This window comes from Castor canadensis, chromosome 2 (genome assembly GCF_047511655.1).
Source record: "Castor canadensis chromosome 2, mCasCan1.hap1v2, whole genome shotgun sequence".
NCBI classification, from domain to species: domain Eukaryota; kingdom Metazoa; phylum Chordata; class Mammalia; order Rodentia; family Castoridae; genus Castor; species Castor canadensis.
The window spans coordinates 101796424-101925919 of NC_133387.1; the positions used below are offsets into that span (position 1 = coordinate 101796424).

General features: G+C 38.7%; 1 long non-coding RNA gene and 1 pseudogene across 1 annotated transcript; both read left to right on the forward strand.

The window, feature by feature from the left end:
- Positions 1-2041: 2041 nt before the first annotated feature.
- LOC141420735 (uncharacterized) lies at positions 2042-74311 on the forward strand. Its single transcript, XR_012445295.1, has 3 exons — positions 2042-13010; positions 65614-65841; positions 71727-74311. It is a non-coding gene; the product is annotated as an uncharacterized lncRNA (long non-coding RNA).
- Positions 74312-74648: 337 nt separating this feature from the next.
- LOC109701913 (coiled-coil domain-containing protein 18 pseudogene) lies at positions 74649-78089 on the forward strand (annotated as a pseudogene).
- The last annotated feature ends 51407 nt before the right edge of the window (positions 78090-129496 follow it).

Below are 129496 nucleotides of genomic sequence, written 5' to 3' on the forward strand. Positions count from 1 at the left end.
CGTTTATCTCTCTGTTTATGGTGATCTCTGTTTAAGTTTGATATTTATTTAGGGCTTCTATGATTTCATTTATTTGTTTCTGTGTTTTTTCATATTCTTTAATTTTGTTGTCTTGGAATTTCTTGGGTGCCTCCGGTATGTTTTGGTTGACCCTGTCTAGTAACATCTCTATGAAATTCTCATTAATTATTTGTAGGATTTCTTCTTTCAGGATGTTCTTGTGGGCTTCCTAGGTTTCCTTGGTATAGTTTGTCTTTGTTTTGTTGGAGTCTGGATCTGGGTATCTGTTTTCTTCATTTTGCTCTAAATCCTGTACTTCTTTATTTTTGGGGGGAGAATGGTTTCCTTCCCTTTTTCTTTTTCCCATATTTCCATTAGGTACTACTATATTAATAATAACAAAACCAAGAGAGAAGGATAAAAAGGAAAAAGAGACAGAAAGATGAAAGGAAGAGACAAGAGAGGAAAAAAAAAATGAGAGAGATGGTGGGTGATCAAACTGCAAACCTGGCAGCAAAACCCTTAAAGAAGGGAAAAAAAAGAAAAAAAATCTCCAGTTCTGGAACAGTAGAATTGCAGTCTTAGTTGTTCTGATGTTACTCCTTTAGCATCCAGACCTGTCTGTGTGTGTCTCTTAGGTAGGTTTGGAGTCCACCTGTGGTGGGTGGCAGGTGGGTGGGGTCCCATGGGTCTATGGGCAGAGGCCTTTCGTTGAGGCAAACTAGTGGGTCTTTGGAGCATGGGCCTGGCATACCTGAAGGATGTGGGCCTGGTGGAGTGGAGATTGTGAATGTCTGTGGATCTCCAGCTTGGCAGTCCTGAGGTGTGCAACATGGAGGAGATCATGCAGGCCTGAGGGGTGCAGCCCAGTGGAGATGATGAATTTCTGTGATCACTGGCTTGGCAAGCCTTAGGGGCTTATTTTGGCAGAGATTGTGCAGGTCTGAGGGGTGGGAATTTGGGGGAGCATGGCCCTGGTGGGGCTGAGGAGCAGGCCCAAGGTTCGGAGATCCCATGACCTGCAGAGCTGCGGCTCCACAGGCCTGTGGTGCAGGGATTGGTGTGCAGCGCTGGCTTTTCTTTTAGTATATCGTGGCATGGAGAAGCCTTCCATGAGCTAGGGGTTCAGAGTGCTGGTGTTTCAGCTCTCCCTTATGCTTTATCTCAGCCAAGCATGTCTCCAGCCTCTCAGCAAAGTCTGTGGTTCACAGAGGTCAAGAGGTCTGCGACTGTGTCCCAGTTGCCATCTTGGATCTCCCCACACTCCATTTTTAGACAACTTTCAATACACATACTTATATCCTCTACCTTTACACCTTATGATATGTGATATTACTGATGTTCTATCATTCCATTTTCCTTTCTCACTTACCCCAAGCTTCATAGAGTAGTTTTACTATTAAAAACTTGTTCTACATCATTCTGAGTGAGGTTAGCCTGGCTCAAAAGACCAAAAATCGTATGTTCTCCCTCATATGTGGACATTAGATCAAGGGCAAACACAACAAGGGGATTGGACTATGAGCACATGATAAAAGCGAGAGCACACAAGGGAGGGGTGAGGATAGGTAAGACACCTAAAAAACTAGCTAGCATTTGTTGCCCTTAATGCAGAGAAACTAAAGCAGATACCTTAAAGCAACTGAGGCCAATAGAAAAAGGAGACCAGGAACTAGAGAAAAGGTTAGATTAAAAAGAATTAACCTAGAAGGTAACACCCATGCACAGGAAATCAATGTGAGTCAATGCCCTGTATAGCTATCCTTATCTCAACCAGCAAAACCCCTTGTTCCTTCCTATTATTGCTTATACTCTCTCTACAACAAAATTAGAGATAAGGGCAAAATAGTTTCTGCTGGGTATTGAGGGGGGGAGCGGGAGGGGGTGGAGTGGGTGGTAAGGGAGGGGGTGGGGGCAGGGGGGGAGAAATAAACCAAGCCTTGTATGCACATATGAATAATAAAAGAAAAATGAAAAAAAAAAACTTGTTCTACATCTGAGTTTGAATTTAATCATGTTTGATTTTTTGTATATACTTACTTTGTATCTATCATCCAAGTATCAGAGAAAAGATGTGGCTTTTGTGTTTCTGAGCCTGGCTTAGTTCACTTAATATGATATCCTCCAATTAAATCTATTTACGTTAAACCACATCATTATTGCTGAGCAATAGTCAATTTTATTAATATATTCATTGTTTCTAGGGCACCTGGGTTATTTCCAAAGCTTGGATATTGTGAATAGTGATGTGATAGACATTGGCATAAAGGAGTCTGTATTTTATTCTGTCTTATGTTCCTTTGGGTGGATGCCCAAGAGTGGTACCACTGGATCATATGGCAGTTCTATCTTTAGCTTTTTGAAGAATCTTTACCCTGCTTTCCATAGTGGTTGCACTAATTTGCATTCTGACTAACAGTTTGTTTAGTGTTCCTGTTTCACCACATCCTCATGAACATTTGTTGTTATAGCCCTTGATTATGGTCTTTCTAACTGGGGTGAGGAGAAATGTAAGTGTTGATTTAAATCTCTTTCATGACCAGGGATTTTGCACACTTCTTCATGTATTTACTTGCCATTTGTACCTTTTCAGTTTAGAATTATTAATTCATGTGCCTATTTCCTCATTGGGGTGTTGATTTCTTGGGGCTGAGTTTTTTGAGTTCCCTGTAGATTCTGGATATTAGTCCTTCATTAGATGAGTTGTTAGCAAATATTTTCTCCATTGACTTTATTGAGTCTGTTGACTGTATCCTTTGATAGGCAGAACCTCTTTAGTTTGATTCACCTTTTTTTCATTCTTTCTCTTAGATGCTGAGCCTTTTGAGTTCAGTTTAGGAAGTCAATCCTTATACATATCTGTTCTAGTGTATTTCTTACACTTCCATGTGTTTTAAACTTTCCAGCCTTACATTAAGGTCTTTGATACACTTTGAGTTGATTTTGGTACAGGCTGAAAGACAAGGATCTAGTTTCAGTCTTCTGCATGTGGATATCCAGCTTTCACAGCAGAATTTGTTGAAGAGGTTCTCTTTTGTTCATCATGTGTTTTGGGCTTCTTTGTTGTTGAAGATCAGTTGGCTATAGATGTGTGGGTTTATATATTGATCTTCTATTTTGGTCCATTGGTCTTCCTGTTTGCTTTTGTGCCAAAACCATGCTGTTTTTATTGTTATGGATCTGTAGTATTGTTTGAGGTCTGGAATTGTGATGCTTCCAGGATTGCAGTTTTTGCTAAGAATTGCATTGACTATTCAAGGTCTTTTGTGTGTCTATATGTATTTCAAGATTGATTTTTTATTTCTGTGCAGAATGTCATTGGAATTTTGATAGGAATTGCATTGAACATGTAGATTGCTTTTGGTAGTAGGGCAATTTTCATAATGTCAGTTCTACCAATCCGCAAGCATGGAAGGTCTTTCAGTCCTCTGATATCTTCATTTTCTCTCTTCAGTGGTTTATAGTTTTCATTAAAAAGGTCTTTGATTTCTTACATTAAATTTATTTCAAGGTACTTTATTGTTTTTGAAGCTATTGTAAATGGTATTGTTTCCCTGCTTTCTTTCTCAGTGCTTTATGGTTGGCATATAGGAATACTACTGATTTCCATATCTTATTAATGTATCCTGCTATTTTGATGAAAGAGTTTATGATTTTTAAATTTTTGGTAGAGTTTTTAGAGTCTGTTAGGTATAGGATCACATCATTGGCAATGGGGATAGTTTGAATTCTTCCTTTCCTCTTTTCATCCCTTTTATTTCTCACTCTTGTTTTATTGCTCTGGCTAGGAATTCCAAAACTATATTAAATAGGAGTGGAGAAAGCAGACATGTTTCTTGACTTTAATAGGTGTGGTTTCAGTTTTCTCCAGTTAGTATGATTTTGGCTCTAGGTTTGTCATAGATAACCTTTATTATGTTGAGGAAAATTCCTTCTATTCCTTGTTTCTTCAGGACATTTATTATGTAAGGATGCTGGATTTTGTCAGAGGCTTTTTCTGTGTCTATTGAGAGGATCATGTGGTTTTTGTACTTGCTTCTGTTTATGTGCTATATTACATTTATGGATTTACATATACTGAACCATCCTTGCATCCCTGTTGTGAAGCCAACTTAGACATGGCATGTGATCTTTTGGATGTGTTGTTGAATTCAGTTTGCCAGTATTGTTTTGAGAATCTTTGCATCTGTATTCATGAAAGATATTGGTCTATAATTTTCTTGTCTGTTGCATCTTTATTTGGTTTTGGAATGAATGTAATGCTCGCTTCACAAAGTGAGGTTGGTAGTGTTTCTTCCCATTCGGCTTTCTAGAAAATTTGAGGAGTATTAGTGTTAATTCTTCTTTTGGTAAAATTTGGTCATGAATCCAACAGGTACTGGGCTTTTCTTTTTAAGGAGACCTTTTATTATTGCTTCAATTTCATTGCATGTTATAGGATTATTTAGGTGTTTAATATCTCCTTGGTTCCATTTTGTTTGGTTATATGCATCTAACAAATTTCACTAAGTGAAATTTATCCATTTTATTTAGATTTTCCAGGTTACTTGAATACAAGTTTTCAAAGTACTTGCTAATGACTATCTGTATTTTTTTAGTATTTGTGCCTTATTAGTATTATGTCCCCCTTTTTTATTTCTGATTTTATTAATTTGGGTCTTTTCCCTCCTCCATTAGGTCATGTCAGCTAAGGATTTGTTGATCTTGTTAATATTTTTAAAGAACCAACTTTTTGTTTCATTGATTTTTTGTATGGTATATTTGGTCTCAATATCATTGATCTAGGCCCTAATCTTTATTATTTCACTCTGGCTGCTGATTTGGGGTTTGGTTTGTTCTTGTTTTTCTAGGAGTTTAAGATGCATCATTAGGTTGTTTATTTAAGAGGTCTCTGTTTTTTAAAGTAGGCACTTATAATTATAACCTTTCCCCTTAGCAAGTCCTTTATTCTGTCCGACAGATACTTGTCATCTGTATTTTCATTTTTATTGGAATAAAAATGACTGTGTTCTTCAGTTTCCATGTGTTTGAATATTTTCAGGGGTTTCTTTTGTTGTTGAATTCTAGCTTTATTCTGTTGTGATCTGATATGATGTAGGGGATTATTTCAATTTTCTTTAATGTGTTGAAACTTGCTTTGTGTCTTAAAATATGATCTATTTTGGAGAAAGTTCCATGAGCTGTAGAAAAGAATGTGTATTGCCTGACTGTAGAAAGAATGTGTATTGCCTGGATTTTGGTTGATACACCTATAAATATCTACCATGTCTATTTGGCCTAATGTGTGGAGTAGCTCTTAAGTTTCTCTGCTGATCCTTTGCCTGGTTGACCTATCTATTGATGATAGTGGAGTATTCCGGTCTCCCATTATGACTTTGTTAGGATCTATGTGTGCTGTTTGGTCCATTAGAGTTTTTAAAAATGTACATGGCTGCCCCTGTGTTTGGTGCATATATGTTTAGAATTGATAGTTCCTCTTGATTAATTGTTTCATTAGCATGAAGTGACCATCATTGTCTCTTCTGAGTGATTTTAGTTTGAAGTCTACTTTGTCAGACCCTTTGAATGTAAGCCAGTGTTTATTTTTCAGTGAGATGAGTCTCTTGGAAGCAGCATATGGTTGTGTGCTGTTTTTTGACCTAGTTTGCTGTTCTATTTATTTTGATAGGGGCATTGAGGCTATTTATATTCAGTGCTAATATTGAGATGTGCCTGTTGTTTCCATTCATTTTTATACCTCTGTTGTTAAATTTTACATTTTCCTCATTTACCAGTCTGCTTGCTCAAAAGGGTTTATTCTTTCTTAAGTCTTCCTGTCTTACTCTAGTTTCTTTTTCTGTATGTAAAAGTCCTTTAAGTACCTTCTCTAGTGCTGGCTTGGTAGTCATGAATTCCTTTAGTTTTTCCTTGTGGAAGTTTTTAATTTCTCCTTCAATTAGGAAGGATATTTTTGGTGGAAAGAGTAATCTAAGTTAATAGTTACTTTCTTTCAGGGCCTGAATCAAGTCTTTCCTTGACCTTTCTGCATTTAGAGTTTAAGTTGAGAAATCTGTTGTTATTCTAATGGATTTGCCTTTATATGTGACCTATCTTTCCTCTTTTGCACCTTTCAATATTCTTTCTTTGTTCTGTGTGCTGAGTGTTCTGATTATGATGTGTCTGATGGTGTTTCTTTTTCAGTCCTGAAAAATAATCAATTTGAAATAAACAACTCAATATCCCAAATAAAAATCTCAATTGAAAGCTTGGCAAACAGAGTGGAGCAAGTTGAAAATAGAATATCAGAAACAGAAGGCAAAGTAGAGGAATTTGACCAAACAGTAAAAGATCACAAAAGAATGCTAAGAAAATATGAATGGAACATGCAAGACATCTGGGATACCATGAAAAGACCAAACATGGGTGTAGAAGGAGAGGATATACAAGCTAAAGTCATTCACAACATATTCAATGGAATAATAACTAAAAAATTCCCTAACCTAGAGAAAGAGAGAGTCATCCATGTGCAGGGTTGGTTCATATGCCTTATTATGCTGAATTTCACATAATCATGTAGATCCCATTATATGAGATTATACATCCCATTAGGTAGAATGTTGAATGTCATGCACAATGTTCTTCCTTTGATTTGAGAGTTTATCTTAGGATTGTTCACCATCTATCACTGTTTTCATTTTAAAGGCACATTCATTTTTGCTCAAAATTCTTTCATGTTGGATTTCATAGAAACATATAATTCCCATCATAAAACCAACTTAATCAGGGGACTACAGGTCCTTCATAATGTTCTACTCTTGGAAATTAGTCTGCATTTCATAGGATTACACCCCATATATCCCTGTTTTCAATTTGGAGAAACATTCACTTTGGTTCATAATGCTCCATTATGCTGAATTTAATAAGCATATGAAATTCTAAACTCCCATTCAAAAGCCAACATATTTAGGAGGTTGAGTGTCCTGCACAATGTTCCAGTCTTTGAAGTGAGTCTGTGTTTCATAGGATTACTCCCCATCTATCACTGTTTGCAATTGGGAGAAACACTCATCTTGGCTCATAAGTCTCTATTATGTTGAATTTGATAGAAACTTGTAACTCCCATACTAATATCAACTTAGTTAAAAAGTTGTGTGTTCTTCACAGTTTCACATTTCATTTGAAATGTATGAATCTACATTTCATAGAATAACTCACCATTGTGACCATTTTCAACTTGGAGAAGCATTCACTTTTGCTCATACTGATGTATTATGCTGAATTTCACAGAAACATGTAACTCCCATTCTAAAACCAACTTAGAAAGTTGAATGTCCTGCACAATGTTCCACTATGTGAATTTGACCTACATTTCAAAACATTGCTCTTATCTATGCCATTTCCAAATAGAGAAACATTGTGTTTCATCATATTCTATTTTGTTGAATTTCACAAAAATGTGTAACTGCCATGCTCATAACAACCTAGTTAGAAGGTTGAGTATCCTGCACCATGTTCCACTTCAAAAACTGAGTTTGCATTTCACCGGATTATACCCTATCTATCACCTTATTTCAATTTGAAGAAACATTCAGTTTGGTTCATAATGTTTTATTATACTGAATTTCACAGAAACATGTAGATATTATTATACATCCAACTTAGATAGAATGTTGAATGTCATGCTCCTTGTTCTCACCTTGTATATGATAGTTTACTTTGTTGGATTACTCAACATCTATCAATGTTTTCATTTTTAAGACACATTCATTTTCACTCATAATTCTCTTTTATGTTGGCTTTCATAGAAACATGTAACTCCCATTCCAAATCCAGCTTAATTAGGAGATTGAGTATCCTTCACAATGTTCTACTCTTGGAATTGAGTCTGCAGTTCATAGGATTACTGCCTGTCCCCTCATTTTCAATTTGGAGAAACATTCACTTTGGTTCCTAATGCTCTATTATGCTGAATTTCATAAAAATGTGGAACTCCCATGTTAACACCAAAATAGTTAGATGGTTGAGTGTCCTGAACATTGTTCCACTTGCTGAACAAAGTCTGTATTTCTTACGATTACTCCCTATCTATTTACGTTATCAGTTTGTAGAAACATTCATTTTGGCTCATAACGCAATATTACCCTGAATTTCATTTAAACATGTTATCTCCCATTCTAAAACAAACTTGGGTATATATTGAATGTCCTACACAATGTTCCAACCTCAAATTGAGTCTTATACATAGCTTTGCTGGTCAAATAACAACATTTGCAATTTGTAGAAACATACATTTTGGCTCATAATGTTCTACTATGCTGAATTTCATTTAGATAAGTAACTCTCATTCAAAAAACAACTTAGAAGGTTGGTTGTCCTGTAAATGTTCAACTCTGTGAAGTGATTCTCATGTGCTTGGATTACTGCCCATCTTTAACCATTTTCAATTTGGAGAAACTTTCATTTTGACTCACAATGCTCTATAATACTGAATTTCATATGAACATGTAACTCCCACTCTAAAATCAACTAAGTTAGAAGGTTGAATTTCCTGCATATTATTCCACTCTGTGAAAAGAGTCTGAATATATAGGATTAATCCCAATTACAAGTTTCATTTGGAGAAACTTTCATTTTAACTCATAATGCTCTTTAATGCTGAATTTCATAGGAACACATAACTCCCATTCTAAAACCAACATAGTTAGAAGTTGTATGTCTGGCACAATGTTCCTTTCTTCAGTTAAGTCTGCATTTATAGGATTACTCCAAATCTAGCACTATTTCAATATGAAGAAACATCCATTTTGGGTCATAATGCTCTATTATGCTGAATATCATAGAGACATGTAACTTCCATGCTAATACCAACTTAGGTGGTTTAGTGTCCTGTAAAACATTCTAAACACAGAATTGACTGTATTTCATACAAGTACTCCCCATCTATCACTTTTATCAATTTAGGTAAACATTCACTTTGGTTCATGATGCTCAATATGCCGAATTTCATAGAAACATGTGACCCCCATTCTAATAGGAACTTATGTAAAATATTGAATGTTCTGCACAATGTTCACTCTGTGAATTGGATCTGCATTTAGTAGGATTAGTCCCCATCTTTTGACATTTTTAAGATGGACAAACATTCACTTTGGCTCATAATGCTTTATTATGTTGAATTTCATAGAGACTTGTAAGACTAATGCCTATACAAACTTAGAGGGTTGAGGGATCTGCTCAATGTTCCACTTTCTGATATGAAACTGTATTTCATTGGATTATTCCCCATCTATCACCATTTTCAATTTGGAGAAACATACATTTTGGCTCATTATGTAATATTATTCTGAATTTCACTGAGACATGTATATTGCATTCTAAAATCAACTTAGTTAGAATGTTGAATGACGTGAAAATATTTCATTATGTAATATGAGTCTGCATTTCATGGGATTACACCTGTCTATCACTGTATTCATATGGAGAAACATTCATTTTGTCTCATAATGCTCTATTATCATGAATTTCATAGAAACTTGGAGCACCAAAGTTAATACAAACTTAGAAAGTGGAGTGTCCTGCCCAATATTTTACTGTCAGAATTGAGTCTGTATTCCATGGGATTACTCCCCATATTACACTGTTTTGATTTGGAGTAGCATTCATTTTGGCCCACAATGCTTTATTTTGCTGAATTTCATAGACTCATATAACTTACATGGTACTACCAACTTAGTTAGAAAGTTAAGTGTCCTGCACATTGCTCAATTTTCAGAGTTGAGTCTGTATTTCATAGGATTAACCACCATCTCTAGCTGTTTTCAAAAGGGAGGAATAATAATTTAGGCTACTAATAGTCCATTATGCTGAATTTCATGGTTACATGAACACCCATGCCAAAACCAATTTAGTTAGAAGGTTGAATGTCCTGCACAATGTTCCACTCTCTGAAGTTAGTCTGAATATCATAGAATTGATCACCATCTTCAATTTGGAGAAACATTCATTTTGGCTCATAAATTCTATTATGCTGAATTTTATAAAATCATATACCTTCCTTCTAAAATCATTTTAGTTAGAAGTTTGAATGTCCTGTCCAATGATCCAGCCTCACAATTGACTCTTTATTTTATTGGATTACTCCCTCCCCATCTATCACCGTTTTGAATTTGGAGAAACATTCATTACATCTCATAATGCACTATTATGCTAAATTTCTTAGAATCATTTAACACCCACTCCAAAGCCATCTTACTAAGAGGCTTGAGTGTCCTGGACAATGATCCATTCTGTTTATTGAGTCTGTCATTCAATGGAATACTCCCCATCTATCATCATTTTCAGTTCAGAGAAATAGTGATTTTAGCCCATGATGCTCTACTATGCTTAATTTCATAGAAACATGTACTTAGTTTGAAGGTTAATTTCATGAGCAACGGTCCACCATGAAATGAGTCTGTGTTTCACAGGATTACTCCCACCTATCATGGTATTCAATATGGAGCAACATTCATTTTGGCTCATAATACTCTATTATCCTGAATTTTAGAAACATGTAACCCCTGTTAATACTGATACCATATGATGTCTCTGACTAGGGTTCCTTTTCTTCACCCAGTAAAGAACTAAAATGTGGGGAATAAAGCAATGTGGAGGGTAAAGGCACAAAGCAAAGTAGAGTTTATTGAAAAAGTACTGATGACAAAGTCAGTCACCATGATTGTGAAGCAGCTGTTGGGAATATCCGTGCCACCAAAGTGCACATAGATAACAAAGTAGATAGATATCACAGTTGCAAAACGTAAACAAAAAGGTTTCCCAAGCAAGAGTAATGCTGGAGAATGAAAAGGCTTCTCAAATGAGAAGGGGGACCAGAATCCTGTAGTCTTCAGAGAAACTCGGAAACTGATAGCCCCACTCACATGCCCCGGAGCTTTCTTTTTATCCCTCTCTAGTCCCTCCCCTTCTCTGTTTCTAAGCCGGCCCTATAACTCCACTTCAAAGGCATGGGGGGACTAGTGTCCTGCTCTGGGACACTTGCAGGTTCTTGGAAGGAGCCTGCCAAGAAAGTTCTCAGTGTGGTTTGCCAGCCCTTCTTGCATCCTGCCCAAGTGGGTTATAAGATCTGATTGGGAGCAATGGGGAATTAGAACGACAAAGACACAAATAGAGAAAAGCTGGAATTAGATGGACTACACTGTCCTGATGAGAGATTTGAGTCCCAAACTATTCCAGCACGTTTATTTTATATGTAAGTATAAGGAAGTGAAAGCAGGTAAATCTTTGTGAATCATGGCATGTCAACAATAAAGGTTATCCTCAGGTCACCAGAGCCAGGGATGTCAGGAGGTCTCACGAGGAACTCATGGGTTATTTATCTTCTTATCTTCTTGCACTGAGAAACAAGTATGAGGATGTGGTTAGCTATTTTCTTGGGCTGAAGGTTGGTATAGAGCTCTGGAACTTTTGCAAGAGAGCTGTGCAAACTCTTGCTACAGAAGAGCTGTGCAAACTCCTGTGGTTCTGAGCTGGGAAACTAGGGCTGCATCGGCTGGACATAGCTGGGCACATGCCATGGGACCAACTCTCTGCCTGGCTTCTAGTCCCCTACAGGTCTCCAGGGCCAGGCCTTGGGATGTGGCTCAGTGCTCCACAGCTGCCTCTCCTTTGGTTTCCCACAATTCAGTTGCTGCCATGTGTGCTGCTCTCCACCCTACTCACACACCATGTCTGCCCTCTCAGAGGCCACCCTAACTGCTCTTAGGTAGTGTGTGAATGACTCTCTTAGCTGATTCCTGCTGAGAAGGGGTGAGGATAAGGGGGCCCAGGGGCATCAGGACCAGCCTTGAGGGGGGCCCATCCAGAGGATCATGGTAGTGGAGTGATCTTACCACCACCATCCTAAGGGACTATAGGGAAGGTGACAAAATGGATTAAAGAGACAAGAACCAAAACATAAAGTCAACAGAAGAATCCTCCTCTATATCTATGTGTTAGGTGACAAAAGGAATTAAGGAAAGAAGGACCTATCAGTTAATAGAGATAGCTTCCTCTATGTACAGTTTCTTAGGGCATACCCAACAATTGCTTTGATAATTGAGATACTGTCATGGACCCAAGAATATGAGTGAATCCAAGTGTTGCCAATGGGAAAGAGGGTAACAAGCAGGTTAGCCTCCATTGTAAAGAACAATCTGGGACCCTCTTTTTGAAGGGAAGCTTGAGTCCCTCCAGAGGTTTGCAAGAGAAGGAAGTATTTTGAATCTTGTGATTAGGTTCTGAGGCTTTGACAGGGTCTGAGTCAGTATTCTCAGATGTATTCCAGCTGTTATGCTTGCATGTTGGATCCTGGAGTCCAGACCAGTTACTTGTACCTTTGTGGGGGTAGACAGAGGCTGTGGGAAAAGTATGAGGATTCAATTAGGACCAAGTCTTGAGGGAAAAAGAGGGGAGGGCCATGTATATATTCACTGGGATTTCTGTGTTTAATTTCAGTAAATACTTGTTAAAACTTTTCAGGCTGGGTTACATGAGAGATCAGTTGAGCTCTCTCTGGGTCAAGAAGGAGGTCATTAGTAAGAAATGGCCTGCCATATAGAGACTCAAAGGGAGTTGTGCCTTGCTTTCCTGGAGAATTTCTGTGCTAGGAAGTGCAATGGACAGCAATCCAGTCCAAGAGAATAAGTTTCCAGAATAAGTTTGGTTGATGACGATTTAGTTCATTGATCTTTTTCTATTAACCTGAGGATTGGGGTTGCCCCACATAGTGGAGATGATAGTGTAGTCCCAAGGCCAGTGAGAGTCCTTGGGTCACCTTGGCCTTGAAGGCAGGCCTACTGTAACTTTGGAGAGTTTTGGGAAGGCTAAATCAGGGAACAATTTCATTTATTGGATTCTGATTACTTTTTAATGGTTTCACTTCTGCAGGGGAAAGCCTCCACCCTTCCAGTAAAGGTGTCTACAGATTTCAGAAATAATTTTGATTTGGATCCCCCTGGAATGTGTATAAAACCCAATTGCTAGTCTACACCAGGGTAAGTTCCCTGTCTCTGGGGACCTGGGACTTGGTTGCATCTGGTGTTAAGGTTATTTTAATGACCTATTTCACATCTATGTACTACCTGTTGGATGATGTCCTTGAGTCCCATTCCCTTAAATATTTTCTTTGTTAAGAGTAAAGCATTTTCCATCCCTAAATGGTAAAGTTGGTGGAGAGACTTTAGGACTTTCCATTAGATAACACTTGGGAGCCATAAATTTCCCTACAGGGAAGTCCACCAGCCACAGTAATCTAACTAGCCACCCCAATCTGAGGTCCGTTGGGCTTCCTCTGGCTGATAATGAGGTATCCCCAGGGGAAGCAGGAATTCCTCCCATAAAAGTGCGCTGGCTGGAAATTCCCCCATGGCTGCTTTTCTGTCAACTTCATTGGCTGCCCATTTTCACCTAGCTATACTTTCATGTTCTTTTTGGTGACCAGGGCAATGAATTACTGACATCTGTTTAGGAAATAGGACAGTATCTAAGAGCAAGCATATCCTGGGAATATTTCACAGGGGACCCTGCCACCATCAACACTCCCCATTCTTTCCAGATACAGGCATGGGCATGAAGGATTAGGAAAGCATACTTAGAATCAGTGTAGGTATTGACTCACTTTCCCTCTGATAATTCTAAGGCCTTTGTGAGAGTCACCAGTTTGGCCAATTGTGTACTGGTGTTTGGAAGCAATGGACTGTTCAAATGGTGCTAACATATCTAATTCCATCCCTGGAAAAGGAATTGCCATCTGTATATAATACCAGGTCAGGGTTATCAAGGATATGGTCAGTTAAATCAGATCTGGCAGCATAACTTTCAATTAGTACTTCTTTACCTGAATGTTCAGGTTTTCTCTCACCCTTAGGCAAAGAAAAAGTCCAGATGAGATTTTGGAAAATCCACAGAGTATTTTCTGCTCCTTCCAATACTAGCACCTGGTACTTAAGGAGGCAGCTATTGTATAGCCATAGGCCCTCTATGGATTTTAGAATTTCCCCCACATCAAGGATCTTAATATCAGACAACAAACTCTTAAGTTGATACAAGAAAGAGTAGGAAATACTCTGGAGTTAGTAGGTATAGGTAAGAACTTTCTCAATGAAACCCCAGCAGCACAGCAACTAAGAGATAGCATAGATAAGTGGGACCTCATAAAACTAAAAAGCTTCTGTTCATCAAAAGAAATGGTCTCTAAACTGAAGAGAACACCCACAGAGTGGGAGAAAATATTTGCCAATTATACATCAGACAAAGGACTGATAACCAGAATATACAGGGAACTTAAAAAACTAAATTCTCCCAAAACTAATGAACCAATAAAGAAATGGGCATGTGAACTAAACAGAACTTTCTCAAAAGAAGAAATTCAAATGGCCAGAAAACACATGAAAAAATGCTCACCATCTCTAGCAATAAAGGAAATGCAAATTAAAACCACGCTAAGATTCCACCTCACCCCTGTTAGAATAGCCATCATCAGCAACACCACCAACAACAGGTGTTGGCGAGGATGCGGGGGAAAAAGGAACCCTCTTACACTGTTGGTGGGAATGTAGACTAGTACAACCACTCTGGAAAAAAATTTGGAGGCTACTTAAAAAGCTGGACATCGATCTACCATTTGATCCAGCAATACCACTCTTGGGGATATACCCAAAAGACTGTTACTCCAGAGGCACCTGCACATCCATGTTTATTGCGGCACTATTCACAATAGCCAAGTTATGGAAACAGCCAAGATGCCCCACCACTGACGAATGGATTAAGAAAATGTGGTATCTATACACAATGGAATTTTATGCAGCCATGAAGAAGAACGAAATGTTATCATTCGCTGGTAAATGGATGGAATTGGAGAACATCATTCTGAGTGAGGTTAGCCTGGCCCAAAAGACCAAAAATCATATATTCTCCCTCATATGTGGACATTAGATCAAGGGCAAACACAACAAGGGGATTGGACTATGAGCACATGATAAAAGCGAGAGCACACAAGGGAGGGGTGAGGATAGGTAAGACACCTAAAAAACTAGCTAGCATTTGTTGTCCTTAACGCAGAGAAACTAAAGCAGATACCTTAAAGCAACTGAGGCCAATAGGAAAAGGGGAACAGGTTCTAGAGAAAAGGTTAGATCAAAAAGAATTAACCTAGAAGGTAACACCCACGCACAGGAAATCAATGTGAGTCAATGCCCTGTATAGCTATCCTTATCTCAACCAGCAAAACCCCTTGTTCCTTCCTATTATTGCTTATACTCTCTCTACAACAAAATTAGAGATAAGGGCAAAATAGTTTCTGCTGGGTATTGAGGGGGGGGGAGCGGGAGGGGGTGGAGTGGGTGGTAAGGGAGGGGGTGGGGGCAGGGGGGAGAAATGAACCAAGCCTTGTATGCACATATGAATAATAAAAGAAAAATGGAAAAAAAAAAGAATTTCCCCCACATCATGGGGAGTGTCAATGTCCTGCCTAAGATGATCTTTTGAGCCTCAGGGATTAGAAGACAGTGGCTTTAATCAGATATCCCACTGGCTGAGAGGCAGGCCCTCAGTGTTGAGTTACGACTCCCAGGACTAGTCCTTTTCTCTTGAAGACATAAAGCATTAGTGACAACACTACTCCACTCGATATGAGGCTAGGAGTGTTTTTGAGATTTTCAGAGGACCTGACATAAGGTTTCCCTAAGATCCTCTTTCTTTGGTTAGAAGTGGCTCAAGTAGGTAAACTGAGTCTAACAACATTGATCCTTTTCCCTACATACCTTATAGCCTCAATCTGCCAGAAAGTTTAAAAGGGACTCTATGGCCCAGAAAATAGTGGGTTCTGAAGGCCCACAAAGGAGAATTGGAAGTATCTGGGACAATGGGGTCTAAAGGTCAAGAACCACAGGATATAAAGGGACCACTGCCTCATTGATAGATCAGAGGTCCTGAAATACCCTCCATTTGTTAGATCCTTTCTTACCCCCATAACAGGAGTGTTATAAGGGCTAGAGCCTTTAATGGAAAGCCCCTGTTCTTTTACTCTCTTGATAACAGGAATAAGTCCTTCCCTAACCTAGTCTCAATGGGTAACTGAGATGGGTCCTTGAGACAGATTAGAGCTGGAGCTTCTGCTCCTGCCCTCCCAACTGCTTGTCCAATTGTTCAAACCATGGGTTCCACTTGTGACTTGCTAATGGCCAACAAAAAATGTTCCTCTGGAGGGAAAAGGAGCTGAATTTTTCACTGAGGGGTAAGATCTTGCTCCAAGAGAGAAGTGGGAATCTCAGGAATTATTAAGAAGGAATGACATAAGTGGAGATCTTCCCAAGAGCGAGCCAGGAGCTGAATGAAATAATGCTCTAGGGGTGAACCAATATGCTTCAAACAATGATTTTATTTGAGGACCTGGTGCTGGGGGAAGTGGGAAGCTGATTTTGCACTGTTTGACAGTGATTATGACCCAGGGCTCCTCAATTCTTACTATGGTTAAAGGACCCTGGCTGTGGGCTCATCATTGTTTAGAAGATCATGAACTTAACTCCACCAGAAGCCAGGGGTATAGAATCTTTCAGTGATTGCCCTTGCAGAGGGCAGTGTTCTGGAAGTGGAAGCCTCCAGTGGCACTTCCTCCTGAAATGGCCTTCTTGTCAACATAGGAAGCAGGCCTGTGGGTTAGGGCCTGTTCCAGAGAAGATCACCTATATGACTGCAATCAGTGCTTCCTGTCATTTATCCTTTCCTTTTCCCTCAGCAGGTTCCTATTATCTATGGATAGCAGGGGTTGGTTGAGTATCCTTAAGGGTGATCTCCTGTGATCCAGGCTCCACATTAGTATAGCATGCTTAGCCTGTGTTGGAAAGTTACAGTGGGTCCACCTGAAAGTAGTTAAGGGCCTTTAATAATTAGTTCCAGCTGTGAAAGCCTGCTCTAATACTTGTCCCTTCTCCAGGACAGTGAGAGTCTGATAAAGTAACATGGTATCCTTCCAGGCCAAATCATACAAGTTTGAACAGAATGGTCTGGATTGTCAGTATAACTCTCCAGGTCTTTTTTAATCTCCTAGAGTTCACTTAGTGCAAAGAGAATGTGCATAATCTCATGGCCATGCTCTCTACCAGTAACACCCTTAAAGGGAATATTCACAGATGGGGTAGTGAATGTGTCTCAGGCTGGAGCATAGCCTAGCCTGGATATGGAGGCCAAGGTGGGCCAGGGTGAAGGGAGGGCCTTAAGCCATTCAGATTAGAATATAACCCAGGATTTTCCTGAATGATTGGGACACTTAATAAGTATTGAATCTGAGTCTCAGGGGGTTGACCCAAGGCATTGGTCAGAAAATGGGGTTCAGAGGTGTCTCTGGGTTATTAGGGTTGGGGTTGGGAAAATTTGATCCATATAGATTGGGCATGCCTATGTGTCTATCTTGTCTCCCTTTAGCCATTCTGGGTGATCTCTACATAAAGGGACCTCTGCCCACTTTCCCTCCTTCCTGCAAAATATGTCTAGTTGCAAGATGGTGTTGTAATTGATGCTTCTCCCACTCTGGCCAATGTTCCTGGTTGCCCAGAGGGTATTGAGGCCAAGCATGGGTAAAGTAGAAAATGAGGTCTCTTTTCTGAAAATTTTAAGGTCCGGGTTTTACCTGTTTATTTGAAGTGAGGATGAGGAAAAGACAGAGTATTATTTTCTTGCCCCTTTGCCTCTAAATCTCTCATCTGAAAAGGGAGAGGGAATTGGTCACCAGAAGGATTATGCTCCCAGGTATCCCTGGTGAAATTAATCCTCCTTCCTGGAGAATGCTTGCCTTCTCTATTCCCTCCTTCTGCATTAGTGGTCATGAACTGGGGAAGGTACAATGTGGGGTCTGTCTGTATTGGGACTGTGTTACCAGTATGACCCCATCTAACTCCTTGCCTGTTTATTTTGTGTCCTAGGTACCTTGCTCTCTTCCAGGAATTGAGGGCCTCCAATTCAAACAGAATCTTATTAAAAGGAACTGAGAATGGCCAGAAGGGAACACAGATAAGGGGAGAATCCTTCTGGGAGGGCCTGTGTAGAGAGGGTTTCAGTATGGTCTCTTGGGACAAGGGTGCATGGATTAAGTTTTGGTAATCAAAAGATGGCCTGGGGAATGCATTCCCTTGGGGGCATCAGGTTCCTGGAGTATATGCATTTCTTTTGGGGCAAAACTACAGGGACATGCTCTGCCATTATTAGATGGAAATCACCTGGTTACTCCCTTCCTATAGACCAACACAAGTTTTAAAAGCAGCTGGGGGATCTAGGGCAAACACAGCAATGTGGTTGGACTTGGATCACATGACAAGGGGAGAGCACATAGGAGAGATATGGGAATATGTAGAAAACCCAAAACATGAAATCTTTTGAAGCCCACACTCCAGAAGAATTAATACAGAAACCTTAAAGTGACAGAGGTCAACATGAGAAGGGAATCAGGAACCAGTGTAAAGATTAGTTAGAGATGAATCAACTTGGGTTGTAACACATTTATTTGTACATGGACGCAATGAATGCTAGGAATCTCTCAACTAGCAAAAATACTTTGTCTTTCTTATTATACTTATGTCTTCTCTTCAACAAAATTAGAGATAAGGGCAGAATAGATTCTGCCTGGAAGTGAGGGGGAAAGGAAGGAAGGGGTGGAGGTCGGGGGGAGAAATGACCCAAACAATGTATGCACATGTGAATAAATGAATAAAAAAAAAACACCTGGGGAAGAGAAGCATGCTCCCTGGGCTTCCCATATTCCACCTGTATTTCCCTTTCTTAACTTCCAATTTGCACCCCTGGGTGCTGCAATGGACTCCCCTAATCAAGATGCAAAGAATTTGGAAGTCTTTTGAGTGCATTCTGCACACCACCACCAACGGAATCACTCTTCTCATTGTTTTTTATAAATAAGCCAATTGAAGAAGGGCCTGAAAAGGAGGCAAAGGAACCATAACCTGATCATTTGGGGAAACAGAAAGAGGAAACCATGAAATAGAAAAACACCAGGCAAGTGTTTCAGCCACACTGGGAGAGCTTGATTGGGGAGTAGCCACCAGGAGATGAGTCCATAGAAATGCCAGATGTTGACAGTCACTTTCCAGGTACTCTCCTCCTGGTTAGGCTTGGCACATTCTGATCTTAGTGATCTTGGGTCCTGCAGATAAAGTCCCTGTTTGGGTATCAAAATGATACTCTCCAAAGACACAGATGAGGGTCTTTTTCCTCTACCCAGTAAAGAATTCAAAAGAAACAAAATCAAGCAGAGGGAAAAGTAAAAAAAAAGTAGAAAACAAAGTAGGATTTATTGAAATCAAAAGTATTGAAATAAACTCAGTCACCATGACTGGGAAGGGGCTGTTGGGAATATCTACACCACCAAATCCACATAAATAACCAAGTAGATAGATAGCAAAGTCAGAGAATGACAACAAAAAGGCTTCCCAAGCAAGAGAAAAGTTGTAGAATTAAAAGGCTTCTCAAAGGAGAAGGGGGACCTGAAAAATGGTAATCCAAAGCAGAAATAAAAAAACCAGTAGTCTTGAAGTGCCCAGGGGCCTCCTTTTTGTACCCCTCTAGTCCCTCCTCTTTTTGGTTTCTATGTGGGGAATGTAGTCTTTGGATTTGTGCCACACTTCCAACTGCCCACCCTCACATGGGGGTGGGGCAGTCTCCTATTCTTGATTTCACATGTGACCATGAGCAGAGCATGGAAGAGGTCCAGGAGGAGTTACACCTGTGAATTGCTCAGGGCGCATGGAGTTTTGTGGAGGTGGCCTGGCAGGAGAGTTTTCAGCGTGGTTCCCTTAACACCATGGCCAGGCCTTGAAGTTGGTTTCGCACTCCACAGCTGCCTTTCCTTTGGTTTCCTGTGATTTACTGCTGTCAGGAGTGCTATACCAACTTAATTAAAAGGCTGAATATCCTGCATAATGTTCCATCAATAAATTGAGTTGGCATTTCATAGAATTACTCCCCATCTGTCACCATTTTAAATGGGGAGGAATACTCAGTTTCGCTAATAATGCTCTATTATGCTGAATTTCATAAAAACATGTAAATACCATTCCAAAACCAACTCAGAAGATTGAATGTCATATACATTGTTCCCCAACATGAATTTGGTCTGCATTTTGTAGAATTACTCCTCGTTTACCACCGTTTTCAACTTGGAGAGATATTTATTTTGGCTCATAATGCTCTATTTGCTGAATTTCATGGAAATATGTAACTCAATTCTAAAACCAACATGGGTAAAATGTTGAAGGTCCTGAACAATGTTCCAGCCTGGGAATTGAGTATTTGTTTCATATGATTACTCCCTATATATCACCATTTCAATATGGAGAATCATTCCTTTCACTCATAATGCTCTATTATGCTGCATTTGACAAGAAACATGCAAATTCCATGCTAATACCAACTTAGAAGTTGAGTGTCCTGTACAATGTTCCACTTTCAGAATTGACTGTATTTCATTGGATTACTTCCCATCTATCACAGTTTTCAATACTGAGAAACATTCTTGTTGTCTCAGAATGCTCTGTTATGCTCAATTTCATAGACACATGTAACTATCAGTCCACAACTATCTCAGTTAGTGGGATTAGTGTCCTGCACAATGTTCCAACTCTGCATATTGAGTCAGCATTTCATAGTATTCCTCCCCCTCTGTCATGGTTTTCAATATGGACAAACATTCATTTTGGCACATAATGTTCTGTTATGCTGAATTTCATAGAGATCTGTAACACCCATGCGAATACCAACTAAGTTAAAGGTTGAGTGCGTTGCACACTGCTCTAATTTCAGAATTGAATCTATGTTTCACATGATTACTCTTCATCTATCACTGTTTTCATATTGGATAAATACTCATTTTGGCTCATTATGCAATACTATCCTGAATTTCATAGAAACCTGTAACTCCAAGACTAAAACCAACTGTGGTGGAATGTTGTTTCCCCACAATGTTCCACTCTTGGAATTGAGTCTTTATTTCAGAGACTATTCCCCATCTGTCACAGTTTTCAATTTGGAAACCATTCGTGTTTGTGTTTAATGCTCTATTGTGCTGAATTTAATAGACACTTGCAACTGTCATTCAAAAACCAACTTAGTTAGATGGTTGAATGCCTTCCAAAATATTCCAGCAGTGAAGTTAGTCTGCATTTCATAGGATTCTACCCCATATATCACCATTTTCTTTATGGAGAAATATTCATTTTGGTTTATAATATTCTATAATTCTGAATTTTATAGAAACATGTATCTCCCATGTTAATACCAACTTAATTAGAAGGTTGAGTGTCCTGCATAATGTTCCACTTTCAGAAGTGAGTCTGTATTTCATAGGAATACTCCAAACCTATCAGGGTTTTCAGTTTTGGGAATCATTCATTTTGACTCATAATGCTCTATTTTGCTGAATTAAATGAAAACATGTAATTCCCATTCCAAAACCAAATTAGTTAGAAGGTTGAGTGTCCTGCAGAATGTTCCACTTTCTGAATTCAGTCTGTATTTTATAGCATTACTCCCCATCTATCACAATTCAATTTGGAGAACATTATTTTGGTTCAAATTAATCTCTTATGCTGAATTTCACAGAACCATGTAATTCTCATTCCAAATCCATCTTAGTTAGAGGGTTGTGTGTCCTTGACAACATTTCCATCTGTGACTTGAGTCTGCAATTCATGGGATTAATCCCTATCCACATCCTTTTTCAATATGATTAACGTTCATTTTTGTCTCATACTGTTCTATTATGGTGACTTTTAGAGAAACTTGTAGCTCCCATTCCAAAACCAATTTAGTTAGTGGGCTGAATGTCCTGTACAATGTTCTGCTCTGTGAATTGAGTGTGTACCATAGTATTACCTCCATCTATTGCCATTTTCAATATGGAGAAACATTCATTTTGGATCATAGTGCTCTATTATAGTGAATTTTATAGAGACTTATAACTCCCGTATGAATAACAACTAAGTTAGAATGTTGAGTGTCCTGAACTATGTTCTACTTTCAGTATTGAGTTTTATGTCATGGAATTACTCCTCATCTATCATGGTTTTCAATTTGGAGAAACATTCATTTCAGCTCATAATGCTCTACTATGCTGAATTTCTTAGAAATATGTAATGCCCACACCAATGACATCTTAGTGAGTAGTTTGAGTGCCTTGCAAAATGTTCCACTCTATGAATTGAGTCTACAATTTGTAATATTACTCCCCATCTATCACCATTTTCAATTGAGAAAAACATTCATTTTAGCTTATAGGCTCTATTATGTTAAATTTTATAGAAACATGTAACTCCCATTCTAAAACCAGCTTAGTTAGAAGTTTGAGTGTCTTGCAGTAAATTTACTCCTGCAACTGAATGTGTATTTCTCTGAAGGAGTTTCCTAGTATTACTGTTTTTAATTGGTAAACATTAATTTCTGTTCATACTGCTGTATTATGAGAATTTTCACAGAAACATGTAACTATAATTGTAAAACCAAATGATTTAGAAGGTTGAGTGTCTGCCAATAAATTGAACTCCTGGAATTTAGTCTGTATTTCACAGGGTTACTCCCCATCTTTCACCATTTGCAACTGGGAGACACACTCACTTTAGCTCATAGTACTTTATCATGCTGAATTTTATAGAAAAAATAGTAACTCCCATTCTAAAACCAACTTTGTTAAAAGGTTAATTGTCAGCCAGTTAGTTCAACTTCTTCAACTGGTCTGTATTTCATGGGATTACTACCAATCTTTCACTGTTTTAATTAGGAGAATAAATTCATTTTAGCTCATAATGCTGTATGTATTACACTGAATTTCATAGAAATATGCAACTCCCAATCTAAAGCCAACTTATTTAGAGGGTTGAATGCTGGGAGTAAGTTCAACACCTGAAATTCATTCTGAATTTCACAGGATTACTCTCCATGTATCCAAGTATTTAATTGGGAGAAACATTTATTTTAGCTCATAATGCTTTATTATGTTAAATTTCATAGAAACATATAACTCCCATTGTAAAACCATCTTAGTTATAAGGATGGATATCTGGCAGTAAGTTCACCTCCTGGAATTGAGTATGTGTTTCCCTGGATTATTCCCCATTTTTCACCTTTTTATTAGGAGAAACATTCATTTTTAGCAGATAAAGATGAATGATTCTGAGTTTCATAGAAAAATTCTAAAACCAAATTAGCTAGAAGGTTAAGTGTTCAGTCATAAGGTCAACTTCTTCATTTGAGTGAGTATTTTATAGGATCATTCCCCATGTATCACTCTTTTCAATTGTGAGAAACATTCATTTTAGCACATACTACTATATTATGCTGAATTTCATGGAAATATGCACTCACCTTCTAATGCCAACTTTGATAGATGTTTGGACATCTAGAAGTGAGCTCATATCATGGAATTTAGTCCGTATTTCACAGAATTACTCCCCATCTATTTCCATTTTTAATTGGAAGAAACTTTCATTTTATCTCATGATTCTGTATATATATATTGATGAATTTCATAGATAAATGTATTCCCAAACTAAAACAATTTATTTAGAAGTGTCAAATCTGGCAGTAAGCTCAACTCCTTGAATTGAGTCTGCATTTCCAGGATTACTCCCCACCTATCACAATGTTTAATTGGGAGAAACATACATTTTAGCACATGATATATTTTGCTGAATTTCATGGAAACACATAACTCCCATTCAAAAAACAAACTTAGTTATCAGGTTTAAAGTCCAGCAATAATTTTAACTCCTGGAATTGAATCTGTAATTCACAGGATTCCTTACCATCTCTCATGCTTTATAATTGGGAAACATCAATTTTAGCTCATTATGCTGTAGGTAGTAGTCTGAATTTAATAGAAACAGTTAACTCCAATTCTAAAACCTACATAGGTAGAAGGTTGAATGTCTGACAATAAGGTACATTCCTGGAATTTAGGGTGTATTTCACATAATTTATCCTACTCTATCACTGTTTTAAATTGGGAGAAACATTCATGTTAGCTTATAAAATTGTATTAAGCTCAATTTGATAGACACATTTAACTCCCAAATTATACCAAGTTAGTGAGAAGGGGAATGTCTGGTAGTTAGTTCCTCTCCTGGAATAAGGTCTGTAATTCACAGGATTTTCTCCATCTTTTCCCATTTTTATTTGGGAGAAACATTTATGTTAGACAATTATGCTGTATTATGCTGAATCTCATGGAAATATGTAATATTAATTCTAAAACTAACTTAATTGGAAGGTTGAATGTCTGGCAGTATGTACAACTCCTGTATTTCACAGAATTGCTCCTCATCTATCACCGTATTAAATTGGGAGGAACATTCATTTTTAGCTCATCATGCTGCATATATCACCCTGAATTTCATAGGTACATGTAGATCCCATTCTTTAACCAACTTAGATAGTAGGTAGGATGTGTGGCAGCAGGTTCAACTCCTTGAAGTAGTCTGTATTTCACAGCTTTACTCTTCATCTGTTGCCATTCTTAATTGGGAGAAGCATTCATTTAACTCATAATGCTGTATGTATTATTCTGAATTTCATAGAAACATGTAAATCCCATTTTAAAACCAACTTAGTTAGAGGGTTAAATGTTTGACTGTAAGTTCATGTCCTGGAGCTAAGTTTGTATTTGACAAGGTTTTCCACATCTATCAGGATTTTTGATTGAGAGAAATACTGATTTTAACTTACAATGCTGTATTATGCTGAAGTTCATATAAATGTGTAACTCCCAAGTAAAACCAACTTAGTTAAAAGGGTGAATATCTAACAGTAATTTCAACTCCAGGAATTCTGTCTGCATCTCACAGAATTACTTCCCATCTCTCATGGTTTTTCATTGAAAGATAAATTCTTTTTTAGCTCATAATGCTGTGTGCAGTATTCTGAATTTTATAGAAACATATAGCTCACAATCTAAATCTAACTTAGTTACAGGCTTCAATGTCTGGCAGTACATTCACCTCCTGGAATTGAGTCTGTCTTTCACAGTATTAATTAACATCTGTCCCCATTTTTATTTGGGAGAAATATTCATGTTATATTACTATGCTATATTATGCTACATTTCATAGACCGTGTAACTACACTGTAAAACCAATTTAGAAGGTTAAAAGACTAGCAGTCAGTTCAACACCTGGAATTAAGTCTGTGTTTTACAGGATCACTCCCTAACTGTCCCCATTTTTATTTGGGAGAGACATTCAAGTAATATCATTATGCTGCATTATGCTGTATTTCATGGAAATATGTAACTCTAATTCTAAAACAAAATTAATTGGAATGTTGAATGACTGGCAGTACATTCACCTCCTGGAATTGAGTCTATTTCACAGGATTACTCCCCTTTTATTACCATATTAAATGGGGAGGAACATTCATTTAATTCATCATGCTGTAGGTATTATTCAGCATTTCATAGACACATGTAACACAAATTCTAAAATCAAATAGGTTAGAAGGTTGAATTACAGGTGGTAAGTTCAACTCCTGTAATTGAGTCTGTGTTTCACAAGATTACATCCCATCTATCACCATTTATACCTTGCCTTATAATGCTATATTATAATAAATTGCATATAAATATATGACTCCCATTCTAAAACAAAGTTATTTAGAAGGTTAAACATTTGGCAATAAGTGCAGACCATGGAATTGAGTCTGTATTTCACAGGATTACTCCCCATCTATCACCACTTTATTTGGGAGATACATTCATTTTTCAATGATAATGCTGTTTTATGCTGACTTTTATAGAAATATAACTATCATTACATAACCAATTCAGTTAGAAGATTGTCAAAAAGCTCAGCTCTTGAAATTCAGTCTGTATTTCAGAGGATTACTCCTTATGTGTAACTGTTTTTAATTGGGGAAAATAAATTTTAGAACATAATGACATATTATCCTGAATTTCATGGAAACATGTAACTCCTATTCTAAAATCAACTTAGTAGTTTGCATGGCGGGCAGTTAGTTTAACATCTGAAATTTAGTCTGTGTGTCACAGGAATCCTCCACATATGTCACATTTATAAATGGAAGAAACATTCATTTTGGCTCATAGTGGTGTATTATGCTGAATTTCAGGGAAGATGCAAATCCTATCCTGAAACAAACTTACTTAAAAGGTAGAGCAGCAGTAAGTTCAACTCCTGAAATTATGTCTGTGTTTCACAGGATTACTCCCAATCTACTGCTGTTATTAATTGGGAGAAACATCATTTTAGCTCATAATGCTGTCTGTATTGCTCTGAATTTCACAGAAATATGTATCTCCCATTCTAAAACCAACGTAGTTATAAGTTTGAATATCTGGCAGAAAGTTCAAACCCTGGAATTGAGTCTGTATTTCACAGGATTACTCTTCATCTATCATGGTGTTTAACTGAGATAAACATTCATTTTAGTTCACAATGCTATATGTATTTTTCTGAATTTCATAGAAACATGTAACTCCCATTCTAAAAGCAATTTATTTGGAAGGCTGAATGTCAACTCCTGGAATTGAGTCAGTATTTAGAGGATTAGTCCCCATCTCTCACCTTTTTGATTGGGAGAAAATTCACTTTAGCTAATACTAGTATATTAGGTTGATTTTCATAGAAACATGTAACTCACACTCTTTGACAAACTTAGAAGATTGAATGTTTGACAGTAATTCAACTAAAGGAATTTAGTCTCTATTTCACAGGGTTATTCCAAATCTATCACTGTTTTTAATTGTGAGAAACATTTATTTTATCTCTTAATGCTGTATCATGCTTAACTTTACAGAAACATGCAACTCCTGTTCTAAAACCAACTTAGATAGAAGGATGAATACGTGACAGTTAGTTCATCTCCAGGAGTTTTGTCTATATCTCTCAGGATTACTACCCATCTCTCAAGGTTGTTCATTGGGAGAAACATTCATTATAGATGATAATGCTGCATTAAGCTGAAGTTGATAGATACGTTAAATTCCCAATGTATACCAACTTATTTGGAAGGTTGAGTGTCTGGCAGTAAATTTAACTTCAGGAGTTGAGTCTGTATTTGACATGATTATTACCACATCTATCTCCATTTTTAATTGGAAGAAACTTTCATTTTAGCTTATAATGCTATTTGGTGCCAATTTTCACAGAAACATATAACTCCCCTTTTAAAACAAACTTAAGTAGAAGATTGAATGTCTGGAATAAGTTCAACTCCTGGAATTGATTCTGCATTTCACAGGAAAACTTCCCATTTATCACCATTTTTAATTGGGAGAAAAATACATTTTAGCCTGATGCTGTATTAGGGGCATGTCATGGAAACATATAACTACAATTCTAAAACAACAGTAGTTAGAATGTTGAATGTCTGGCAGTATTTCAAATTTTGGAATTGACTCTGTGTTCCATAGGATTACTACCATTCTTCCATGGTTTTTAATAGGGAGAAACATTCATTTTACATGATAATGCTATTTGTATTATTCTAAATTTCATTTAAATATGTAACACTCATATTTAAACCAAGTTAGGTAGAAGATTGAATGTCTGTCAGTAAGTTCATGTCCTGAAATTGATTCTTTATTTCATAGGGTTACTCCCCATCTATCACTTTTTTTCATTGTTTGAAGCAATCACTGAAGCTCATAATACTGTATATTATTTTGAATTTCATAGAAACATGTAACTGTCAATCTAAAACCAACTTTTAAAACTTGATTGTCTGCCAGTATGTTAAACTCCTGGAACTGATTCTATGTTTCAAAGACTTACTTCCTAACTATAACTGTTTTTTAATTAGGATAAACATTCATTTTAGGTCATAATGCTGTATTATGATGAATTTCTTAGAAAAATGTTACTCTCGTACTAAAACCAAGTAATTTAGAAGTTTGATATATGGAAATTAGTTCCTTCATGTAATTGAGTCTTTATTTCACAAGATTATTCCCCATTTATCATGGCTTTTCATTGGGTGAATCATTCATTCTAGCTCAGGATGCTGTATGAATAATTCTGAATTTTATTGAAACATGAAAGTCCAATTCTACAGCCAGCTTAGTTATAAGGTTGAATGTCCAGCAGTAAGTTCAACTCCTGGAATTGAGTATTTGTTTCTGAGGATTGCTCCCCATTTCTCACCATTTTTACTTGCTATAAACATTTATTTTAGCTCATAATGCTGTATTATGCTGAATTTCATAGGAGCATGTAACTCCCATTTTGAAACCAACTTAGAAGTTGGCAGTAAATCCAACTACTGGAATTGAGTCTGTATTTCATAGGATTACTCACCATCTATCACCATCAACTTTTTAAATTAGAAGAAACATTCATTTTAGCACATAATGCTTTAGTATGCTGACATTCATGAAAACATGTAACTCCCATTCTAAAACCTTCTTAGTTAGAAGGTTGAATGTCAGGCAGGAAGTTTGACTCATGGAATTGGGTCTATATTTCACAGGATTACTCCACAGCTATCACTGTCTTAATTGGTTGAAACATTCATTTTAACACATAATTCTGTATTATGCTGAATTTCAGGGAAGCATATAATTCCCATTCTAAAACCAACTTAGAGGGTCAAATGTCTGGCAGTAAGTTCTTTTTTTCTCTCTCTTGCTGCTGTATCTTTTAAAAAATTTCTTCTATTCATATGTGCATACAAAGTTTTGGTCATTTCTCCCTTCCTCCCCACCTCCTCCCTTCTCCGTAACCCCTCCTTTTCCCCCTGCCCCCTCACTACCAGGCAGAAACTATTTTGGCAGTAAGTTCTTCTACTTAAATTGGCTCTGTATTTCATGAGATTACTCCCCATCTATCACTGTTCTTAATTAGGAGAAACATACATTTATCTCATAATGGTGTACTATGCTGAATATCATAGAAATATGTACCTCCCATTCTAAAAGCAACTTAGTTACAAGGTTGAGTTATGGCAGTAAGCTCAATTTCTGGAATTGAGACTTTATTTCACAGGCTTACTCCCCATCTCTAACCATTTGCAACTGGGGGGAAACATTCACTTTAGCTCATAGTGCTTATGAGGCTGAATTTTATAGAAAAATGTCACTCGTATTCTAAAACCAATTTGTCAGGTTAAGTGTCTGCCAGTAAGTTCGACTTCTTGAATTGAATCTGTATTTCATGGGATTACTTCCAATCTATCACTGTTTTACTTGGGAGACTCATTCATTTAGCTCATAATGCTGTATGTGTTATTCTTAATTTCATAAAAACATGTAATGTCTGGGATTAAGTTCAACTCCTGGAATTGAGTCTGTATTTCACCAGATTTCTCCCCATCTATCACAATATTTACCTGGGAGAAATATCCATTTTAACTCTTAATGCTATATTATGCTGAATTTCATGGAAACATGCAACTCCCAATCTAATACCTTCTTAGTTAGAAGCTTGAATGGCAGTAAATTCACCTCCTGGAAAAGGGTCTTTATTTCACAGAATTATTGACATCTATCACTATATCAATTGAGAGATACATTTTAGCTAATAAAGATGAATAATGCTGAATTTCACAGAAAAATGTAACTCCCATTCTAAAGCAACATAGTGATAAGGTTAAGTGTCTGGCTGTAAATTGAACTTCTTCATTTAGGTCAGTATTTCACAGGGTTATTCCCATCTATCACTGTTTTTAATTGGAAGAGACATTTATTTTAGCACATAATACTCTATTATGCTGAATTTCATAAAAACATGCAACTCACCTTCTAAAGCCAACTTAGGTAGAAATTTGAATGTCTGGCATTCAGTTTATACCCTGGAATTGATTCTGCATTCTATAGTATTATATCCCACCTATCACCATTTTAGTTGTGAGAAACATTCTTTTAGCTCATAATGCAGTTTTATGATGAATTTCACAGAAACATGTAAGTCCCATTCTCAAACCAACTTATTTAGAATATGAATGTCAGGCAGTAAGTACTGCTCCAGAAATCAAGTCTGTGTTTCACAGGATTATTTCCTATCTTTTATGTTTTTTAATTGGGAAGAACATGTATTTTAGCTCTTAATACTGCACACATTATTATGAATTTCATAGATACATGCACTCCCAATCTAAAATCAATTGAGTTAGAAAGTTGACTGCAGTAAATTCAACTCTTGGAATTGAATCTGTATTTCACAGAATTACTCACCATCTGTCACTGTTTTAAATTGAGAGAAACATTCATTTCAGCTGATAATGCTGATTTATGCAAATATCTTAGGAACATGTAACTCACAATTTAAAACCTACTTAGTTATAAGGTTGAATATCTGGCAGTAAGTTCAATTCCTGAAATTGATTCAGTATCTCTCAGCCTTACTTCCCTTCTGTCATAGTGTTTAATTGGAAGAAACATTAATTTTTAGCTTATAATGCTGTATCATGCTAATATTTATAGAAAAATGTAACTCCCATTCTAAAGCCAACATTGGTAGAAGGTTGACTGTCTGGAAGTCAGGTGAACTATTGGTATTTAGTCTGTATTTCACAGTATTGCTCCCCATCTCTCACCATTTGCAATTGGGAGAAATATTTACTGTAGCTCATAATGCTGTATGATGGTGAATATACTGAAATGTAAATCCATTTCTAAAACCAACTTAGTTTGATGGTTAAGTGTCTGGCATAAGTTTATCTTTTTGAATTGAGACTGTATTTCACAGGATTATTACCCATCTGTCACCATTTTTAGTTGCAAGAAACATTCAGTGTAGCTGATGATGCTGTATGTATTACTCCAAATTTCATAGAATCATGTAATTCCCAATCTAATATCAAGTTATTAGAAGGATAAATGTCTTCAAGTAAGTTTATGTCCTCTAATTGATTACTTCACAAGATTTTTCCCCATCTGTAATGGTTTTTAATTGGGAGGAATATTAATTTTAGTTCATAATGCTGTATTATGCTGAATTACATAGAAACATGTAACTCCCATTTAAAACCAAAGTTATATTATGCTAATTCTTATGGAAACTTGTAACTCCCATTCTTTAACCAACTTAGTTAGAAAGCTGAATGTCTGGAAGTTAATTCAATGCCTCAGATTGAGTCTATATTACACAGGAAAATTCCCACTTTATCAACATCACTAATTGTGAAAAAAAGTTCTAGCTCATATTGCTGTATTATGTTGACATTCATGGAAACACATAACTCCCATTTTAATACCAACTTAGTTTGAAGGATGTCAGGCAGGAATCTCAACTCCTGGAATTGAGTGCATTTCACAGGAATATTCCCTATCTATCACTATTTTAAATTGGGACAAAAGTACATTTTAACACATAATGTTATCCCATGCTGATTTTCATGGTAACATGTAACTCCCATTCTAAAACCAACTTAAGTAGAAGGATGAATGTCTGGCAGTAATTTCAGGCCTGGACTTGTGTCTGTATCTCACAAGATTACTCCTATCTATAATAGTATTCATTAGGTGAAACACTTCTTTTATCTAAGAATGCTCTATGTATTATTTTGAATTGCATAAAAACATATAGCTCCCAATCTAAAACAAACATTAGAAGGTTCAATTTCAGGCAGTAAGTTCAACTCCTGGAATTGAATCTGGATTTCACAGGTTACATCCCACTATCACCATTTTCTAATTGAGGAAACATTCATTTTAGCTCATAATCATGCATTATAATGAAATTCATAGAACCACGTAACCACCATTCTAAAAACACCTTAATTAGAAGGTTGAATGTCTTGCACTTCAATATCCTCTCTGGAATTGAGTCTGTATTTCACAGAATTACCCAGATCTCTCAGAGTTTTCCATTATGAGAAACATTCATTTTAGCCCATGTGCTATGTGTATTTTTCTGAATTTCATAGAATCACAAAACTCCCATTCTAAAACCAACTTAGACAGAAAATTGAATGTCTGGTACTAAATTCAACTCCTAGAATTCAATCTAATTCACATCATTTACCCCAGCAATCATGGTTTTTATTTGGAAGAAATATTCATTTTAGCTCATTATGCCATAGGTAGTATTCTGAATTTCATAGAAACAGGTAACTCCAATGCTAAAACCTGCACAATTAGATGTTTGAATGTCTAATGGTTAGTTCTAGTCCTCTAGTTGAGTCTGTATTGCATTCAATTAGAGTGCAATAGATAGATGAGAATTACTCCTCATCTATCACCATTTTAAATTGGGAGAAACATTGATTTTAGCTGAAAATACTGTATTAGGTTGAATTTGATAGACATTTATCTCCCAATGTATAAAAATTTAAGTATAAAGGTGAATGTCTGGAAGTAAATTCAACTTCAGGAATTGATCTGCATTTTACAGGATTACTCTCCATCTATTTCCATTTTTATTTGGAAGAAACTTTCATTTTATTTCATAATGCTGTTTTATGCCATTTTTCATAGTAACATGTAACTCCCATTCTAAAACTAACTTATATAGAAGGTTGAATGTCTAGCAATAAGCTCAACTCATGGAATTTAGTCTATGTTTCACAGGGTTACTACCCGAAAGGAGGCAGGAGTAGCAAAACTTATCTCAGACAAAGTAGACTTCAATTTACATTGATCAAATGAGATAAAGAAAGACACTCCACACTAATAAAAGGAGAAATATACCTAAAGGAAATAACAATTATCAACCTATATGCACCCAACATCAGTGCACCAAATTTCATTAAACATACTTTCTAAAGGACTTAAAAGCACATATAGACTCCAACACAGTGGAAGTAAGAGACTTACTTACTTTGTTAAGTAAACTTAACAAAGGATGTGAACAATCTCTATAAGAAGAACAACAAATCCCTGAAGAAAGAGACCAAGGAAGACTACAGAAAGTGGAAAGATCTCCCATGCTCATGGATTGGTAAAATCAACATAGTAAAAATGGCTATACTACCAAAAACAATCTACATGTTAAATGCAATCCCCATCAAAATCTCAATGACATTTATCACAGAGATTGAAAAATCTACCCTAATGTTCACTTGGAAACACAAGAGACTGCGAATAGCCAAGGCAATACTCAGAAAAGAGCAGTGCTGGAGGTATCACAATACCTGACTTCAAACTATTACAAAGCAATAGCAATAAAAACAGCACAGTACTGGCACAAAACCAGATATGAAGACCAGTGGAACAGAATCGAGGGCCTGGATATGAATTCACACAGCTATGCCCATTTTATTTTTGACAAAGGCACCAAAAACATACAATGGAAAATAGACAGCCTGTTCAAGAAATGTTGCTGGGACAAGTGGTTATCTGCTTACAGAAAACTGAAACTAGAGCCATGTTTATCACCCTGTGTTAGTATCAGCTCAAAGTGTATTAAGGATCTTAATATCAGACCTGAAACTCTGAAGCTAGTACAAAAAAGAACAGGGAACACTCTGGAAGCAAAACGTATAGGCAAGGACTACCTCAACAGAATCCCAGCAGCTCAGCAACTAAGAGAAAAGATGGACAAATGGGACTACATGAAATTAAAAAGCTTCTACACAACAAAAGAAATGTCCTCTAAAATGAAGAGACCACACACAGAGTGGAAGAAAATATTTGCCAGCTAAAAATCAAAGGACTGATAACTAGAATAAACAGGGAGATCAAAAAACATAACTACCCCAAAATCAATGAACCAGTATTGACATGGGGAACTGAACTAAACAGAACTTTTTCAAAAGAAGAAATTCAAATGCCCAAAAAACACACGAAAAATGTTCACCATCTCTAGCCATAAAGGAAATGCAAATCAAAACAACACTAAGATTCCTCCTCACCCCTGTTAGAATAGCTATCAAAAACACCACCAACAACAAATATTAGTGATAAAGTGGGGCAAAAGGAACCCTTATACACTGCTGATGGGAATGCAAGCTAGTACAACTACTCTGGAAAACAATATGGAGTCTTAACAAACTAAACATAGATCTGCCATATGATCCAACAATCCCACTCCTGGGGATATACCTGAAGGAGTGTGACTCAGTTTACTCCAGAGGCATCTGCACACACATGTTTATTGCAGCACTAAACACAGTAACCAAGTTATGGAAACAGCCAAGATGCCCACTACTGACAAATGGATTAGAAAATGTGGTTTTTATACACAATGGAACTTTGCTTAGCCATGAAGAAGAATGAAATCTTACCATTCACAAGTAAATGCATGGAACTACAGAACATCATCTTAAGTAAAGTTAGCCAGGCTAGTAAGCCAAAAATAGTATGTTCTCCTCATACGCAGACTTTAGATCTAAAACAAAGGAAGTAATATTATTTGACATGGGTCACACGCTAAGAGGAGGACACATACAGGAGGAATAGGGAAAGGTAGGAAACCCAAAACTTGAAAGTGTTTGATATGGCCACTGCAGAGGAGCTAACATAGTCACCTTAAAATGACAGAGGTCAATATGGGAAGGTGACTGGGAAAAAATGAAGAGGTCTGGTACAGATGAATCAATTCAGTTTGTAATACACAGGTACATGGAACCAATGCTAGGAATTTCTCTGTGTGGCTATCCTTATCTCAAACTAGCAAAAATGCTGTATCTTTCTTATTATTGGTATGTCTTCTCTTCAACACAGTTGGAGATAGGGCAGAACAGGTTCTGCCTGGAATTGAGGTGGTTTGGGGGAGAGGGAGGAGATGGGGGACAGAGGAGAGAAATTGCCCAAACAATGTATGTACATATGAATAAATGCATAAAAAAGAAAGCTAAAAATAGAATAATGCTATATTTTGCTGAACTTCATAGGACCATGTTGAATGCACGGAAGTTAGTTCAACCCCTGGGATTGAGTGTGTATTTCATAGGAAACTCCCCATTTATCAACACTGTTAATTGGGAGAAACATTCCTTTTAGCTCATATTGCTGTATTATGCTGAATTTCATGGAAACATGTAACACCCATTCTAAAATCAACTTAGGCTGAATGTCAGGCAGTAAGCTCAACTTCTGGAATTGAGTGTATTTAAGAGGATTACTCAACCTCTATCGCTGTTTTAATAGACAGAAAAGTATATTTTAGCACAGAGTGCTATACTATGCCGATTTTCATATAAGCATGTAACTCCCATTCTAAAACCAACTTAGTTAGAAGGTTGAATGTCTGGCAGTGATTTCAGCTCCTGGTTATATTTGTATCTCAATGGTTTACTCCCCATCTATTACAGTTTTTTATTGGGAGAAACACTCATTTTTTGCTCATAATGCCATAAATGTTATTCTGAATTTCACAAAAACATAAAACTACCAATCTAAAACCAACTCGAAGGTTCAATGTCAGGCACTAAGTTTAACTCCTGTAAATGAGTGTGCATTTCACAGGATTACTTCCCAACTATCAACAGTTTTTGATTGGGAGAAACAAACATTTAGGCTCATAATGGTGCACTATGATGAATTTCAGAGAAACTGGTAACCTCCTTTCTAAAACCAACTTAGAGGTCGAATGTCTGGCAATTAGTTCCACTCATGATATTGAGTCTGCATTTCACAGGATTTCTTCCCATCTCTCATGGTTGTTCATTATGAGAACCAGTCACTTAAGCTCATAATATTGAATGTATTTTTCTGAATTTCAAATAAACATGTAACTCCCATTCTAAAACCAACTTAGATCAAAGGTTGAATGCCTGATATAAGTTCAGTTACTGGAATTGAGTTTATATTTCACTGGATTAATCCCCATGAATCACCATTTCAAATTGTGAGAAACATTTATTTAGCTCATAGTGCTGCAATATGTTGAATACATGGAAACATGTAACTGTTATTTTAAGGCAATTTATTTTCAAGGTTGAATGTCCAGCAGTAAATTTAACTCCTGGAATTGAGTCTGTAATTCATAGGATTCCTCCCCATGTTTCAAGGTTTGTAATTGGGAGAAACATTCATTTTAGCTCATTATGCTCTAGGTAGTATTCTGAGTTTCATAGAAACAGGTAACTCTAATTCTAAAATCTACGGAGTTAAAAGTTAAAAAAAAAACTTGTCTGACAGCAAGTTTCAGTCCTGTAATTGACTCTGTATTTCACAGAATTAAACCTCATCTATCACTGTTTTAAATTGGGAGAAACATTCGTTTTAGATGATAATGTTGTATTAAGCTGATTTGAAGAGACATTTTAACTCCCAATGTATAAACTTGTTTAGAAGGTTGAATGTCTGTCTGACAGTAAGTTCATCTGTAGGAATTTAGAATGTAATTCATAGGCTTACTCTCCACCTTTTTCTGTTTTCAATTGGAAGAAACTTTCCTTTTAGCCCATAATGCTGTTTTTTACGCCAATTTTTATAGAAAAGTGTAACTCCCATTCTAAAACCAACTTAGGTAGAAGGTTTAATGTCCAGTCTTATGCTTACCTCCTAGAATTGCATGTCTATTTCACAGAACTCATCATGGCTTTTAATTGGTAGAAGCATTCATTTTAGCTCATAATGCTGTATGTTTCTGAATTACATAAAACATCCAACTACCATTCTAAAACCAAAGTGGTTAGAAGAGTGAATGTCTGTAAGTTAGTTCAACTCCAGAGATTGAGTGTATATTTACAGGACACTCCCAATTTATCAGCGTTGTTAATTGAGAGAAACATCCATTTTGGCTTATGTTGTTATGTTATATTGAATTTCATGGTAACATGCAACTCCCACTCTCAAGACAAGTTGTTAGAAGGTTGAATATCTGGCACTAACATCAACAAGTAGAATCGAGTATACTTCACATTATTACTCCTTATCTATCACCACTGTAATTAGGAGAAAAATACATTTTAGCATATAATGCTATATGATACTTATTTTCATGGTAACATTTAACTGACATTCAAAAACCAACTTAGTTTGAAGGTTGAATGTCTGGCAAATATTTCATTTCCTTGACTTGTGTCTGCATCTCTTAGGACTACTCCCCATCTATCATGGTTTTTTATTGTAAAATAGTCATTTTAGCTCATAATGGTATAGGTATTATTTTGAATTTCACAAAATCATATAACTCCCACTCTAAAACCAACCTCAGAAGGTTCAATATTAGGCATTAAGATCAACTCCTGGAATTGATACTGTATTTCACGGGATTACTTTCCAACTATCACCATTTTTAATTGGGAGAAACAATCTTTTTTACTCATAATGGTGCATTATGATGAATATCATAGAAACATGCAACCTCCATCTAAAAACAACTTAATTAGAAGGTTGAATGTCTGGCAGTTAGTTCTGCTCCTGGAATTGGGACTGTCTTTCACAGGATTGCACCCTATCTCCCATGGTTTTTCATTGGGAGAAATATTCATTTAAGTTCATGATGCTGTATGTATTTTTCTGAATTTCAAAGAGACACATAACTCCCATTCTGAAAACAATTTAGTTAGAAGGTTAAATGTCTGGCAGTAAGTTCAATTCCTGGAATTGAATCTGTATTTCACAGGTATATTCCCCATGTGTCACCATTTTAAATTGGGAGAAACATTCATTTCAGTTCATATTGCTGTATTATGCTGAATTTCATGGAAACATGTAAATTCCATTTTAAAATCAACTTAGTTATAAGATTGAAGTCTGTTTATAAGTTCTACTCTCCTGGAATTGAGTCTGTAATTCACTGTACTGCTTTCCATCTATCACAGTTTTTAATTGGGAGAAACATTCATTTTAACTCATTATGTTTAGGTATTATTCTGAATTTCATAGAAACAGGTAACTCCTTTTCCAAAACCTACATATTTAGAAGGTTGAATGCCTCACAGTAAGTTTCATTCCTGAAATTAAGTCTGTATTTCACAGAATTAATTCTAACCTATCACCATTTTAAATTGGGAGAACATTCATTTAGGATGATAATGCTGTTAAGCTGAATTTGATAGACACATTTAACTCTCAATGAATACCAACAAAGTTAGAAGGTTGAATGTCTGGAAGTAACTTCAACTTCAAGAATTGAGTCTGTATTTCACAAGATTACTCCCTTTCTATTTCCATTTTTGATTACAGGAAACTTCCATTTTAGAATAATGCTGTTTTCTGCCAATATTCAAAGAAATGTGTAACTCCCATTCTATCACCAACTTAGATAGAAGGTTGCATGTCTGACAATAAGCTCAACTGCTATAATTGAATCTGTATGTCACAGCATTACTTCCAATCTATCACTGTTTTTAATTGGGAGAAGTATACATTTTAATACACAATGCTATATTATGCTTCCTGTCATGGAAACAGGTAACTACAATTCTGAAACCAACGTAGTTAGCAAGTTGAATGTCTGGCAGTAATTTCAACCTCTTGAATTGAGGCTGTATTCCCAGGAATACTCCTGATCTATCATCATTTTCATTGGTAGAAGAATTCATTTAAGTCATTATGATGTATTATACTGAATTTTGTGGAAACCAACTTAGTTAAAACCAACTTAGTTAGAAAGTCGAATACCTGACAGTACATTCATATACTAGAATTGGATCTGCATTTCACAGGATAACTACCCATTTATTATCGTTTTTAATTGGGAGAAACATTCATTATAGTCCTTCATGATGTATTATGCTGAATGTTATAGAAACATGCAACTCCTGTTATTTAACCAACTTAGATAGTTGAATGTTTGACTGTAAGTTCAACTCCATGAATTGGTTCTGTATTTCACAGGATTACTCCCCAGCTCAAACTGTTTACAATGGGATATTCATTTTAGCTCATAGTTTTGAATGATGCTGAATTTTATAAAATAAAGTAACTCCCATTCTAAAAGCAACATAGTTAGAAGCTTGATATAGAAGTTGAACTACCCAAATTCAGTCTGTATTTCACAGGTGTACTACCTATGTCTGACTGTACACAATTGTGAGAAAGAATCAGTTTAGCTCATAGTGCTGTATGATGTTGAATTTCATAAATATCTTAGTCCCATTCTAAAACCAACTTAGTTAGAAGGTTAAGGTTTTGGTGATAAGTTCAACTTTATGAATCAAGTCTGTACTTCACAGGATTATGACCCATCAATCACCATTTTTAGTTGCAAGAAGTACTCATTTTAGCTCATGAAACTCTATGTATTATTCTGAATTTCACAGAAACATGTATCTCCCAATCTATTATAAACATCATTAGAAAGATGAATGTCTGTACTTCACAATATTATTCCCCATCTATTACCATTCTTAATTGTGAAAAACATTCATTTTACCTCATAAAGGTGCATTATGCTGAACTTCCTATGAACTTGTAACTCTTATTCTAAAACCAACATAATTAGAAGGATGAATATCGGCAGAGAGTTCATCTCCAGGAATTGTGTCTATATCTCACAGGTTTATTTCTCTTCTGTGATGGTTTTTAACTGGAAGAAATATTCACTTTAGCTAATAATTCTGTTTGTATTATTTTGAATTTCATAGCAGCATGTAATTCCCAATTTAAAACCACTAAGTTAAAAGGTTAAATACCTTCCAATAAGTTCAACTCCTGGAATTTTGTCTGTATTTTACAGGACAACTTCCCAAATGTGACAGCTTTTCATTGAGAGAAACATTCATTTTATCTCATAATGCTGTATTACGTTGAATTTCATGGAAACATGTAAATCTCATTCTAAAATCAACTGAGTAAGAAGGCCAAGTGTCCAGCAGTATGTTCATCTCCTGCTAGTTTGTCTGTATTACACAAGATTATTCCCATTTTTCACAGTTTTTAATTGGGGTAAACATTCCTTTCAGCTCATAATGTTGTATTACGCTGAATTTCATAAAACTTGTAACTCCAAAACTAAAACTAACTTAGTTAGAAGGTTGATTGGCTGGCTGTAAGTTCAACTCCTGGAAGTGAGTCTCTATTTCACAGGATTTCTCCCCCTATATCTCTATTTGTAATTGGGAGAAACATACATTTTTGCTCATAATAGTGTATGATGCTGAATTTCATACAAAAGTGTAACTTCTGTTCCAAACCCAACTTAGTTACTAGGTAAAGTGTCCTGCAGTAATGTTAACCATTGAATTGACTCTGTATCTCACAGGAATACTCCCCATCTATCACCTTGTATAATTTGGAGAAATAATCATTTATTCTCACAATGCTATATGATGCTGAACTTCCTTAAAACATGTAACTCCCATTCTAAAACCAACTTAGTAAGAAATTCCAGTTTAGTGTTAATTTCAATTCCTGAAATTAAGTCTGAATTTTACAAGATTACACCCCATATATAACAATATTAAATTGAAGTAACATTCATTGCAGTGCATAATGCTGTAGTATGCTGAATTTCATCAAAAATGTAACTGCCATTCAAAACCCAACTTAACTCCTTGTAACTTAGTTACAAGGTTGAATGTCTGGCACTTAGTTTAACTAATCAAACTGAGCCTGTATTTTACAGAACTACTCCCCAACTCTCACCATTTTATTGCAAGAAACATTCACTTTAGCTGATAATGCTGTATTATGCTGAACCTCAGAATCATATAACTCACATTCTAAAAACAACTTAGTTAGAAGGGTGAATGTCTGACAGTCAGTCAGTTGCATGAATTGTGTTTGTATCTCACAATATTAACCCAGGTTCTTCCATTTTTTCATTGTGAGAAACATTCTTATTAGCTCATAATGCAGCATGTGTTATTCTGGATTTCATAGAAACAAATATCTCCCAACCCAAAACCAACACACTTAGAAGGTTCAGGGTCATGCAGTAAGCTCAACTCCTGGGATTGAGCCTGAATTCCACAGAATTAATTCCCAGCTAACTCAATTTTGAATTGAGGGAAACATTCATTTTAGTTCATAGTGCTCTATATATTATTCTGGAATTCATAGAAATATGTAACTCCCAAGCTAAAATGAACTTAGTAAGAAGGTTGATTATCTACCAGTAAGTTCAACTCCTTAAATTCAGGCTGTAGTTCACAGGATTACTCTCCAGCTATACACATTTTGAATTGGGAGAAATATTCATTTTAGCACACACCCTATATTATGCCAATATTCATGGAAAAATGTAACTCCCATTCTAAAACCAACTTAGAAATCTAAAGTTCTGGTAGCAAGTTCACCTCCAGGAATGGTGCTTGTCCCTCAGGATTATTTTCAAACTCTCATGGTTTCTAATTGGTGGAAAGGTTAAATTTATCTCATACTGCTGTATGAATTTGCTGAATTTCATGGAAACATTTAATTCCCATTCTAAAATCAACTTAGAAGGTTGAATCTAAGGTAGCAAGTTGAATTTCAGGAATGGAGTCTGTATTTCACAGGATTACTCCAAACTATCACTATTTTTAATTGGGAAAAACCTTCATTTTAGCTCATAATGTGGTATTAGGCCAATTAATAACTCCCATTCAAAAGCTATTCAGTATAAGGCTGAAATCTGGCAATAAGCTCAATTCCTGGAATTGTGTTTGTGTTTCAAAGGAAAACCTCCCATCTATCATGGTTTGTTAACTGTGACAAATATTGATTTTACCTATTAATGGTGTATGAGGTTAAATTTCATAGAAACATGTAACTCCTGTTCTTTAACCAATGTAGTTAGAAGGTTAAATATCTGGCAGTAAGTTAAACTAAAGAAAATGAGTCTATATATCATAGGATTACTCACCATCAATCACTGTTTTAAATTGCAAGAAACATTCTTTCTACTCAATATGCTCTATTTTGCTTAATTACATAAACATTCACCTCCAATTATAAACCCAACATAAGTAGAAGTATGAATATATGGCATTAATTTCAACTCCAGGAGTTGTGTCTGTATCTCACAGGAATACTCCCCATCTATGAACATTCACGTTAGCTCATATGCTCACTCTATTATTCTGAATTGCATAGAAATATGTAACTCCAAGCTTTAGAAGGTTGAATGGCAGTAATTTCATTTCCTGGAATTGAGTCTATATTTCACAGGATTACTCCATATCTATCACCTTTTTAAACTGGGAGAAATAGTAATTTTAGCACATAATGCTGTATGTATTATTATAAATTTCAAAGAGACATGTTACTCCGATTGCTAAACCAACTTAGGTAGAATGTTGTGTCTAGCAGTAAGTTTAGCTTCTGGACTTGAGCCTGTATTTCACAGGATTGCTCTTCATCTATCACGGTTTTTCACTGTGCGAAACATTGGATGCAAACATTCATTTTAACTCATAATGTTGTTTGTGTTATTCTGAGTTTCATAGGTCATGCCATTCTGAGTATCAAACCAACTTAGTTAGAAGGTTGAATGTCTGGCACTAAGTTCAATTCTTGCAATGTATTCTGTATTTCATAGGATCACCTCCACCCTGTCACCGTTTTTAATTGGGAGAATCATTCACTTTAGCTCATAATGCCATACTATATTAAATTTCATAGAAACATGAAACTCGCATTCTAAAGGCAACTTAATGAGAAGGTAGAATGTCAAGCAGTAAGTTCCCATGCTAGAATGGGTGACTTCTTTTGAAAGGTGAATATCTGGTATTAAGTTCTCCTCCAGGAATTGTGTCTGTCCCTCACAAGATTACCCCCATCTCTCATGTGATCTAATTGGGGGAAACATTCAGTTTACCTCATAATGCCAAATGTAGTTATCTCAAGCTAGAAAAAAATGCTGTGTCTTTCTTATTATCTCTTATGTTTCTCTTCAACAAAATTAATGAAGAGGGCAGTACAGGTTCTGCCTGGAAGTGATGAGGGTGGGTAGAAGGGGGACAGGGGGGAGAGATGGCCCAAACAATGTATACACATATGAATAAATGTGTAAACAATTACAAAAGAATGAATAAATTTTTTAAAAAGAAAATCAGCCTAATAGAGCATGATGTCCAAAATGAGTGTTTGTTAATATTGAAAATTGTGATAGATAGGGAGTAATCCAGTGAAACAGAAACTCATTCTAAAAGTGGAACATTGTACAGGACAGTTAGCATTGTAACTAAGTTACAAAGCATGGGAGTTACATGTTTCTAAAATTGAAATAACAGGGCACTATGAGCCAATGAATGTTCCTCCAAATTGAATAAGGCAAAAGATGGGAAGTAATACTATAAACTGCAGACTCAATTCACAGAGTAGAATACTGAGCAGGACATTCAAATTTCTAACTAAATTGTTTTAAAATGGGAGTTACACATTTTTATGAAGTTCAGCATAATAGAGAATTATGAGTCAAATGTTTATTTCTCCAAATTGATAATGGTGATAGATGGAGAATAGTCCTATGAATTACAGACTCAATTCACAGAGTGGAGCATTGTTCAGGACACTGAACCCTCTAAATAGTTGGTTTTGGAACAGTGGTTACATATTTCCATGAAATTCAGCAAGAGAGAGCATTATGAGGCAAAATGAATATTTCTCCAAATTGAGGATGGTGTTAATTGAGTAGTCCTATGAAATGCATACTTAATTCACAGAGTGGAAGATAGTGTAGGTTATTTAACCTCTAAGTTGGTTTTAAAATGGGAGTACATGTTTCTACAAAATTCCTAATAATAAAGCATTATGAGCCAAAATGATTATTTCAACAAATTGAAAATGGTGATAGACTGGGAGTAGTCATATGAAATGCAGACTGAATTCACAGAGTGAAACATTTGCAGCACATCAACCTTCTAACTGAGTTGACTTTAGAATAAGAGTTACAAGTTTCTACAAAATTCAGCAAAACAGATCATTAAGAGTCTAAATGAATGTTCTCCCAATTGAAAAAGGTGATAGATGGGGAGTAAGTCTATGAAACACAGATTCAATTCTATGGTTGGAATATTGTGTGAGCCATTGAACCTTATTACTAAATAGTTTTTAGATTGGCATTTACCATCTAATACATTGGTGTTAGAATTGGAATTACATATTTCTATGAAATTGAGCTTAGTAGAGCATCATAAGCCAAAATGAATTTGTTTCCAAATTTAATATAGTGATAGGTGGGGAGTAATCCTATGAATTTCAGAACAAATTCACAGAGTGGAGTATTGTACAGGACATTCAACATTCTGACTATGTTGGTGATTGAAGAGGAGGCAAAAGCCTCTATGAGATTCAGCCTAATAAAACACTATGAACCAAATTGAATGTTTCTTCAAATTGAAAATGGGGATAATGGAGAGTAATCCTATGAAACACAGACTCAATTCTGAAATTGGATCGTAGTGTAAGACATTCAACATTCTACCTCAGTTGGTTTTAGATTGGGGGTTATGTGTTTGCATGAAATTCACCATATTGGAACATATGAGCAAAAATTAATGCTTCTCAAATTGAAAATGGTGATACGTGGGGAAATTATTCTGTGAAACACAGACTCAGTTCTGAAAGTGGAAAGTGCTCGGTGCCCTTGTGCAAGACACTCAACTTTCTAAGTTGGTATAAGTATGGGAGTTAGGAGAATGTACGAAATTCAGCATAATGGAGCATTATGAGCCAAAATGGTTATCCAATTATGAAAACTTTGTTTGATGGGGAATAGTCCTATAAAATACAGACTCAATACAGAAAGTGGAACATGGCACAGGACTGTCAATTTACTAAGCTGTTTTTGGAATGCAAGTAAAATGTTTCTATGATATTCAGCATAATAGAGCAGAATGAGCCAAAATGAATTTTTCGAAATTTAATATGGTGTTAGATGAGTGGTAGTCCTAAGCATTGTAGGTATAATCTACACAGTGAAACATTTTGCCAGACATTCTAACCTTAAGCTAAGTTGTTTTTCAAATGAGGTTTACATGTTTATCAAATTCAGCACAATAGAGTCTTATAAGCCAAAATGAACCTTTCTCCAAATTGAAAACAATGTTGGATGGGTAGTATCTTATGAAATGCAGACTTAATTCACAGAGTGGAATATTGTGCAGCACATTTTTCCTTGGACTACATTGGTTTTGGAATGGGAGTTATATGCTTATATGAAACTGAGCATAATAGGGAAATATTAGCCAAAATGAATGTTCATCAAATTGAAAACAGTGATAGACAGGGACTAGTCTATGAAGTGCACATTCAATTTTGAAAGAAGAATATTGTACACAATGCAAAACCTTCTTACTAAGTTGGTGCTAGCCTGGAGTTACATGTTTCTGTGAAATCAGCATAACAGAGAATTATAAGCCAAATAGAATATTTCTCCATATTTATAATGATGAAAGAAGTTCAATTGCAGACTCATTCATACAGTGGAAACTTGTGCAAGAGGGTCAAGTATCTAAATTAGTTGGATTTCAATGGAAGATATATATTTCTATGATATTGAGTGTAATAGAGAACTACGAGTCAAAATGAATGTTTTCCAAGACTGAAAACTGTTATATGGTTTTAGAATGGGAGTTACATCTTTCTAGGAAATTCAGCATAATAGAACAATCTGAGCCAAAATGTTTGTTTCCTCTGATTGGTAATGTTGATAGATGGAGAATAATCCTATGAATTTCAGACTCAATTTACAGAGTGAAACATTTTGTAGGGCACTGAGTCCTCTAAGTAAATTGGTTTTGGAATGAGAGTTACATGTTTATATGAAATTCAGCATAACAGAGCAGTAAAAGCTAAATGTTTGTTTCTCCAAATTAATAATGATGATAGATGGAGAATAATTCTGTGAATTGCAGACTCTATTTACATAGTGGAACATTAGATGGACATTGTACTGTTTAACTAAGTCAGTTTTGGAATGGGTGCTACATGTGTCTATGAAATTCAGCAAAGTAAAGCATTTTAACCCAAAGTGAATAATTCTCCAAGTTGAAAACACTGATAGACAAAGAGTTTGTCCAAAATGCAGATGCAATTCACAGAGTGGAACATTGTGCAGGATAGCCAACCTTCTAACTAAGTAGCTTTTAGGATGGGAGTTACATGTTTCTACGTAATTATTCACAATACAGCATTATGAGCCAATATGAATGCTTCTACAAATAGGGTGTGTGTGATCCTATGATTGCAGAATTATACACTGGAACACTGTAGGACACTCAACCTTCATACCAGGTTGATTTTGGAATGGGAGTTACATTTTTCTATGAAATTCTGGAAAATAAGAGCATTATGATCCAAAATGAATGTTTCTTCAAATTGAAAATGGTGATAGACAGGGACCAGATCATGAAATATGAAGTGAAATCTGCAAGTGGAACATTGTGCAGGACAATAACCTTCTATCTCCCTTGGTATTAGCATGGGAGTTACCTGTTCTATGAAATTCAGGATCATAGAGCATTATGACACAAAATGAACATTTCTTCAAGTTGAAGTCAGTGACAGTTAAGGAGTAATCTTCCAAAATGCAGACAGTTCATGAGATGGAACATTGTGCAGGACATGCAGCCTTCTACCTAAATTGGTTTTGGAAAAAGAGTTACAAGTTTCCATGAAATTCAACAGCTAAAATGGATGTTCTCCAAATTCACGTTCATATGAATTTCAGCTAAATAGAGTATTATGAGCCAAATTGAACGTTTCTTCAAATTGAAAACATTGTTAGATGGTGAGTTATCCTATGAAATGTGGACTAATTTCTGAAAGTGAAATATTGTGCAGGACACTTAACTTTCTAAGCTTGCATAAGCATGGGAGTTATGTGATTCTATGAAATTCAGTGCAATAGAGCATTATCACCCAAAATGAATAGTTCCTTAAATTGAAAAAAGTGAGAGATGGTGAGTAATTCTATGAAATACAGACTCAGTACAGAAAGTGGAACATTGTTCAGGACTGTCAACTTCCTAACTAATCCTATGAAATAAGGACTCAATTCTGAAATTGGAACACAGTGCAGTACATTCAACATTCTACCTAAATTGGTTTTACAATGGTTGTTACATGCTTGTATGTATTGAAGAATAATAGTGTTTTGTGAACCAAATTGAATGTTTCTCCAAATTGAAAGCAGCAATAGATAGGGAGTAATTTTATGAAATGCAGACTGAGTCCCACAGTGGAACATTGTGCAAAATATTCAACCTTCTAACTAATTTGTTTTTGGAATGGGAGTTACATTTTTCTATATAATTCAGAAGAGTGAATATGAGCCAAAATGAATGTTTTTCCAAATTGAAAATGGTGAGATGTGAAGTAATCATATGAACTACTGACTCAGGTCACAGAGTGGATATTGTGTAGGACATTCAAGTCTCTATATAAGATGGTTTTGGAGCAGGAGTTACATGTTTCTTTGAAATTCATTATAATAGAAAAATTGTGAGCCAAAATGTATGTTTATCCAAATTGAAAATGGTGATAGATGGGAAGAAAGCCTATGAATTTCAGACTCAATTCACAGAGATGAATATTGTCCAGGATATTCAACCTTCTATCTAAGTTGGTTTTATAAAGGGATTACATGTTTTTAATTTCAGCTGTATAGAGCATTCATGTGCCAAACTGAATGTTTCCCCAACTTGAAAACAAAGATAGATGGGGCATTATCCTACTAAATACAGACTCATTTTGAAAGTGGAACCTTTTTCAGAACACTCAATTCTCTAAGTTGGTGTTAGCATGGGAGTTACACAATTCTATGAAATTCAGCATAACGAATCTATGAGCCAAAATGAAGTGTTCCCCAAATTGAAAACAGTGATAGACGGGGATAATCTTACAAAATACAGACCCAGTACTGAAAATGGAATATGATTCAGGACACTCAAACTTTCTAATGAAGTTGGGATTAGCAGTGGTGTTACAGGCTTCTATGACATTCAGCATAATAGAGCATTACAGGCCAAAATTAATGTGTCTTCTAATTGAAAATGGATAGATGGAGAATAATCATATGATAGGCAGAACAAAATCATACAATATAACAATGTGCAGGACATTCCCTTCTAACTTAGTTAGTTTGGGAACAGGCGTACTTGTTTCTATGAAATTAAGCATAGCAGAACACTTTAAGCCAAAATGAATTTTTCTCCAAATTTAATATGGTGAAAGATGGGGAGTAGTCAGATGCATTGCAGATGAAATTCAGAGTTTGGAATATTATGCAGGACATTCAACCTTCTAACTAAGTTGGCTTTTAAATGGGAGGTAAGTGTTTCTATGAAATTGAGAATAATAAAGCATTATGAGTCATTATAAATAATTCTCCAAATTGAAAATGGTGATAGGGATTATTCCTGTGAAATCAGACTCAATTCACAGAGGGGAACATTGTGCATGACATTTAACCTTATAGCTAATTTGGTTAGAGTGGAAGTTATGTTACATTTTCCTATGAAATCCTGCATAACAGAGCATTATGACCCCAAATGATGTTTCTCCAAACAGAAAACGGTGATGGTTGTGGAGTAATCCTATGAAATATAGATTCAATTCACACAGTGGAACATTGTGCACATTGTGCAGTTGGCTTTAGAATGAAAATTAATGTTTCTATGAAATGAGCCTAATAGAGAATTTTAGCCAAAATGAATATTCCTCCCAATTGTAAACAGTGATAAATGCAGAGTAAGCATATGAAATATAGACCAAGTTTCAAGGTTGGAACATTTCAGAAGACACTGAACCTTTTAAATAAGTTGGATTTAATGGGAGTTACATGTTTATAAGAAATTCAGCATAATTGAACATTACGAGCCAAAATAGATGTTTTACCAAATTGAAAATAGTGACTTATGGGGAGTATTTCTATGAAAGCAAGACTCAATTCATAAAGTGGAACAATTTGCAATAAACTCAATCCCGTAACTAAGTTCGTTTTAGAATGGGAGTTATATGTTTCTATGAAATTCAGCATAATAAAGACTTTTGAGCCAAATTGAATGTTTCTCCAAATTGAAAACTGTGATAAGAGTAATCCTATCATTTAAGACTTATTCACAGTGTGTAACATTGTGCAGGCCACTATACCATCTAAATAAGTTGGTTTTGGAATGGGAGTTACAAGTTTCTATGAAATTCAGCATAATAAAGCATTATGAGCCAAAAATGATTTTTTCTCTAAATAAAAAACTGTGACAGATGGAGACTAGCCTATGAAGCACACATTCAGTTTTGAAAATGGAACATTATGCATGGCACTCAACCTTCTCAGTATGTTGGAACTATCATGGGGGTATATGTCGCTATGAAATTCAGCATAACTGAGCATTATGAACCAAAATGGATGTTTCTCCAAATTGAAAATAGGCATGGGGAGTAATCCTATGAAAGGCAGACTCAATTCACAGAATGGGACATTGTGGAGTAAACTCAACCCTCTAAGTTTGTTTTAGAATGAGAGTTAAGTGATTCTATAAAATTCATCATAGTAGAGCATTTTAAGCCCCCCAAAATATTTGTGCATCATGAAAATGGTGATAGATGGTGAAGAATTCAGTGCAATAAATACTGAATTGTTAGGGTGAGACATTGAGTAAAGCATTGACCTTTTAACTGTTTGCTTTACAATGGATACTATATGTTTTCATGAAATTCAGCATAATAGACCATTATGAGACAAAATAAAGGTTTCCAAGTTGAAATTGTGGTAAATGGGAATAATCCTATGAAAGCAGATTAATTCACAGAGTGGAAGTTGCACAGGATATTAAACCTTCTAATTATGTTGGTTTTAGAATGGGAGTTATATGTTTTTAGGAGATTCAGCATGATAGACCATTATGATCTGAAATGAATGTTTCTCCAAATTTAAAATGGTGATGAATGGGGAGTAATCCTATGGAATGCAGACTGACTTCACAGAGTGGAATATTGTGCAGATATTCACCCTTCTAAGTTGGTTTTTGAATGTGAGTTACACGTGTCCATGAAATTGAGCATAATAGAGAAATATTAGCCAAAATGGATGTTTGCCCCAATCATAAACTGTTATAGATGGCCAGTAATCCTATGAAATAAATACTCAATTCTGAGGCTGGAAAATTTTCCAGAGCACTTACTATCTAACTAAATTTGATTTAGCATGGGTAGTACATGTGTCTATGAAATGCAGCATAATAGAGCATTATGAGCCAAAATGATCATTTATCCATATGGAAAATTGTTTTAGTTGGAGAGTAATCCTGTACAATGCAGACTCAATTCAGAGATTGGCATATTGTGCAGGACATTCTACCTTCTTACGAACTTTCTTTTAAAATGTAAGTTACAGGGTTCTATGAAATCCAGCATAATAGAGCATAATAAGCCAAAATTAATGTTTCTTCAAGTGAAAACAGTGATAAGTGGTGAGGAATTGTATGAATTTCAGATTCAGTTAACAGTGCTAACACTCTGTTCAATCAACAGATTAAATTAACAGTTAACACTGTGCAGGACAGTCATTCCTCTAAGATCCTTTGGAGCAGGCATCATATTTTTCTATGATAGTGAGTGTAACAGGGCATTGTGAGCTGAAATGAATATTAGTACAAAGTGAAAAGGGTTTGATAGATGGGGAGTGATTCTATGAAATACTCAATTCTGATGCAGTACCATTGGGCAGGACATTCCAACTTCTAACCCAGTTGATTAGAATGGGAATTACATGTGTATATGAAATTCAGTATAATGGAGCATTGTGAGTAAAACTAAATGTTTCTCCAAGTTGAAAATGGTGATGGATGGGGAGCAATGCTATGAAATTAAGAATAACGTCACACAGTGGAACATTGGGAAGGACATTCAACCATCTGACTAAGTTGGTTTTTGAAAGGGAGTTACATGTTTTTATGAAATTCAGCATAACAGAGAATTAATAGTCAAAATCAATGTCTCTAAATTTAAATGGTGATAGATTGGGAGTAACACAATGTGACAAAGACTCAATTCTATGGTGGAAATATTGTCCGGGACATTCAATCTTCCAACTAAGTTGATTTTAGAGTGGGAGTTGCATGTGTCAATGAAATTCAGCGTAATAGAGCATTAGAAGGCAAAGTGAATGCATCTCAAAATTCAAAACGGTGGTAGATTGGAGTAATCCTATGAAATGCAGACTCAATTCACAGAGTGGAACATTCTGCAGGAAAGTCAACCATCTAACTAAGATTAAGTTAATTTTGGAATGGGAGATACACGTTTCTCTGAAATTCAGTGTCATAGAGCACCATGAGCCAAAATGAATGCTTCTCCAAATTAAAAATGAGGATAGATTTGGACTAATCCTATGAGATAGAAACTGAACTCTGAAAATGTTACATCATGCAGAATATTCAACCTTCTGACTAAGTTGGTATTAGCATGAGAGTTACATGTGTCTATGAAACACAGGATAATAGATCATTATGATTCAAAATAAAGGTCTCTCTATAATGAAAAAAGTAAGTGTAATAGAGTATTATGAGCCAAAATGAATGTATCTCCAAATTGAAAATTGTTATAAATGGGGAGTAAACCTATGATATAAAGACTCAATTCCAAAGCTGGAACACAGTGCACAAGATTCAACATTCTACCTAAGTTGTTTTTTGATTGACAGTTAAATGTCTCTATGAAATTCAGTAAATATTGCATTATGAGTTAGAATTAATGTTTCTCCAAATTGAGATAGGTAAATAGTAGGAAATAATCCTATGAAATAAAGACTTGATGATGAAACTTGAACATTGGACTCTCAATCATCTAACTAAGTTGGTATTAGCATGGAGGTTACATGATTGTATGAAATTCAGCATAATATGAGCCAAAATGAATATTTGTCCATACCTGAAATAGTAAGAAATGGGTATAATCCTATGATATACCAACTTAATTCACACAGAGGAACATAGCAGGACATTCAACCTTCTGACTAAGTTGGTTTTAGAATGGGAATTACATGTTTCTATGAAATTTAGTATAATAGAACATAATAAGCCAAAATGAATGTTTCTCCAAGTTGAAGACAGATATAGATAGGAAGTAATCCTTTGAAAGAAGACTCAATTCCAAGCTTTGATCATTGTGCAGATCATTCAACCTTCCAACTTAGATATATTTGGAGTGGAAGTTACATGTTCTATGAAATTCAGCACAATAGAACATTATTATGAAGAATTAATGTTTCCCCAGACTGAGAACAGTGATGCAAAGGGAGTAATCTTATAAAATGCAGACTCAATACACAGTGGAATATTGTGCAGAGCACTCAGCCTTCTACTAAGTTGATATTAGCATGGAGGCTAAAGTTTTGGATGAAATTTAGCAGGATAGAACATTAAGAGCCCCAAAGAATGTTTGTCCACATTGGAAATGGGGATAGATGGTTGCAATCCTATGAAATACAGACCCAATTCACACAGTGGAATATTGTGCAGGAAATTCAGCCTTCTAACTAAGTTGGTTTTAGAATGGAAGTTACATGTTTATATGAAATTTATCATAACAGTATTATTAGCCAAAATGAATATATCTCCAAATTGAAAATAGTGATAGGTGGTGAATAATCCTATTGAACACAAACTCATTAACAGAGTGGAACATTGTACAACTCATTCAAACTTCTAAGTCTCTTTTGGAAAGGAAATTACATGTGAAATTCAGCATAATAGAGCATTATGAGCCAAAATGAATGATAATCACAATGGTGATCAATATGGAGTAGATCTATGAAATTCAGACTCAATTCACAAGGTGCATTTTGCATAGGTCATTTGTTCTTCTAACTAAAATGGTTTTAGAATGGGAGTTATATGTTTCTATGAAATTTAGCATAATAAAGTATTAGTCAAAATGAATGTTCCACATTATTGAAAATGGTGATATGTTGAGAACATTCTTATGCACTTTAGACTCAATTAACAAAATGGAATGGTGTGCAGTATATTCATCCTTCTAACTAAGTTAATTTTAGAATGGGAGTTACATGTTTCTATTACATTCAATATAGTAGAGTATTATTAGCAAAAATGTGTATTTCTCCAAATTGAAAATGGGGATAAAATGGGAGTAATCCTATGAAATGCAGAGTCAATTCACAGAATGTAATATTCTGCCAGACAGTCTTCTAGCCCTCTAAGTTGGTGTTTGAATGGTATAAGATTCAGCATAATAGAGCATAATGAGCAATAATGAACATCCTCCAAAATGAAAACAATAATATATAGGGAGTAATCTTAAGTATTGAGGACTCGATTCCAAATCTGGAACCTAGTGCAGAATATTCAACATTGAACATAAGTAGGTTTTACAATGAGAGTTATATGTTTCTATGATATTCAGCATAATATTGCTTTATAAGCCAAAATGAACATTTCTCCATATTGAAAACGCTGATAGGTGAAGGACAGACCCTATTCTGAAACTGGAACATTACACAGGACACACAAACCTTATAACTAAGACCTATTAGCATGGAAGATGTATGACTTTATGAACTTCAGCATAAGAGAACATTATCAGCCAAAATGAATGTTTGTCTATATTGAAAATGGTGATATATAGGGATTAATCCTATGAAATGTAGACTCAATTTTCAAAGTGAAACATTGTGCAGGACATTCAACCTTTTAACTAAGTTGGTTTTAGAATGGCAGCTACTTGTTTCTATAAAATTCAACATAACAGAGATATTTAGCAAAGATGAAGGTTTCTCCCAATTGAAAATGGTGAGAGATAGGGAGTAATCCTATTGAAAGTAGACTCAATTACCTGGTTAGAATATTGACCAGTAACATTGAACCATCTAACTAAGTTGATTTTATAATGGCAGTTAAGTAACTGCCATTTTTCTTAAATTCAGCATAATGGAGCATTATGAGTGAAAATGAATTTTTTCTAAATTGGAAATGGTGGTAGATAGAGACTTGTCCTATAAGATACAGACTTAACTAAAAAAAGTGGGACATCATGCAGGACACTTAACCTTCCAACTAAATTTGTATTAGCATGGGAGTTTCAAGATTCTATGAAACTCAATATAATAGAGTATTATGAGCCAACAAGTGCTTCTAAAAATTGAAAATGGTAATACATACAGAGTAGTCCTGTTAAATGAAGACTCATTTCACAGAGTGGAACAGTGTGCATGACACTGAACCTTCTAATTAAGTTTGTGTTAGAATGGTAGTTACACATTTCTATGAAATTTAGCATGACAGAACAGTATGAGCCAAAATGAATGTTTCTCCAACTTGAAAATGGTGTTAGATAGAGAAAAATTCTATAAAATACGGACCAAAATTTGAATGGGGAACATTGTGCAGGATACTCAACCTTATAACTAATATGGTGCTAATAAGGAAGTTACAAGTTTCAACGAAATTTACCACAATACAGCATTTGGAGCCTACATGGATATTTCTGCATATTGAAAATGGTGATAGATGGGTAATAATTCTATGACATGAAGAGTAAATTCACAAAGAGTATCAATGTGCAGGACATTCAACCTTCCAAGTTGGTTTTTCATTTGGGAGTTATGTGTTTCTATGAAATTCAGAATAATAGAACATTATGAGCCAAAAGGAATTTTTCCTCAAAATTGAGTGCAGTGATAGAAAAGGAGTGATTCTTGAATTGCAGACTCAATTAACTGAGTGTAATATATTGCAGGACAGTAAATATTCTAACTATTTTGTTGTTTGAATATGGTTACAAATCTATGAAATTCAGCAATATAGAGCAACAGGAACCAAAATGAATGTTTCTCCAAAGTGTAAACAATGATAAATAGGGAGTAATCTTATGCAATGAGGACTCTATTCAAATCTTGGGACATTGTGCATGAAATGAAACTTTCTACTTTAATTGGTTTAGAATGGGAGTTACATGTTCCTATGATATTAAGCGTAATAGAGCACTATGAGCCAAAATGAATGTCTCCTTATTTGAAAACAGTGACATGTGTGGAGTAACCCTATGAAAAGGAGACTCAATGCACAAAGTTGAACATAGTGCAGGACATTCAGCCCATCAACTTAGTTGGTATTAGCACGGAAGTTACATATTTGGATTAAATTCAGCATAATAGAGCATCATGAGCCCAAAAGAATGTTTGTCCATACTTGAAATGGTGATAGATGGGTGTAACACTATGAAATACAGACTCAATTCCACAGTGGAACATTGTGAGGGCATTCATCCTGCCAACTAAGATGGTTAAGAAGTTGAGTTGTATGTTCTATTGAACATTATGAGCCATATTTATGTTCCTCCCAACTGAATTGAAATTCAACCTAAATAGATCATTATAGACAAAATGAATGTGAGTTCCAATTGAAAGCAATGATAGATGGGGAGTAATCTGATGAAACAGGGTCTGCCTCAATTCATAGGGTGGAATATTGTACAGGGCATTCATGCTGCTAACTGACATGGTTTTAGAATGGGAGTTACATGTTTCCTTAAAAGTCAGAATAATAGAACATTATAAGTCAAAATGAATGATACTCCAATTGAAAACAGTGATAGAAAGGGAGTAGCTCTATGAAATTTGGACTCAATTCAAAACGTGGACCTTGAATGGGACATCTGTCCTTCTAACTAATTTAGTTTCAGAATGGGAGTCATATGTTTCTATGAAATTCAGTATAATAGAACATTATGAGTCTAAATGAATGTTTCTTGTAATTGAAAATGGTGATAGATGAGGAATAATCCTATGAATTTCATACTCAATAAACAAAGTGGAATGAACACTTTGAATGTACATTCAACCTTCAAACTAAGTTGGTTTTAGTATGGAAGTTACTTTTTCTATGAAATTCAGCATATTAGAGAATTATTAACCAAAATGAATATTCCTTCAAAGTGAAAATGGCTATAAGCTGGGAAGTAATCCTACAACATAAAGACTTAATTCTGAAGATGTAACATTAGGCATGCAATTCAACCTTCTATGTAAGTTGGTTTTAGAATCGGAGTTACATATTTCTATGAAATTGAGCAAAATAGAACATTATGAGCTAAAATGAATGTTTCTCCAAATTGAAAATAGTGATAAATAGGAAATAATTCTCTGATTGTATACTAAGTTTCTACCATAGAAGATTGAGCAGGACATTCAGCTTTCTTTCTAAGTTGTTTTTAGAATGGGAGTTACATGTTTCTATGGAATTCAGCATAACAACATAATGATCCAAGAAGAACAATCTTTTGTTTTTGGTGGGGCTGGGGTTTGAACTCAAAGCTTCAGACTTAGAAAGCAGGCACTCTACCTCTTGTCCCAGTATTATGATCTAAAATGAATGTTTCTCCAAATTGAAAATGGTGATGGATGGGGAGTAATCCCATGAAATCTAGACTCAAATATGAAAGGGGAGCATTGTGCAGGACACTCAACCTTCTACTAAGTTGGTAGTAGAATAGGAGATACAAATTTCTATGAAATCTAGCATAATAGAGCATTTCAAGCCAAAATGAATGATTGCACATACTGAAAATGGCTAAGATGGGGAAAAAATCCTATGAGATATAGGATAAATTCCCAGCGTTACCATATACAGGACATTCAACCATCTACATAGCTTGGTTTTTGAATGGGAGTTACATGTGTCTATGACATTCAGAACAATATACCCAAATGGAGATTTCTCAAAACTGAATACTTTGCTAGAAAGAGAGTAATCCTATGAATTATAGACTCAATTTCCTGATTGAAACATTGTGTAGGACATTGAAGTTTCTAACTAAGTTAGTTTCAGAATGGAAGTTACACGTTTCTATAAATTCAGCATAACAGAGCACAGTGAGCCAAAATGAATATTTCTCGATATTCAAAAAAAAGTGACATATGATGAATAACCCTATGAAAAGGACACTCAATTCACAAAGTTGAACACTGTGCCAGATTCAACCTTCTAACTGTTGGTTTTTGAATGGGAGTAACATGTTTCTGTGATATTCAGCATAATATTGCATTATGAGCCAAAATGAATGCTTCTCCAAATTGAAATGGTGATAGATGTGGAGTAACTCTATGAAGTAGAGACTCAATTTTGAAGGTGGAACATGTTTAGGACCAAAACTTTATAGTTAAGTGGTATTGGCATGAGATTTATATGACTGTATGAAATTCAACATAATTGAGCATTATCAGCCAAAAAGAACATTTGTCCATAATGAAAATAGTAAGAGATGGAGATTATTCTTATGAATGCAGACCATAGAACTTTCTCCAAAACTGATCATATCTTAGGACACAAAGCAAGCCACAGCAAATATAAGAAAATAGAAATAATCCCCTGCATTCTATTTGATCACAATGCACTAAAACTAGAACTCAACAATAAAAACAGCAGAAAATATGCAAACAATTGGAAGCTGAACAACACATTGCTCAATGATCAGTGGGTCATTGATGAAACAAAAGAGGAATTAAAAAAGATTCCTGGAAGTTAATGAAAATGAAAACATGACCTACCAGAACCTATGGGACACAGCAAAGGCAGGCCTAAGAGGAAAGTTTATAGCCATGAGTGCACATATTAAGAGGACAGAAAGATCTCAAATTAATGACCTAATGCTACATATCAAACTCCTAGAAAAACAAGAGCAAGCAAAACCCAAAACAAGCAAAAGGTGAGAAACAATAAAAATAAGGGCCTAAATTAATGAAATAGAGACCAAAAAACCTTACAAAGAATCAACAAAACAAAAAGCTGGTTCTTTCAAAAAATAAACAGGATTGACCGACCCATGGCAAACCTCACTAAAATGAGGAGAGAAAAAATCCAAATCAGTAAAATCAGAAACACAAAAGGGGAGATAACAACAAACACCACGGAAATCCAGGGAATCATCAGAGACTACTTTCAGAACCTATATTCTAATAAATTTGAAAACCTTGAAGAAATGGACAAATTACTAAATACTTATGACCATCCAAGTTGAACCAAGAGGATATTAACCACCTAAATAGATCTATAACATGAAATGAAACTGAAGCAGCAATAAAGAGTATCCCAAAAAATAAAAGTCCAGAACATGATGGATTCTCTGCTAAATTCTATCAGACTTTTAAAGAAGAACTAATACCAACTCTCCTTAAACTTTTCCATGAAATAGAGAGGGAAGGAACACTGCCTAACTCATTCTATGAAGCCAGTATTACACTTATCCTAAAACCAGAAAAAGACACATCCAAAAAGGAGAACTATAGGCCAATCTTCTTAATAAACATCAATACAAAACTCCTCAATAAAATAATGGCAAAACGAATCCAACAACATATTAGAAAGATCATTCATCATAACCAAGTTGGCTTCATCCCAGGGATGCATGAGTGGTTTAACATACGCAAATACATAAATGTAATATAGCACAATAATAGAAGCAAAGACAAAACCACTTGATCATCTCAATAAATGCAGAAAAAGTCATGGATAAGATCCAACACCACTTCATGATAAAATCTCTAAAAAAATAGGAATAGAAGGAAAGTACTGCAACATTATAAAGGCTATTTATGACAAACCCATAGCCAACATCATACTTAATGGAGAAAAACTGAAACCATTTCCCCTAAAATCAGGAATGAGACAAGGGTGCCCACTCTTCCCACTCCTATTCAACATAGTCCTGGAATTCCTAGCCAGAGCAATAAGGCAAGAATAAGAAATAAAAGGAACACAAATAGGTAAAGAAACTGTCAAAATATCTTATTTGCAGATGACATGATCCTATACCTTAAAGACCCAAAAAATTCCACCCAAAATCTCCTAGATCCCATAAACAGCTTCAACATTGTGGCAGGATATAAAACTAATCTACAAAAACATTAGTTTTTCTATATACCAACAATGAACATTGAGAAAGAATACATGAAAACATTTCCATTTACAATAGCCTCAAAAAAATCAAATGCCTAGGAGTAAACTTAACAAAGGATGTGAATGACCTGTACAAACAGAACTACAAACCTCTGAGGAAGACTACAGAAGGTGGAAAGATCTGTGTTCATGGATTGGTAGAATCAACATAGTAAAAATGCCTATACTACCAAAAGCAATCTACATGCTCCCATCAAAATCCCAATGACATTCATCACAGATATTGAAAAATCCACGCTAAAGTTCATTTGGAAACACAAGAGGCTATGAATAGCCAAGGCAATACTCAGCAAAAAGAGCAACGCTGGAGGTATCACAATACCAGACTTCAAACTATGTTAAAAGCAATAGCAATGAAAACAGCACTGTACTGGCACAAAAACAGATATGAAGACCAGTGGAACAGAATTGAGGGCCTGGATATGAATCCACACAGCTATGCCCACTTAATTTTTGACAAACACACCAAAAACATACAATGGAAAACAGACAGCACCTTCAACAAATGTTGCTGGGACAAGTGGTTATCTGCCTGCAGAAAACTGAAACTAGATCCATGTTTATCGCCCTGTACAAGTATCAACTGAAAATGGATCAAGGACCTTAATATCAGACCTGAAACTCTGAAGCTAGTACAGAAAAGAACAGGGAATACTCTGGAAGCAATAGGTATAGGCAAGACTTCCTCAGTAGAACACTAACAGCTCAGCAACTAAGAGAAAGGATGGACAAATGGTACTATATGAAATTAAAAAGCTTATGAACAACAAAAGAAATGGTTTCTAAACTGAAGAGACCACCAACAGAGTCAGAGAAAATATTTGCTAGCTATACATCAGACAAAAGACTGATAATCACCAGGATATACAGGAAGCTCAAAAAACAAAACACCCCCAAAATCAATGAACCAATAAGGAAATGGGCAACTGAACTAAACAGAACTTTTTCAAAAGAAGAAATCCAAATGGCTAAAAAAATACATGAAAAAATGCTCACCATCTCTGGCCATAAATGAAATGCCACACTAAGATTCCACCTCACTCCTGTTAGAATAGCTATCATCAAAAACACCACCAACAACAAATATTGGCGAGAATGTGGGGAAAAAGGAACCCTTATACATTGCTGGCGGGAACGTAAGTTACTACAACCACTTTAGAAAATAATATGGAAGCTTCTTAAAAAACTAAACATAGGTCTGCCATATGATCCAGCAATCCCACTCTTGGGGATATACCTGAAGGAGTGCGACTCAGGTTACTCCAGAGGCACCTGCACACCCAGATTTATTGCAGCACTATTCACAATAGCCAAGTTATGGAAACAGCCAAGATGCCCACTACTGACGAATGGATTAAGAAAATGTGGTACTTACACACAATGGAATTTTGCTTAGCCAAGAAGAAGAATGAAATCTTATCATTTGCAACTATATGGATGGAACTGGAGAACATCATCTTAAGCAAAGTTAGCCAGGTTCAGAAGGCCAAAAATCGTATGCTCTCCCTAATATGCAGACTTTAGACCTAAAACAAATGCAGTAATATTGGACATGGGTCACATCTAAGGAAAGAATACATACAGGAGGAATAGGGAAAGAGAGGAAACCCAAAACTTGAAAGTGTTTGATGTGCCCACTGCAGAGGAGCTAGTATAATAACCTTAAAATGACAGAGGTCAATATGGGAAGGTGACTGGGAAGTAGTGAAGAGGTGTGGTAGAGATGAATCAATTTGGGTTGTAATACACATGTGCATGGAAGCACTGCTAGGAATCTCTCTTTGTAGCTATCCTTATCTCAAACTAGCAAAAATGCTGTATTTTTCTTATTATTGTTTATGTCTTCTCTTCAACAAACTTGGATAAAAGGGCAGAACAGTTTCTGCCTGGAAGTGAGGGAGGTGGAGGGGAGAGGGAGGGGCGAGGGGGTGGGGGTAGTAATGAGTATGTATGCTCATATGAATAAATAAATAAATAAGTAAAAATTAAAAACAATCATAATGTGCCAAAATGAATGTTTATCTGAATTGAAAACTGTGACAGATGGGGAGTAATCCTACAAAATTGAGATTCAAATCTGAAAGTGGAACATTGTGCAGGACACTCAACCTTCTAAGTTGGAATTATCATAGGAGATTCATGTTTGTCTCAAATTCTACATAATAGAGCATTATGAGCAAAAAGGAATGTTTCTCCATATTGAAAGTAGTGATAGATCGGGATTAATTCTATGAAAGGCAGACTTATTTCACAGAGTTGGACATTGTTAACTACATTCAGCCTTCTGACTAAGTTGGTTTAAGGATGGGAGTTACATGTTTCTATGAAATTCAGCATATTAGAGAAATATGAGCCAAAATGAATTGAAATGAAAATGGTGATAGATGGGGAGTAATGCAATGTAACAAAGACTTAATTCTAGGGATGAATTATTATGCAGGACATTCAACTTTCTACCTAAGTTGGTCTTAAAATGGAAGTTACATGTTTCTGTGAAGTTCGGCCTGATAGAAACTTGGGATCTATGAATGCTTCTCAAAATTCAAAATGGTGGAGCAGTTATCTGACTAGAAGCCATAGAAGAAATGTCAGCAATGGTATAGCCACCTGGGGAAGTGCAGCCCGGCTCTGCGGGGAAGATATGTCATGTTGCTTGGTGAGTAGAGACCCTGAGAGGTGAATTCAGGCTCAAGCACCCACTCTCAGCACTACAGATGCAGTTTCTACCCTCCACCTCTTCTTTCATTTGTGATGAAGCCTGGAGTGTTTGGCTGGCTACAGGCACCTGTGCAGGGTTTTTGACTGGGTCAGCTGCCTCCAGATACTGAAGATTTACTTGGCTTATGTAATTCTCCATGAACCTGGGAAGGTGACCTGCCCAATCATGGGGCAGCCAGGTTGGGTAGCATATCAGCCGTAGAAGGGATTCTAGAAGTATGTGGTTTGTTCTGGTTTTGGTGTCTCTGCATGTTGCTAGGGGAATTCTGGGTCCCAAGATCTGAGAAAAGGTTTCCAAATGTGCCCAGAACTAGCCTTGTCCTCACTGTGCCACCCACTTTGACCTTGAGTTCTTTTTGTGACCCAGGCCATCCTTGAACTGACTGTGAGGCCAGGCCTGTCTGCAATTCACTATGCATTTCAGCCTTTGAACTATGCCTGCTGCCCAGTCAGTCCTTGGATTCACAGGGTAGACCAGTCCAACCCTGAAATACTTGTGGAAGCCAGGCTGTCCTTGAAATGCATGTGCAGTTTACTATTGCCTTGCATTCTCCGTGTTCCCAAGGATGATTTCCAGTCATAACACCATCCTCACATAATTTCCCTTAATCAACTTTGCAAGGACATTAACTCTATAGCTGGTGAGCCTGTTGTTATTTTTGTCTTACCAAGACTCTTGTGGACATTTTGAGTACTATACTCATGGTTGAGAATATATTTGGTAATGAAATAAGAAGACAACAACACTGTCACTAGCACATACAAAACTAGAGAAGATCAATGATGACACTGATTGAGTTATGAAAGGGAAGACAGCAAAAGGGAAATATGAAAAAGCCAGCATGGCCCTCAGGTCTGTCGTCATTTTTGAATAAATTATGATGTATTTTCACTGTGTGGTACAAAAGAAATGTTTCTCCATTGAATGTATCAATGTGGGGTCACATTGCACTAAAGCATCCAAATCTTTTTACTAAGAAAACGTAGCTGATTTAAGTACAGATTTCCATTGCTTTCTATCCTGGATCTGTTTCAGACTGAAGGTTTGCAGCAGCATTTCCTATGGTATGATATCAAGGATGACTGTTGTGCCCACAGCTCCTCATGTTCTGTGGACACATCCACCCAGTGCCATGGTCAGTGGGCTATGCCTGGCATGTCACAGACTGACACTGATGGACTTGCAGAGCCCTAAGATTGGCATTATTTTTTCTGGCTCTTTTTTAGGCCATTTTTCTGCTTTAATAAATAGTAATTGCTTACTATATTTGTTCTCTGTTCCCTCATTTATAAAATGAGTATTGTGTTTACTGTAAAACCACCATTTTTGAAGGTTAAATATGTTAATGAGTGATAGTTTCTGGGATTCCATTATCAGTAAATGTTAGCTATTATAGGAACATGATGCTCAGTTGATAATTGTTTATAAATGTATTACTAAGTAAAATTTCACATTCTTTGAAAATACCTAGGGAGCATGTTTTAGAGTGTGTGTGTATGTGAGTCTTATGTTTATCTCTGCACCTGTGTGTTTTTGGTGGTGGTGGTGGGAGTCCATGTGTTTCTGTGTGTGTGTTTTGGTAGACAGACAGACACTGAGAAAAATAGAATCCTTTGATCTCTGCAAAGGTTTGAAGGTCACCTAAGACAAGATCCTATGGTGACCAAGGATTGCCTTGTGGGAATTGAACTGACTTGTAAAAATTTCATTACACTTATTTTACGTTATTTCACATTTACATTTATTTTTACATTACATTTCCAATGTAAAAATTTCAGTATTAGGTAAAAAAATAGAACAAACGGGGGACTAATTTCACAGTCAATCTGGTGTCCTTGGCTCTATAACACAACACCAAGCATGTCTTCTTAGTTTTTGGGAAATGGTCAAAAATGACATGCCAATTGAACTTTGTGTGGTTTGGATCCTTTGTCCAAATTAGTGAACTACAGGAGAAAGTGATCCTCTAGCCAGAACATGGTGCCAAAATGTTCCAGAGAATGGCTGCAAATCAGAGGGAGAGGGACTCTGGAGGAAGTGCTTCATGTCAGGATCAAATCACAAGGGTCTTCTTCATCACATCACAGCTATGGTAATGGCTCCTGGAACTTTGAAATGGGAGAGACTATTGTTAGGATAGGAGATATGGATCAATAGGCACCATAGTTAGAGTAGCTTGGATGGAGCACATTTTCCTGTAAGGAATATGTTTCATGTGCCTTTGGGTTGGAGGTCTTAAGAGGGAATGATTCAGAAAGAGAGAAAGACAGAGAGATGGGGGGGGGAGAGAGAGAGAGAAAGAGAGAGAGAGATCAAGAAAGAGAGAGAATGAATGAGTCACAGAGAGATCCAGGAGAGAGACAGAGACCTAGAGGGACAGAGAGAGAGAGAGAGAGAGAGAGAGAGAGAGAGAGAGGTACATACAAAGGAAATCCTTATTAGAGAAAGAATCTAGTGATTCCTGGTGGGAAACTTTTCAGGGTAACCTAAGCCACCATCCTTTTATGACTAAAGATGTGTTCTTGAGAGGTGAACTGACTTGGCCAAGGAAAAACTACTAGTAATGGTTGAGGAAGTCTAAAACACCTGGGGTGTTTTTGACCTCTCTGTCAAGTGTCATTCCATCTCTACCCAATATCCAGTGAAGCCTTGCTCCTTTTTTAAGAAATTACCAAAAAACACATTCCAACTCACTTCATCCAACATGATCCAGAAAGCTCACTTGGGATATTTGAGGAGAACAATTATCCACTGGCCAGAAGGTGGCACCCAGTGTCTGCCATCCCAGTTGCTGATAGTTGAGGAGGGTCCAGGCTACAGAGGAAGTACCTGGCCAGAGGATCCAATTAGAAGCAACTTCTTCATGACATCTCAGTCAGTCCAACTGTCCTTGCCAGAGGATAAAATCAGATTTGACTACCTGGTGACATCACAATCAATCCAACTGCCCAGGCAAGAGGATCCAACCAGAAGTGACTTCCTCATGACATTCACAGTCAGTCCAAGTGCCCTGGAACTTTGAAAAGGTTGAGGAGTAACTATCTATCTAGAGGCCATGAAAGAAGGGACAGCAAGGGTGTAGCCCAGCTCTGTGGAGAAGACATGTCATGTTGCTTGGTGAGTAGCAACCCTGAGATGTGAATTCATGCCCACTCTCAGCACTGCAGATACAGAGTTCCACTTTGGAAAAAGTGAAGCCTGGAGTGTAAGGGTGGCTGTGGGCTCCTGTGCAGGGTTTGGGAGTGGGTCAGCTGCCTTCTGATACCAAAAATGTACTCAGCCTACATAATTCTCCAAGAACCTGTGCAGTTGACCTTTATAAGCACAGGGCAGCCAGCTTGGGATGGATATCAGTAGTACAAGGGATTTCTAGAAGTAGGTGGTTTGATCTGGCTTTCATGTCTTGGCATGGTACCATGAGACTTCTGCCTGCCAAGGTCTGAGAAAAGCTTTCAGAAGGTACTCATGCATAGCCTTATCATCACCATGCCAATTAGTTTGGCCTTGCTTGCCTTTTGTGACTCAGGCCATCCTTAAACTGACTGTGAGGCCCAGGCATGTCTGCAGCTCACTGTGATGTTCAGCTTGCCATTGAACTCAGTCTGCTGTTCAGTCCTTGGACTCACAGGATGGTCCAGTTCAACCCTAAAATCCTTGTGGGGTCCAAGCCATCCTTGAAATGCACATGTGGTCCAGTACCGCCTTGCATTCCCCATGATCCCCAACATGGTTTTCATTCATAACACTATCATCACGTAATTCACCCTTAATTGACTTACAAGGACATTAAACATTTGGCCTGTGGCCCTGTGGCTGGTTTTACCTTTCTAACACTTTTGTGGAAATTTTGGGTACTATACTCCCCGTTGATAATATATTTGGTAATGAAATGAGAAGAGAGCTATCCTGTCTCTAGCACATTAGGAAATTAGTGAGGGTAAATGATGACACCTCTTGAATCATGAGAGAGAAGATCGGAAAGGGGTAATATGACAAAGCCAGCAGGGTCCTCAGGTCTGTTGCTACTTTTGAGTTTATTATGATGTGTGTTTTCACTTTGTAGTTCAAAAAGAATATTTGCTTATTGAATGTCTCAATACAGGGTCACATTGCAAAGAAGAGTCCAAATCTTTTTGCTGAGAAATCTTAACTGATTAATGTGCAGATTCATGATGGTTTCTCTCCTTGATCTTTTTCAGCCTGAAGGTTTGCATTCAAATACAGCCTGATGTGGCAGCGTTTCCTGTGACATGATATTAAGGATGATGAGTGCCCTGGCTCATGTTGTTCTGTGGACATACAGCATCCAGTAGCCTTGTAAATGGGCTATGCTTGGCAGGTCACAGTCTGGCACTATTGGACTTGCAGAACCATCAAATTGCCATTATTTTGTCTGGCTGGATCAGGCCCTGGATCTTCTTGAATAGGTGATAATTACTTAGCATATTGCTACTCTGTTTCCTCATTCATAAAATAAGTATAATGTTCCTGTCTCATACAATCGTTTTTGAAGATCGGATAAGTTAATGTGGAATAGTTTTTGGGATTCCATTTTCAGTACATGTTAGATAAGGTAAGTGTAGGGCCAACTTATTGTTAGGTTTAGTGTTTGGGTTACTCTTAGGGTTAGGTTTAGGGATAAGGCTTAAGTTAGTATAAGGTTTAGGGTTAGTGTTAGGATCAGATGTAAGATTTTATTTAGAGTTATTGTTAGGAGTAAGATAAGGTTCAGATTTAGGGCTGGAGTCAAGGTCACTGTTAGGATTAGGGATATAGCTAGGATTAGTCCTATGGCTAGAGCTCCAGCTAGTGCTAGAGTTAAGGTTAAGGTTATGGTTTGTATCAGGGTTAGTTTTATTTAGGTTAGATTTATTGCTAGGACTAGGACTGTGGCTAGGGCTAGTTCTTGGCCTAGGATTGGGGTTAGGTTTAGGTTTTGGTTCAGAAATAGCACTAGGGCTAATTTATTGGTAGGTTTATGGTTAGGTCTAAGATTAGGACTAGTACTAAAAGTAGGGCTAAGAATAATGGTAGGGCTTAGTTAGTGATAGGGCTAGGATGAGGGATAGAGCTAGTATCAATATTAGGGTATGAATTTGTGTTATGGTTAGCCTATAGTTTGGGCTTGAGAAGGATAGAATTAGACTTAGTGTTAAGGGTTAGAAGTAAGGTTAAGTCCTGGACTAGAGCTAGGTAGTTCTTAGTGTTTAGGTTTAGGTGAAGAGTTTGTTTTAAGGTTAGGTTTAGTTTAGGGCTAGGATTAATTCAAGGGCTGGGGTTAGAGACAGTGCCTTAGGGTTAAGGCAGTGGTAAGCATTAGGGTTATGGGTAATGTTGTGGGTATGGTTAAGTTTAGAGTTAGGAGTAGGTTTAGGATTATGGTTATAGCTAGGGTATAGCTATAACCCTATGGTATAGCTAGGGTATGGTTTAGGATTATATTTACAGTTAGTGCTAAGGTCAATGCTATGGACAAAGTTAGAGTTAGGTGAAGTGCCATTGTTAGGTTTAAAATTAGTATTATGACTAGGGTTATTTCTACATCTATGGATAATGTTATGGTTAGGATAATGTTTTGGGTTAGGGTTAGTGGTGGGAATGGATAAAGTTAAGGATAAGTGCAAGGTAAATGGTAGGCTTTGAGTTATGTCTTGGCATAGGGTAGTGTCAAGATAGGGATAGGGCTATGATTACAATTAGAATTATCGTTATATTTAGGGTTAGGTTTAGGTTTTGAGTTATTGTTAGAACAAGCCTTAGGGTCACTGTTAGGTTTAGGGTTATGCCTAGAGTTAGGTTTGTGTTTTGGTTAGGTTTAGCACTAGGGCTAGTACTATCATTATGTTTAGGTCTAGTGTTAGGATTAGTTGTAGGACAAGGATTTGGGTTATGGATATGTATACATTTTGGTTATGTTTAGGGTTAGATTTAAAATTAGGGATAGGTATAGGGCTAGAATTGTGTTTTGAGCAAGGGATGGAGCTGGGTCAAGGCTATGGTTTACTATGACCAGGGATGGAATTAGGTTTAGGGTTAATGTAGTATTAGGGTTAGAGTTATATTTTGTTAGCAGCCAACTTGGGATGGATATGAGAAGCAGAAGGGATTTCTAGAAGTAGGTGGTTTGTTCTGGGTTTTGTGCCTTGGCATGTTGCCATGGGACATCTGCCTCCCAAGGTCTGAGGAAAAGTTTTCCCATGTACCCGATGTGCCTGTGACCAGGCAGATCACCGGATGGTATTGGTGGACTTGCAGAGCCGTCAAATTAGCGAGGGGAAATATGACAAGGCCAGCAGGGAGCTCTGATCTGTTGCTCCTTTTGAGTTTATGATGTGTGTTTTCACTTTGTGGTTCAAAAGAACTATTTGCCCACTGAATGTATCAATGTAGGGTCACATTGCACAGAAGAGTCCTGATCTTCTTTTAGCTAAGGAAACTTAGCTGATTTAAGTGAAGATTTACAATGTTTCCTCTGCTGGGTCTGTTTCAGATTGAAGGTTTGCATTCAAAATAGCAAGTGGCTGCTGGTGCCTCAGCAGGGTAAGCAGCCCTTGGAACACAAGCTGGGGCTTCCTGCAACTGGATGGAGGTCATGGTGACCTCCCTCATCCTCCCTGTTTGTTTATGTATGTGGGAGTCTGAGTCATCAAATTTATTGGTAATGCATGGCCCTGAGAAACTTTATCCAGATTGGTAATTAATTCTCAAAATGTATTGCCACCTCACTACTCCAAATGTCACCTGTAAGCCAACAGCAACACCTGAGAGCTTGCTATAACTGCAGAGCCTCAGGTCTCCCCTGGACCTCCTGAAACAGAACATACATATTTTAAGCCTCATGCATGCACACCAAAGTGTGAGCAGAAATGGCCTCTGCCAAAATGAACCTAGTCTTGGAGCACCTTGTCTCAAATTCTCTTCAGGGGTTGTGCAAGTTATGTCCTTTTTCTGATCCCTGGCACCTTCCTCTTTGATATGGGGACAAATAATGCATAGAGTTTTTTTATGAAGCTTCAAAGAGGTTGTGCAATATGGAAGGTCCAGTGAGTATTTGTCTGTCTGTCCATGCAGGATCCCTTCTAAAACATTTTCTTTCTGGTAGCCCCCAGTGGAACTTCGTTTTCATTGTCCAAACCAAATTTCTGCCTTGAACCAGGAGATGGTCTCTTGAAAACCTCTAGCAAAGGACACAGATTAACTGAAAATTTCTCTTTATTTTGAGTCCATGTCTGCTTTCCCCTGCTTCCCTGTACAACAGCATACACTGAAAGCCATGTATATCCTCACTCTTTGCAAATTCTTTAAGGCTAAGAAAACATCTACCAAGCCCCTCACTTCCACTCCCAGCCCAGCTCCAACAGGCAGTCCTCATAAGAGATTGGAGGACACCTCGTGACTCATCAACTCATCTAAAGGCAAGTTTGTGGGTACTCCATAGCCTCTTCTGTCTCTAGAAGGTAAAACTACTTATTGTCTAATCAAAGGGTGTCATTTGTAGTCAAGGGTGCTGAAGTATGGCCCGAGCTTACATAAACTCAGATTTTTCCCAGAGAATTACTTCAGAAACACTGGCCCTTGACTGCCTGTGGTACAAGTCAGTGACCCAAGAAAAGCCATGGACAGCATTAAGAATTATTGGCTCTGTCATGGATGATGAGATCAGAGTTTTTTAGGCTACAAACTCACATGAGCTGAACAGCTTACCTCTGGAGAATTCCTCCTTAGGACAAATAGATACAAGGATCAGAGGGGAACATTTATGTGTCCTTCACACAAACACATATTCTGAGGGGAAGGCTTTCCCTAGATAGCAGGTGGGACACTGATTCCCATCCTACAATCATAGGCCCTATCCCTGGTCTCTGGTTACTAACTCTGTCCTATATATTCTTGTTCTTCCCTTTTATTTGAGTGCAGTGCTTTTCAAACTTCACTTTCTTCCTCATTTCTAAATGGTACTCCCCACTTCCTCTAAGAAGCGTTTTTCTTCTGAGATTTAGCTTACTGAAGAGCTGCCAACTTATCCAACAGATCTCTCCCCTGAAGACCAGGTAGAATAGATTAATGAGTCAGATCTGTACTCACTCCCTAGAAAAGGGTTTTCAAACTCTATTGACCTTTAGAGGCATGGATCCCACCCCAGCTACCAGGACTCATTCTCAGGAAGGTGAATCCAGGTGTGCATTCATGCCCAGAATCTGTCAAGGCCAGTGGCAGTGTATTGGAATGTTCCCTAGGTAGTTCTGGTACATGGCTCTCTGTAGGCAAGGCTGGAAGGGTATTTTCAGTGGACTCAAAGAATGACTCAATGACTTTGATTCATGGTCAATGATGACAGTCTATAGCCTGTGTTTAGACTGAAGCAAGAAAGCCAGACTAGACTTCTGCTTGAATGAGACACCATAAAAAAGAGGGCAGGTATGAAAACAGGATTGGTATTACATATTAACACCAAAAGAGCTCCCAACACATTTCAGTTAAAGCACACACAAAATACCTTCCATATTGATTACTTTCATGAAGAAGTAAGACCATCATCCATAGCAAAGAAATGTTCTGACAGATATACTGGATATCTCCTCCCCACAAAAAGTACTTGAAAGGAAAGTATTCCCTCAAAACATGGCTGAAGGCGTTTATATACTGAAGAGTAGGTAATCCAAAAACATAGTCTGTTCTTATATTTTGTTGTTGTGAATGCCAGGGTATGGTGTCCAGATTCCTTTCAGGATGGAAGCTTGAGACTTCCAGCCTAGTCCCTCCCTGGGACTTGTCATCAGTGAGAGGAGGTTATCCTTCCTTTGTGCAGGCAGCCAGCCTCCATGGACTGGGAGATGGAGGACCTCAAGACCCTGCTTCTTTGTCTCATTTCTGTTGGGACAGTTGTACTGGGTCATTTTGTCTTTAGAACTCCCTTTCTCTGGAGACATCTGACCATTCCTGCATGCCAGATACCTTAAAGGGTTGCTCCCAAGCACTTTCTCCAGTGAAGCTCTGCCTACAGACCTCAAGATCTATTTCCTGGGGGCCTTAATTCATGACATATATATGGTTCATGAATTGTTTTACTGTTGTAGGACTTGATTCTTTGTGTTAAACATGATAAAATTCTGAGTCTTTAATTCCATAGTACTGAGTACAATACCAAGCAAAAGAAATAGTGGCTAATTTTCATTTCTACCTGCTAAATATTTCTAGGATCCCTCTTTGATAGCAGGAGTTAAAGTATCAAATGGTTTAGGTCAAGATCCTAGGGTTATTAATTACTTAAGAGAAATCATTTAAATTTGTCAAATCTCTGGGTTTTTAAATCTGCATAATGGGATTCAAATAAAATATATTTTAAATTTCATATAAATTTCCATCAGAAAGTCAGGCAGAGCTTCCTGGAGGAGGTCTAGCAAACTCTTCAGGATTGGAAATGGGCAAGTCAATTGTGGCTAGATCTGGTGAATAAGATGTGAACTTGGGATGACTATTTCATAAGGTCATTGTGATGACTTAATGAAATAATCCACACAAAGCACCTGGCACATACATGTAGAATAAGCAGCAGCTGTTGTTAATGGCACAATTCTGGCACCACCTGGTGACCGTAGTTGTCATCTTCCTCCTCCTTTTTCTTACTTCAAATTTCCTCTTCAATATTCTTCCCTTCCAATTCTAGCCAATGTTACCAAGTTAAATTTTTACAATGTAGCTGTCATCTTGTCACTCATGCACTCAAGATTCCTCAGGGACTGACTGCCCAGATGTTTCTAAATGGGTACTACCATCCCTCCATTGTCCAAATGGGAAGGCTCTCTTCATTTTCCTTGAATTATCGCTCAGTCTAGCTTGCTCTGTTACTTTGTCAATTCAAATCCAGCCCAGCTCAAATTTGACCCCACCAATCACACTAACGTTCAGTTTTGTCAGAGACAAGGCTCCCTTTGTGAGCCTTTCTGTCTTGACCTTGCCCTGGAACATTTTGCGGTTGTTCGTCTTCCTGGGACATCTTGCATTTCTCCGAACATCCTGTGTTCATGCAAATACCCTGCGGTGTTGCACCACCCGCCCAACTTCTCCATCTCCAGCACAAGATGGCCCGTCCCTGCTTCTCTTCCGGGAGTTTACCTTGCCGCCGGCGCGAACGTGCTCCCTATCAGAAGTCCTATAGCAGAACCAGCCAACCAGCCTGCACCTCGTCGTACTCCTCACTCCCTCAGCACATAAATACCCCTGTGTGAACAATAAAATTTTGCAGCTTGATCAGATTTCCTGTCTTGCTGTCTCCTTCATGTCTCTTGTTCCTTCATTCTTCCCCTTCTAGGTTCGCTACCCACGCTGAAGTGTCCTGCTGGACGGGACATCTGGCGCCCAACGTGGCTGTAGCTATTCCTTTGATTGCGGGGAGAACAGCGTCCTCCGGGAAGACTTGGCGCCAAGTGGAGTTCACGATCGCCTCGGCAAACGCAACGGAGAGACAGATCCAGGAGGAGAGTGAGGACGGCGAACGGTGAGTGACCCACCATGGGACAAGCAGTGTCCTCACATGATTTGTTTCTGTCAGGCCTCAAGGAGGCCCTCAAGACGCGAGGGGCGCGTGTTAAGAAAAAGGACTTAAAGTTATTCTTTTCTTACATAGGAGACCTATGTCCTTGGTTTCCTCTTGAAGGAACCATCGATGGTAAAAGATGGCTCCGGGTCGGAGACTGTTTAAAAGACTATTATGAATCTTTCGGCCCTGAAAAGGTCCCAGTAACCACCTTTTCTTATTGGAATCTAATTAATGACATTCTCAAAAGTGCACCCTTTGATAAAGCTTGTTAAACTTGGGCAGGATGCTATGCAAACGGCCTCCCGCCCTCCTTCCTGATGTCCTTCAGTTACTATTGATATAGATTCTTCACAATCTAGCTCAAAATCTAAGGACCCTATTCCGCCCCAGGACCCAAAAAAAGCCACCCACCTTTATCCAGTTTTAAGCCCTGATGACACCCTAGCTCCTGAGGAACAAGCTTCCCTTGAGGAAGCAGCCGCCCGTTACCATTCAGAGCAATAAATAATCAGGATACCTGCCAATCTGGACTTCCCTTTAAAGTACAGCCTATGGATGCACCTACAGTATGCCTTCAAGGCAGGATGCAAAATAATTTTTATGATATTGACATTGGGGTTAGTTCTTTTGGAAATTGCTCATCAGTTCTAAATTATTCCTCACCCACCCCAGCTCTTTGTCCCCCCAACGGTACAGTTTTTTTGTGTGGAGGAAACTCAGCCTTCCCCAGGCTTCCAGCAAATTGGACTGGTGGCTGTGTTGTTGCCTTATTACTCCCAGATGTTACTGTTGTCTCAGGAGATGAACCTCTGCCCATTCCTAGCTTAGACACCTTAATTAAAAGACATAAATGGGCAATACAAGCCTTACTGCTCCTTGCCAGCCTTGGAATAACAGCAGCTATAGGCACAGGTACAGCTGGCTTAGGCACGGCTATACACTCTTACCGTCGCCTATCTCAACAACTTATAGATGATGTACAAACTCTATCTGGAACCATTAAGGATTTACAGGACCAAATAGACTCCTGGCAGAAGTGGTCCTTCAGAACAGGCGAGGCTTAGATCTGCTAACAGCCAACCAGGGAGGTATCTGCTTGGCCTTAGGGGAAAGATGCTGCTTTTATGCCAATAAATCAGGCATAGTACGCACCAAAATTAAACAGCTTCAAGAAGATTTAGAAAAGAGACGAAGGGAGCTATTTGAAAACCCCCTCTGGACTGGGCTTAATGGAATTCTACCCTACCTTCTTCCACTATTAGGCCCCTTGCTGGGTCTACTTTTAATTGTGATCATAGGGCCCTGCATTATAAACAGGTTGATACAATTTATTAAAGAACAAATTAACACCTTAGCCTCTAAGCCTATACAGGTCCATTATCATCGCCTGGATATGGAAGACCGTGCTCCTGAGACCTTCCTTTCAATAGAAACTTGCTAAATGCTCCATCTGGGTTTCCAAATTTTCTCTCTGCCACCCCCTCTTCTTATATAACATTCTTGACCACTCATCGCCCATTGGGCCCTCCTCCACTGGGCCCCTCTGCTTGGGGGAGGCAGCACCCAGGGAGAGTGATCATAAAGGCTTTTCTAAACGAGGGTGCAGGTAAGACTGCAGGAGGGTGGATCCTAGGATCCCCAGACCCAAGACCTCTGTATGACATGCCCTGGTGCATGGCGGTTGGCATGCTCCTAAAAAATCCGCCTCCTCAAAAAACATGCCGAGGAGATTCTCTTGAGAACTTAGCAAGGACGCTTGCTTACAAAGCAAAAATGATCTCCACCCTGAGGAACTGGGCCTCTGTCATCCCCTCTCAATAAGCCGACATATTCTGGTCATGTTTGTATAAGAATAAGGGGGAAATGTCGGAGACAAGGCTCCCTTTGTGAGCCATTCTGTCTTGACCTTGCCCTGGAACATTTTGCGGTTGTTTGTCTTCCTGGAACATCTTGCATTTCTCCGAACATCCTGTGTTCATGCAAATACCCTGCGGTGTCGCACCACCCGCCCAACTTCTCCATCTCCAGCACAAGATGGCGCTGTCCCTGCTTCTCTTCCGGGAGTTTACCTTGCCGCCGGCGCGAACGTGCACCCTATCAGAAGTCCTATAGCAGAACCAGCCAACCAGCCTGCACCTCGTCATACCCCTCACTCCCTCAGCACATAAATACCCCTGTGTGAACAATAAAATTTTGCAGCTTGATCAGAACTCCTGTCTTGCTGTCATCCTTCGTGTCTCTTGTCCCTTCATTCTTCCCCTTCTAGGTTCGCTACCCACGCTGATGTGTCCTGCTGGGCGGGACACAGTTTAATACTGTAGCTATGATGGAATTAATGTCTCCTACCAGTCTTCCACCTTCCCAATACTGTACCATCAACTGTGTCCCTGAAGTTTTAGATTCTCCCCTGGTTTCATAACTGAGTGAATGATCTCTCTTGATGATATCCTCAGCAGAACTTCCTACAATCATTGCTATTCTGAGCTCTGTGATGACTAATGATTTCCACTTCATTAAAATTGAAGTGGATATCAGAGTGAATATCAAAAAAAAGAGAAAAGATTTAGAACGTGTTAGGAAACAAGTGAGTCTCATCCATAAATAACAAAACAGCAAATGCTGAGCTGGGAAGAGGTTAGGGGACATATTAAATTTGTCTGAAAGGAGCTGAGTGACTTCTAGCTTTGGGGGTTGATGCTTCTTAGTCATTTTTACTGGTAAGAGATTATACTTTAGAGCCTTGCAAACAATTTGTCTGAGCTGGCCTCTAATGGAAATCTTCCTGATCTCTGCCTACCATGTAGCTAGAAGTACAGGTGTGAGCCATCCATCAACACCTGGCTCTTATAAGGGATTTTTTAATAGGTTCAAGCTGAAGAAGAAATACTAGAGAAAAATCTTAACTGTGGAAAAGAAAATAAACGCTACGCTATAAGAGAAGCGTAGTCTTTATAAAAATGAACTTGAAGTTCTGATGGAGAAATTAAGTTAAAAAGAGAAATACCAAGTTTTAAGTTATGTCTTTCTAAGCAAATGAGCAGTTTGGCAAACAAGGAAGAAAATTGCATTTGCTGCTGTGAAGCAAATTAATGATTTCAGAACTGAGGATTAAGCTTATAATCAAAGAGACAGAAATTCAAAAGCTTTATGCAAATCTGACTGTGATCCAGTTGTCTCAGGCTCTTCCTTCTTGTCTTGATGGCCAGGACAGTGGCAAGTTACATGCTTTAGAAACAGAACCTATAAAACTAGGTGGTCCTCAAGGAGAAAGTATAAAGATTGCAATTAGCACACTGTGAACAAGCAATATAAACAAGAAAGGCAAAGGGTTGCCACAGGAATAGAAGAGCTGCATTCTAAGCTGATGCATATAGAAGCTGAGATTTCTGACTTGAAGGTAACATGGCACACAAAACTAGTTGGTTTCAGCTGATTCAAGCTTCCAACTCTAGCAAACTAGAAAGCAAAATGACAAAGAAATGTTCACAACTTTTAACTCTGGAGAAACAGTTGGAAGAAAAAATAGTTGCATATTCATCTATTGCTACAAAAAATGCAGAACTTGAACAGGAGCTTATGGAAAAGAATGAAAAGATAAGAAGTCTAGAAACCAATATCAATACAGAGTACGAGAAAATTTGTTTAGCCTTTGAAAAAGCAAAGAAAATTAATCTTGAACAGCATAAAGAAATGGAAAAGCAGATCAAAAGACTTGAAGCTCAACTGGAGAACAAAGACCAACTATTTAAGGAACAAGAAAAGACTATGTCCCTGTTGCAACAAGATATAATATGTAAACAGCATCATCTTGAGTCACTAGATAGACTCTTGACCGAAAGCAAAGCGGGAATGGAAAAGGAAAATACGAAGGAAGATAAAGCTTTGAAAGCTTTACAGAACCAAATATCTGAAGAAACAATCAAGGTCAGAAAACTAGATTCAACATTGGAAATCTGTAAGGAAGAACTTGCTTTGCATTTGAATCAATTGGAAGCAAATAAGGAAAAGTTTGAAAAACAGCTGAAGAAGAAATCTGAAGAGGTGTATTGTTTGCAGAAAGAGCTAAAGATAAAGAATCACAGTCTTGAAGAGACTACTGAACAGAACGTCATTCTACAACATACTCTTCAGCAGCAGCAGCAAATGTTACCGCAAGAGACTATGAGAAACAGAGCTGGAGGACATTCAGATGAAGCTTGAAAAGCAGGTATCAAATCAAAGCTGGAACAAGAGCTTCAAGAACAACAGGAAAGTTCAGCTGAAAAGTTGGGAAAAATGGAAGAGAAGTATGAAGAAGCTGCACATGATGTAGATTTGAAAAGACAAAAAGTTACCGAGCTTACTGGTACTGCCAGACAAGTAAAGCTTGAGGCAGAGCAGTACGAAGAAGAGGTGTCTAAGATGGAAGAAGAAATAATGCATCTAAAACAAGACAGAGAAAGTAAAGCAATGCACCTCTCACAATTAGATGTGGTCCTAGATAAGACAAAGACACAGCTGGAAAGGAAAGCAGCTGCTGTGAAGGACTTAGAAAAGTTACAGCACCACACTGAAACTGAACTAACAGAAACCCTGCAGAAACGTGAGGCCCTGAAGACTGAGCTGCAGAATGCTCATGGAGAATTGAAGAGCACTTTAAGACAGTTGCAGGAGTTGAGAGATGTGCTCCAGAAGGCTCAGTCATCCTTAAAGGAAAAGTACAGCACTATCAAGATCTCACAGCTGAGCTCAGAGAGTGCAAGATGGAGATTGAAGACAAAAAGCAAGAACTTGAGATGGACCAGGTGCTGAAGGAGAGGAACTGGGAGTTGAAGCAGAGAGCAGCTCAGGTCACACATTTAGATATGACTATTTGTGAGCCCAGAGGAGAAATGGAACAAAAAATCATTAAATTGGAGGGCGCCCTGGAGAAGTCAGAATTGGAGCTTAAGGAGTGCAACAAACAGATAGACAGTTTAAATGAAGAATTGCAAAATACCAAAGAACAGCTTCGAGAAAAAGAGTTTGTGATGCTACAAAATGAAGAGGAGATAAATCAACTGAAAAAGGAAACTGAAACGATGCAACAAAGGATGAAAGAAGTGGAAAGTGTTATAAAGGAGCAGGAACAGTACATTGCCACTCAGTACAAGGAAGCTTTAGATTTGGGGCAAGAATTGAGACTAACCCAGGAGCAGGTGCAGAACTCACACACAGAGCTGGTGGAGGCTCGTCGTCAACAAGTGCAAGCTCAGAGAGAAGTGGAAAGGCTTTCTACTGAGCTGAAGGAGGTAAAGCAGCTCTCTAAGGAAAAAGAAACTCATGGCAATAATTTAGCTGAAGAACTGGGGGCATCTCAAGTGCGTGAAGCTCACTTAGAAGCAAGAATGCAAGCAGAAATCAAGAAATTGTCCTCAGAAGTAGAATCTCTCAAAGAAGCTTACCACATGGAGATGATTTCACACCAAGACAGCCATGCAAAGTGGAAGATGTCTGCCAACTCTCAAAAGACTTCTGTTCAGCAGCTAAATGAACAATTGGAGAAGGCAAAGCTGGAGTTAGAAGAGGCTCAGGACTCTGTCAGCAGTTTACATCAGCAGGTTCAAGACAGGAATGAAGTCATTGAAGCTGTGAATGAGGCATTGCTCATTAAGGAATCAGAATTAACCAGATTACAAGCCAAAATTTCTGGGCATGAAAAGACAGAAAACATCAAGTTTCCATCGGCTCTGTTTATACCTCCAATAGATATTCAAGATCCAGAGTTTATAAAACATTCTCAGACATCTTTTGTCAAGTAAAGAAAATGCAATCACTCTATTAGTACCCGTGACTTTAGTTTCCAAAGTTACAGTAATGAAGACCTTTCTGGAGAATTACTACAGGACTTAAAGAAAATGCAATTAAAACACCCTTCCCCATTAGAAGAAAGTCATAAAGATACAAAGTCAGACTCATTTAAACCTCTCACACATAAGCTGGCAGATGATAGATGTGAGAGTAATGATTTTAGTACCCTTAGTGGAATACTGAGGTATATAAACAAAGAAGTGAGACTACTGAAAAAGTCTTCTGTACAAGCAGGTGTTGGGTTAGCTCAGGGAGAAAACCTGTAATGAAAAGAAGACGCTGGTGTGATGGGAGTGGAGTTGTTGGTATTGTATGTAGCACATACTTCACAGAAACTGTTACTTTATTGCTTCTGAATAAATTTTGTATTTTAATATTTAAAAAAGAGATTATACTTTATGAGTAATAAGTGGGACACAGTATCAACAATCAACAGTTCACAAGCTCTTCAAAAAGTTTTCCAGCACAAAAGGTTTAATCAACCTTGACAGAAATTATATAGCAGCTCTTATAAGTAATTAATATTACCCAAAATAGGACCAACTCATAAACTGCATGATTTCAGAAGTGATGAATCAATAAAAATATGTTTAGAAATAGCATTTTGGTTAATTCCTTCAAACTAACAAACTCATGCCACATATGATAAAGTGAGATTTCTACTGACAATAAGGAAAATTCAGAAATCAAACTCAGCCCTCAAACATGTCTCTTTCAATAACTGATCCCAGATCTGGGCACTGGGAATTGTCTCTAAGCAATTCAAAATCAGCTTCACACCTCTGCACATTCTTCCTGAGATGGTCAGGTTCAAAATCACTTCACATCTGAGGCATGCTAACTTCCACATGAGACAAACTACAGACAACCTTTTATGATCACAAAGAAGGCTTGATAAATCAAGCAACAAGTTATCTAGAAGTAACCAATGGCTTCCTATTCTTCATATCAACTGACCCGCAACAATAAAACAGCAGTTAAAATGACACCAAATCTCCTCTAACATGGAAGTTTTTTCATTACCTAGAGCACAGTTATATTGTGCTGGGCTCATACAACTGACTCTTAAGCTTCTATAAGAATCTAATGGACCTTTATCAACAAATATGAAACTAATTTTGCAATAGTTATAGTGTCCAAATGTCATCTATTTGAAAACAATTACCCCATGTTAGCTTTAGTAACACTGGTCTAATTGTATATCAGTAACTTAACACTCCAATGGGAATCTATTATAACATTACAGTCATTCTCATAAATCAATTCTACTCTTTCCCAAAATGGTGACTAGTTATATATAAGTAAATCAAACAAGGGCTAAAAGGGACCTTCTATGGTACCCAAGCCAAACCCTCCTCTGGAACAACTGTCCTACTAGGAACCAGGTTGTTTTCCTGACAAGTTACATTCATGTTAAAAGGACTGTATAATCTTGTTTTCAGTCAATATTTTGACAGCAGCTTTTCAATTTTTGATTAAGTAGTACTTATTCCTTGTACCGCTCACAATTTAACTGAACACAGTATTTCACAGCAATCTAAATACCATTAACTGGAGTTACATCCTGACTACTAGACATTAAAATGTGGAAAAAATAAATGTTTTAGAATCATTAACACGGTAGTTTAAGTGTTTAATTGTACATGCAAAGAACAATAAATCATGAACATGTATAATGAGGAGGAAAGGAACCCAGAAATCATCTTGTCCAACATCCTCCCACATCTCCATTTTATTTTATTGTTAATTTATTTATTTTTAGCCCACAGGGGTTTGAACTCAGGACCTCAAAGTCAAGTGCTCTACTCTTTAAGCCACACCCTCAGCCCTTTATGTTTTAGTTCACTTTTCAGATAGGGTCTAACACTTTTGGCTTGGCCTGGCCTTGGACCACAATACTCAACCAACCTGCACATCCTGAGTAGTTGGGACTAAAGGCATGAGCTATCACACCAGCTTGTTTTTTTTGAGATAGGGCCTCATTAACTTTTTTTGCTTGGTCTACAGCAAGCAAAAAATTGATTTTCCTATCTCTTCCTCTCAAGTAGTTGAGATCACACACATACCTCACCACGTCCAATTCCTACACTTGCATTTTAAAGATCAAGAAAGTAGCTAATAGGAGTAGGATGCCCATCTAGAAGTTAACCCAGTGTAGTATTCAACTTTCCAACCCTCCATCCTACTAGGTATCTTTAATGTGTCCCAGTAGTCATGGTGGTGACTAAGGCAGACAATCTGGGTGAAGGGCTAATGTTGGAAGGATGGCATGAGGTGTACACAGTTCAAATGCAGCCACCCAGGTGCTACCTCTTAATCCTTGAACAAAGAATTCATAGATCAAATTGTATTATCAAGGGATGGTACCAGTGGCTCATGCCTGTAATCCTTGCTACTTGGGAGACTGAGATTGGAAGGATTGCAATTCAAGACCAGCCCAGGTAAATAGTTTGAGAGGCCCTATCTCCAAAATAACTAGAGAAAATGGACTGGAGGTGTGGCTCAAGTAGTAGAGTGCTTGCTTTTTAAGCATGAAGTCCTGAATACAAACCCTAGTCCTGACATACCCCCCCAAAAAACTGTGCTATTAGCTACCACAATCATCACTAGGGTTGTTTCAGCTGTTAAACTAGAACAAAGAGCTACTCTTGATTCCCTCCAAATGACAAGTCACCACGAAGGAAGATTACCTTCATTTTGATAAAGGACCATGCATGGTTACAATTCCCAAGTAAAAACAAAATATATTAATCTGACCAAAGATGGACCGATAGTTCTTGTATGTTAATGCATGACAAATTCCATAGCTATAAAGATATGTAGAGTTCACATGTCTCTACCTTTATTCTGGGTTAGGAGGAGGAGAGAAGAAGCCACAACTAAACTTACAAATACAACCCTATTGTAGATGCTATCTTAAGCAATTTACAGTACTTAACTCACTTAATTCTTCACTTCATTTTTTTGATGAGAAACAGACCAGTGATGCTAGGTAACTGTTCCAAGGTCTAACATAAGTAATACAGCGACTGAGTTGGGAATCTGTGTTTTGATGCACTTTTTTGGCATTACTGGGATTTGAACTCAGGGCCTCAACTTGCTAGGCAGGTGATCTACCACTTAAGCCACTCACTCTGCCATCTTGAGCCTGGGTTTGACAGTGACCTGTCACATACGGTCAAGTGTGGGATTTTCCACAGAGACATCATGTTGAGGTCCAAAATGTTTCAGATTTTGAATTTTTGGATTAGGGATTCTTCAGTCTATATTAATTTCCACATATTAAATAATGTTCTGCCAGATGTGGTCTGATGGTGCCCACCTGTAATACCAGTCTTTGGGAGCCTGGCCTCATTCCATAAAAAGGAAATAAAAAAGTTCTCCCTGAAATGGAAAATGGATTCCATGTCCTGTTTGGGACTACACACTTGAACATAATGTGCAGACAGAGGCCATAAAATAACAGAATAGATATGGACAATGGACATTTTGACTTATATTATTACTAACAGTGATTAAAAGAGTTTGTGCCAAAATTCATAGATCAAGTTGTGTTATCAGGCAGGCAAGATGTGACCATAACTGAGCCATTCAAAAACAATGATTATAGACTCTTAGAAGCAGACTGCTGAAGATAAAACAAGAAATTAGCTCAAATCAGACTCTCCCATCCTTCTGTCCTCTCTGAGATTGGGACCTTGGGGTTGTTTTTCCAGATACCGTCAAGCCGTGTTTTCTAGGTTCACAGAAGACCCTACTCGGTGCTTGGTAATGCATTGGTCTTTTTAAATTTAAAACCTATTTTGACTATATATTATATTTGTAAAATATGAAAAGAGACGAAAAAGTATAAAAAATAGTATCCAAATATGCACCAAATTAAATTGAGTTACTCTTGCTCTTAGAAAACCTTCTCTTGTCCTCTCCCCTTCCCAGATGTATGAAACTGGGTGTATCCATGCTCTGAAACGCATGCTTTGAGTTTTTTTAAAATAAGCACAATGGTGAGGAATTTAGTAGCTTGCTTCCTTCCCCTCTCCCATACTGCTTTTAAGTTCTATCTGTGTCCACACATGTGTATCTCGTTTATTCATTTTCACTGTATTGAAGTGGCACAAGAGTGTATACACATGTCAATTTTTCTAGAAAACCCCTTGTCTAAGTTTTGCTTATCACTTCACTGCTTCTGTATCTAAATAATCCTACCTTCAATAGCACTAGGTTAAGGGAGAGTTTCATGAGACCTGGGGTTAAAATGAACATTATAATTTTCTTCAAAAGAACCTTTTAGCTACTTCTTGATTTTAGATCTTTCTGGAACTGAATGTGTTTCCAAGATTTGGACGAGGACCAGAGATGAAAAATAAGGACCTTTGTTGTTCAGAGATATGTGCTGATTTCTTTGGGTCTTTGGACATCAGCTCCTACCAGCCATGGAAGATCTGGTAAATGGCTCCTTTGAGGAAAAAGATAAAGAGAAATAAAGAAATGCCAGAGATAACTACAAAATAGTTTTCACCATTCAATTTAATTGTACATAACTTTGTTCCCCAAATGTTAGCAATTTAGCACAAAGAGCTGTGTTATTAAGTTGTCACTAAATTTTGCAAAGAGACAGCTCGGCAAAATTCACAAATTGAGAAACTATGACCATTGGTTTGCCTCTGGAGTAGCTTACTGCATTCTGTTTCAGGTCCCTGGGGCCCAGAGGTAATAACATCTGTATTTTTAAGACCAGCTTTGCACCACACCTGTATATTGATTCCCTTATTTGACTTCTGCCTCTAAACCAAAGTCACATATTTGGCTACAGATTTGGTTTCCAAGATTTGGGATGAGTATTAAAGGCAGCAGCTCCAAGACTTCACTGGTCTCACAAAAAATTATGTGATTTTAATTGAACTGTGTGAATGTTAAAAAACTGAAATTCTTAAAGGAAAAGGAGATGAAAAGAAGTGAAAGAAAGGAAAAAAGAAGAAAAGGAATAGGCAATGACAATGGTGATAAAAATAGAAAAGCTAAATGACAGTGGAAAAAATTTAAAACTAAAAGAATTTAAGAAAAAAATTTAAAGTTTAATTTAATATGCGTCCTTTCATTTATTTCTGGCTTGCATATTATTTTATTTAAAAAATAGAAACTTGCTATAAAATGTTCTAAAAACAACTGGAGGGAGGAGAGAAATTCGAGGAATTTAAGAAATCTCAGAGATTTCACATTAGTTGATTTATCATTAACAATTTCTGCCAGTACTTGCAGAATAATAAAATAAAATTTCCAAATTATTTTCTAATAATTAGAAATAATTATGAATAGGCCACTCCCTGGTGACAGGTAGGAATTCACTATAAACTATTGGATAAACTCTTTCTTGTCCATATGACACATGTAGGTTACTTTGAGAAGTTGACCTAAAACAAAAGATGAATGGGTCTCCAAAAGACTTTCACATAATGTCCCTAATCTGAGAGATTTCTGGGTTCATTTTATGGTTCTGAGATTTGAAATCAGGGCCTCATACTTGCCAGGCAGGCACTCTACCACTTAAGCAACCCCACCATTCCATTGAGATTTCTTACAGAGTTAATCTTATGCATAACGAATAAAGGGGAACAGGGATGGATGCTTGGCATTATAGACCACGCAGTCCATAGCTCTCAGCTAAGCAGAAATCCCATCTATGCTTCCTTATACAGCTTGCCCAGCATGGCAGGAACATATACATGACAGGTGCCCTTTGCATCTGGGGGCAACTTTATTTTCTAGGAAACTCTTGTGGTGGACTCAATGTGCCCTATTACTTGTGCCCATTGATCCATGTTATGTCATTGCAAGTGGCACAAAACACTGTCTGTCCTAATTTTCCAAAGCTTTGCAGATGGCAAAGCATCCTCCTCCCACCTCTGTGAGTCCTTGTCAAAGTAACCATCTTTCTCTCAACTGCACTTTTAATAGTGATCCTAGGTTACTGGTCCTGACCCCTCCTTTGGATATGTTCTAGTTTATCATAGCACTTCTTGAAACAGCTGCTCAGAACAAAATATGGTGAGGTCTGACCAACAAAACAAGGACACTGTGACTGTTCAGCACTCTCAGTTTCTGTAACACAATCTGCAATTATATTTGCTCTTTGAACCTTCTTGTGGCACTTGTGTTTATTAATTGAAGTTTGGCTCAAATTTCTCAATCATTTCTAGATGAATTACAGAGTTTAAAACCACCTACTTACATCTGTTCTAGATTTTAAAAAAGCTACCATCAAACTTAGCTACATATAGTTCCCTAATTATGCCTGCTTTCCATTTTAAAAATGTGGACATTTGTCTGTCTTTGCTCACTCAGTTTCTCATTCTGATGGGCCTATTTGTACTGTGTGTCCATTCTGGGTAAGAATTAATCCTTTTTAGTCCTTAGAGCAACTCAACAAGATTGATTTTTATCTTCACTAACAGGCAGTGGTACATTAAACCCAGGGTTCACACACTTCAAACCCACACTTGACCTTGACAATTTGTTCTGGTGTTTTGCTCACCTATAGGCCAACAAGACATCCAAAGTATCTAGCAGCCCTTTCAAGGGTCCCAGTGGATTTGGGCATTGCCGTTTTCCTAAATTCTTCAGCTGTGATTCTCCCTAGTCCACAAGTCCCTTCTATCTACTATCTCCACCGTTTTGGAAGGCCAAACTTTTACTCTCACAGATTTCTTTCAAAGTTTCCATTCTTCTCCATGGCATTTTTTATGGTACTAGGGTTTGAACTCAGAGCCTTGAGCTTTTTAGTCAGGCAATTTACCACTTGAGCCACTCTGCCAGCCCCTCAATGGCATTCTAAATTCATGAATCAAATTTAGGGATTAGTTGCTGGTTGGCTTATTTTATTAATTTACTTACCTACCCACCTACATTTTATTCTAAATCATTCATCCCTCAGGGGCTATGTTGCCCTTTGTGGTCTCTGGCCACAGGACCCTATTTATGTCATTTCTATTTTTCACTTTTATACTTAAAAAGGAAAGCAAACAATTTTGAGGGCAGAAGTGGAAAGCTATTGGTTATTTGCCAATTGTTTGACTGCCAAACCAAATCCACACATATAAAGAAGTGCAATGTAGCCCTCTTCTGAATGCCAATCCTTTGTCAGGTTCTATTTTTTAGTTTTGGGTAGTGGATGGTAGAGAGGGTGGCATCTTCCTATCCTTCCAGGACACTTCCCATGACTCTTCTGCTAGTTGTAAGAACATGGGGTAGGTCAATGAGCCCTGTACAGCACCCAGCCTTAGACTTGAACCTGCGGAGATGGGGGTCATCTACATTCTGGCAAGGGCTTCCTCTTCTTTCAGTTTAGATCACTGCCTCTCTCCTTAAAAAGAAGGAAGAAAGAATCCCCTAGAGTCATTGTCCTTGGAGTACAAAATTTCATACACAATGTATATCTCACCACCCCAAATTTATTTTTTTTCTTTGGACTTTTCTACAATGATTCTAATCATTATTGACCTCTCATAACTTGTACTTGGAATATGTCTTCCAACTAAGCATTTCTGGACTTAATTAAATAGTTCAGAAACTAGTATTTGCAGATTTATTATATATGTCTTTTCTTTTCAATGAGATGATGCTGTATAAAGTGGAAACCAGATTTTTCTCTTTTCTCCTCAAAACTCCAGAACAGGATTGAGCCCCACCCACCCCCAAAAAAGAAGAAGCTCTCTGGTCTAAGCTTACAAAATCTTTAACAGATATGGCAGTCAGATTTTCATGTCTGTAGCAAAATACCTGAGCAAATCAACTTAAGGGATGAAATGAGTTTGTTGTTTTTTTTTTGCTATTTCAGAGATTTCAGTCAATGGTAGGTTGGTTCCATTACTTTGGACTTGAGTCAAGACAGAGCATCATTTCAGAGAGGGCATAATGTAGGTCATAGTGGAGAAGAATTGCTCATCTTATAGTGGCCAGGAAGCAGAGAGAGACAGTGAGAGGAAGAGGCTGAGTACAAGTTACAGACTTTTGAAGTTCCATCCCCAATAACCCATTTCCTCCAACCTGGCCCCATCTTCCACAGTTTCTACAACCCCCCAATGGTCAGTTTAGTTATGAATCCATCAACAGATTAATCCATTGATGAGGTTGAAGCTCTCGTGATCTAATCCCTTCCCTAAAGCCCCACCTCTGAACATTTTGTTGGGGACTAAGTCTTTGACACATGAGCCTTTGGGGGAACACTTCATATACAAACCACAACAATAGACATGACCACTCATGACCAGATTTATAACTAAACAGAGGTTCCAGTCGGGAAGCATTTTGAAATAATGGTTGAGGATACCAGAGAGTGAGAAATTTTATAGAATAAATTCTATTTATTTGAGCAGGACATTAAAAAATAAATATTCCTTGGAGATCAGTCCTTGAGCTTCCTAATTTACTCTACAGTCACAAATGTCCCAGGAGGTCATGGAGAGAGGGAGCTAAAGATAATGCAGATATTTTTAAGTTTAATTGACCTGGGGAATTTTGTATTCCATTTAGAGAAATAGAAATGCTAAGAGGAGACCTCAGTTTCAGTTTTCTTGTTTGTTTGTCCTCTACTGGATTAAAGAAGAATCAGTGGTGGAGAATCATCCACCAGTAGTTGGAGTGGGACAAAATAAATGGATGGAAACCTCCTTGTGGAAGATAGAGATTGGCTAGGCTGACTCCAGGACAGTATGGTAGAACTAGGAGACTCTAGTGTCCTCTAGGTCAGGAGAATATGATTATCAAGAAGGCCCTGAGGAGGTGGAAAACACAAAGCTCTGAAAATGGCAACTGGATCTGGGAAATTAGGCACTTTCTGGTATTCCCCAGGAAATCTGGGATGGGCAACAGAAAGAAGTACGTGTGGCAAGGAAATAAGAAGTGGGTTGACTTCTTCCCAAATACTTTAGAAGAGTTAGTGTCTTTGTGGAGTAGACAAAGAAATATTTAGCCAAAACAGAATTTCTAGGTTTGGGTAAAGATAAGATAGTGTACTATAGGGAGTATCTACTGTTCTGATGTCCCATTTCAACCACAGAAACTTTGGTCTGCAGAAGGGTTCTGTGTTCAAAGTTGCCTTTATAAATATTCTCTGTACAATGGTCAGGTCAGAGAAAATGGTCTATTGAGTGAGTTCATGGTCCAATCTGCAGGCAGCAAGCCCCCAGTCAGACTGTAGATAGATGAGCATCAGGTATACACACACAAAGCCACATGAACCACACGTACACCTACATGAATGAAGGCAAATGGGTCCCATTTGAGCTAAATGGGAACTTAGCTCAAATATGATTTGACTCTCACCTAGTTAAGACTGGTTTATTGGAGGAATATTCTTCACGGGTTTAGTTGTTTAGATGGGATGTGCACCTTTGTGTAGACAGAAGCAGCCTCCAGAGCACAATCACTGGTGAGAGTCTGGGTCCTTAAACAGGTTGTAGAGGAAAACATGAAGACGTGGTCAGACCAGTTTGCTTACGTAGACACATGGGAGTTGCAAACTTGAGAGGGTCTGGCTAAGGAGAGGTTTGAATACCAAGATTGTAACTCATAGATGCAGCTCCGTGTGTATTTTCTGGCTAAATACTGTATCACTATTGTCAAAAGTAAGAAAGCCAATCAATAGATTCTACAGCTATTAATGTCTTCATTCTCTAAACCATCATTTCTTAAGTCATTCTAAATCTGCAGAATCTGAAATATGTTAAAATTGAAACAAACAAGGATTGAGGGACAATATGTCTGGGAAATGCTAAATTATACAAAGTGAACCAAGCTTCGTTTTTGTGACACATCCTTGTCTTTACTATGTTAGCAGGCCTCATGAATCTCTTAAGATGAGAAATACATAGCATTTCTTGAGTATATTTGCGTATAAAACTCTTCTTTGCAGGGTTCTTTGGGGACTTAAGATCCTGGAATATGTTTTGGCAAAAAGGCAACCCTTCATCAGCCTTGCCTCTGCAAATGCTACGCCCTTGACAGTGGACATTAGCAATCGCAAGTGCATTTGCTTTTCCAGAAGTCAAGGTGAACATCACAATGGTTTATAGTTAAGGAAGCAGACTATCAACAAGTTCTTTACCCTGGCTATACATGTGACCATGTGACAAAGGTCTGTATTGAACAAACAATATCTCTTGAGATAGAATTATTGCTCAAAGCCCAATTTATGATTTCGCTAATTCCTTCCTTCTGGTATCAATAGCATCTGTCTTCAGCCACAGTTAGCAACCATTAAAAAATTCCATGCAGCAACCCTCATCCTCTTGTTCCTCACTCTCTGGAGCACCCTGGATAAGGCCTTTGAAACATATCAGTGCATTGGCTCTCTGTTGAGAAGTACTTTCATAGCTGGGGCTTAATTCTGAGTGTGACCCTTTCAACTATCAAATTCAGAAGGCATAGCAGATATGAGAAGAACTTGAATGCCTCCATTCTAGCCCCATAGCAATGTGCCAGAAGCTGAAGCAGCTGTGTATCAAAAGCTGTATCCATGGATCCTATCCCCATGGATAGGCATCTGCCCAGAACACAGCCTCACAAGTTTTAGTTCACACATTAACAATTCCAACAAGCTCTCAGAGCCTGGGATGCCCTCTTGTTCCCATTGGCCTATCCTTTGAATTCTACAACCATCATCTCCATGCAACCATCTACTCTCTGAAACATCCATTTTCAATTCAAGGCACCATATTGTACAAGAGATGCACAGAAACCTGGCCTTGTTCCCACCAGACAGTGATTAGTCAAAATTGTGACCTCATCTCCAAACCTTATTATCTCATTGCACAGTGCATTAATTCCCCTTTAGTGATTACATTGACAAAAGCACAAAGATGCTGGTCATTCATTACCCTTCTGCAAAGGTCTCCAGGGCCTCCTGGCCCCTCCTTGACCACACAGCAAGTATTTCCGTAGTCTTTAAGGGTTGTCCATTTTCTGAGAACTGTCTAAGGGGGGATGTGTTTCAAACAACCCAGTACTCCTGGGATTCCATGTCTGAGCTGCAGGTTGTACATAATATCCAGTGACTTAAATGCCTGGAGACAGCCAGTAGTCCTTGGCAAAGAGCACTAGCTCAACTGCTCAGCTCAAATCTTCCTTCTAGCCTAATGGTGGATTGCTGTAGTTCACATGTACTTATGAAGTGTGTCCTCTCTTACTGACAGGAGCAAGAAATGTAAAGCCAAAAGAAGAGATGGGAGAGTACAGAAGCCACCCCATGTAGAAAGGTGTCTAAAGTGGTGGTGACCCATCCCACTGGGTTCCTATGAGACACACATTATTGTCGTTATTGTCAATCTGATGTGTTCCTCTTATTAAATGTCACTGTATTCTGTAAGTCAGGGGAAAATGTGCATGACTGGATGTGTCTGGAAACTGATTATTTAAACCTCTTTGCTAACAGTTTCCAAATGTTCATTGTGGAGGACAATCTTGGATGTTATGCCAAGGAGCCTGTATTTAATTTGATTTCCTTACTAGGCTCCAAACACGCCAAGGGGAGGCAGCCCTAAGTGCCTGACCTGTTTCCCATCACTCCCTGCTCTTCACCTAAGTCCAGACATTTTCAAACTCTCAACTCCTCTACCTCCCAGGAACTTTCAAATTCTTTTACATGCCCAGTGGTGTGTCCATACTGAAGACACTTACGCCACCCTCCTGCCCTGACAAGACTCACACACTGTACTTGCACTCAGGTGGATAAGGCTTCTCCTCCACTGGACTCTCCTGAGCATTTCCCCAGCCTCCAGTTGCAGTTCCTAGGTACTGTGATGTCTCACACTTCTACTTCACTCAAATAACATCAAACTACATCTGCATGGACACCACAGCTTTTTTTCCTTTGAGTGCTCAGTCCTGGGTAGGATACTTGGATCTTATAGTCAATGAGCATAAGAGTGATTCTTCTCTTTCAACACCATAACTTACAGCAGTCACCTCTCAAAGTCCTTGTCATTTACAAATGACATCCATCCTAGCCTTTGAGCATTCTTGCATGCTGGGCCATCTCCCTGTTATCTTCTTTGTCATCAGGTATTCCCAAGACAGGAAACAGTTCTTCTCCAACCTTTGCAGTGGCTCCTAAAATCCCATCTCTCCTAGGAAACATGACATCTTCCACCACTTCCTATGCAGAGACTCCTGGAACCACATTTAGCTGCCTTTATTCTGCCTTCACTGACAGCACCTCCACTTTCCTTCAAACACTCCAAACTCATTTCACCATGTGGACCAGGTGGTTCATGTTTTTGACCAACACATTTGGTCCCAAAGGCTTTGCTGTATTCTTTCTTTCCCCTCATGCCTCCATAAAAGCCAAGCTGTCATCCAACCCTGACTGTATTTCTCCTTTGAAATGATTTCAGGTATTTCTTCCATTTTCAGGACAACCAAAAATGTCACTTGAAATATACTACTTCCGGGAGGTCTCACTCCTTTGAGTACTTGATCCTGCTCCCTCACTAGAGTTTGCGACCTCCAAATTGCACTCACCCTGCCCCCAAAGCTTAAGTGACAAAGAATAAAGAATGAATTGTCACATCATGCAAAGTGCCCTCCCCAAAAGGAGCCAAGCACCAACTGCAAAAAAAGAAAAAAAAAATGCAGCCTCTGCAGTCTCTCTGCACAGCCACTACACAGAGTAATCTAGAATGGGGTTTCTCAGAGAACTTTCCTTTGTCTTTTGTTTTTCAGGAGGGCCAAGAAGAGTGTTTGAGGGTGGGTGCAGAAAAGAAAACTCCAAAGTACTGAAACAGACAGTATTTACTCTTGAACTTGCTGAAGTCAAACTTCTGCCATTGTCAAGAGGTCATTCTCATTGTCAAGGTTATCAATGGTGCCAGGCTACTGAACCTGAAGGCCAATGCTCAGTTCTTCTCTTACCTAACAGGAGCACACACTCTTGTTTCTTTCTATCTCTCTGGATCTCTATTTCTCCCTCCCTTCCTCTTTTCCTTTCTCTCTCTCTCTCTCTCTCCTCCTCCTCTTCCTCCTCCTTCTCTTTCTTCTTCACTTTCCTCCCCTTTTCCTGGACTTGGAGTATTGAAGAATCCCGGGGTCAACTCTTGAGCTGCTGTCTCTCCTCTGTCTCTGTCTCTGTCTGTAATTTCACTGTCTCTCTGTCTTAACATTCACCACCACCTTTATATCTTTGTTCTGAACTCCAGAACCCCAGACCCAGCATCTTAGCTTAGGGTTGGTCTACAGGACCCACAAATACAAAATACAATTCCTGATTTCTCTTCCCAGTCTCTCACTCCAAGTCTCCCCCATTGCAACTGCTAGCTGAGATCCTCCTAATTATTCCTCCTGGAACTGGGTTGACAGGCCTGCACCACTGCACCCAGCAAGACCAACAGCTCTGATGTCATCCCTCCACTCAACCGCCACCCTGCAACCCAAGGATCTCTCTACTCCTTGAGGTTTGCTCAGTAGTCAGCTAGTTAGAGCCCTCTCTTCTGTTCTGCTCAACATCATTCCCACTGCGATAATCAGAATAATTTCTGGTCGCAAGTACCAGGGGCTCTCATCTCCACCTTAGAGGCCCAACTCTTTAGATGACCTATACTTAGGATGACCATAAAATTTCCCATCCAAACTAGGAACTCTTTTTCAGAATCAAATAATATCCAGGCAGTATAAATGTGACTTGTTCCTTCCTATAATGTCCTGCACAACCTGATGTCAGGGTGTTACTCCCTCTCTTCTCTCCTCTGATTCTTCTGCTGCAGCCATGCTGGTCTCTTTGATGTCCTTAAAAATGACAGACATGAACCTAACTCGGTGCCTTTCTATTTGTTCTAACCTCTACCTGGAATGTTCTTCTTGCAAATGCTGCCTTCCCAGGAATGTCTTCCTGACTGTTCTACTTAAAATGGAGACCCCAACTCCCAGATGTCTCCTTCTGACCTTACATTTCCTTTTCTCCGTAGAATTTCTTCTGCATCACTGATGAAGAATATTTTCAGTGGGTATAGAGTTCTTGTTTGATGGGATTTTAAAACTCACCACTTCAAGAAAGCCACTCTACTATCACATGGTGTGCATGCTACAGTTGACATTTTATACATCTTTAAATAGTAAATAATAGACACTAAATAATACATATGCATTTCTTAGCTCTTGCTTGCTAGAACTTTCTTGGAGTTCCTTTCAGTTTTAAGGAGGCATTTACTGATAATTTTGGGGGGGTAGGTGGGATGAAGACCGAATCTCACAACCTAGCCCAGGTTGGTCTTGAAATCAGAGTCCTCTTGCCTCAGCCTCCTTGAGTGCTTTGATTACTGAGATTATTGATATGTGTCATCATGCCCAGCTCATTCTTTGACTTTTTGCATATAATAAACATTTTGCCTGGCACAGTGGGAGTGTTTTACCTTGTTTCTAAATATTCTAGGCCTTTCTGTCCTCTTGTCAGCCACCCATGGTCATTCTTATTTATTTATTTATTATTTTTTTATTATTCATATGTGCATACAATGCTTGGGTCATTTCTCCCTCCTGCCCCCACCCCCTCCCTTACTACCCACTCCGCCCCCTCTCTTTCCCCCCCTCAATACCTGGCAGAAACTATTTTGCCCTTATCTCTAAGGGCAAAATTTTGTTGAAGAGAGAGTATAAGCAATAATAGGAAGGACCAAGGGTTTTTGTTAGATGAGCTAAGGATAGCTATACAGGGAGTTGACTCACATTAATTTCCCGTGCATGTGTGTTACCTTCTAGGTTAATTCTTTTTGATCTAACCTTTTCTCTAGCTCCTGGTCCCCTTCTCCTATTGGCCTCAGTTGCTTTTAAGGTATCTGCTTTAGTTTCTCTGTGTTGAGGGCAACAAATGCTAGCTAATTTTGGTCATTCTTTTTGATTTAAGTACATTGGACCTGAGATTCCCAAATGCTGAAGGGAATCCCATAATAAATCCAATTACACAGTTTCATAGGGCAGGTTCACCATGATGAAAGAGATATGATAAAACTGTGACAGAGATAAGGGTGTGGCTAAAGTGGTAGAGTGCCTGCCAAGCAAATGTGAGGCCCTGAGTTCAAAACCCAGCACCACCAAAAATAAATAGCTAGAACTGTGTGACAATAAGTGGAATAAAAGATGTGAAAGCAATCTGTAAACTACAAAGTGCTATAAAACACACTGGATTGCTAGGATGATCATTCTTTCAGATGTCTCATGGGCATGGCACTTCCTAAAATGGAGGAAGAAGAGGCTATACCTCTCTGGGATGAGGGTCTGGGTGAACGTTGGGGGAACCCTGATCCATCCTCCAGTGGCACCACCCCAAAGTTATTTGTTCCTTAACTTACTTCACAATCTTCTCCTAGGACAGGTCTCTTCTTTCTATTTTACATCCAAATTAGTTCCTTCCTGCTTCTAGTCTTTCAGGCTAGAAACCATAGAAAGGGGAGAAAGCCAGGAGTGTTCCAGAACTCTTCCTTCTCCTTCCTCTTCACCCAGATATTCCAAGAGACCCCAAGTCCCCTTTTCACACCCTATGGTTTTGGTCACTACAAGTCCAACAAAGTCCACAAATACCAAATGGAAATTTCCAGAAATGAACAGCTCATAATTTTTAAATAACCTTTTAATAGTATATTGTTATAATTGTTCTATTTTATTATTAGTCATTGTTGCTAATCTCTTACTGTGTCTAATTTATAAATGAAATTTTAGCATAGGTATAGGGAAAAAAGCATAGTATATATAGGGTTTTGTAAGATCTGTGGTTTTAGGCTTCCACTGGGGTCTTAGGATGCATCCCCTGCAGAGAAGGGGGGTGGGCACTGTATTTCTTTTATCTAATTCTTGTCCATATTCATTCCTCCTCTCCATTTCCACTTAACCCATGGACTAATTTCTCCTCAGCTCATGCCCTATTGCCAGAGCTGGCCCCCTGATCCACACATGTTTACACACTGTCAGAAGAATCTTGCAACAAAAATCTCCCCAATGTACCAAGTTAGAATTTTCTGAGCAGAGGATGGGGCCCTAACACATTCCTTGTAACCTGATGCCCTGCACTACCCTTTAAGTATCCCATGAATTCTTTGTTCAAGGCCCAGAATTTTGAATGTGAGCTCATCTGGGACCACTGGTGTAAAATAAAATCTGAGTTCTCCAATTTTCTGAGTGTTGCTTGGTTTCTTGTCTGACAATATTTCCATAACAGTTTAACATTAGGCTGAAAAGGCTTCCCCCCCTTTCAGGAAAACCATATGAAAAACAGATTCTTCAAGTTGGGCAGGTGGGACTTGAGTTTATCTTAGATAAGCTGGGCTGGAGAGGCTAATGTCCAGGAGACAGAAGTGAGCAGAGGGTAAGAACAGAGAGGTGGATGATGAGATGGTAAGGAATGTGAGTTGTCTGGGTTCAGGGATTCTTACTTGGGAAGGTCCAGAGAAGTAATTAATCTACTTTTTAATGCTAGTGAAGTCCTCTTTGATGTAAAATTCTGAGCTAGAACCTTTACAAAGCTTGTCTACGTTCCCACAGAAATCCTATAAGGTGATTTAAGTTCAATTCAGGGATGATTAAAACTGTGAATCATGTCAATCCAGACACAGAAAGTAGTCAGCAGTTCCCAGGGCCTGAGAGGAGGAGGGGTAGGGGTGCTGCTGATGGATGTGGGCTTCTTTTGGAATTGATGAGGTGTTCTGGAGCTGGTTAATGAAGGCCATGTGGCTTTATTAATATGAAGCTGTACACTTTAAAAAATGTGTGGGCTGAGCCAGGCACCTGTGGATCATGCCTGTAATCCTAGCTACTTGAGAGGCTGAGATGGGGAGAGTAGCTGTTCATTCAAGGCCAGCCCCAGGCAAATAGTTTATGAGACTCCATTTCCAAAATTACCAGAGCGAACTGGACAGGAGGTGTGGCTCAAACTGTAGAGCAACTACTTTGCAAGTGCAAAGCCCTGAGTTCAAAGCCCAGTTCCACACACACACAAAGTAGGGGCTAGTTTTGGTGGCACATGCTGATAATCAGTGAGTCAAACATGATAAGAAAGAAGAATCACGAGGTCGAGACCATCCTGGGCAACATTTTACCTGGTGTGTGACTCATTTGGTAGAGTACTGCCTAGCAAGCACAAGACCCTGAGTTCAAATCCAAGTACTGCCAAAAGGAAAAAGATAAAATTGTATGTTACATGAATTATATTTTTAAAATAAGGGGAAAAGCTGAGACACAGAGACCTAACAACATTCCCAAGGTCAAAAAAGTCTTGTGGTAGGTAACCAAATGGGGATTGGAACCCAGGGCTTCTTGGTCCAAAGCTTGTACTCTTTTCCCTGTATCATGCTGCTCTCTGTCCATTACTGAAATATATTTTTCCTACAAATGCAGTGATGCAATCTGGCAGACACCTTGAAAACTAGTAAGTCATGAGACTCACAGGGAAGCTTCAAGTTGTAGGTAGCACACAGGATACTGGCTTTGGAGACAGCTAGACCAATTCTGGGCCCAGTTAAAGTGGCAGAGATTGCTCCCTGGGTCCACCACTGCCAGGTAAAGCCAGCTTCTCTCAAATGGAAGTGCATCCCAATCTCACCATGCAAGGTCACTCTCTGAAATGCCTGAGCCCTTCCTCGGCAGAACCCTCCAGAATCTCAGGCTGCATTGAGCAACATGACGACAGCCTTGCTTTAGTCATTCCACAGGCTGACTAATCTATGCACAGCAAAAATTTGAGGAATCACCTGCCTCTCCCTTAGGATGAGTCCTTTCCATGTTCTCTTGTTAAACATAATTAGTTTCCTGATCGGAAATTCCCAAACCTTAAACTGTGACTTATGTATACATGCTACCAAGGCAGGAAGTGTTGTCACTAGGACTTTGTTTTTTCATGCTTACTGTTCAGGTGCAGGCATTGTCATCTGGTTATGTATACACAACCATACCACCTATTCGGTGTGCTTCTATGATAATCAGAGTATCTGCTTCAACCCCCCAACATGCTAATATACAACATGCTACTGTCCTCAGGAGCAATGGCTAGACATCCAAAGCCTTCACAGCACTGGGGACCTCTTTAACCATACCCTGGTGTTCAACCCTGATAAGCCAGTGTCAGTGTCCTTTGATGTATGTGCAGCCAAAGGCCAAAATTCATGTGGAGGACTAAACTGAGAGAGAACCTACAGATGTAATGCCAAGTACATGTGCAAGAGATCCAACCTTGTGACACCAGATGTAATCTTCACAGGTACTACTGCTTTTACTGGAGCTGTGTTTCATGAGCTACCTGGCAAAAAGCAGAACACTCAGCCGTCCTTCACAAGGGGATGACTATCCCTGACTGTACCCTTGGCACCTCTAATCCCATAAATTTTACTAAACTTAAGCCCTCAGAGTAGAAACAGGGACATAAAATTGGTATAATGATAAATGAAAGGGGTCAAGACTCTGGTACTCTATGACACCTCAGGCTCATCACAAACATGAGAGTTCCTCTCACCAAGTCTTTCATTACTTTAATGAAGAAATGAGAAGTGAGTTTCCTTTTTCTGTCAAGAGCAAAAATTTTTTGCTCTCACTGGCTGAATCCATAGCCCAGATGCCAAGTGTCACTTCATGTTATGTTTGGGGAGAACCAACATGGGAGACCGTTGGCCATGGGAAGCAAAGGAGCTGGACCCACAGGAGCCTTTTAATGCAACCACCTTCTCCATTCATGGGAAAAGTGTCTGGATCCTAAAAACTTCTATTGTTGGAAATGACTGTATCTCCCACCCAAAAGGCCAGTTCTCTATCCCGGTAGGGGATTTAACTTATTTAGGACAAACATTTTACAATGACACTGCCCGAAAGACCCAATGGTGGGGAGCTCCAAATCATACAGAACCCCAGCCCCACCCACTGACCAACTTCTCTGATCTCCACATAGCTTGGAATGATCTTGCTACAAAAATAGATTGACAGGCACCTAGGGGGCTGTATTGGATCTGTGGAAGACAAGCTTATAAGATGCTACCCAGCAGTTGGTTTGGGTCATGCATACTAGGCACAATCAGGCTATCCTTTTTCTTGTTCCCCTCACACAAGGTGAAAAACTGGGGATAACCATATATGAGGAAATTTAATAGAAAGAAATGGGGTGCCTTACAAATTGGCAATTGGAAAGATAATGAATGGCCTCCTGAGTGAATCATTCAGTATTATGGTCCTGTCACTGGGGCAGAAGATGGATCCTGGGGCTATCGCACCCTGATTTATATGCTCAACCACACTATTTGGCTTTAGGCAGTCACTGAAGTCATAACTAATAAAACTGCAAGAGCCCTTGACATATTGGCCAGGCAACATACAAAGGTATGCAATGCAATAACCAAAACCACTCAGCCTTAGACTATTTACTTGCCTCCAAGGGAGGTGTATGTGGAAAATTCAATCTAAGAAACTAGTGTTTACAAATTGATGATGAAGGAAAGGTAACAGAAGACATCACAAACCAAGTGAGGAAAATTGCCCTTGTCCCCATGCAGACTTGAAGAGGATGGAATCCCAATGACTTGCTTGGAGGATGGTTCTCTGTCTTGGGTGGATTCAAGACCCTGATAGGGGGAGTGGTTCTTGTCTTGGGAGATGTTTAATATTACCCTGCCTGGTTCCCTTAGTATTGCGGTCTATCAAGACAATTATGGACACCACAATAAAGAGAAAGACAGCCACCCATGTAATGATGCTATGGAAATACAAATCCCTAAATCAAGATGATGTTCTTTGACACTAGGTGGGTCCAAGCATCAAAGGGGGGAATGATGAAGTAAAGAGGAGGGGCCTGCATGGCAGGAAACTGAAACTAAGGAAGCTAGATCTGAAAAGTGTCTCATAGCACTGAGGATGAAGTAACCAATAAAATTGCAGTCAACCATATATGGGTTTTGTTTTTTGCTTCTGTACTTTGCTTGAAAAGGCAAACCTGCTTTTTTGTTGGGGCTCGAACTTTGGATGTGAATCTGCTGAGTGGCTGCCAACATGCTAATATACACTGCTTCCCAGAAAAGCCTCGGTGTCCCATTTCCCTGTTTTTGAGTATCCTGCAACAGTTCCAGTTTGCAGTGGGGTTGAGAATTAGTGTCTTGGAAGCATTGTTCAAGTGGTAGCATGACTGCCTAGCAAGCACAAAGTCTTGAGTTCAAACCCTACTACCTCCAACAACAAAAAGCAGGAATCTAGTGTCTTAAACTCAATTTATTTCTGGGGCTGCAAAACCTATATCTGCAGAGAGCCCTTTGCAGAAGACTTTGATAGTTTTCTGAGTGGACTAGGTATAACCCAGGCCCAGCACTCTTGCATCACAGGCCAAGGAGGGCCTGGTGGTAATCATGATGTACAGATGGTCTGTCCAGCTGGATCCAATGAAGCCATCACAGTGTTACCAGTGCTCAGAGGCTGGGGAAGGGAGTGACTTTTTTTGTGGCTGTAATTATTATTGTGTGTGGGAGTGGGTTTTTTGATAGTATTGGGTTTAATCTTAAAGTCTTGTGCTTTGTAAGCAAGTACTTAACAACTTGAGACACAGCAACAGCCTTGAGGAGTGACTCTGTATCAGACGAACTCTCTCAGTTGGGTTCAGTGGCTCAAGCATGTAACCCTGGATACTCAGGAGGTGGAGATCTGGAAGATCACAGCTCAAGACCAGCTTGGGCAAAAGTCCCATCCTAACCAATAAAATCTGGGTGTGGTGGTATTCACCTGTCATCCCAGCTATAAGAGAAGAGTAAATAGGAGGATCATGATCAGGCTAGCCTGGGCATAAAGTGAGACCCTATCTCAAAAATAACTAAAGCAAAAAGGGTGGGGGCAAGAAAGTGTGAGGCCCTGAATTCAACCACCAGATCCATCAACAAAATAAAACAAAACAACAACAAAAAATCAAGGAAACCTCTCTTCTCACCTGGGTTTCGGAGCAACATGGCCCAACCTGGATCCCTGTTTATTTCCTAGAACTCACCAATTGCAGCTGGAGTGTGGGAAGAAGTCAGGGAGGGGGAAGAGAGATTAATGGGTGCTACGGTGAAACAACAACAACAACAAAAAATTCCAAGTTGGGGAATGTTACCTGGAGACCAGAGAAGGGTCACCTCATCCCAGAGGTTAGAGCAGCCAATGAAGTGACATGTGATTTTGTGTGGGACAAGTTGCACCCCCCCATTTCTTTTCTAAACAGTATAGGAGGAAAGCTCCCTTTGTTCTCAGGGCTCAGCATGTGCACCTGAGCCCACTGAGTTGCTGCTTGCTAAATAAACTTGCTTCCTGAAAGCTTTGGTGCCCTCTCAGTCTCTGCCTGAGCCCTCTTGAAATATTTCCAGGTACTCATCCAGGATTTGGAGGGTGGTGTTTTCACCTCCTTGTCACTGGCTCAGGGTCCCCAGCCTGCCAGACACCACTGGACCATGTTGATCCAGGGGAGGGAGCTTATCTCCTGGTGAGCCAAGGAGGTGAGTTAGGTTTCACAAAGGAACCTGGCAAGGCTCAGGAATGAACCTGGAGCCCTGCTCATCAGACTGGTAAGAATCCAGGTTCAAATTCAGGCCTGCCTCAGGAGGCAAAAGGGGAGTCTGATGAACTCTGAAAAGGCACCCTCATAACCACTTTTTTGAAGGTGAAACCGTGTCTTTCAGGTTCAGGGAGCGGGGTGGATGTACTGTGCTGAGTGAGAGTATGAAAGTGCGAGCCTGAGACATAGCCTGGTTACGAAGCAAGGGTGATGTGTTGGTCCGTGGAGAACTCATATGCTCCAGGGTGAGCCCTAACAGGGCCTCCAGTCTGGGGCTTATGCAAACTCACTATGGCCAAGAGATGCCTAAATCCTCCTGAGGGGAGCAGCTGGAGACTGACAAAGCTAGTGGTGTTATTTGTTTTCATCTGTGTACCAGAGAGGAGGACCCCTTACTTCCCTTCCACAGCCCTCATCCCTTCTGTCCTTTTCTCTGTCTAGATGTCTGGCAGATGGGAGGAATGGAAGGAAGTCAGAGTAAGAATATCCTGCACAAGAACATTAAGAGGTGATGTAATGCAGATTACAGGGTCAGGCTGACACCTGGCAAGCTTAGGAACGTCTGTGAAACAGACTGACCTACTTTTGGTGTAGGATGGTCCTCAGAGCAGTCATTAGATAAAGTCATAGTCACTAGAGTTTTTGAAGTGGTTGTAGGGGACTTGAAACACCCATATATATTCCTTATAATGACTGCTGGCAGGATGCAGTCCTCAGTCAGCCCACGTGGCTAAAACCCCACCTACAGAAAGCACACAAGGTTATGTTAGCCAGGGCAGCAGCAACTTCCAAGTATAGGGAAAAAATGTAAAAATCCTGAAATATTAGTGGGGGACCCCGAGGAGTTCCCACCCTCTTATGTGCCACTGTACAGATCAGAGAATTTCTAGGAGCTGCAGGTTTCTGCCAGATCTGGATCCACAGTTACTCTCTCTTGGCAAACCCCTTTATAAAGCCACAAAGCGGGGAGAGTGGGAACCTGAGGTATGGGGAGCGAAACAAAAAAAGGCCTTTAAAAAAATTGATAGAGCACTCACAAACTCCCCTGCTCCAGGCCTGCCAGATGTGATAAAGCCCTTCTTCCCATATGTACATGAGAGACTGGGAGCTGTAGGAGTCTTGACCCAGCTATTAGGTTCCTGGCACCACCCGGTTGCCTATTTATCAAAGCAACTTGATGCAGTTTCCAGAGCCTGGCCACTCTGCCTGCATGCCCTGGCAGCTACTGCATCTTTGTGGCTGAAGCAGACAAACTTACTTTGAGACAAAAACTCACAGTCTGAGTTCCCCACTTTGTTTTAACTCTCATGGAATATAAAAAATATTATTTGTTGCAAACTCCTGAATGGTCAGATATCAAAGCATGTTAGGCAAAACCCCACAAGTCCTGCTAGAGGTTGTTAAGACTCTAAACCCAGCCACCCTAGTATGGGTTAATTCAGGCCCACAGGAACATGACAGTGTAGAGGTTATGGATGAGGTGTTCTCCAGCCTGCCAGGCTTCACCACCCAGCCCATTATTTGTCCGGACATTGAGTATTTCACAGGTGGTAACAGCTTTGTCTGAAAAGACACGTTTTGCCAGATATTCAGTAGTGACTCTAGATGCTGTCATTAAAAACACTACCATTGCCAGTTGGGACTTCTAACTTGGGAGAAAAAGTGTTAAATAAGGACAAAAATTTAAAATTACTAAAAGCTGTATGGGCCTCTAAGCGACTAGCAGCCATGTAGTGCTGAGAAGGTGGAGACAATGCTGTTCAGGAAAATTGAAAGGCTGATAGGAAAACCAAGCAAGCATCCGGCACAGGAGGACAAACCTTGGCCTCACTGGCCACTGCCTTGTTCCCGTGTCCCTTATCTAAATGGGACCTATGGTATTCTACACAAAAACAGGCTTGGTTTGAGACTAAAGGAGGAAATTTTCTACAGGACAGATGGTGGAAGTTTATTAATGGCCACATTGCCATACCTGAGTCACTGGCTATCACATTTGTCAAGCAGTTCCATGAAGAAACTCCTGCAGGGCAAACAGCTCTTAAGACCACCTTGGCCCAATATTTTTATGTCCCCATGCTCTCCAACATAAGTAAGACAGTATATGAAAGGTACAGTCTTATGCCAGAAACAGTCCCCAATATTTGCTGGTGTTGGTCTACATCTTGTCATAATGGACTAAAGCCTTCCACACTCAGACTGGGAAAGCTCAAGAAGTGGCCAGGTGCCTGTTAAAGAAAATCATCCTTCAATTCAAAATACCTGTGTCTATTGGGTCAGACCATGGGCCAGCCTTTGTGGCTGAGGTGGTACAGTTGATGGCTAAGAGATTAAAAATAACTTAAAAGCTATACACGGCCTACTGCCCCCAGAGTTCAGGGAAAATAAAATGTACAAACAGGACTCTAAAACTACAAATGGAAAAACTATGCCAGGAGACCCACTTGCTATGGGATCAGTTACTGTCCATAACCTTGCTTAGGATTAGGTCTAGCCCCATCAAACGGATGGGTCTCTCCCCTTTTAAAATTCTTTTTGGGCATCCACCCCCCTTAGTCAAGGGCCTGCAAGGGGACCTTAAGAAAACAGGTGACCTCACCCTGAGACAACAGATGCAGGCCCTCCAGTGACTCTCTCAAAAATCAATGGTTGGGTAAGAGAGAGACTCCCTGTTAGCCTGACAACTCCCAGACACCCTTATAAAGTAGGGGATGCTGTTTGGATAAAGGAATGTAATGTTCAACTGCTAAAGTCCCACTGGAAGGGCCCTTTTGTTGTTGTTTTGTCCACCCCCACTGCAGTCAAAGTGACAGAGATCATTCCCTATATCCACAACAGCTGAGTGAAGACAGTTCCCTCAAATGGGAGTACATCCCTGACCCAGCCTCACCATACAAGATCACCTTCAAAACACTAGTGCCCTTCCCCAATAGGACTCTTCTTCCCAGGAGACAAGAGACCATGGATGACAAGAGGTCAGCCCTGCTCTGGTCACTACAGAAGCTGACTAGTCTATGCATGGCAGAAGCTTGAGGAGTTGCCCATCTCACTTTTGAGGATGAGTCTATTCTGTGTATTCTTGTTAATCTTGTTTATCTCTCTACCTGGAGACCCCCAGGCACTGGGCTGTGACTCATGTGTGTGTACTACCAAAGCAGGGAGTGCTGTTACCAAAATTCTGTTTTTTCCATACTTATTATTCCTGTGCAGACACCATACTTATTATTCACACACAGCCATATCACCTACTCAGTGTGCTTTCATAATGGTCAGTATATCTGTTTTAACTCCATCTATCACCCTCAGGAGCAATGGCTAGAGGTCCAACCCCAACACACCTGTGTTCACAATAGCTAAAAACACCAAGCCTTAGGACAACTGTGGGGAGCTAGCCTGGGAAGGAACCTACAGGTTAAATAACAAGCATATATGCCCAAAAGATGACAGTGAGACATCCAGTTGTGCATACTATGAATAACTGTACTTCCCTTATTGGGGTTATAAAAGGTGGGCAACTCAGCTTAAAGGGGATGTCCATACATCACATGGAACTGCCGCTCTTTTACAAAAAAAATGAAGAGCACTCTTGGTGCCTGGATCCCTGTAAATTTCCCAATTTTCAACCTCAATGAAACAGGCTGAGAAGTTGGGAAAAAGTTTGACATTTTAATCTATAAAGAGGAAACAGACCCCAGTACTTTGTTGCATTTTTAACTCATTATGATCACTCATGAGAGCATCTCATACCAGGTCTTTCACTCCCTTTATGAGGAGACACAAAGTGAGTTTCCCATCTCAGTTACAACCAAGTTCCTTTCACTAACTGAGTCCACAGCACAAACTCTGAATGTAACTTTGTGTTATGTTACTGGAGGAATGAATATAAGAGACCATTGGCCATGGAGGAAGGGGCAAAAGAGCTACACCCACAAGAGCACTTTAATGAAACAACTTTCCCAGCTACAGAGCGAGCGTCTGGCTCCTGAAAACCTCTATTTTGGGGAATTACTGTATCTCCCATCCAAAAGACCAATTCTCCATCCTTCTAGGGAACTTTATGTGCTTGGGGAAAAAGTTTTACAATAACACTACTCAGAAGAATCAAGGGTAGGGGCCTCCCAATCACATGGAGCCCCAACCTCACCTGCTGGCTAACTTCCCTCAATAGCCTGGATAATCTCAATCTGAGTAGCTGCTGTATACAGGTTAATGACAAGATAAAAAGCTTTCCCACATCCCTGTGCAGACCTGGAAGGAATGGAGCACCAATGATCTATTCAGGGGCAAGTTCTCAACCCTTGGTAGGCTCCAGAACTTAATAGGGACAACATTCCTTGTCTTAAGAGCATGCCTGATATTAACCTACCTAATCCCCCTTGTACTGTGGTCTTTATCAAGATGATGCTCTTTGACCCAGAAGTGGGTCTGAGCATCAAAGGGGGGAATATGGAAGGAAAGCAGGGAGGAGAAGAGAGATTAATGAGTGCTACAGTGAAACAAAGAAAAACTGGAGTTGAGGAATGTTACCTGGAGACCAGAGGAGGATCATGTCATCCCACAGGTCAGAGTGGCCAATGAAATGACATGTGATTATGTATGGGACAAGCTGCACACCCCCCATTTCTGTAACCCACTCTAAATGGTATATAAGGAAAGCACCCTTTGTTCTTGGGGCTTGGCCTTTGTTTGCGAGTCTGCTGAATCACTGCTTGCTTGCTTAATAAACTTGCTTCCCAAAAGCTTTGGTTCCCTCTAAGTCTCTGTCTAAGCCCTCCTGCAACAAGAGGGTTAACCAAGGCAACTCTGCTCCCAACGGCTCCCAACTGCCCCACTTTTTAAAAAAAGTTTTGGAGTTTTGTGGTTTTTTTTTTTCCTCTTAATAACCAACTCATTCACCAAGAGGAATCCCAGAGGCTCTCAGTTCTGAAAAGCCAACTGAACAAAACAAAGCCATGTTGTAGCAGAGAGGAGGATCAAGAGAAAACAGACTAGGCCTGAGTCCTGAGAAAGTATCAGGGAGGTAGGGATGGCATAGCAGAGAGATAGAACCTGAGAAATCTGACCACAAGGAAGGTCACTTAGCACCAGGGAGGGGAAAGTCACGTAGCACTATGGTAAAGTAGCCAATAAAATTAAATATAACCATATATGGATTAGACCTTGCTTTTTTGCTTCTGTAACCTGCTTGCAAGGGTATATAAAGTGAGACCCCTTTGTTCTTGGGGTTCAGCCTTTGGACATGAGTCCACTGGGTCTGTGTGCACAATAAAACATTGCTTCCTGCTCTTTGCCTCAGTCTTGTATTTCAGCTAGCAAACTCCCACAACACTTCATGGGGGCTCGTTATTCTGAATTGCAGAGATGGTGAAGATATACCTCCCTTGTCACCAGAGTGTGTCCCCCTGGACTGCCAGGAGGAGATCCCACCAGGTGCCAACAGACAGCTTGATCTGGAGGGGGATTCATCCTTTTGGCAAGTTGGGATGAAGACCTCGAATGCACAACAGAACCCAGTGAGGTGTGGGAACCAGTGAGGGGAAGGGAGTACTGCTCATCAGACTGGTAAGAACCCAGGTTCAAATTCAGGTCTGCCCCAGGAGGCAGAAGAGGAGCTTGATCACCTCCCAATGGGACATCCTAGCACCACCATTTTGAGGGTGAAACCATGTCTCTCAGATTCAGGGAACAGTATGGAAGTATGGTGCTGAATGAGAGTATATGAAAATGTGAGCTGAGATGCAACCCAGCTGTGAATTGAGTGAGGAGTTCCCTCTTGCTCTGTGTCTGTCTGGCAGTCTGGTAACAGGAGGAGATGGGTGGAAATCAGAGTAAAAACACTCCCTTGGAGTGTATGATTAATAACTATAAAAAGGGATTTAATGGACACTATGGAGTTAAGTTAACTCCTAACAAGCTAAGGGTCCTTTGTGAAGTAGATTGGCCTGCTTTTGGTGTAGGATGGCCCCCAGAGGGGTCACTAGATAAAACTATGATTAATGAAGTTTACAGAGTAATTGTGAAAAAAAAAAAAACTAACACCCAGGAGAATGGGAAAAGCCAAGAGGCTAAAACTGGTCTTCAAAAAAACAGACTTTGTTGTTTATTTAAGTCCAGGTAGTAATTTATTGGGCAGATGGAGGAGAAATCAGTCTTTCACTCTTGATGGGTAGCTTTGGTGCCCAAGTTTGCACATCTTCACCCAAAATGGGCATCCTGAAGGAGGACTGAGGTTCAGCATTAACAGCTCTTACAAAAATTAACACACTAAGGATGGACTTACACTGATACATATGATCTGGTCTGACTTGAAAGAAAAGGGATGTTTCAGAAGGGTTGTGAATGTAGAGAGAGGGAAATGGAGAAATGAAAACAAAATTGGGATGAGGTCTTCATGGATGAAGTGAAGAGAGAGGAGAGAAAAAGAGAGGGAAAAGAGAGAGAGAAAAAATAAAATGTCATAAAATGTTTGGAGACAGAAAAGGATAAAAGATTCAATACACTCCTTCAGTTGAGTTTTATGTCTTAAAAAGCAAATTTTGAAAAATTTAGGATTATTAAAATATGCCAGAAATACTGAGCTTGCTGGCACATTTACTTCTAGGGAGCATAAATAGGGAGAAATTACCTAAAAGGGTAAAAAGAAAAGGAGCAACTTTGACTCTTGCAGGTTAAAAAAAAAACCCAACATTCCAAAAGGTTGGTGCAGTAAGCTTGGTCTGATATTGAGATAGTCGTGAGATGCTTGTTTCCCTTGCTAATGGCTGATCAGATTATGCATCTATCTAATGGCGTACTCACAGTGGGTATGTATGTATAAGCATCTTCAAAATGATACTTAAACTACTGCTATAAGGTTAATATGATACTCAAGGTAACAAAAAAAAAATCAGGGTTTTTTTTAAAGATATCTGTTATAAACTGCTTAGGCTTTTTATGCATAAATATGTAAACATCTTGAGAACAGTTCCTATTATAGAGTCAATGTAAAAATTGTTACTCTGTTCTACTGCTACATTTAAGAAAACAGGTTATCAAACTTATTTTAATCAGGTCTCACTAAGATGCAGGCATTCAGGGGTTAACACTTTGGCTTAGACCAGAGAGAGAAAAAAAAAGAAGAAAAGTGTGGCCACAGCCTGCAACAAAAATCTTGGAATTTGGGTAGTTAAAGAAACGACCTTCACAAGTTTCATTCTGCCAAAATTACAATCTGAAATTTAATTCTCTCTTATAACACAGGGGTCTATTAACAAATGGGCTTTCTATAAATTGTTTTTATAAAAAACTAATTTTAAGTTTGCTTTCTTTCTGGTTTTTTTCCCATACAAATATAAGGTTCTAAGTTAAAACATTTTATAAATTAATTTCAGCAAGTAACATGATATTAAAGATGTGATTTAAAAAAATAAAAGGATAAAAAATACTTTTGGATAAAAAAGGGATAAAGACAAGCTCCCCAGGGGATGCAAAATAAGTTGTCATAAAGATACAGAGTAAGTTGTCATAAAAGATGGAGCTTATAGATGCTTACATAAGTGATTAAATTAACTAAAATCTAAGAGTTACATGAAAAGTTTTATAAGGTCAAGCTTTAATGTACTGATGTTAACTAAAAACTTAATTGTCTAAGCTCATAACATCAAGGCTGTCTTTAAAATATTGCATTGTTCTTGATACCATTTACAAAAAAAATTGTCTCAAAATGGTTTTTGTTTTGTCAAGATAACTGTCAGGGAATTTTTGGTGGAACAGATTAATCCACAAATTTGGCAAGACAACAAGAGTTTATTAAAACACAGAAAAACAAGAAACAGCTAAACACAGGGAGGACTGCTGCACTGATGTGAGAGTTAAGACAATTTTACTCATGTAAAGCCAAAGTGCACCCTCCAAAAAGGATTAAAAAAAACCTCAAAAACCCCCTAAAAAACATCACACTGGAAGTCAAGATCTCCAGTTTTTATTGGACTCAACAGAGTGAAAGTGTTAGTCCTACTCCTTCCACATGTTGGATGGAGGGAATTTTTGGCCTGGGATGGCCAGATTTGGCCTGTTGTTATAGGGGAGGTTCATTGACTACAGGTTGGTGGGATCCTGCTGTATGTCATGAGCCATATGTTAATGTCAACAATCTGGGATGTGATCCCTTATCAACATCTGAGCCATGATTCTTAGCCACTATGTTTCCTAACTCCATACTTAGTCCCCACAAATATTTACTTGTGTTCTCTGGTGATTTTTTGTTGGTGTTTTAACTACTATGGTAACTGAATCATGTTTATTTAGGAGTTGGTTTATGTTGGAGTTAACAATGAAGACAGCCATGTTAAGACTAGACCTCCTCCCCCCTTACAGATGGCTTACCTTTATCTCCCTGGATAGATGCCAAGGACAGTTGGGCAGACAGTGACCTAACTACAACTTATCTTTCTTGGTTGCCCAGCAACAATATCCCTTAGTGACCTTCCTGGTACTTTTCCACTAGCCCCCTATATCTAGCCCAAACCTGTATATGGCAATGGGCTTTAGCTCTCTTACTGGGGTCTCCCTCCACAGGGCTCCTGCCCTGTGTTTGAGCTGTCTCTGTGCCTCTTCCATGCTTCTTATTTTCTAATAGTTTATATAAAACTTTCTAGATAGCCTCATGGTTAAACAACTGTTGTCTTCAGTGATTATAATATAACTGGTACCTTATATGTGTCTGTGACTAGTTTATTTGGGGTCACTAACACTGTTTCCCCCAAAATGATGAAAAAAAATCTAAGGTTTTACTTCAAAAACAACTAAACTAATACGTATATATAACCTCTATATAGCTGCGATGCTGTTGCTGGTTCCTATATGTTAAATATATTTATGTTTTTCAAGTATATCAAGCCTTCTAAAATACAAAACTTAGTTAAACACAGTAACAAAAAATTACTGGTACTGATATACTGCTCTGTTAGTTGCTGAATTGTCCATCAGAAATTTAACCATAATTTTTAAGTTTTTGTCATTACAGTTCTGATCCTTCTGGGACATTTACAATCCATTAAAAAAGACTTCAATAACTACTTATGTGTCAACCAGGTTAGCTTTTTAGACATCTGCTTTTGATAGATTTTGTTTTATATTGTCCTTGTCTAGAAGCCCACTGCCTAAGAGCCACTCCTTCTAAGCCTTTTTGTTGCTTAAATTTGGCCAAAAGATCTAGTTGGCACTGACTCCCACCTGATCTGTTCATTATTCCCTCCCTATGCGGGACCAAGACCAACCAACCAAACAAAATCCAGGAAAATGCAAATCCTGATGATGACCAATCAAGAAAGATCTTCAGTCTAAGGCCATATCACCCTGAATGCTCCCAATCTTGTCAGGTCTCAAAAGCTAAGCAGGGTAGGGCCTGGTTAGTACTTGGATGGAAGACAGATCTTCAGAAGAGACTGCTCAGAGACAAGCAATTTGGAGACAAAGGTGGGAATGCCATCAAAGTTCCAATGGAGTCACTGTGCCAGATCTCTCAAAAATAACCAAGGCCGAGAGGATTAAAGAAATGGCTCTTATGCATGTATGGTTATCTGGCATTAAAGCCCTTCCAGACACAAACTCATATTTTTAGACAGGGTCTTTTACTAAAATAGAGACAAAATAACTATTTTTACTGGTTCTAAACATGTCCTTTAATACTTAAAGATGGTGGTTTTAACTTTTTTTTTAAACAACGAGTTTTCTTGAACATATACACTGACAGTATATTGTTGCTATAGTAATTCTACTCAGTTAAAAAGAAAAGACATTGGGTAAAAAAATAAATAAAAAAAAAATCCACCCATTAAAACCCCATTGAAGGGGCCCTTTTGTTGTTATCTTGTCTACTCCCACCATATTTTTTTTATTCATATGTGCATACAATGTTTGGGTCACTTCTCCCCCCTTCCCCCACTCCCTCCCTAAACCCCCTGTCCCCTCCCTCTGCCCCCACCCCCCTCAATACCCCACAGAAACTATTTTGCCCTTATCTCTAATTTTGTTGAAGAGAGAGTATAAGCAATAATAGGAAGGAACAAGGGTTTTTGCTAGTTGAGATAAGGATAGCTATACAGGGAGTTGACTTGCATTGATTTCCTGTGCATGTGTGTTACCTTCTAGGTTAATTCTTCTTGATCTAACCTTTTCTCTAGTTCCTAGTCCCCTTCTCCTATTGGCCTCAGTTGCTTTTAAGGTATCTGCTTTAGTTTCTCTGTGTTGAGGGCAACAAATGCTAACTAATTTTTTAGGTGTCTTACCTATCCTCACCCCTCCCTTTTGTGCTCTCACTTTATCATGTGATCAAAGTCCAATCCCCTTGTTGTACTTCCACCATAGTTAAAGTAGCAGTGATTGCTCCTTGGATTCACCACGGTCAAGTCAAGCCAGCTTCTCTCGAGTGGAAGTATATCCCTGATCCGGCTTCACCATGCAGGATCATCCTCCAGAACCTAAGCACCCTCCCTCGGCAGGTCTTCACTTCCCAGGAAATGACAGAGGGCCAAGAACAATGGAACAACAGCCCTGCACTACTCACCACTGGAAGTTGACTAGTCTACACATGGCAGAAGCTTGAGGAGTCAACTCTCCAACAGGAAAAATGGGTTGTTTTTCACCCCAGTTATCTCACTGTAATGCATTGTCACCTCTTGTCTGTATCTGCTGTTGTAGTTCTCACCTTAGTCTTCACCATAGACTTGGCAGAAACCACCCTTGCAGATTGGTCTCACATTGAAAGGTTTTCATTTGCTCTCTTCTATCTCTTTTGAGCAGGATGTATAATTACTATTTATTGTTACTGATCTGGTTTAACAAAGGAGAAAATAGTCCTCCTTTATAATGTTAAGCTGCTCCTAACTACACCCATAGCACCTGTAACCCTGTAAATTTCACTGTACTTAAGTCATCTGATTAAACATGGGGGAAATAATTAGTATAAAAATAGATAAAAAGGGTCTTGACCCTGAGAGTCTGATACACCTCAAATTAGGAACTGTTACCCATGAGAGTTCCTCATACCAGGTTTTTCACTCCTTTTTTAAGGAGATGAAAAATGAATTTGCCATCTCTGCCAAAGCTAAAAACTTGTTCCTCTCACTGGCTGAGTCTATAGCCCAGACACTAAATGTCACTTCATGCTATGTTTGTGGGGGGAACCAAAATGGGAGACCCTTGGGCTTGGGAAAATGATGACAAATGGCCTTACATTTAATGATATTATGAAAATACAAACCCCTAAATTAAGGTGATGCACTTTGACCCTATGTGGGTCTGAGCATCAAAGTGGGAAATAATATAACAGAGAGGAGGATCAAAAGAAAACAGACTATGCCTGAGTCCTGAGAAAGTAGCAGGGAGGTAAGGACAGCATAGCAGAGAGATAAAACCTGAGAAATCTGAACATGAGAAAAGTCATGTAGCATTAGGATAAAGTAGCCAATAAAATTAAATATAACCATATATGGATTAGACCTTGCTTTTTGCTTCTGTAACCTGCTTGCAAGGGTATATAAGGTGAGACTCCTTTGTTCTCGGGGCTCAGTCTTTTGACATGAGTCCACTGAGTCTGTGCTGGTAGTAAAGAAACCCAGGGAATGATCTGAAGGCAAACTCCCTCCTCAGGCTGGGCCCCAGTTTCACAGATGTGCTATTGTGGTGTGCTGTAACTTTGTGCTAGTATGATAACCTCCTATCAAGAGGCTAACTGCCATATTTGCTTTTGTTCTTCCTGCTTGCTTGCTTCCACATTCTGAGGCATAAAATCCCTGCAGCTGGGGGAAGGGTGAGGGAGGGAGTCAGGGTGGAGAAATGACCCCCCAAAAAAATCCTACAGCTTTGAGCTATGGGGTCAGTGCCATTTTTAGAGAGATCCAGGGTTCTGGCCCACTAGCATAATAAATCTTCCTTTCCTCCAACCACCTGGGTTTGAGTCTTGTTCTTGCTGATCTGATATTCTTCCCACAACACTGGCACAATAAAACATTGCTTCTTGCTAGTTGCCTCAGAGTCTCAATCTCAGCAAGCAAACTCCCTCTACAATATTAGAACTGGATCCCTTCCCCCTCCAAGGTGACTTATTGAAAACTGTCCACATGGCCCTAGTGAAAAGCAGACATCTACCTTAAGCCATGTATTAGAAACTCCCCAGCTGGCCTAGAGGGAATGACCCACTCTTAAGTCATTATTTTGGGAGGGTCAGAGGGCCATTGAGGATTATCTCACCCAGTGACCTTCCTGGGGCTTTTCCACCCACCTCATGAGTACCCCCAGTTTGTAAGCTGCTATGGGCTCCAACTCTCTTGCTTGGGACACCCTCATCAGGAGTACTTCTTGAAAAACCCTGTGCCGGCATTTGAGTCATCTATCCAACTATCCATTCTGTGCCTCTTTCATTTCTAACTTATGGTACTGAAACTCATGGTGGTCATGTAAGTTTGGTTTTCAGCTCTCTAGTCTTGTGACTTAGGAAGCAATGGACAAGTGGCGGCTCTTCCCAGCCTCACTCCCAGATCCTGAGCAAAGGCTACAATGGTCCTCCCCCACCCCTTGGAAAGATTTATCAAATTAATTGCTCACGTTTTCTGTTGATCTTGTCAAGCTTTTAAATGTTTAAATTAAACCTTCACTAAATTAGAGTTCATTTAAGATTCGCTCATGTAAAGATCTCTCATATGACCACCTTATAACTGTATTCTGTGTCTAGACTTTATCTTAATATTGTAGAAACATTTGCAAAGTTTAGTGTCTGTTTAATATATGTTAAATGCTAGATCAAGCTCTATTCTACCCAAAAGCATTAGATCAAAACCTTTGGCATATAAAATGGTTAATGAAACTTTTGACAACTGTGCTAATTGTGATCAGTAACATTCAGAAAAACCCTGCCATTTGGGCAATCCTATTTGTCTTAGCCAAATGAGTGTTACAGTTTATATGAAATGTACTTATGTATTAGATTTGGTATTGTCCCCTTCACTTGTAAGAGAGCTAAAGTTAACGATGCTAGACTTTCTCAGGGTTGTGTCCATAAGCTCCTAATTGTAACAAGGAGCTCTTAGTGTACCTGTTTTAATGCTGTCAGTCATAATTCTTTTCCTAAAATGCTGTCTGCAATAGAAATAACTAAATGTGCTGACAATTCCTAAACTACTTTTCAGTCTTTTAACCATGGCTATTCTGTCTTGTCATCCACAGTGTGGGTCCTTCTCTGGAGCATTTGCAATCAAACCCCAAAATGACTACCAAGTATGTATTTTTCAATTGAGTCAGCCATTTAGATATTTGCTTTCTTTGGCTTTTTGTATTGTCCTTGTAAAACATTTAATTGTTATCTATTGACATTCTGCAGCATTTTTAGATGTCAGGATATCATTTAGTCCAGACAACTAAAAATGGATGTCATTACTTCTACTAATCCTTTTTTGTTGCTTGTAGTTTGACCAAATGGATTTTAATTAACCCTGATTCTCACCAGACCTGCTTGATGCTTTCCTTCTAACATGGAAAACATCTGGGAAAAGCTGTTCCTGCAATGAGGGAGTTTCCTTAACCAGAATAGTTAATTGACAAAATCTTCAGAGTAGACCCTTCAGAGACAAACAGTTTTGAGGCAAGAGGGGAAAACTGTCACAATCCAGGTGGAGTCACCTGTGCCCAACCTCACAAAAGTTAGTAAACTCAAGAGGTTTTAAAGAAATTATCTTACACAGGGACATTAGACATCCAAGCTCTTGCAGGCACCTCTGACAGAGTGCAAACTCACACTTTTGGCCAAGTACTTCAATTCAATTTTTGCTGGCTTCAAACTTATCCTTTCAGTAGTCCATGATCATGGGGCTATTTTCCACTGTGAAGTCTATTTAACTGAGTGTATTTTGACTTTGACTTACTCTGTATTCTACTTTTTTAAGGTGTGTAAAATTTTAGACATAATAAATACTTTCAACATGGACTTAAACTACTTTTGCTGAAGGATGGAGGACCCTCCAAATAACAACTCTGGAAACTCACCTAAACAAAATGGGGATAATGACCAAACAGGCCACACCTGTGGTTGGGAGTGTTTACTATACATACCTTTGTCCCCCACCTCCAGTTCTTTTGTCTATTTAAATCTTTAGCCAACGTCTATACCCCAAGATCCCTTGATTTTCCTTCTCATGCTGAAATTCCATGTCTCACTTTGTCTCCCAAAGCTTACATTCATTTACATAGGTCACACTCAAAACCTTGTCAAAAGAATGCTGTTTTGTGTCAACCAGCTCAGGATCTTTTGTGATGCCATTAAGAGACTACAGGAACATGCTACCAATCTCTGACAACAAATAATGGACAGCTGGCAACAGTGGTTTTCCAGGATTAAATGGATGCTTTGTGTCCTCACTTTACTGGGACCCCTTATTTTTTCCTCATTGTGATCTCACCTTTTCCAAACACATTCTTGCTTTTTTTCCCAGAGGGAAATGTTGCAGTGAAATGTTTTTCCACACTGATTACACTGATAGGGATTCTTCCTAGTTTAAATTATTTGATGTCAGGTGAGGTGTGGCTTCTAGGCAAAGGTTTTTACCACACTGATTACATTCATAGGGCTTCTCCTTTATGTGAATTATCTCATGCCAGATGAGTTTTCACTTCCAGGAAAAGGTGTTGCCACACTGGTTACACTTATGAGGCTTTTCTCCAGTGTGAATTATCTCATGATTGGTGAGGTGTGACTTCTGGACAAAGTATTTTCCACACTGATTACACTAATAGGGTTTTTCCCCAGCACACATTCCCTCAGGCTTTCTAGTGCAACCCATGTTCTGACATACATTCAGCCCTCAGGCATCACTCTTAAAGAACCTGCATTATTTACAATCAAATTTGTAATATGCTTGGAACTCAAACAAAAGGCATGTCCTAATATAACTCTCTCCTTTGTTGATGTGTTGCTCCTAGTAGTTCCAGCTTGCCACAAATGTCCATCTTGACTTTCCTCATAGTCTCAATTATGACATCCACTTTCTGGACATCTAAAATGAGAAAAAAAGAAAATAATCATATACATGAAACACATCTAAGCATTTCTGTGGAATGTGCTTGTGAATATAAAGGAGATTCTTCTCCCACTGACATAAGATTTCATAAAAATCACAACAGGTATTGGCTGGCAAAGAAATAGTTTTCTTCCTACTGACTTAATGTAATAAATGACACTGACAGATTTTATCATATTGAACTATTTTTCCTTGCTTCTTTAATTTTTATTCCACAAGGAAGCATTTGGGTAAAATATTCACCCACAGACCAGTCATGGTTTTCCATGGGGAGCTTCTCCCCTGCCATTTCCTTCCTCTACTCCTTTCCTTTATTGTGTTGACAATGCTGGGGTCACCAGCTGCTGTTCTTCTCATCATTCTACTTTGAAGGGTGCAAGAATTTTCAGAACCAGCTACTTGCAGAATACAAGTGAGGTCCAACTGACTGCCACCTGAAAAGGAACATGGCTTTGGGACATCATTTTGTATGTATGTGTTTAGTTTTCACCTTGCATGGGGAAGAACTATAGCCACTTAGGCAGTTTTCAAGTATAAAATCTCCTCTTTCCCATTCTAGACGAGAACAGTTTTCTACAAAGTCCTAATCTAACCTCACTCACTCTGTGTCTCAGAAACATAAGTTTTCTTCAGGCCACCACCCTGAACACCCACCATTGAAGCTCACCGAATCTTTATAAAGTGGTTTTCTGGCTCCTTCCAAGATCAACAGACCCGGCATGCTCTCCACAATTCCTGGTACAGACACTCATGCTTGATCATCAGCCTCTCCCAAATGATGTTATTTTGTGCACTGGACTGTCAGCTTTCTCCTACTTTCATAGAAAATGGAGACTTCTCAATATTCCTCCTCCTCTTCCTTGTTTATAATGATATCCACTAAGAGAAGATGGAAGTGCTAACTTCACACTCCACTTCCAAGCAGAGATCTGAGTTCTTGAACAGGAAGCCCTTGGTTCACTCAGGCTTGGGACCAATAAGGTCTAGGCGTGTCCCAAAATGCAGACCCATACACTGGATATTCCATTTTCATGGTGTCTGACAGCATACTTCACAAGGCTAACTCTGGACTTTTCTTGTTTTCTTATCAACTCCCTAGCAGTACTGTTCTGTAAGTTTACATACCAACTTCAAGGTACTGATTTCCAAATTTGTGCTTCCAAGAGTAATATAGACTTTCAAATGTACATCTTTATATTCACTTATGATGTGAAAAAATTTGAAAACAGGAACTGAAAGTCAAGTTATGGCAAGATAAAAAATAATACAACTATGAATATAGCCCATGGAACTGTACTTGACCAGCAACAGGAGGCCCTGGGTTCAATCCCCACCACAGCAAATTTAAAGAAACAAACTCCACCTTAGATTATCTTCTCTGACCATCCTTCCTAAATGATCACATCTCATGTTTTTTTTATCACTTTGATTAAATATTCCTCATAGTTCTTATTTGACTACTTAAAATACACTACTTTCTTATTTTTCTCCCAGCAGACTGTAAATTGTATGAAAGAGACATTATTTTGATATTTTCTCTCACCAATACAACTATAAAATTGCCAGTGCTTCAAAATCAGCTACAGTAGGATTGGTGGAAGCATAAATAATTTATGAATAAATGTCAGACACTACAAGTTCATGAGAAGCCAGGCATGATGGGAGGCACCATCACTAAGGAGGCAGAAGAAGAAGATCCAGACTACAAGGCTAGCCAGGGTACATATCAGGAGTTTGTCTCAAAAAATTATAAACCTGGCACTGGAGGCAAATGCATATAATTCTAGCTAAGTGGAAGGGTGATATCAGGAAGATATTGGTTTGAAGTCAGCCCCACACAAATATTTCACAGGGCTACATCTCCAAAATATCCACATCCAAATGGACTGGAGATGTTGCTCAAATGGTAGAGCTCCTGCTTTGCCCATGCCTGCTTGCTTTGGAAATTCGAAGCCCTGAAGTCAAACCCCAGTGAAACAAAACATTTTTAATTAATTAAAAGTAAATTAAATTTTAAAAAAATCTATGAGATGGAGGGTGAGGCAACTGAAAAAGTAAACAGCAAAGAAAACATCTAAGAAGAACAGGGTTTAGATTTGGGATAAAGGTAACAATACATGTGGGAGAGCCCTGATGCACACTGCAGTGCATGCTGTCCTCAGGTCTTCAGTCTGGACGATACCCTGGTGAAGTCAGCACAACATGACCAACATCTGTTGTGTGCCCCTCTCATGGTCTCACTACCCAGCATGCACTGAATGACTTGGTGGGCTCTGGTTTGGGGTTTCTTCCATCCACGGCTCTGCTTCTTGCTCCAGCTTGAAGATTAGCTGGGGTTTGGTGATGCATTGCCCTGTTCATGCAAATCATTGTAGGACTTTTGTCAAATGATTAAGTCAGGAATTTTCCCCCCAGTTTCCGTTTCTGCAATGATGGGGATGCTCTGTACCTGTGCTGCCAGAAAGGAGCCACTAGCCATAGTGGTTACCAAACTCTGGAACTAGGTCTAGTCTCAGGAGTTACATTGAAAATTTTATTTAATTTCTTTTTCATTTTTATTTTATTGATGTATTAGCATATTTTAGTTGTACTGGGGATCACTGCGACACTTACAAAGTGATTATCTCTTAGATTCATTCCCTCCATCATACTCCTTTATCCTCCATATTTGCATTCTTAGAACACTTTCAATAGGTCTCATTGATCCATTTTCATACATGAATACATAATGCTTCTGAGGCAAGCTCAATTATGGACTCATAAAAAATATTACATCTTAGCATAGGCTTAGGATGAAAGGCTGGAAGAAGATTTACCAAGCCAATGGCTCCTGAAAACAGACAGGAGTAGCAATACTTATCTCTGACAAAGTAGACTTCAAACCTACATTGATCAAATGAGATAAAGAAGGACATTCCATACTAATAAAAAGGGAAATAGACCAAAAGGAAACAACAATTATCAACCTATATGCACCCAATGTCAATGCACCCAATTTCATCAAACATACCCTGAAGGACCTAAAAGCATTTATTAACTCCAACACAGTGGTTGTGGGAGACTTCAACACCCCATTATCATCAATAGATAGGTCATCCAAACAAAAAATCCATAAATAAATCCTAGCTCTAAAATATACAATAGATCAAATGGACCTACTTGATCTCTACAGAACATTTCATCCACTTCCACACAATATACATTCTTCTCAGCAGCCCAAGGAACCTTCTCCAAAATAGATCCTATCCTAGGGCACAAAGCAAGCCTCAGCAAATATAAGAAAATAGAAATTATACCATGTATTCTACCTGATCACAATGCAATAAAACTAGAACTCAACAACAAAAGTAAAGACAAAAAATGCAAGCAGCTGGAAACTGAATAATTCATTGCTAATGAACAATGGGTCATTGATGAAATAAAAGAGGAAATTAAAAATTTCCTGGAAGTCAATGAAAATGAAAATACAACATACCAGAACCTATGGGACACAGCAAAGGCAGTCCTGAGAGGAAAGTTTATAGCCACGAGTGCATATATTAAAAAGACTGAAGGATCCCAAATAAGTGACCTAATGATGCATCTCAAACTCCTAGAAAAACAAGAACAAGAATATCCCAAAACAAATAGGAGAGAAATAATAAAAATAAGAGCTGAAATCAATTAAATAGAAACCAAAAAAAAAAACCATACAAAGAATTAATGAAACAAAAAGTTGGTTCTTTAAAAAAATAAACAAGATCAACAGATCCCTGGCAAACCTGACTAAAATGAGGAGAGAAAAACCCAAATTAGTAGAATCAGGAATGCAAAAGGGGAGATAACAACAAACACCATGGAAGTCCAGGAAATCATCAGAGACTACTTCGAGAACCTATATTAAAATAAATTCGAAAATCTTAAAGAAATGGACAGATTCCTAGATACATATGATCATCCAAAACTGAACCAAGAGGATATTAATCACCTGAATAGATCTATAACACAAAATGAAATTGAAGCAGCAATCGAGTCTCCCCAAAAAGAAAAGTCCAGGACCTGATGGATTCTCTGCTGAATTCTATCAGACCTTTAAAGAAGAACTGATACCAACCCTCCTTAAACTGTTCCATGAAATAGAAAGGGAAGGAAAACTGCCCAACACATTTTATGAAGCCAGTATTACACTTATCCCAAAACCAGGCAAAGACACCTCCAAAAAGGAGAACTATAGGCCAATCTCCTTAGTGAACATTGATGCAAATATCCCCAATAAAATAATGGCAAACCAAACTCAACAACACATCAAAAAGATCATTCACCATGACTAAGTAAGCTTTATCCCAGGAATGCAGGGGTAGTTCAACAAACAAAAATCAATACACATAATAAACCACATTAACAGAAGCAAAGACAAAAACCACTTGATCATCTCAATAGATGCAGAAAAAGCCTGTGATAAGATCCAACACCATTTCATGATAAAAGCTCTAGGAATAGAAGGAAAGTACCTCAACATTGTAAAAGCTATATATGACAAACCTACAGCCAGAATTGTACTTAATGGAGAAAAACTGAAACCATTCCCTCTAAAATCAGGAATTAGACAAGAATGCCCACTATCTCCACTCCTATTCAACATAGTACTGGAATTCCTAGCCAGAGCAATTAGGCAAGAAGAAGGAATAAAAGGAATACAAATAGGTAAAGAAACTGTCAAAATATCCCTATTTGAAGATGACATGATCCTATACCATAAAGACCCAAAAAACTCTACTCAAAAGCTCCTAGACACCATTAAAAGCTATAGCAAGGTAGCAGGATATAAAATCAATATAGAAAAATCATTAGCATTTCTATACACTAATAATGAACAAACTGAGAAAGAATATGTGAAAACAATTACATTTACAATAGCCTCAAAAAAAAATCAAATATCTAAGTATAAACTTAACAAAGGATGTGAATGACCTCCACAGGAAAACTATAAACTTCTGAAGAAAGAGATTGAGGAAGACTATAGAAAGTGGAGAGATCTCCCATGCTCTTGGATTGGTAGAATCAACATAGTAAAAATGTCTATACTCCCAAAAATAATCTACATGTTTAATGCAATTACCATCAAAATTCCAATGACATTTATTAAAGAGATTGAAAAGTCTACTGTTAAATTTATATGGAAACACAAGAGGCCACGAATAGCCAAGGCAATACTCAATCAAAACAACAACGCTGGAGGTATCACAAAAACAGACATGAAGACCAGTGGAACAGAATAGAGGACCCAGATATGAAGCCACACAACTATAACCAACTTGTCTTTGACAAAGGTGCTAAAAATATACGATGGAGAAATAGCAGCCTCTTCAACAAAAACTGCTGGGAAAACTGGTTAGCAGCCTGCAAAAAACTGAAAGTAGATCCATGTATATCACCCTATACCAATATTAACTCAAAATGGATCAAGGATCTTAATATCAGACCACAAACTCTAAAGTTGGTACAGGAAAGAGTAGGAAATACTCTGGAATTAATAGGTATAGGTAAGAACTTTCTCAATGGAACTCCAGCAGCACAGCAACTAAGAGATAGCATAGATAAATGGGACTTCATAAAACTAAAAAGCTTCTGCTCAACAAAAGAAATGGTCTCTAAACTGAAGAGAACACCCACAGAGTGGAAGAAAATATTTGCCAGCTACACATCAGACAAAGGACTGATAACCAGAATATATAAGGGAACTTAAAAAACTAAATTCTCCCAAAATTAATGAACCAATAAAGAAATGGGCAAGTGAACGAAACAGAACTTTCTCAAAAGAAGAAATTCAAATGGCCAAAAAACACATGCAAAAATGTTCACCATCACTAGCAATAAAGGAAATGCAAATTAAAACCACGCTAAGATTCCACCTCACCCCTGTTAGAATAGCCATCATTAGCAACACCACTACAACAGTTGTTGGTGAGGATGTGGGGAAAAAGGAACCGTCTTACACTGCTGGTGGGAATGTAAACTAGTACAACCACTCTGGAAATAAATTTGGAGGCTACTTAAAAAGCTAAACATTGATCTACCATTTGATCCAGCAATACCACTCTTGGGGATATACCCAAAAGACTGTGACACAGGTTACTCCAGAGGCACCTGCACACCCATGTTTATTGCAGCACTCTTCACAATGGCCAAGTTATGGAAACAGCCAAGATGCCCCGCCACTGACGAATGGATTAAGAAAATGTGGTATCTATACACAATGGAATTTTATGCAGCCATGAAGAAGAACGAAATGTTATCATTCGCTGGTAAAAGGGTGAAATTGGAGAACATAATTCTGAGTGATGTTAGCCTGGCCCAAAAGACCAAAAATCATATGTTCTCCCTCATATGCGGACATTAGATCAAGGGCAAACACAACAAGGGGATTGGACTTTGATCACATGATAAATCAAGAGCACACAAGGGAGGTATGAGGATAGGTAAGACACCTAAAAATCTAGATAGCATTTGTTGCCCTCATTGCCCTCAATGCAGAGAAACTAAAGCAGATACTTTAAAGCAACTGAGGCCAATAGGAGAAGGGGACCAGGAACTAGAGAAAAGGTTAGATCAAGAAGAATTAACCTAGAAGGTAACACACATGCACAGGAAATTATTGTGAGTCAACTCCTTGTATAGCTATTTTTATGTCAACTAGCAAAAACCCTTGTTCCTTCCTATTATTGCTTATACTCTCTTTTTAACAAAATTAGAGATAAGGGCAAAATAGTTTCTGCTGGGTAGCTAGGAGGTGGAGGGGAGAGCTAGGGGATGAGAGGGTAAGGGAAGGAGTGGGGGAAGGGGGGAGAAATGACCCAAACTTTGTATGCAAATAAGAATAAAAAAAATTACATCTTAGATTAACCATGCTTTGGCTCAGGAACCACCTCCACCTGGCTGGCAACTCCCCATGCCCCTCCCCCAGTGATTGATTATTGACTTTGAATCACCTTACTCTCCCCTCCCCCAGGTTACTGTAATGTTTAAAATATCCTAAAGAGCAGAAACATGCTCTCTCTGCCTTCAGACTCCACCTTCTCCCCATCATGCTCCCTTTGTACATCCCTTTCCCTAACTTTTAATAAACCTCATTTACACGCAGGCATTCTGCTTGGATTCTTTCACACCACTTGGCCCTGGGACAATTAGGAATACTCCCGGCACTCAGGCTAGGTTTCCCCTCCCCAATTCTCTCTTTTTTTCTCTCTCTCACTCCCCTCACCAGTGGTTTTAGAGGATGAATGGGAGGCGCGTATTCCTCAGCATCACTGCCCTAGCTTTGGGACCATGACCTGCCCAAAGGCTGCTATGGTGGTGGGGGAGTTGCATGAACACATGCACCCCAGGACTGCCACTCTTGGACCAGTAGGCAGAGGAGGGGCCTGGAGTGGTCATGCTGCAGAGATGGGAAGTCCAGCCATCACAATCACATCAGTGCTCACAGGCTGGGCCAGGGAGAGACTCTGGGGTTTTTGCTTTGTTGTGTGTGTGTGTGTGTGTGTCTGTGTGTGTGTGTCTTTGGTTCAGTGTTTTTTATTTTGTGGCAGTACTGGGGTTTGAACTCAGTCTTGTGTTTGCTAGGCAAGTGCTTAATCACTTCAGCCCTGAGGAGTGACTCTGTATTAGAGGGACCCTCTCAGTGGGGCTCAGTGGCTCAAGTCTATAATCCAAGGAACTCAACAGGTAGAGATCTGGATGATCACAGTTCAAGACCAGGCTGGGAAAAAAGTTCTCAAGAACTCATCTCATCCAATAAAAGCTTGTTATCATTGTGCACACCCAGCTATGAGAGAAGTGTAAATAGGAGGATTGGGGTCCATGCTAGCCTGGGCATACAGTGAGGCTCTATCTCAAAAATATCTAAAGCTAAAGGGCTAGGGACATGGCTCAAGTGATAGAGAACCTTCCTAGCAAGCGTGAGGCCCTGAATCCAACCCCCACATCCACAAAAAAAGCGGAACTCTCTCTGCTCACCTAGGATTCACAGCATCATAGTCCAACCTGGAACACTGTTTATTTCTTAGAACTCATAAAATCCAGTGGGAGAGTTAGTCAAGGCAACTCCACTCCCAGTGGCTCACACAATCCATTAAGTTCTGTGTTTTGTTCTTTTCATTTCCTCCTAATGACCAACTCATTCACCAAGAGAAACCCCAAAGACTCTCTGTTCTAAGAAGGCAAACATTGAAAAAACCCAGGGGTTAAGGCAGAAAGGTCTCACACTACTACCTGTGTATCCTGTGCACTTCCACTCCATCCTTCTACCCCATTCTCTCTCTGTTGAGGTACAGAGAAAAGGGGCTACGTGGGTGGGTTAGGACAAGCTGTGATGATTGACTTCAAGTTTGAGGCCCTAAAGAGATCCCAGTCTACTGACATCAGAGTCAAGGTCGTTAGAAAGATGCAATACCACACTATGCCCCTGTGTTAAATGTCAGAACATGAAGGAAGCAAACCTGGGCTAAGGAGATGAGCCTGCCTCAGGAAAGACAAGAACATCTCAACAGAAACTCATTCAAGTTTACATATCTGAATGTGTATCATTCAAGATACACATAGGCCAGGTCCAGTGTCTAACCCTGTAATCCCAGCTAATCAGAAGGCAGAGAATGGAAGGATTGATTTCAATTTGATGCCAGCCTGGACAAAAAGTTAGCCAGAACCCATCTCGACAAATAAGCCAGGCATGGTGGCACACACCTGCACTCCCAGAGCTACATGGCAGCCATAGGTAGGAGGATTGCCAGTCTGAGGTCAGCCCAAGACAAAAATGTGAGACCCTTCCTAAAAAGTAACTAAAGCAAAAAAGGGCTGGAGGAGTGGCTCAAGTGATACCGCACCTGCCCAGCAAGCATGAAGCCTGACTTCAAATCCCAAAGCACCAAAAAATAAAGATATACAAAGGGCTCATAAGCATACAAATGATGCTTAACACTTCATGAGGGAAAAGCAAATTAAAGTCATGACTAGCACCACATATCCTAAAATGACTGAAATACTAGTTTTCTTTTTTGACAGCACTGGGTATTAAACCCAGGCCTCAAGCATCACACTTGCACAGAGCTACAACTCAAGTCTTGAAATCTTTTTTTCTAAAAGAGCAGTATTGAGGTGTGGTGGTACACACCTGTAATCCCAACACTTGGGAGGTGGAGAGTCTGTACCTCAACCTTCAGCTGTGTGCACCATTTCTCACCACAATGGCCAATAAGTTAACAGATGACTGAGTAACCAAACTGGGATACACACCGGCAGTCAAATGCAAGTCAACAAGCCAACTCCACTCCCAATGGCTCCCACCCTCTACACTTTTTTGTGTTTTGTTTTTTTTCTTTTCCTCCTAATAACCCACTTATTTTACCAAGAGGATTCCCAGAGGCTCTCGGTTCTGAAAAGCCAACCATTGAAAAACCCCTCAAGTTAAGGCAGAAAGGTCTCACACTACTGCCTGTGTATCCTGTGCATTCCCACTCCATCCTTCCACTCCATTCTCTCTCTGTTGAGGTACAGAGAAAAGGAGCTAAGTGGGTGGGTTAGGACAAGCTGTAATGACTGACTTCAAGTTTGGGGCCCTAAAGACATCCCAGTTTTCTGACATCAGAGTCAAGGTAGTTAGAAAGACCCAGAGCCACACCATGCCCCTGCATTAAATTGCAGAACCTGAGGGAACCACACCTGGGCTAAGGAGACGAGCCTGCCTCAGGAAAGACAAGAGAGGACTGCAGGTGGAGCTCATGCTTGCCTAGCATGCAGAATGCCCTAGGCTTGATCCCCAGAACAGCACAAAATAAATATACGTAAATAAGTGAAAAACAAAAGAAAGATGGAAAAATAGGCCTCGTGCACTGGCACTGGATACCTCAACCCCATGTTCTCAGAACTGTGTTAAATCTGGACATAGAAGGAACTTGGATGGGGAGACACTAAAATGTGGTGATAGAAGGACTGAGAGGAGCACAGAAAGACCTCCAACCCCCTGAATGGTGTGAAAGAAGGGGGCTGACCTCAGAGGCTAACAGGAGGGAGAAGTGCCTGCTATAAGCCACAGTCAGCTAGGCAGGAGGAGACACCAAAGGACAACAGCATGGAGGAAGCACAGAGTCCAGATTGTGACTGCTGTGGGCTGAGCACTGAAAGTATTGAACCGAGGATAGGAGAACCTGGATCAAGGTCACTTGGCTCTCTTCTGTGGCCCTCACTCTCCAGTGCTCACAAAGCTACACTCTGATGTAATTTTGCTGGCCTTAGAAGAACTCAGATAGGTTTATGGCCAACAAATCTTATTACTATTCAAAAAAAGAGAAAAGACTTTTCCTTTCCCAGGCTAATTCACCACATCTAAGGAGTTGGAATAGTTACAGATTATGTTTACTTTGGTACAAACTGCCCCAAATCAGCCCTTCCAGGCACTGTACTTCAGCAAATCTAAGGTAACATCAGTTAGAAGATGTCATTTTACACACAATTAAGAGAGTGAGCTGGGTGCTGATATCTCACTCCTGTAATCCTAGGTATTCAGGAAGCAGAGATCAGCAAGATGGGTCCAAAGATAGCCCCAGGCAAATGGTCCAAAAGTTCTATCTTGAAAATGACCAACACGACAAAGGGCTGATGGAGTGGCTAAAGTGGTAGAGTACCTGCATAGCAAAACTGAGCCCTGACTTCAAGCCCTCATACCACCAAAAAAAAAAAAAAAAAGAAAGAAGGGAGAAATAAAATGTGGTACACAATGGAGTGTTACTCATTCTTAAAGAAGAATGAAATTACATTCTTTGGAGGTACATGCATGGAATTTGAGGACATCACATTAAGTATAGTAAGCCAGGTTCAGAAAGACAAAGGCCACATGTTTTCTCCTTTATGTGGATGATAGATTCAAATGATAAACATTTACAAAAAAGCAAACATGATCATACACACATTTATATATCTATCATGTTTATAATAATGGAACAACTCTACAGAATGTGGGGTGAGGCAAAGGAAAAGAGAGCGGTAGAGAGTCAACAATATGAAAATACATTTCATCTGTGCAGGTAGAGAATGTAATGAGATATACTGAAAGCTATTGAGTGCTGGAGGATAGGAGGAGAAGGGTAAAGGAGAGTAATAGAGGAGGTGGAACTGACCAAAGTACAGTATATTCACTCCTTTGTATACTAGAATTTGGAATTAAAAATGAAGGCCAAGACAATAAAATAGTTCCGGAGTGGGGATAGTTGTGGGAGGGAGAAGGGTGACTAAGGTCAATGTACTTTGTGTGCATCTATGAAACAGAACAATGACACCTGTTGTAATTATTTTAAATGGAGTAGGGGAGAGAAACAGAGGGAAAAATGGTGGGGGCAATCTACCAGTGTTCCACATAAGGCTATCCAGAATTGTCACATCAAATCCCCCTTGTAAAATTAATGTCTGCTATCAAAATGAAAAAACTAGAAGTAGATTGAAGACAAGTGGTGGAGAGAAAGAATTCACATGATCATGCTTGATGGTATCCTGGGGATGGGGGGGTGTGTTGAGTTTAAGGGGAAATTTCAATATACAACAAGTGATATCTTACAGTGATTTAAAAAATGATGAGAAAATATGATCAAAGTTTAAGATTTCTTTTGTAAAAACATGTTGACAAATATTGTCATATTTGTATTTTGAACATTATACACAAATATGAAACAGAGAACATCCAATGTGAACACTGATCTCCCATGTTCAGATTTAGATGCTGTGTATTTTATATTTTATTGAAAGAATTCAAAGTTCTGTACATACAGTAATATAGTATCTACTATTATTCCATACCAAAATCTTCAGGTAATATAAAAAACTGGGATTAAAAGGTGTTATTTATTTTCTTGGATATTCTAAAACAGGTCAGTGTGGATTAGCCTTCAAGATTTCAGGGCATGGGTACCCAAGAATATGTTTTAACACAGTTAGGATCATTTGATTTCTAGTTACACCAGGAGTGCCTTTAACTTTTAGAAATTTAAAAATAAAATATCCTAAGCAAACATTAAAAAAATGTGAAGTAGAAATAGGAAGGATGATGGTTAAAGAGGCTGAGAGTGGGAGTGGCAGGGAACTAGGGAAGGAGGAGGTGTGGGTCAAAGGGTCAGACTGGAGGCATCACAGAGCAGTGTGACCATCAATCCCATCCTGTGTAGTTCAAAGTCAAATGTCTCCCTGCATGTTAAGCAGAATAAGAACCCAGGACTCCATGCATTCTGATGTCATGCTGTATGGGATGGGCAAAGTGTGACAGAAACACATACTGGAGGGAGCTAGGCAGAAAGTTGATGCTGCAGTGAACACCCAATACAGAGGACTCAGTCCGGAGCATGAGGGAGGGGTGCAAACGCCCATGGACAAAAGAACATTCCACTTCAGACTGCCTGGAGATGAGAAGCCCAAGCCTCCACCTGGGGGAAAAATCAGACACTATTTCCCTTCATGCATTTGTTCTGTACTCATAAATTTCTGCTTCTCACGAGTTTTATACTAAATTGATTTTCATGAATGATGATCACAGGTGTTCCACTGTCTTATACTTTCCTTGTGCATGGGTCATCAGAGCAGTGGGATTGATGCAGTAATGGGAAATATCCAGTAGCTTAAAGGAAAAGTCATTTCAGAGACCTATCTATGTCACCTCAACAGCAGCTAATGATTGAAAGTGCTTCTGAACAGACAAGGCTCTTCAGCACATGAATGTTTGGGGGCACTTATGATCCACACCATAACACTGAATCCCTGCCCCCAAAGGGTCACAATTGAAAATATATTCAATTCATCTGCAAGAGTTCCCATAGTCTTAACAGTTCCAGAGTTGTTCAAAAGTCCAGAGATTCCTCTGAGACCCAAGGCAAACTCCTAGCTGTAAAACCCCAAAAAATCAAAAGGAAAGCTGCTCATTTGAAGGTATAGTGGTTCAAGTGTAAACCTTTGCATTCCAAATGGAAGAAACAGCAAAAAGTGAGAAGTCAGAGCAAAGCAAGCATGGCCAGCAATAAACCCTATAGGATCAGGTGCAGGTTCAGGGGCCTGCCATAAGCAGGAACGGGCATTGATAGGAGCGAGAACATGGACAAACCTTGTGGATTATGATTCTACTTATAAGAGACAGAATTCATAGATACATAGTAGCTGTTACTAGGAGCTGATGGATAGGCAAATGGAGAGTCAGCATTTCATGCAAACAGAGTTTTATTTGGGCAATAAAAGAATTACAGGTGCTTCTCTTTGGGGTGTTAAAAAACTGCTCCCTGGTGGCAGAACATTCTGGAAACTCCCATGGTTGAAACCCATAAATATATTCCCCAACCCTTTATTTTATGTTATTTCCAAAATACTCTGCAGAGCTGTACAGACTGGCTCCTTCTATTTCCTGACTCCACATGCCCTTTAAGCTAATGCTTTAGTTACTACAGACACAGTCAATTCTCAGGAGACCATGAGAATTATTTGTCAATTGAAATACAATATGATGTAGAAGTATATCAGAGTGTAGCACACATAGACTATTTTCCACTATTGTGTGGAATTGCCTACTCCTTCAGGTTAACTTTATACATGGTAAGCCTGTGATGTAAGGTGCACACACACACATACAAGAGTCATAGCGGCCCGACAGGTGAAATCTTCTACCTTTCTCTTATAGATTTGCACCAATCTCTAAAAGTGTTTTGTGCTTTAACCCCAACTCAGTGTAGAACGTTGTAGGTATTCTAACACCGTATTTTCAATTTGTATTTCCATAAGATACATCTAAGAACCATGCAAATCCAATCAAAATTCAGAAAAGGGTTGTGCATGGGGGAAGGAAGTCAAAACTGGCCAAAAGTGATCAGTGTTCACAAAGAAAAAATATTCACTCTATAACATACTAAAGAGAAGGTAATTTTCAGATATTAAAAAAAAGAGGTCAGACATGGCAAGTTCAGTCAAGGCAGAAGTGACCCACCTCTACAGACTGGGAACCAGAGACAAAAACCACATACAAAAAAAAGCCACAGTGGTCTTCTATCAATCACGTGTGCTGGGCTTTTGGGATGTTCAGAATACCTAGATCTTGACACCTTCAGGACTCACTGCTCATAGCTTCTGTCTACCTTGTAAAAACAGTCTCCTGATGGTGTGGGCAGCATCAGGCTCACACAAAAAGTCAGTGATAACCAAGATTACAGGGCCAATGGACCCTTACTCCCCACTCTGATCACAAGACCTGCTACAAAGACTGTATATGCAACATTTTCTTATGACTGGCTCATCAGGGTCAGGTGACATCCCTGAGGTCACACTGGTGGCTTGTTACTAAAGTACTGTGGGGAAGAAAAGTTGGTTAGATGAACAAAACAGCCAGCCCAAATAATCTTCTAAAACAGGCTGGAGATGGAATTTCAAATCAGGGAGTTTTATGGACAGAATGTCTATGTTTTCCCTAAATTCCCATGTGGAAGCCCAATCCTCAATGAGACTGCATTGCACCAGGGGATTTGAAGAGATGATTTAGGTCAAATGAGGTCACAGTACAGGGATCTAGGCCCACACCACTGCTGTTTTTATAAAAAGGAAGAGACACCAGATATTTCTGTCTCACCAATAGAACAGTGGAAAGGCCACATGAAGGCACAGAAAAAAGAAAGATGGCTGCCTGGGTGAAAGGCTTCTCATGAAATAAACCTGTCAGTCTGTGAATTTTTCACTTTTGGCATCTGAACTGTGAGAACACATACATCATTTGGGCGGGGGGGATGTAGCTCAGAGTTAGAACACTTGCCTGGCAAAATGGGAGGCCCTGGGGTTGAGCCATACCTACAGTTTAAATTGTCCAGGTTGTGTGTTACTGGGCTCTAAGTTGCTCATCACACACACATTGTTATAAGACTGGATAAACTACAAAGAAGAGATTTATTTTGGCCCAAAGTTGTGTTGGTGCAAGATTGAGGGATACATGTGGCAGTAACCTTCTTGCCATCAGTCTGAGGCAGGGAAACATGTGACAAGAGAAGGGAGTCTGGACATGTGTGTGTTTCCCCTGGTCTCCCTTCTCACTATAAATCCATGAGGATACAATCATGGTGCCTCTTTTTCAATCACTTTGTCTAATTCCAAACCAC